Consider the following 144179-nt stretch of genomic DNA (forward strand, 5'->3'; position numbering starts at 1 on the left):
ATCGTCCCAGACATTTTTTCCGAAATTTCGGGAGTTAGATCTTACTGTATTTTTCTGCTAAAATCCAGAATTTTGGCTGATTTTATCAATTCCAACACTTTCAAAATTAAGGTCAAAGTTGGTCTTGTGATTGCTTGGATTAAGGCTTCTAATCATTCAAAAATTGTTGAAATTGAAATTTTGTGTCAAAGTTGTGTTCTTACTGTCCTAAATCTGAAAAGTGTGTCGGCATTCATTCGAAATTTCAGTGTTTTATTTAAATTCTTGCAATTTGTGACTTTTGAAATTAAGTGTTTAATTGCACCAACTTTGATTTCTGCTTTCAAAATTGAATTTTGCGTGAAATTGAGTCAATTTTTAAAATTCAAAGCTTGCATTGCTCTTAGTATTCCCTCTAAAATCATAAAATTCAAAATTTCAGTTTCCCTCTCTTTTTCAAAATTCAAATTTTGCATTTTTCAACAATCTGGGTAGGGTTCAATTTTGAGATTGCAACTTTAATTTGGCCTATCTACAGATCGTAAAATCACTCAATTTTTTCAGACTAGCTTTAAAATCATCATAACTTTCATGCTTGAAAATTTTGAAAAAAGTTCTGAGGACCGTGTGCACCCCGAGCGCCACGGTCCCTAACATTTTTTCCGAAATTTCGGGAGATTGTCGTGATTGCATTTAACAGCTTAAATCCAGGAGATTGGCTGATTTTATTGACATTTTCTACCTCTAAATTCAAAATCTTCTCTCTCTCTCTAGTGCATGAGTTTTACAACAATAAGCCCTACTTACACTATTCCCGTTAGACGAAGCCTTAGAATTAAGTCTTTCCAAGGTTTAATTACCGAGGAGATGGAACCTAATTTGAATAGCCTTTTTAACGAGGACACAGGTAATTCCTCTAATCCTCCTAATGATGAAGAAGCTCTCCATGAGGTTTCTGTAGAACAACTTTCAAAATTGGATAACCAATTTGATGATTTTCAGCAATGGATGTCTCAAGAGTATCTGGATAGTCAAGCTCTTTCATTAATTGAGGGTCTAAAACGTATGGTTCAAAGTGATAAGAATGGAATTGATATTTTGCGTGGTATTGCACACATTGTGGATTTGAATGTGATGCCTATGAAGAGTTGTGCTGAAACTTTAGGTTATACACAACCTCCCACTCAAGTTAATCATTCTATTCCGTTGACAACTTCTATTGCTAGTATACCTACTTTTACATCAAACATAATGGTTACTTCTATACAAGACATTCCGCCTATGATCACCAGTCATGGGGGCAATCCTTCTTCTTCAATTAACCCTCTTCCTTCATTCAATCCAACTTCTTCATTCATTCCTTCAATGAGTGTTCCTATTACATCTCCACAAATGAACATGGCGCAAGGGGGCAATTCATTTAACCATTCCATTTCTCCTTGTAGTGTTCCTCCTTTCCAATCATCTCCTATGACTAACTATCATAGTGTCTCGCCACCTTACTCTCAATCAATACCTTCTTTCAATAACATAATACCTCCATCGCAATCTAACACGTCTAATATGAATTCTTCGACTGAAGCGACCATTAATAATCTTGCACAAACTGTCTCTTCTTTACAGCAACAAATTGCCTCTATGAATCAATCTAAGTTTAGTGTGCCCACATTTGATGTTGCGAGCCCACTTTCTCTTGACATTGTTCCAGCTATCCCTCCTAAGCATGTTGAAATCCCGCATTTGGAGCTTTATAATGGTAAAGGTGATCCTCTAACACATGTTAAGACTTTTCAAACAATATGTACCGATTTTGCTTATGACCAAAGGTTGCTTGCAAAACTGTTTACTAGAACATTAAGAGATAAAGCCCTACAATGGTATTGCTCGTTGCCTTCTTATTCTATTACTTCTTTCGAACAACTTGCAAATGCTTTCATTTAACAATTTCAAAACAATATAAGTCCTAAAGTTACTTTGATTGATTTAATGCATTGTAAACAAGGTGTTAAAGAAAAAGTGACTGATTTCATTGGTAGATATAAGCATTTGTATGCTCAAATTTCTTTTCCAGTGCCTGACAATGATATTCAAAAAATCTTTATTTCTAATTTACAAAAAGATATTAGAGAAAAACTTCTATTTTTTGAGTTTACTTCTTTCCAACAGTTGTGTGCAACTCTTCACAATTATCAACTGACTGTGAGTCAAATGGAACAAGCAAATCCTATGGCTCCGAGTGATAAGGGTAATAGTAGTCAACAACCATTTGGGAAGTTTAAACCGAACAGAGAGTCCATTAAATTCAATGAAAACATCATCAACAACAATGTGAATGCAACATCAGGTGTGCCTCCTATTTCTAAGTTTTTCAAGAAAGAAAGAAAGTTTACGCCTTTGAATGAATCATTGCATAATATTATGAATAAATTATTGGAACAAAATGTGCTTACTCTTCCTCCTATAAGGCAAATAGATCCTGCAAAGATTAATTCACCCTATTTTGATAACAAATCTGTTTGTCAATTCCATCGTCAACCTGGGCATGATACTGAAAAATGTTTTGCTTTAAAGGGTAAAATTCAAGATTTGATTGATAATAATACTATCTCTGTTTCAAGAGTGAATGATAAAGGCAATACATTTGTAGCTCCTCCTAACCAAAATCTTAAGATTTTTACTGATCCATTACCTTCTCATACCTCTAATGCGATTGAGGCTAATGATTCCTCTTTCTCATCTGATGGTCTTGTGTCTATGACTCCGAATGTGATTAGCTTTTTAGAGCAGCAAGAAAACCCTAAAGAACCTTCCATCACATTTGATTCTAATGAAACTATCAGGGCACCTAATGGTCCTTTATACATAGTTGCAAAAGTCAAGAATACACCTTACCGTGGAGTGCTTATTGATCCTTCTTGCATGATTAATGTCATTACTGAAGAATTTCTTTTTACTTTGCAATTGAATCAAGTGATCTATGACGAAACAAATGTGGTTGTGAAATTATTTGATGCATTTTCTTCTCCTGCAATTGGTTCTATTACATTACCTATTGAAGTCCATAACAAATCCCTTGATGTGAACTTTGCTATTGTTCCTTCATCCGAACAATTTCGTGTGAAGCTAGGCTATCCTTGGCTATCTTCCATGAAAGCTATTGCTTCTCCTATTCATAAATGTTTGAAATTTCCCCATAATGGTGAAGTTGTTACTGTCAATCATAGTCTCTTTAAACAAGCCGAAAGAACTTCTAGCGTTCCTATTCATTATTTTTGGCCTAAACAATTCCAATCCCTTCCTCCGTGAAGTGATCATATTTTCAAATCTTATCAAAAGTGGAAAACAGATATGATCCTATCTCTAAGTGAACCTAGAACACCCAAACTTGATATTCCTATCATTCTTGAGAAGGAAGTTCTTCCTTTGAAAGATAAAACTAATGTCTTTCCTCAAGAAGATTCCCAACCCATTCCTATGGATGTGACTATGTCTATGTCTGATAAACTTTCTAAAATTAGACCTATACCTCCTCGTCATGATGGACTTGGTCTCCTTCCTAAACCAAATATTCCTCCTTTATATGGAGTAGTTCCTCCTCCTTCCTCTTATGGAGAGAAGAGACCTTCCTCTTCTCCTATTATCCAGCCTAAGAGACCACAACCTAAACACCCAAGTGATAAGGATGAGAACATTCCTCCTCCTCAATCTTCTCCACGTCCTACTAAGACTAGATGAAACCATTCCGCACGTGAATGCCGACGAAAGCGTCATCTTAGAGCTCAGGCAGCTGCTTCTCAAACTTTGCAATCCCCAAAAACACCTTCAACAAGCATTATTCCATTTTCTCCAAGATCTCCTAAACATAAGATGCATGATGGTCTTGATCCTGTGCAAGTTAAAGATCCTATTTTTATAAATTTTGATGATGATATAGATGAAAATGTTATTCATGATGAAAATGTTACTTCTCTTGCTTCTGATAGTGAATATGAATATGTTGATGTTGATAACCATTTATCCAACGAATTTTCTAAAGCACTTATCCTAGCTCCTAGACAAGAACGACGTGGCTTGGAACATGAACATAGCCCTTATTTGGATCTTGTGATAGCTCCATCTGTTGTGTTGGATGTTCCTCCTCTAGCGTGTTCCCTACCTTCCCGAAACATTGATCAGCAAGATCGGGGGATAGATGACATGCTAGACTAGTTTCATTAGCATAGCAGACTCTCTCCTCCTCTCTTTTGTTACTTCTTCTATGTGTTATTCTCATTCTTCTATTTGTTGTCCTTAGTGTTGTCTACTTGAGGACAATGCAAAGCATTGAGATCTCTTTTGGTCTCTCTCATGTTGACTCAAAAGACACATGTGTTCCCTTCTTCTAGGTGACCTTCCTTGATTGGGGAATGAAGAACAATTATGCATACATACATATGATATACATGACTTATCATACAACATACTGACCCCAAGGAAAGCGAAGTCACCTCGTGCTTTGTGTTTTGTGTCTATTATCCTTGGGTTTATCTCACACTTGGGGGCTAAATCCTTGTGATAACGTGCTCCTTTCTCATTTCTTATGTGTATCACTACCTTAAAGAAATCACCGCTGTTGAGATGTGTGCGATCGCTTTAACGTAGGGGGGCATACACCCCATCTATCCCTTCAGGATACTTGAAAATTTCTTGGTGAACTTAGCTTTGCCTTGAAAATTTTTGGTATTTTTCTTACATGACTCATAGTGAGGGAACCTTACTACTGACAGTCATGGTTCTCCCTCGTGATCTTCCCTTTTACTTTATCAATCGAAGTCGTAAGATCCTTAGTCCACTGGGGGCTTGGTGTATCTTGCCTCCTTGACGTGGTGAAAGTCTTTCAATGTTGTTTCCTTGTACTTTACCGGAAGTATGAGCGTACACTTATACTCCCGCTAAAGTGGGGGCTAAATGTAGCGTCCTAAAATTGTGACACTTGCAATTTCGACTGCATTTGGTCTTCACGATGGCGACGCAACACTGAACCTGAATGGAGACCCCGAAACTTGTTCATGACATCAAAAACTGCATTTTTCAGCACCCTGGCCTGATCCTCCTTGCACCCTGCTGTCCCTGGAGGTGGGACCATGGCGTCCAGTGCCCTAGTCCCTGGCCCTATTTTGGGCCCGGTCTCTTATGGGGCTTCGGGTCTTTTAGTTTGCAAATTGGAAAATATTGTTTCCTGGTCGGCCTAAGGTCGGAAAAATTAGTTTATCAACCCTAATTGGCAAGTATATAAACTACATTTCCTCTCCCATTTTGGTAGATGAAAAAAAGGCGGAAGTGATATTCAAACATTCAAGCATTCAAGCATTCAAGCATTCCTTCAAGCAATTGATCATTCTAAGTCTCCATTCAAGGCTAAGTATTGCATTCAAGACAAGGATTCAACCATTGAAGAGGAGATCACATACAACATACAACATACAGGAACATTTACACCTTCGCATGTAAGAATACAAACATTCTTACAACAAGGTATTGGTACTTTATTACATTACAATCATTTACATTTACAGCATTTCTCATTTCTTGGTTAATTCCAAAACCGGGGTTTGACCTAAGGGCAAACCCCTAATCCCTAACCCCCCAATCATCTTCACTTTTCTGTGTGTAGGTTGGAGGTACGCAGCTGTAATTGAAGATCTGGAATCCTTGTGCAGAGACGAACAGATCCCCCTTTGTTTCGCGGATTTTTCGGAGGACCGTGTGCACGTCGGGCACCATCGTCCTGTCAACTTTCGCTCAAATTTGCAGGACAGCACCATCTCGACATTTTACTGCTAATTCCAGGTCCGCAGCTTCATCCTATATTCCTATCTCTGTTTATAAGTGAATCTTTCTCACTTTTCATGCATTCCTAGCTTAATCCTTCTATCTACATTCTTTACAAAAGAGGGTAGCCTTGCTGTCTTAACCCTTGAAACTCATTTAGAATCCAATCTTACATTGTGTGGGATTGGATCTTGTGGGTTTCAACCCCTCTTTTGAATGTGAAGTCTCCCCTAAGTGAAAACCGTCAACCCTAGTGACCTCCTTCCCCTCTCCTCGGAGTGGTGGGGGGAACACTTAGGGTTTGATCGCGATTTTCCGCTTTACACTCACATATCCATGTGACCTTTCCTTTAGAAGCAGGCTCATCTATATTGTATACAATTTTAATGATCCAGCTGATCAATATTTGCATCTTGATTAGAATACAATTTATTCTTATCAATATTTTGTTCTCTCTTATTTGTGCTATCAATTGGACTCTAGATCTTGGCAAATTCTCACAAGTACAATTCTTCCACCAAGTAGCAGCATCCCTATGATGTGGAATAGAACAGTCTACAGCATGATGACCTATTGAATAGAATTTTTGATAGTGAAAGGGGAGGCCTTCATAATCCAATGGTTGCGTCCATGGCCTATCACCAACCATAAGAACCACATTCCTCGAGAGAGATGAAGAGATGTCAATGTCGATTAAAATGCAGGAAAAAGTATAGTGCCTCATAGAAGACATGACATCATTCACTTTAAAAAATTGGCCAATAGAGTTGCCAACGGCCTCATAGCAGGATTGTTCCCAAAAATGGAGAGGAAGATTAGGAAGGCGAACCCATACTGGACGCACATTAAGTGGTTCAGTAAGAGGGTTAAAATAAGTTATCTTGGGATTGACCGAAAGAGAGTGATCTCCCCAAGCCCACAGCTTACCCAACACCAAATCTCTATCTGAGAAAAAAGTAAAGGAAGCAATGAAAAAAACTTTAGCACAAGGAAAAAGCTCAATGCTAAACCAGAGGATTCCAAGAATCACTCACCCAATGATGGAGATCTGTAAGAGAAGGATAGAACCCAACAAATTTGCAAACCAATGCACACCATTGATAGAGATCAATAATCTCTACAACATCATGACCGCAAACCACCATAGGGGAGAATTTGGCATAGGGAAGAGGACAAATCCCCTTGAGAGGATGAGTAGTAGATTTGGCCACACGAGCAAAACTTCGTCCACCAATGAAAGAGGGAGGTCGGGGAGGAATCAGGGCAACACCAAAAGCATTCGCACCCCCAACAACAACACTAGTGGAACGACCCCCCATACCAGCAACAGTGACACCATCCGAAGAAAAAACAGATGCCACTACACCGGGAAGGGCATCCAGGGAGGGGGAGGGCACGATCCATCCAAAACGACATTGTCGGCGAGCACAAAGGCACAAGGATTAGCATAGGCATCACAACCAACAACACAACCCGTAGTGTGTGGGGCACACAAGCCACCCACACCACCAGGCATGTCAGGGAGGACAAAACCACCCATTGTGGGAGAGCCATTGCAGAAGCTTTTTTCAAAATTATCATTCGAGAAGGAGAAGCAGCAAGAGCCATTGAGAGAGCAACTAACTTTGGAACACCCGAAAATCAATTCTTAAAAATGTTAAGTAAATAAACACTGTATAATAAAAGAAAACTCTTAAAGACTGACGGTTAACAGATTTGCCCTTTCTTTAATTTATATATATTACAATATTCACTCGTGCACACCCCTTATGAAAGGAAAGCAAATGAACCAACAGTTGGGTGAACTGAATTGAGGTTCATCCTCTGCATTAGAGGGCAACTTCTCATGAGATTGGCAATGAATTTCTATGCAGTTAATTTAGAAATGAATACACCTTTCACCAGAAAGCGAGAAAGGTTTTCTCATTCATTTATCAACACAAAAGAATGCTACAAAAGATCTATTTATAAGTGTAAAGCTCCCAGACTTTTACTTCCGCATATATTCACTCAATAAACTCAAAGTAGTGTAAATGTTGATCAATTCTCGCTCATGCCTCACAGGACAAGGGGGATCAGTTTCGTTTAAACAACAATGAAATTTCTTGTAAACAACGAAAATCAATTTATTCACAAACACAAAAAGATCTGGTAATGAAATGACATATTTTGCACATTAGCATACATCCCAATAGAGATCGCTAATCCTTCAAACACATAGATTTTAAGATTGCATCAAAATAGCATTTCATTCAAGTGCCAAAAATATCAGTTCTGAGAAATTCAAGGAAAAACAAATTTGTTCCTCCAAATCAATTTTTTTCAGACCATAACAAAGCTTGCTTTTTTTACATATATAGCCTCCAGGCCAATAGTTTGTTTGAAAATAACCCTAAACCTTTTAACTCTAACCTAGAGTCAAAAAGAAACCGACTCTTTTGAATTCTATGAAACTAAATAAACAAAGGCCACAGATAGGATGACAGCTCATCTGTTAGTCGATCATGACTCCATCGTGGAAGAAGTGGTCGTTGATTTGTCCTGCTTTTCCATGGCACCACACACATTATGCCACTCCAGATGCCCAATTGAGAAATTCAAGATAATCTGAAAGTATGGGAGTCCAATGTGTAGGATGCGCTGCTTCCACACTTCCTTGTCCATGTTCACCTGCATAACCTTTGCTTTATGTGCCTCCAAGTGATCAAAGCAAACTGTCAGCATCGACTCTATCCTCGCCACTTTTGAAAAGTCATCGATGGTTAGATATTTCGTGTCTTTTACAAGTTGCACTCTTTCTTTGAAGATCTTAGCCATATCTACAGCAGCCTCAATTGTCTTCCCATCCTCCTTCATGAGTCGTATATCAATGCACTTTATATCCTTCTGCATTGTATCAATCAGATCCTTCAACCCTTTAAGTAATTTAGCAGATTCCTCATGGCCTTGCCTAATAATCGAATTTCTCTATTCGACATTCTTTCTTGACACATAAAGCCCATTATCATCCAGATTTTCCATTGGTTTCTCAATTAGGAATTTCATCACACCAAACTTTTGCACATCATTCATTTGGGCCAAGACTGCCACCCATTTGGTTCTTTCCTTCTCCCATGCAATAGTTTCTAGCTCTAGTTCTTTGCTCACAGTTGTGGCATCTTCATATACTTTAACCAAGTTGATAATGTAGTCTTAACCTTGTTGTACAATAGAATCAAGCCATTTATCGAATATTTCAGCTATCATGCGACTCCTCTAGACTTGATCTAATAGATTCTAGTTCACCGGTGATTTGGGGTCAAAGGACAATGTCATCTAAGACAGTGGCTGAGGGCTTGGATGATGTATGGCGTTAATGTATTTTGACATTTGGGTGATAACCTATTTCAACTCCTTCTTGTCTTCCTCATCCTTCTAAGACTTGGATATCATCCTTTTTGTGGAGGATTCCAGGTGTTTAGCATCTACTGCCCTTGAAGCAACTCCTAAATCAATTTTCTCCACAGTAAAATCATCTTCAATGGCCTTCTCTGAATCTCTGCCTGAGATGGTTTTAGCTACTTCAGCCACCCAATGACCCGTTGCCTCGTCCACTTCTACTATTGCCTGCGTTTTGAGCTTCTTTGGTTTAGATACTTTCCCGAGGCACTTGCTCACCATATCCTCCATGGGAATTGTAATAGGGACAACATTACGTTTCTTCCCAATTGAAGCTACTAGCCATCGAGGAGTGCTGAAAATTTCTTTAGACAGTGGAGGTGTCTAAGCATCCGGGGAGTCAATAATAGTCGAAGTGCTCATTGGGTTTGGACCTTCTTCAGGTTCCTTACCTACGTCTGTAACCTATAATGGAGGGTTACTCAATACTTGTTGATCCATTGTCACTTCAGTTTCTTCACCTGGATCTTTCTTCACCTGGATCTAAGTCCACATCAATTTGATTCACCATTGGTTCTTTGTTCTTCTTTTTGCTCCTCGAGCGAGTAACTCGAACTGCTAAAGAATTCAGTGGAGACCTCTTTGATCTTCTAGGTTGAACCTCTTCAATAATTGGCCTTGTGCCACCTACAATATCAACAATCTTGTTAGAGGAGGAAGTAGGAATTTGAGTTGTTGCGCATGGACCAACTGTTAATTCATGAGGAGGCATGTTTGAATCCTTTCTGAACTTTTGATCCCTTAGCCATTTTTTTGTTCTTATTATGACGTTGAAGGACTTGGCTTTAATTCTTTCTTCCTCTCTTTTATCCCAGTCAATTTCAAGAATTGGCTGCCCTTGAACCTTTTCGTTGAATTCAGGATCCAAGACACCTTCCCCTTCCTCTTCTTGTACACTTGATACATTAATGGGAAATTTCATGGTAATAACCTATTGTAGGGTGAACCTTGACCATAATCTCCTCCTCACTTCAAACTCATCGCCATAATTTTTCCAGTAATCTTCTAACTGGGGTTCATGGAAGAAATGGTCATGCACATTCAAATTTTCTACAGCATATCCCCTGCTGTTAAATTTTAGCCTGGCAATATAAGGTTGCAAATTCATTTTCTTGAACTCCAATTCTAAGTTCAAGGCATCAAATACAGATTTACAACTGTAATATCCCAATTCAATAGGAAAAACGACCCCAGATTTGCTCGTTGTCCCTAACCTTTTGTCAATGCGAGCCAATTGTTGGCTCACTTCAATTATTACATAACTGTCAAAAGCATATTTGGGTAATTTGAATGGCTTCACTAATACATTTGGGGTCAAATTCCGACGGAGGTTTCCGATGGACAAGGAGCATTGTGTGAAAATTTGATTTTTTTTTTTTAAAATGCCCGTGTTCGTCAGAATTATGACGACATCGGGCATTTTATTAAAAAAAAAAAAGACAACGCATTTTCATTTTGAAAGCAAGCCACGCCTCCCCCCCCCCCCACCGGAGCGATCTCTGCACTGCAAGCAAGGGTTTTTGGCTGAAGTTTCCACCTCTGGCTTGCTTTTGTCCACCTCTGGCCTCATCTTTGTTTCCTGGTATGTATGTATGGTGGATTCATTGTTATTCTCGTGCCAATAAAATCTATTAGCTAATCTAAAACAATGACAATCACCTTCTTAACTGATTCTAGCTGAAATGTTTGTTGCCTCCCTCAAGCCACTCAAGAATGCACCATGCATTGTTGCAGGGTAACGCCTATTGGTGGCCTCTCCTGCAAAAAAAACCCTACCATCTCCCACGCTCTCTGCTAATATATCATAGTCATCATGGCTAGATGCCCCAACTGCAACATGTGAATAGGAACCGAGACTGAAGGGATCACTACCCCATCTCGTGAACATTGTTTGGAGAGGATCAGGGACTTGCACACCTCTTGGCCCATAAATACCTGCATATGCCAGCTAATTGGTCAATTCAATCGAACATACATACACAAACATTTAATTTCCAACTTGCTCAATTCAAAACAACACATACCCAATCATTAGTTTACCAAATTCAAAAAACAACACATACCATAATTTGTTTGACCTAACCGCTCATTTCAAACACCTCAGAAAATTGTGAAGTCTCATAAATTGTGAAGGTAAAAATCAAGAATGGGTATCCCCTATGAAGGATTAATGATCTCTTTGATCATATGAGACGATCTATAATATTATCTAAGATAGGTCCCTTATATATGGCTGCCACAAATTGAGGATTAAGGAAGAGGATATTTAAAAGATAGATTTTAGGACTTATTATGACTACCATGATTTCACATTAGTGTCATTTGAGTCAAATAATGCTACAACTTTCATGAATTTATTGAACATTGCACCAAGAGATTGAGGATAGTTTTATAATTCTTAAGGGAGAATAAGATCTTTGGTAAGCTATTCAAGTGTACTTTCTACAAGTACAAGGTGAATTATCTACACCTTATGATTTTAGTGGGAGGGATTGTAGTTGATCTAGAGAAAATAAAAGCAATTGTGGGGTTGCCTACACCACATAATGTAAATAAAATCTAGAGCTTCATGGGACTTGCAAGATACTACAATAAGTTTGTATAAGGATTTTCTAAAATTGTAGCACCAATCACTTCACTCCACAGAAAGGGAAAATATTTCAGTGGAATGAGAAGTGTGACCAAGCTTTCCAATTTTTGAAGAAACTCATTTCAAATCCTATATTGACTGTAGCTAATCCAAATGGGTAATTCATGGTGATAACAAAATGAATTAAGATAAGGAGTAGGAGGAGTGCTAATGAAAAATGGGCAAGTGGTTGCTTATTAGTCTAGTCCAAGTTGAAATAATATAAGTTAAACTTTGCATCCCATGACCTAGAGTTATTAGCCATAGTTCATGTGCTTTAGATGTGGAGGCACTATCTTTTGGGTAAGCCTTTTGAATTGAAGATGGATGACCTAGGCCTTAAATATATATTTAGTCAACCCAATCTCAATGCTCACAAAAATAGATGGATATAGTTTCTTATTGAATATAAATTTGGGATTGAATACATTAAGGAGATGAAACATAGATAAATAGATTCTCTTAGTAGAAGAAGGCATCTAGCAGCCATGATTACTACAAGGTCTAATTTGAAAAAGTGGCTCATAATCTTCAAAGAGATTATTCCATGATGGAGAAAGATGTAGAGAAAAACCCCTTGGACCATCGATTTAATAGATATTTATTTAAGTTGGATGGATTATTAAGATACCAAGGGAGAATGTACATTCTAAACTTAGGGATTCGAGGAAGTTGATCTTAGAGGAGATCCACAACACACCATGGTAGAAAAATTGAGATCTTTATATTTTTAGCCAAGACTCGAGAAGGATGAGATTGAATTTGTAGCTTGATGATTGGAGTGCAAACATGATTACTACAAGGAGATGAAACATAGAAAAATAGATGCCCTTAGTAGAAGGCATCTAGCAGCCATTATTATTAAAAGGTCTAATTTGAGAAATTGGTTCATAATCTTCAAAGATATTATTCCATAATGGAGAAAGATGTAGAGAAAAACCCCTTGCACCATCGATTCAATAGATATTTGTTTTAGTTAGATGGATTATTAAGATACCAAGGGAGAATGTACATTCTAAACTTAGGGATTTGAGGAGGTTGATGTTAGAGGAGATCCACAGCACAACTTATTCAAGGTGCCTAGGACTAGCCAAGATGGTAAGAAAATTGAGATCTTTATATTTTTAGCCAAGAATCAAGAAGGATGAGATTGAATTTGTAGCTTGATGATTGGAGTGCAAACAAGCCAAGACTAAGCATATACACCTAGTAGGGTTTGTATACTCACATGACATACTTAAATATAAATGACAAGTTATTAGCATGGATTTTATTTAAGGGTTGCCGATATAAAAGAATAAACATGATGTCATTTGGGTAGTTGTGGATAAGTTGACCAAGGTAGCATACTTCACCCAAAGGATTTTTCAGGATGGATTGTTTACGTTAGCTAAGAAGTTTATCTGAGAGATATTTCATTTGAATTGAGTACTTGAGATGATCATATCAAAATGAGATACTCATATAATTTCTAAATTTTGGAAAATATTGAATGAAATATTTGGGATAATATTGAATTTTAGTTTGACATACTACCCATAGACAAATTGACAAACAAAGATAGTGAAGCAAGTAGTCGAAGACCTCCTTAGGATGTATTCCATGGATTAATAGTCTACGTTGGAAGAGTATCTTCCATTGGAAGAGTTTGCATATAATAACTCCTATCATGCATCTTTGGGTATGACACCATTTAAATATCTTTATGGATGAAAGTATTGTACACATATTGTTTGGGGTATCTAGTTGAAGACAAGATTGGAATTGGTTCAAATATTCTTAGGAGATACATGATGAAATGAGATTAACCAAGGGGTGGTTAAAGGAGGTAGAAAACATATAGAAGAGCTATGCACGTAAGAATGGGACTTTCAAAACAAAGTCTTTTTGAGGGTTAAACCTCATAAGAGTTCTATATCATTGGGAAAATTAGCCAAACTAGTACCTAGAATTGTAGGTCTATTTGATGTGTCAGAAGTAATAACTGTGGTTACATATATACTTTATCTACTATGGTCTATTTGATGTGTCAGAAGTAATAAGTGTGGTTACATATATACATCTACACACATCCTATTCTAAACTGACCAAAAAAGTAGAAATCTCATGATGATAGAAATACGTTACAGTAACCATAGATATTCATGTAGACATGCTAGAAACGCATCATGTTAATGTTTGTAGCTTTAGTCGAATGATCATTTAGAATACTAGTGAGTCACTGTTTTGGAGTTGATTTCCATTCACTTGCTTACTCTCCACCATACATTGGAGTTTGTAAAGCTTTAAACCTCCTTCTATTTGTTTGCAAACAAGATCAAGGAGTGGTTTTTGACCCTGCCCATGGGTTTTGAGGTTGCCAAGATCAATTAATGATCTTTTAGGCAAAGTAGTAATGCCCAGCTGGCTGTCACAATCAATTATGACTGATTTTTACACTTTTGTTGAAGTTGTTTATGCTATCTTCCTCTTCCAAATAGCAGGTATGAAGGACAACAAGCATCCAAAGATAGGGCATTAATAAAGAGCACAAATCAGACCTTTGGGAAAGAGTTTAGACAGTGTAAAGTGCAGGTCCAAAGTGAAAAACCAATGAAAGGGCAAAAATGCAGTCATAATTAACTTGACAGTGAACAACTTATTGTTTTGTAATTGCCAATGCCTTTTTGTCTAGGGCTAATGTGATTCTCTTGTGTCTCTAATGATAGACATGTTCTCATGTTCTAGAATGTAATTGGTTTTCATACTAAAGATGTGTTTGTAGAAAGCAAGAAAGGAAAAGTTGTCAATGTTGCATACTCCTTATGAGCAACTTTTGTAAACCTTGTTCTCTAACCCTTGGAAGGTGTAAAACTGTCTTTTCATGGCCTAATTAGCTTAGAATACTCAAAAATGTCTCTCAGAAAGTCTGCAACAGGCAAACTTTTAGTAAGAATTTGCAAACACAATGCTAAAAAATTCACACAATCAGCTACATTAAATACGTTCTCTATTAAGTTCAATGTTTTAAGATGAAAAAGAAGAGTTAAATGGTTTTGGTTCGATTTGCAATTTTTGTGAAGCTTTTGCATTGAAGTTTCCATAGCTTGATTTTTTTGCCTGTGAAGAAAGACCATGTCAGATAATATCAGCGAAGAACAAAATAAGGAGACAATTGCTAGATTATGGTCTAACTTGAAAAGAAAAGGTGATGGGAAATGTTATTGTCCCTGCAAAATTTGTAAGGGCTTAAAGACTAGAAGACTTCTAATCAAAACAGCTAAGAAACATTGTATGTAGCATGGTCACATTGAAGGGGGACATGATTATCATCCACTGGTAAGTTGTTCATTATATCGTTTTAACAATTTATATACATAAGAAATCACTTGATAATGAGATCATGATCACGGTTTATTTATGTATATCAATTTTATATAGGTGGAGCACCCTGGAGCACATGGTATGGATCAACAAAACCCTGAGAATATGGTTTTCGAAGTGGAGGAACATGAAGGTGTGAATATCGAAGCTGAAGATAATGATCCCATGGAAGATGACGATCATGCACCAGAAAACACAATTGAAGATGATGGTACAAATACATTGATCCATGACACATTTAGTACTGGCACAGCTGATCATGATGATCAGGATGACCTTGATGTTCATGATTTACCTCTTCTTGAGAAGGCATATGAGCCCCTTTACAAAGGCTCCCAAACAACTTTTCTCTCTGTTGTATTGTTGTTGGTGAACTTGAAGGTTATGAATGGTTTATCCAACATAACAATCTCACGTATGTTAAGGTGTGTCATACATGTCATTATAGTTAATAAATGGTGAATCATGTACCATTAATATTATTTATATTAACACCTCAAACTTTTTTTTTGTTGTAGATTGATAGGTGAGTTTTTCTTACCACCATCAAATATTCTACCTCGCTCATACCGAGAATTATCTGCCATTATGAAAGATATTGGAATGGAGTATCAAACAATAGATGCTTGTCCCAATGATCATATTATATATCATAAACAACATGAATTTGGAACAAAATGCCCTGAATGTCATATCAGTAGATATCGAACAGATCAAATAACAAAAAAGGTGCCTCACAAGGTTCTTCATTATATCCCCATTATTCCACGTATGCAATGATTATTCAGGTGCACTAGCTTGGCACAATTTATGGATTACCATGCACGCAATAGAAGTCGAGATGACATTATTCAAATGCCTGTGGATGGTTCAGCATTTATGGACATAGAGGAAAAGTGGCCACACTTTAAAGAAGAACCTCATAATCTCAAGCTTTCATTGGCAGCGAACGGTGTCAATCCATTTGGAGAGTTGAGATCTGTTTACTCGGTGTGGCCTATTTTTGTTATCAATAATAATATTCCTCCATGGATGTCAATAAAGAGGGAGCACATAATGTTGGCAATGATTGTTCCAGGTATTTTATTATTTAATATTCATCTACATTTAATTATAAATATTGCAGTAAAATGGTCATAATAATTATGTAATGTTTTTGTTCATTCCACTAGGCAAGTACTAAGTTAAAGATATGAATGTATATATTGAGCCTCTTATCGACGAGTTTCTGGAGTTATGGAATGGTGTGACCATGTATGACATCTCTAGACCAATAGGACAAAGACAATTTTAATTCCATGCAATGCTTGTATGGACAATACATGATGCCCTAGGACTAACACATTTTTGTGCTACGTTATAGTGTTCAAGTTGCGCATGATAATTATAATTATAAAAATTAACAGATTTAATAGAATTATACATTATCTTGTAGGTCTTCAAACAAAGGGAAAATTTGCATGTCCAGTTTGTGGTCCAAAGATGAAATCCCGTCATTCAAAAAGTTTAGGAAAGCAGGTGTTTGATGAGTATAGGCACTTCCTTCACAAAAATCATAAGTACCGGAATACTAAAAAACATCTTTTCAATGGGAAAGAAGAGACTACATCAAAGCCACGAAGAATGACTCCTCACTTATGGAAGTTGGAATATAATAGAATTAATCGTCAAGGTAATGTCATTCCATCTAATGGTTTATGTTTGGAATTTGACTTTTTCTATCGTGTTTTGTTTACTGATGATGTAATTGATGATACTGAAGGTCGTCAAGGCATGGATGGCCACCTTCCAAAGGGACTAAAAAGCTATCCCAGACAATTCAATAGGTTGCCTTACTATGAGCAGCTACAAATTGTGCATTTGTTTGATACAATGCATATTGGAAAGAATATAATAGAGACATTATGGAAAATATTGGATGGAAGGTGTGACAAAGAAAAAATTGTCAAAATTTGTAGTGACATTGTGGAATCCAATCATGCAATGAAAAATGTCATTCAATCAAATAGCAATGGAGATCAGATTAATATAAGTGCCCTTCCTTGGTTATTAACGGAGCAGAAAAGCAATTCTATAAAAGAAGTCATACGAAAAATTTGATTTCCCACAGGATTTGCTGCGAACATAAACAATCTCATATCAAAGAAGAGTGAATTTGGGCCAGGGATGAAAATGCATGATTGGCATACCTTCATTAAGGTAATTCGCGTTCTTGTGTATTTACTATATATTTGTATACTGTGCATGTACTTTTCATTGTATTATGTTAGAAAACAATGAAAAGATCATTTTATAATTGTTGCAGTACGTTCTACCTCTATCTCTCTCAGACCACTTAGACAATAATATCAAGCAAGTCATATATGATCTTGGAAACTACATGAGGTAAGTAGTGATGTTTGTTCAATTTGTTGTGTAGATATTATATTTGCCATTTGTTTTACTTGTTATGCAATATATTGTATACTATTTTGTAAAGTCTTGTTTATATATTTTTGTGTCTTCACTCTCTTTAATTAGGTGGTTGTCATCTAAAGAAATCTACAAGGAAGATATAAAATATTGGAAGAGAAAAATCCCTCATCTAATGTGTGAAATGCAAAAGTCAACTTTTTTCAATGCACAAGAACACTACCTCATACACCAAGTTGAAGAGATCGAATTGTGTGGACCTGTACACACTAGGTCAATGTGGATGGTTGAGAGGCACTTGAAATTTTTTAAGGCTTTGGTTCGACAAAGAGCACATCCTGAGGGTTCTATGGTGGAGGGATATATGGTATACCAAACTATGGTGTACATTACTGAATATCTTCCTAAGTTTGCAGCAAAAATCCACGTAGATCACATTTGGGATCCCAACCCCATTAATAAATTCGAAGGGGAGCACTTGATGGGGAAAGGTAGATTGAAGAAAGTGAGAGGTAATTATAAGATGTTATTGTAGTAAATTAATTCTTCATCTTCTAAATAAATCAATTGTAAGTGGTCTATTAATTATTTGTACAGTTGGTCGGGAGTGGGATGCGCTACATTTGTATATTGCAAACAATCTTGATTGGATGACGGTGTGGATTGAACGATGTCAACATTCTGGTCGCACATTAACATGGGATGGTGTCGCTTCATTGGTTAAAGAAGCTCATCGTAATGGAGATTCCAATGTTACACAAAGGGAAATTGATTTAGCATATGGTTTAAGAGATCAAAAGGTACGTATAATTTTATTAATCACCTGTATGTTTATCAACTCATGATGCAATAATTTTAATATGTTAGACATATTGCAGGTCAAACACCACAAGGCTATGTGTTGCAATGGTCATAAATTTCGCATCAAACAGTTGGATGACACGAAGAAAACTTGTGATTCTGGGATAACTGCAGTCTTTGAGGTGACAAATATTTCATCTAGAAATGACATACATCCTCAAGTGTCTCAAAATCGATACTATGGCATTTTGGATGATATACTTGAGTGTAACTTTAATTCCTTCAAATTAGTTATGTTCGTCGTCAAATGGTATAGGCTACGACTAAATATAAATGATCCTGATAGAACTATTATCGAACATGATAATGGATTTACAATGGTTAATACAAGGTCATTTGAACGAGTTGGGGATGAGCCCTATGTTCTTCCAAGTCAATGTGAGCAGGTATTTTACTCGGAGGTTCCACATAAACCAAGTTGGTCATTTGTTGTTAGACATGATCCAAGAGGAAGGTCGATAATGTATAATGTGATGGAAGAAGAAGATACTGAAGAAGTAGAAGATGATATAGATGATCACGATCAACAGTTACTCGATGATGTTCCTAACGGAAATGTACACGAAGAAGAAGTTGATGATGATGATGATGGTGTTGCTGCTGATGATGATGGTGATGGTGATGGTGATGGTGATGGTGATGGTGATGGTGATGGTGTCGGTGATGACGATGACGAACACAATGACGATGATGACGACGACGACGACGACAATGACGACGACGAGGATGATGATGATGATGATGATGATGATGATGATGATGATGATGATGATGATGATGAAGATCAATGACATGAATGAAATGTATGAGATGCGATTATTATATTATCTATTTAATATTGATATCTTGATAGAAATTGATTTGACTTATATGGTTACATAAATAATTCATATGTTTTGAATTCTAATGCCATTACTTAATTAATTCATGATGCACCTCTAGCTATGTGATAGATGGTGATTTAAAATACATATGTGATGGATTACATGCTATGATGATACATGTGACATTTTTTGAACTTTGTGTTTATTTATGGAATGTGGACTACTTATTAGCTATGTGATGGATGGTGATTTATGATACGTATGTGATGGATTACATGTTTATGATGATACATATGTGATTCTTATGATGCTCAATTACATATATGATGATACATATGTGATGCTTATGATGCTTATGATACTGCAGTATTTATTGTTTATCAAATTACAAATGTAATGCTTATGATGCTCAATTGTTGGTGCAGGAACCTGAACCCCTTTGACGAGGATCCTGCACAGTCTCATGGATCGACAAGTATAAGTCAATACACCTTATAGAAATAATATATTTTTAAAAAATTACAAGAAAAACAAACTTCCTTAGTTTTTCAAACCTCAACATTAGCAGCAAATCTAATACAGTTATCAACACTTGAGGCCGCAGTTGGACTTACTCAAATTTTAATCTTAACATCAACTTTATGGCCGACTTCTTCATCAATATTACCCTCATTTGCAAAATATCTCTCTCATTACCAACTAACTCTCTCATTTGATGGTGCACAGGTATCACCAAATAGGTATTTGTCAGATGTGTCTTCCTCGAGTGAGGGAAATGCAGGAATAGAAGAGGAAAGTGAGACATGTAGTAGATCTCAAATAAGGAGATCAACTAGAGGTCAAAAGATTAGAAGAAAATTCAATAAACTCATGGAATTTTTTCTTGCTCAAGGGGGGTCATGTTCTTATGATGATGAGACCAAAGGCAAAATTGAGGTGCCCTTGAGGTACAAACATCTACTGAAACAATGTGTACCCAAGGAACTTCCTCCAATAAACACTGATTTTTGTGTTAATGAGAGGATATATCGCATAGCACCTTTGTCGTTACATGGTTTGGGCCTATTTTCCATGGACAGCATAAAGGTCCGTTACAACAAAGTTGCTGAATTGATGGAGTTTGTTGGACCTTGTTACAATTATAATGATTGGATGCAGATTGTTCGATATAAAAAAAGTATGCGTAGGTATGCACTGTCAGCCAATTATATACAACAAAAAGATAATGATCAAAGTAAACGAGTGGCTGTATACATTGATGGAAGGCCAAAAGCAATGGGGAATATTGCAGGTTTTATAAATAGTACACGACCTAGGTCAACTAATAAGCAACCCAATTGCATATTTGAGGCACGTGAGGGAAATTGTGTGTTTGTATGTGCGATAAAATCAATAAGTGCAGGGGAAGAGCTGCTAATCGATTACAATTTGAATCGTATAGATACAAACAAAGTTACTATCATGGGGGTGGTACGCACTATATATATACCATTTAAGCCAACTTCCAATTAATGAATCCAATAAACCATTGTATTATTAAGTTTTTTTGCTAAGTCTATTGGTTTCATTTCGCTAATATTTTTATATTTTTTCTTTGTCACAAGGCCACATGGATCCACCACATAGCACAGATAGGGGTGTAGGTCCCGACACTTCTATGAAGCAGGTAAACCTCATTGTAATTGTACAAATTAGATAGAAGCAAACTGTTACATTATGATCTTTTCTTGAGTGTTTTGAAGTAATTTTGATAGTGTTAATTATATTCTTTTCACAGACGAATGTTCAGGATAAGGGAAAGGAACCTGCAGTACCTCAGCACCTCCATAGGGATGTGGGGGGCTCGACAATGTTATGCGCTGATGACATCTCACTTAGCGCAAACTCTATGTAATTTGTACAAAAGAATATTAGAAAAATTAGGAAAGAGATTGTTGATTTGGCAACCATAAGTCCTCAGACTGATGAGATAACAAAGAGGGTGCAACTATTGTTGACGACAAAGGAAAACTTGCAAGTAAGCAATAATGAAAGCTTTAATCACAACAAAAGTTCAATAATGGTTTATATTTTTATCTCTTTTATGTCATTAACTAAAATATGTATGTGTTGTTTTTACAAAAATTTATAGGGCCTCATCATCCTGGTGGCAATGATCAGGGTATTGCGAGTAGTTCGGGTGATGACCATGTTCTATATATTAAAACCACTCCTTTGGACTTGTGAACTTGTTTTTTTAATGTTTTACAAATTTAATGTATTACTCTTCAGGTGCTGACATGGGTCCGAGGTCAAGCCCAATTGTATTGCCGACTGCAATGTCGGCAACACGTAGCATGCAGACATCGTCTGTTGCACCGGCTCGTGTTGACCCGCCCACTGGTGGTAGATCCCTCTTTTTCTCTCTCTTTCGTTATGTGTTTATTACCCTTGAAGTGTTCTTTCTTAGAGGCATTTCATAGTGGATTCATTTACTGTGGCAGGAGATGCACATGAGGATGCGCCAGAGGCGAGTACTGCTGATAACATACCATCATTTCCTGGATCTTCCCGTATTACTAGTACGGGAACGTTGCAGGCCACATTGGTGGTGAGCGACAAAGAATTGATTCCCTTGAAGATACAGAAGGTTCCAGGTACTTTAAAAATATTATTATATATAGTCTAATTGTAATTTACTTACTAATCACTCATTTTGGACTAATGGTCCCATGTTTTTTTTGCAGGAAATGATATTTTTTATAAAAATCTTAATGACATTTCATTGCAGATATTTGGGCCCACCATACGTAAAAGGTGGAAAATCATATGTGAACTAACCCTTATCCACTATTTTGATTTCATATCATTGCTAGAATAGTTTTCCTTTTATCCATTTCTTGAACTATATCAAAGGTAGCTTCAATTTCTCTCTAAATCTAATAGGTTTGTTTTTGCTTTAAAGGTGGAATGACCAAGAAAAAAAGTTAAAAGATGAACTCACAAACCATATGGTAGGGTTGTTTGGAAATGACACATTCGACAAGACTAAGCTCCTGGAAAAAGATGGCACATATCTAAAGTATGTGAGGGACCAATACAGGACACATTTAGAGAAGAATGTAAAGTATGAGCGTCCCCCCATGATTCCAGAGAGGGAGTGGAAGGACCTAATTTTGGATGCAAAGGAGAGAATTGAAAGGAAAAAATGAAATACACCACTAGACACCAGAAGAAGGTATGTGATACTATTAAGAATGTGAATATGTACTAATTATTCATTATATTTATATAATCTAACATATTTCAAACTTTTCATAGATTGAGTGACACATCAAAGGAAACCAAGGCAAGACAAGAAAAGCATGGGCAACACAAACTCGGCTCTGGTGGTTATATTTAACTTGCCGCACGAATTGTAAGAATCAGTAAATTAAGTATCACATCAAAATATTTATAAATTGTAAACAATTTTTTTTTTATCAAACAATACAAGCAAAATTCACAATACTAAGCAAAAATGTAGGGCTCTGAATTCAATAGAGCGCCCACAGAAGATGACAAGAGAATTGGCTACCAGCAAGGCTATATAGCCATTGCTAAATGGCTACGAGAATTGAGTGGGCAAACATGAGATTCTAATGCATCTGTCACAACGGTAATTAAGCTAAATGAAAATTATTTCAAATTGAATACTTAACCAATAATCTATTTGATGTTAAGTTTCAACATAAAGTGACTATATTTTTTTTAAATAAGCAAGCAATGATAACACTGCATGTGACATTGGAATGCAGCATGATAATCGTGGAATAGAACCTGTACATGAAGGTCCGGATGTGCATCCTAGTAGTGGAGGTATTCATTTGCTATTCAAATTTTTTTATGTAATTATTAATACAATTAAACATCTTAAATTGAAAATTAGTGTAGTAATTAATGTAACCTTTATTGTTAATATTTTAGAGCATGTAGTCGATGGTGACCAAGTGGAGCATGATTCGGGTAGACAACATCAGGAACGTGATGTTCCCCAATCAGGTAAAGAGGACCACTGTTATTCCTTTAAACAAATTTAATTGCAATTGGTGTATTGATTAATGTAACGTTTCGTATTTCAACTCCAGAGGATCTAGAAGGTGCTCAACATGTCGAGGTTGAGGCTAGACAAAATGATGTGGAAGATGATGTGGCCCCATCAGGTAAAGAGTGTAACGGTCGTGTTCTTTAAATTAATGAAATACTTGTAACAATAATAAAAAAACATTTTGAATTTAACCCAATTATTTGTTATTGCAGAGGACCCCCCTTTGGTTCAGCATCCTCGTCCTTTGTATAGGACTAGGCATACATCAAGAGCACGAGAAGAGGGTAGAACATCTGAAGATGGGGGAAATGATGAAGAAACTGATGTTCCACTTAGTCTTTTCATAGCTTCAAAGAAAAAACAAAGAAAGAAATGATTGTAATCTACCTTATTTGATAATGACTGATTTTTATGTGTAATGAATGTAATTATGTGCTAATGAATGTTCATGAATGATATGTGTTGATGATTATTGATGAATGTTGCATTTTAATGAAAGTTAATGAATTTTATGTGTTAATGAACGTTATGTGATAATGAATGAATGTTATATTTTAATAATGGATAAAAGAATGAATGAATGTTAGATGTTAACGGGGAATTTAGAGTGATGTTGGGGGGGGGGGGGGGGCAAATGAGCTTCCACCTTCACATGGTTGGCCCTATTAAGTAGAGAATATTAAACTATTCTCGAAACAAAGCGAAGATCAATAATAAGATGTGAAATGTTTGAAAGGTGAGAGTCCACAAATAGATGTGAAATGTTTAAGTAGGCCTCCCAATGAAGTGGATCTCATAGACATGAAGAATCCTATATAGAGAATCATTGAGAGCCCTTGAAGAAGCAAATTTGAACTTCGATGAAGCAATACATGATGGAGGAATATCTTGCAAGAGGAAATCAAAGTCATTATGGTGTCATCTAGATTTGAAATGTGGTCTACTTTTCAAAAAAGTAAAGATGCTTGATATGAATGTGTCATTGATTTGACAATTTCTAATGTCTGGTAGATGACTTTGATGCTCTCAAATTGTTCTTGAAGCTTATATGGCTTGGTTTTGATCCTTATAAGCTTTTAGACTGATTTAGGCACTATGATCTCACTGCAAATTTATCATTTATTGGTTGTTTTTTGTTGATAGTGACATTTATCACTACTTTCATCTGAGGCAATCACTTCTTGACAGTCAAAAGGTTGCCCGAGGTCAAGTTATATCATGGAAAAATGAACACGGAGAAGAACTTTTGTTTTTAAGTAACAAGGTATAGATCTACATTCTGCATGACACTTTTGTAAGTCCATGCATATACTGCTCTTATATATAATTTACTTTGTTAAAGAAATGTTGCTTATTATTATTCCAAAGAGGTTTACCTCGGTTGGGCATGATTTGAAGGAAAATCTCTCCCCGCATAGGTAAGGAAAGAAAGCATCTAGATCCTACGTGTAAAACTTATATCCTTTCATAATCATGCAAGCATAACTTTCACAATCAAAGCCAAGTCTTGTCCAAAAAGCTGCAACTTCCCCATCAAATGGGGAGGTAACTCCCCCCAAAAAAGCTTGGCATCATGCCCTCTGAGGGAACTTCATTGCTGCAAACTAAATTGTATGCCTTCCATGACCATTCAAGAATCCCTTAATAGTGGCCCACACTAAGAATGGCAATATATAACTATCTAGATACTCTAATATTCCTTCCTCCCATCCCAGTGCAACATACCAATGCACAAATGACCATAGATTTGTGGATATAGACAGTACACATTCAAGTCATCTCACTATAGCCAATGGGTGGATTAAATCCATACAACTGCGTAACTTGTAGATCTAAAACAATGACGCATGTAAAATTCATCATCACATCAATAACTTGCAAACTGAGATACAAAGAAATACCATATAGATCTCAAGACAAAGACACCAAATCAACTCCAAATCCGATTTGCCAAACAATTCCACTAGTCAAGAAATCCATCAAGAAAATATTGTAGAGATGATGAGGGACTAATGATTGCATACCAACATCTCCTCAACGAGAAAGTTGCGAACAACCTCCTTGAATCATGCACTAAACATGCATGCAAACCCACAACTATCTTTCATCTAGAACCACCTATGATGTTTTTTATGCACTGCAAACACAATAAAATACCAAGGTATTCTATCATCTCTTGAACAAAGAAACTTTGAATGCTAAACAAAGTGATCAATCAAAACAACTCCAAGGTTTACAATACGAACTATGCAACTTAATTGCATGGGATAGACTTAGTGAATATGGTGTGATTTTGCTGGAATCGCAAGGGGGCTTATGTTTTTCTTGAACTCTACTGGAACTTGGACTCTACACTAACTTGCTTGGAAAATAAAAGACAAAAGAGATATAGGGTTTAGAGATCTAATTTAATCCTAAGAACAGTGACAATAAAGGATGATGATTTGATAGACAAATTCCATAATCAAGCTTTGCTTTGCCATGCAGAAACAAGTACACAAAACTAATGCAATCTGAAGGGTTTTCATATCATGAACATTCATTCGAATACCCAAAACTAGCGCAATTTAAGTGAACATTCACAATTGAACTTATGCTTAATGAAGTTCAGACTAACCGTACATTGCAACTTACAACCAGCAAATTACAAATAGTATGAACAGGAATTCCATCAAGAAATCATCACATTTCTCCATTGCAATATATGAACTTTATCTAAACTTGAGAAGTAACAAGAAGCCATGCAACATGTAGAAATTACACATAGAAATCCACCATGCTTCAATGAAGATCATGTATTAAAATCAACAAGTCTTGGCAACAATTCCTTCTTTCCTCCTACTCTACTATACTTGCTATCTAACTGCTATCTATGAACTATTAATTGTTGACTAGCAACTATTAACCTTTACAAATGAAAAGGCTAGGCCTTTTATAGACCCCCATTATAATGAATGACCTAGATTGACTATCAAATCAACAGTCGAGATAATATAGTGAAACCCTAATTAGGGCTTGTTATAACAAACTCCATTCTAGCCAATTAAATAATTACATTGAATAGGACACATGTCCACCTTGAATTCTAACCAATGAGGAAATAGGTTAGGTATGCTTGAACAAACTTTGATGCATTGCAATGTGTCACTAGCTCATTCATTAGATGAATCAAGTACGATGAACTTGGACATGTCAATGTGGCTTCACTTGATTAGGTTGACGATGATTGGATGCCAACTCAACTTGCCAAGTCGATCATCACAAAGCTTATGTGATTGAGGAATATCTCTTGATACTCAACATTATCTAGTTTTCTCAACATGATGAAGGTGGTGGGACATATTCCCAAATTGTATCATCTAGATGATCAAGTCCTTAGCTTTTGATTAATTCTTCTGAAACAATCTACTTGATCATGTTTTTGTCCTTCCATCTTCTTGATAGTTCTTGATCCGTTTATGTGACTGTGTGCTTAATGAAGTATATGTTTGATGATGCTTGGTCCTCCTTTTGTTGCATCTCCATACCGATGATGCTTGCTTCAACTTCATGGTGCATATACTTGACTTGAATGGCTTGCTTTGATGAAATCCTCTTTGAGATTCAAAAATCTACCTCTTTGTGGGGTAATTCACCTTGGTGAATATGTTTGATATAGACTTTGTAATGCCTAGGCTTGATGTAGAACCCACTTATTCTTGATATATCCAACCTTGATCACCTTTGTAACTCTGACTTGAATACCTTGATCATTGGTGATTGATGTCTTACATATGGCCTATCATGTTGTAGATCCCTTCATTTTAAAGCAATCCTTATTGATTTCTCCTTATTCTATTGATTGCTATTGTTGGATTTTCGAAGGGAATGCAAGATAGTCTTCTATTTCTTCCTTGTTGAATCCTCATAATATCTTGATCATCATTTGACATTGTCCTTGCACCTTGAGATGCTCCTTCCTTTGTATTGCATTGTTGAAAGCTTTGAATAGGTTTAGCTCCTCATGTTGTCATCCTAAACTCGTGAATCTTGGTGTTGATATTGATGTGAAAACCCTCCATGATGCCAATGTCCTCTTTCATGCCTTGAAGCCTCCTTTCATCAAGTGTCTTCATCCTTGCATTGAAGCATGATGTTGGCATGCTCTACGTGTTGGGTAAGGTATTCTTTTCCTTGTAATGAAGTCCTCACATCCTGAAAGCAAGAAAGAACATATTGTGAATGAAATGAAAAACAAATAATGCATCACAAATAAATTTAATCTGATTTTATACCCTAATTCACAGACCTGCTCCCTAATTCTTCTCCTCTTAATTGGTTGCAAATTGAATTTGATGAGCATTTGATCTTTGTTTTATATGCTTCCTTTTTACCTTTGCCTTCATTTCACCTCCATAGGTCGGCCAGCCCAATAATTGTTTATTAAATTCATGAATCTACCTTCCTTCTAGCTAACTTAAGGTGCTCTTCTCTTGTTGAGTGGGTTTGGACTCCTCTCATGCACAGATTTAGGCGCAAATAACAAGAAGGTTTGCACAGATTAGGGTCGGCAATGTAGAAAATTACTGATTTTATCCTTTAAACTTTTGCATTTTTCCTCAAAATAAGGCCAACTTAGGGCTATTTTACCCCCGAGTGGGTTTGAAAGGCTCATATGCATAGACTAGAGGTGAGAGAGAGAGAGAGGGTGAGAGGAAGAGATAATGACCTGGAGAGGGTAGAGAAAGAGAAGTAGAGATGGAGAGAAGAAGAGAGGGATGGAGAAAGAGACCTAGAGAGGGAAGAGAGAAGAGAGATAGTAGAGAGGGATAGAGAAGACAGATAGAATAGAGATACCAATGCCAATCTTTTTCTATAAAAAAAAAAATTCCAAAAAATCGGCCTACCGTCGGAATTCCGACATCAAAGCGTAAAAATTTCGACAGAGGAGTGTCGTCGGATGCATAGCATCCTCGTCGGAACTCTCTTGGAGGTCATCATAATTCCGACACCAAAGGGTCAAAATTACGACGGCCTCTAGGAGAGTTCCGACGAGGATGGTGTGCATCTAACGGCACTCCTCTGTCAGAATTTTTACGCTTTGATGTCGAAATTCCGATGGTAGCCCAAGATCAAGACGGTATTCTTTCTGGGTATGAGTATCAATGGCGGTCGTCGGAAAGGATGGGGCTGATGTCGGAATTGCGACGACCACAAGGATAGTCGAAACTTTCAACAAAAAGTTTTTGACGGCTTTTTTTGTCGGTAGTGCGACAAAAATGCATTGGAATTCCGACAATTTGCCGTCAAAATTTTGACCCGAATGTACTAGTGCTTGCCTTCAAAACCGTCTACCCGGATATAAGTAAATCTGGAAAACTGGATGAAATAACTTCCATAGATGCTAATCAGCTCCATGGCCTCTGCTAACATTCTTTTATTAATATCTCCTTGCAATTCAAAGGCAAGCCTTCCTGTGAAAACATCATTCCATCTAATGAAATACTCTGCATACTTATGTTGTTGTAGGTAAGGGTAATAATCATAAACCTTCATTCTATCTACCCATGGCTCGTTATCCAATCCTTTCCAGTTTATGGTACAGGCCAATATGTAGAATAAGTACGAAGACATGTAAAAGATGGACATACCAACAAAGTTGCTCAAACCCTCATGAATCCTTTCAGCGATAACCTGAGCCCAGTTAAGGTATTTCTCGCCAGCTAATAACACCTGGATATAGAAGTACATCCAATCCTCCAAGTAGAAAGAGTGTGAATTTCCTTTAAGTTTATTTAGCAGAATGGCGATATCTGGCACCTCTGTGATGAAATGTTCCTTGGTAAGAGGCTTAGGTAATCGGGACCCCCCTTTTTGAACCTTCAGAAGCCAATTCCTTGCAATAATGCTTCTATATGTGTTTTTCTTCTCAAAGAAAAACACATATGAGGTCCCAATTGACCAGTCCTCGTATGGCTCCTTATGTGGGATCCCCATCGCAGCTATTATTGTCTCTCTGTTAATCTCTACCAACAACTCGCCACTACTGGTTCTAATGCACCTACTATCAGCATCATATCTATTCATGCGTGTTATTACCAAATCTGGATAGGGAGCAGCGGTTGGAAAAGAAGCGGCTTCAATCAGGCCACTTCTAACTATCCTCACAATCATTGAACCTGTCCAAGGTTTTTTTGCTCTCTCTAAGAAATTTCCCAAGTCATCTTGGGCCAAAGAGGTGTCGCTCAACTCTGGAAATATACTCACCAAGCATGATGTGTGGCCAAGTTTTGGAAGAGTTGGCCTCATTGTGGCCACTTTTACATTAATTAAACAATTCTTAAACAAGATAGAATTATATTCCAAAACAAAAGATTTCTCCTACACTGACTGACCTTCTGAGCTAATAACACAGTGGGGGAAAATTATTGAAACTCACCTGGAACCACCATGAAACCAGTGAAACCCTTGGAAGAATGAAGTTGAAATTACCTTCGGCATCTCTGGCTCCTTCAATAATAGCGGCTACGACTTTTACAACTTGAGAATTCACATGTTAAAGAAAAACGGAAAACAACTGAGTAACATCTACACACACCTCATAATGATTCATTGGAATGTGTGAGATAACCAGTGATATGATAGGAACCTGACACTTTCTTAATTACCCATCAACTCCACACAAACGATTAATGCTTTCATGATTTATTTCCAAATTTAGAATTTTAAATTATAAGATGTTGGGAATATTCCTTTTGTCGTGCCACCTTCAATGTTATTAAAGTCTTTAGAGCCAACTTGGAATGAACCTTTTGAACTTTGAACCAACTTGCAAAGAGTTCAATGGTTCAAGTTCAATTCGAGGAGACAAAACAAAGAATTCTCAACCTGCGGCTCAACACAACACCGGGAACGAGCAAAGACCTTTAACAAACAAAAAGGGAGGTTTTGAACCTTGAACCTTGAACCGATTTGTAAATAGTTCAAAGTTCAAGTTCAAAACTGACTTAACACATTCACACTTGCTCGTTAAATAACATTACATAGTCGCGACTCACACAAGAGAACCGGTTGAACCTTGAACCAAAAAGGTTCAACGATTCAAGTTCAATACAAATTACAACAATGTGCTTGCCTTACCATAATACAAAGTCGCGAAGAGAATTACTTAAAGCACATTTTGAACCTTGAACCTTTGAACTATGAAAAGGTTCAACAACTTAGGTTCAAAGAAAGGAAACATAAGACCGAAAGAGGAAAGAAACACAAAAGGTGACCTCCGAGTTTAAAATTTTAATGAAAGATTGAGGGGATGCTAACAAATACATAGAGTAATTATTAAGTAAATAAAGAATGTTTTGTATAATCTATTATAATTGGTAAAGAAATTTATGTTATATAAACCTAAGGTAAAAAAATGAAACATTACAAACATAACATATAAATATAATGCTCTATAAATATGGTTTACCTATGTATTAACAAACGTATGTTTTTATAGATAAACATTTTTTTAGTTTTTCGTCTCTTAGTGTTAGTTTTTAGACTAGAAATAAGATCAGTAGAAATACAAAATGATGAGCAACAAAACATAGCAAATACCTTGGGAAAACCCTCCTTCTTGAGGGAGAAAAACCCAGCCAAAATATATCTCTTATATATTGAATCAAAAGGAGTAGAAATTGCTTACAACTTAGGCCAAACACAAGGCCAATCTGATACAATGAAAGATAGCACCTCTCCTAGATGCAAATATTCAGTCAAATATGATTTCTCCTTGATATCAATTTGCTTGATACAATATGGTGATTTGCTACAAATACATGAACTCCTTTTGAAGTGCGAATTGATTGTATGAATGAATTGATGATCAAATGAATGATTATCACCTTGTATATATACAAAGCAAGGTGACCTTTTATTTGAGTCGGCCTCTTTTAAAAAATAAAAGAATAAAATTATTATTTATAACAAGGCCGACTTGCCTTGATATTTATTCATTTATCATTTATTGTTTTAAATTTGAGAGAAATATATCTCCCGCCGCTATAACATTATCACTCCCTCTTAGCTAGGGAGGTATCTTTCTAGATATCCATGTCATGGAGTCTCTCAACATAACACCCACAATGACTACACTCATTTGTGGAAAAGAGTTCATCATGGAGTCTCTCAACATGATATCATCATGGAGTCACTCAACATGACGTCCACCATGGCTACTCCCATGTGTGGAAAGAAACATGTGCACAAGTGTCTATCATGGAGTCTCTCAACATGACGTCCACCATGGCTACTCCCATGTGTGGAAATAATCACATCTTTGTCTCAAAGATGGATGAGGTCTTTCACCTCATATTTCTCTGTTTCAAAGAAATATGCATTATAATAGAGCTCACTAATGTTGAGTCTCCTTCTCAGCAAGGGCAACATTCTCCACTACTCCAAGCATGTCCTGAAAATGTGCAAACTTCACTCTAGAAAGAGGCTTGGTGAGAATATCAGTTGTCTGATCATCAGTGCAAATGAACTTGAGTTGAACTACTTTCCTCAACACCATATCTTTGTTGTAATGATACTCGATATCCACATGCTTAGTCCTATCATGAAACATTGAATTTACTGAGAGCTTCATGTAGCTTTGATTATCACAATGAATCACAATCGGCTCCAATGATTGCCCAAACAATCTTGCAAGGATCTTTTGCAGCCACATTGCTTCTCGAGTTTCTACACAAGCTGCAATATATCTGCCTCAGCAATGCTAAGTGCCACAGAAGTCTACTTCCTGCTACACCATGAAATCATGGTAGATCCCAAACTAAAGCAACATCCAGAGGTGCTCTTCCTATCAGTTACACTCCCAGCCCAATCAGAATCAAAATAGCCTTGTAACTTTAAATCTTCACAAGAAGTATATCTCAAGCCAAATCCCACTGTGTCAGGCAAGTATCTCAAATATGCTTTGTTGCAACTAGATGTATTTATCTTGGTTCACACATGAATTGGCTAAGAGCACTCACCGCATAACAAATATCTGGTCTAGTATTGACTAGATACATCAATGATCCAAACAATTGTTTGTACATGGCGGGATCTACCAAATCTTAATCAGTTATTGATTCACTCAATTTCTTCAAATTTGTCTCCATAGGTGTAGACATAGACTTGCAATCCATCATCCCAAATCTTTTCAAGATGTCTATAGTGTATTTTCCTTGGCTTAAAATAATTTCATTGGGTCTTTGCCACACTTCCAGTCCTGGGAAGTAATGCAAAACCAAGATCCTTCATCTCAAACTCAAAGGCTAAATCTTTCTTACATTTGACAATGAGATACTCTACTCTAGTGAGAAATAAGTCATCAACATAAATAAACAATATCAAAACATCACCATCAACTACCTTGAAGTAAAGATTGGAATCTGCATCATTCTTGGAGAATCCCAAGCTCAACAAATATCGATCAATCCTTTCATACCATGCACGAGGTGCTTGCTTAAGGTTGTACAATGCCTTCTTCAATCTGCATACATGAGAATCCTTCCCATGAATCATAAAACCATCTAGCTGCTCAATGTACACTTCTTCTTCAATCACACCATTAAGAAATGCAGTCTTTACGTCCATTTGATGTAGCTTCCACCCTTTGGCGGATGCAATAGCAATAATGGTCCTAATAGATGTATATTGAGCAACAGGAGCAAATGTCTCCTCATAAGCTATTCCCTCCTAAGAGAATCATCTTGCCACAAATCTCACCTTGTGCTTCTGAATGCTACCATCAATTGCATGCTTGATTTTGTAGAGCCACTTGGAAGACACAACTAATTTCCCTTCAGGTCTTGGAACAACACCCCAAACATCATTCTTGATGATGGACTGATATTCTTCTGTCATTGCATCTCTCCATACCTGATGATTGGAGGATTCTTCAAAACTGGAAGGCTTAGAATCAATGATGTGACTCATCAATGCCACATAACCTGGAAACTTTTGCAGTCTCTTGCTTTCCCTAAAGGTGCCTCGAGGATCTGCATACTTTTATGCTTCTTGCATAGCTTGTCTAGCCCATAGAGGTCTCTTTCAACCTATAGCAATGTCTCTTGGTCTATCAGTTGGTTCTTTGGGATCAACTGGATCAATAGTCTCAACTAGCTTATTAGACTCCCTTTGAATCTCAAAAGTATGATCACGAGATATGTCCATATTCTGAGTAGTCTCATGCTCTTCACTGTCCATCTCCATGTAAGACTCCTTAGATCTTTTGAAGGCTACTTCCTCTTCGAAAGAGAAATTCATGTTGATCTCAATCTATTTCTACCCTATAATGTAGATCTTGTAGGCCTGTGAAGACTCACTATAACCCACAAATATTCCTTTCTTGCCTAATGGTTCTGGTTTAGATCTTTTATCCTTAGGAACATGAATATAAACTAGACAACCAAAAATTCTTAATTCACTAACCTTAGGTTTCACACCTATGAAGGCCTCTTCAGGAGTCATGTTTCCTAATATTCGATGAGGGCTTTGGTTCTGAACATACACGACGATCCTGGAAGCTTCTACCCTAAGGAAAGCTTGTAAATCTTGATCATGAATCATAGCTTTGGCTGCCTCAACTATGGATCTATTCTTTCTTTCAGCAACTCCATTTTGTTGAGGGTTGTACGGAACACATAACTCCCTCTTGATACCTGCCTCAATGCAGAAATTACGAAATCCTCTAGAAGTATATTATCCTCCATTATCTGATCTCAGAACTTTAATTCTTTTACTGGACATGTTTTCAACTTGATCCTTGAATTCTTTGAATCTATAAGTACTTCTTCAGACTCCTTAGATTTCAAGAAGCAAATCCAAGTCAAGTGCACATCGTTTGCAAATTCCATTGTGCTCCAAACTAAGCTTTGGTAGCCCGATAACCATCTTCTCCATGGATGGAAGAGCTCTAAAGTGTAAGTGAGCAAGTCTCATATACCATAGCTCACTCGAACTAATAGAGTTGTGCAATAATGTCTAAATTGGATGAATAGAAAGTCTGCATAGGATCTCTTGACGGACACCAATCACATGAGTTGTTTTGATACTAGAGTTCAGCAACCTAGTACCCTTTGTCCTCAAATGCTAAAATGGAGACAAGATTCCTTTTGATTCTTGGTACAAACAAAACATCACTCAAATTAAGTGGGATGCCAGAATCTAGATGAAGAGAGGTGGTCCCATCTCCTCTTACGGAATAACAAGCATCATCTCCAATTATCACTTGCAAGTTGGTTTCTCTTTCTACCAAGTCCGAAAAGTGCTCACAATATCCTGTAATGTGACATGAAGCACCACTATCAACCAACCAAGTGTCACTGTTGGTTGGAATATTGCTTGAAAGAGCATAGATGAATAGAAATCCCCCTGAGTTGTCTCTAGATTCCTTTTGAGGTGACACGTCATCAACATCAGCAGTAGAAGCATGTTGCTTTGGTTTTGATATGCAATCTTGAGCATAGTGACTATACTTGTCACACCTAAAACATTGAATGTGAGAGATATGCTTCTTCTTCTTTGGTTCAAGAACAGAATTTGATTTTTTGTCTCTATTCCTCTTGAAATTGCCTTTTCTCCCTTCTCTTCCTTTCCTTCTGGAAGCTTGAGCAGAAAGGACATGAATTTATTCATTATTAGAGCTTCGCCCATTTCCTCTTGTTGCCAATCTGGATTCTTCTTGAATGCAATCGTCTCAAAGACAATCAAACTTGGGCAACTTAGATCTTCCACTAATGCTTTGGATAAAGGGCTCCCAAGATTGAGGAAGACCATTCAATGCCAACATAACCAGGTCTCTATCTTCAACTATATCTCCAAGGGCACATAGTTGATCTCTCAACTCAGCAATCTTCATGAAGAAGGAGATGGTTGAATCTCCTTTAGCCATTTTTATATAATGGAGTTGTTGTCTCAAGGCAAGAGCTCTACTGGTATTATTGATCTCATACAATCCTTGTAGAGTTTCAAACATATCTTTGGTTGTCTTCATCTTGGAGATAATTGGCACTAGATATCTTTTACGGAGTCTATCAAGATCTTCCTAGCCTTTGTGCCATTTTTCTTCCATTGATTTTTCTCGGTATCATCGGATGGCTCAGGCACATCATTTTCCTTGAAATCTAGAAGATCATTTTCTTCTAAGACAATAAGAACTCTGAATTTCCAAGAGGTGAAACTCGATGCACCATCAAGCCTATCTTCAACCTTGACTCTATTCACCATCTTCGATTCTTAGATAGACTACCCTAGATAAGGAGAAGACTTCACTACTTAAACAAATCTAACCTGATCTTGCTTAAACCCACTTTGATACCATGTTAGCTTTTGGACTAGAAATGAAGATAAGCAGAAATACAAAATGATGAGCAACATAACACAACAAATACCCTGGAAAAACCCTCCTTGAGAGAGAAAAACCCGGCCAAAATATCTCTTATATATTGAATGAAAAGGAGCAGAAATCTGCTTACAACTTAGGCCAAACATAAGGCCAATCTGATACAATGAAAGATAGCACCTCTTCTAGATGCAAATATTCAGTCAAATATGATTTCTCCTTGATGTTAATTTGTTTGATATAATATGGTGATCTACTGCAAATGTACAAACTCCTTTTGAAGTGTCAATTGATTGTATGAATGAATTGATGAGCAAATGAATGATCATCACCTTGTATATATACAAAGCAAGGTGACCTTTTATTTGAGTCGCCCTCTTTTAAAAAATAAAAGAATAAAATTATTATTTATAACAAAGCCAACTTGCCTTGATATTTGTTCATTTATCATTTATTGTTTTAAATTTGAGAGAAATATATCTCCCACCGCTATAACATTAACATACAGTCTAAAGGAAGTTAGGCAACCTAACCCAAACAAAGGTCCTATTACAATGTTTCGCAAAAGCATTGAATCTAGCGAACTATTTTTTTAATTTTATTTTTAAGATTATATTTATCAAGGAACTAGAGACCTCCCAAAAGTATCAAATAGGTTGCATTTCAATCAAAGTTGTCATACTTAACTAAAGGGTATCTAGAGTTGTATGACTGATTGTAAATGAAAAAATCAATACGCCACACTAGTTATTAGATGGCATGATATGTTTTATAGATTTTTTTATCTTCTACCCTCATGAAGGGTAGGGCCACTTCCAAATGAAAGGTGTGTCAAAGAATTAGAAAAGCAACCTAATGATGCTCTCCCTCTTGGGACTTGATTAAATAGAAACTGGTTGTATTACCTTGCATACTTAAGAAGACATAAAAATTGTGTTAAAATGTGTTTGTTTTATGGATAGACTTAAGTGCAAGTAGTTGAAAAAATAAATTCAATTGTAACTAAATGTGAAAGTATGTGATGAGATCACAATGCTGTTCACATGTTAATGCTTTTGAGATGTTATTAAATATTTAGTTTGGTCATGTCATCATTCTTATAATCTTTTGAATTAAAAAAATTGAAGATACTTGGTAAAAATATTAATTACTGAATGATAGCTAAAAAGTAAAATAAGAAGTTATAAACCAGCATAAATATCTTAAATACAAATCTTATCTTAATAGAGATGCCTTGAGATGATATACTTTGGTAAAAAAATTAATTACTGAATGATAGCTAATTACATAAAGTAAAATAAGAAATTACAAACTAGCATAAATATCTTAAATACAAATCTTAACTTATTAGAGATGTTTTTCTAATATATATTTTACAATTGACAATTATTTATTTTCTCTTATTATTTACTTTATTTAATTTAACTTTAGAATTGTCTAATCAAACTTCCTTTATGGCAAGGCCCAAAACAAAACATGGACAGACAGTCAAGAAATTGATAATAATAGGAAAAACTTTGATTTCAAGGAATATACAAAAGAAAGCCTCCAATTTCTTCTTCCAATTTCTGAAATTACTTACAAAACTAACAGTTAGTTTCCAATTGTACCATGCAAAAATGGACTGTTGCAGGTTCTAAAATCTGCTAACTGACTTACAAGAAAATCTTCCACATATGAACAGAAAGAATTCCATTAGTTTATCAACTCAATGAATGCTAATCATATTTTTTTTTGAGGTTGAAAAGTTTTATTCACTTTTTTCATTGTGTTTATCTACTTTTAAGACTTCCCTTTTCTGGAATTTATCAGAAATTTTGGAGATAACATCTCCTTACCATCCCTTAAAAACTGAGGGTTTCAGGTCCTTTTAAAATCTGTTGTTCAGGATTTCGAATCCCCCTCAAAACCTGTCTTCCTCTTAATCAAAAACATATCCTTATTGTCGCTCTCCCAAAAATGAATTAAACAGATCTTTTCCTGAGAGCTCATTGTCTGCTTTGTGCCATGTTAGAAAAGCTTATCAACTAAGATAATTTGAGATAACACTCTTCAATATAAAACTGAAATATTTTTAAAAAAATATTTACAGTTTCAAAATATCAATTTTATACATAGGAGATTTAACACATTGTAAAGAATGCATTTGTTAAACGATAATATAATCCTCTTTGGGCACAGGAGTGATGGAGATCTACAAGAAGCATTGGACTGGATATGGTTTTCATTATATGACTCAAGTAAATTGCTTCAGCAAATCTTAACTCGCTTGATGACATTTGATTGGACAATGAATGTAACAGTGATGATACTAAAAAGAGGCCAGCATAAACTGTGGATAATAGTGCAGTTCCTTAGGGAGATCCTTATTGCAAATAAGTCTATCTTGGATCTTGTTCAAAGATTGTATTGGAGGGTGTTTGTTATGTACCTAGGTCCATCATATTATGAATCATGATATATAACAGCATATGGCATTATGGAATACCTAACACGTAGTGTGCATAACCCTTTATTAAGTATATTAGGTCAAATGGGTAATTTCAAGTTTAAGATAAATGGAGTCAAATGGAGTTGTGAACAGAGGTTTTATCTTCCCCGGTGTTGTTGGAACAGAGAATTTATATAGGGGACTCTTATCATTTCATTGGCAAGATAAGATTGTAGTTGGTTCAATTCTCGTGGTGAAAGACATTATATTGGATCCTTCCTTAAGGATTGTTTTCTATGGTGTAAAGGTATTCCCTTGAAAGCTATTGAATATTTGGGTAAATTGGCACTTTATGCATTTCTCTACTGTATGTACTTTTGTTGTACACAATTATGTTTATATTAAACGTTTTAATCATTGCATTTCATATCAAAAACATGATTTGAGCAAGTGTGGGAAGTTTTTACAGATTGGGAACTATTTTTTTAAAAATTTTACAAAAAAAAAAAAGTGTCAAAAGTCTGACTGTAACACCTCTGTAATTCTGCTATATTCTGCTTCTCAGTCAGCTACCGGATCAAGAATGTGCACGTGAAACTGCACCAAAAAGGTTTTTCGATCACAACTCGCTCATGTCATCACCCAAAAGATCTTCCACACCGGTCATATATATCTGTACTTAAAAATAAGACATTCATCATGTCGGCCAAGCACAATATGCAATGTAACGTGTAACCGGGTGTCGGCTTAAACCAGATCACCAAAATACATGCGGATCCATCAAATGATGTCAAAATGACTTCTACAAGTCTGCCCTATCATCCCATGCACAAATCTCACCACCGCAATCACCACAATGATTGGGAACTATTTTTTAAAAATTTTACAAAAAAAAAAACACTTTATCTTGCAATGTGATTTCATATCAGCTGTAGTGTCAAATTGGACTACTTCTAGCACCATTATTGGAATAACTTTGTGTCATTGAGCAGTATTGAGGAAGATATGACTTCGGGAAGTTGACTTTATGGAACTATCATTTACTCATGTCCCACATTGCAGTGTGATTTTCTTGTCACGAAGAGGCCAGCTTGCTTGCTTACATCTGCAAGGTTTGGTGTGAAAATTTTGAAGACATTATGTCCTCCAAAGTTTGCAATCTGAAAGTGTCTCAATCCCTAGAAAGAAAGAGAAAAAAAACTAAAACTTTCAATCCAGGAAACCAAATTGAATGGCCCTTTTTGAAACTTGAGAAATATTATAGGTCTCCATGCTTACTTGCCTCTTAGATCTTTTATAGGGAAAGACGATCCTAAATGCAAGTTCTCTTTTTGCACTAAACCATAAACTCTATTTTAAGCATGATTCATGAGGATAACTAAGTTTTTTTGTAAAGGAAGATGATATAAATGCTAGAAAATGGCTGCTCAAATAAAAAGTTAAAACAGAGTGTTGTTGGAGTGGATATTCAAAAGGTATGTTAATAGAAGAAGCAGCTAAGGTCTGGTGGAAATATTTTTTGGTGGTAGTGTGTTATGTTGATAGAAGCAGCTAAGGTCTTGTGGAAATATTTTGCGGGTAGCGTGTTCTCTTGGAAAGGAGTGGAAGAGGCAGTCTGTTAAATGGATACAAAAAAAGACAAACAAGAACAAAACATGATACTAATAATTATAACATCATCAATGTTCACTATGTAAAGCAACTGCATGTTCAAGCAAGGAATGTCATAGACACAGGTATATGGTGCAGAGGCTCAAGTTTTTAAAGATCTCAAGCTCGGTATGGACAAATAATTATTTGCATTTCATTCTTCATGTCATAGCTATAGTTGTTAAGATGTTTGTAGGCATCCATGGCTAGAAACTATGGAAACTATAAATCTTGATGTGCTAAAGAAATCCTTGAAATTTTCGTGTAGGAAAAAGGAATCAACCATGCAAGGCATTAGTCAACATGAAACAATCAAAATCAAGGACAAGGAAGTACATGGAGTTACCAAATCAAGGATCTAAACAAAAGCATAAGGAAGAATCTAAAGAAATTCCAAAGAAGATCACAAAGAATTTGAAGAAGAACATGAGGAATAATTGGATGCTTGTGAAGGAAACTCAGATTCCTCACCCGCTCAAAAGCTAAAAGAACATGTGGAAGATACTATGTAAGTGTCAAACTAGATGGAATGGGAGCTTAAGTCGGAGGTTTTGGTAAATTGACATCCACATAACAATGAAAGGAAAGCAAGGAGTATCAAAAGAGCAATAGCTGTGTTTATACTTGGCATCAAACGAACACAACTATTGTTAAGCACGAAATCAAAGAAGCAACAACTATGGTTATACAAACATTAAAGGAGCAACAACTGTGGATACACATGGCACCATTGTGGATTGTGAACAATCAACATCACAAATTCATGGGTAAATGCAAGTCTTACTCTTTGTTTTCTTGGCATAGTCTAAAAGAGAAACAAGCTGAGAGGGGTTCCATGTCATAAGCCTATGTCCATTACCTTATGGTGTATATGAGGATTATTGAAGAGGTGACGTGACTTACATAAACCTGAGTTAAATCATGTTAACTAAATAACCTGCATGTCAGGTTCAATTGGATCAAATAGATATCTTGTGGGTCAATTTTTTACTCTCCATCAATGTTAATGCATTATAAATTAATTACAGGTGTATCATCTCACTTCAGTGGCAGTGTGAGATATTGTATTTTTTTTGTTCTCATATAAGGAGATCCTCTAAATTGGAACCTTCCTAAGTGGTCATTGTATGGTATAACCCTGCCTTACAAGTTTTCTTTTGAGTATATTGAATAGTTAGGTACATCAGAATCCCGTACATATCTCGTGCAAATAATCAATTATTAGCATGTTTCTTTGATTGTGTGTTTTCCTCGTTACGATTATCTTCTTATCTATGCACATAAACAATGAGATGTTTAGAGGCTTTGGCTGGTTTGATTTTCATATTGGCTTTAGAAAATGAGGTCTAGATATGTTTTGTTGTTGCGTAGCTTGCCACATAGCAGCCATTGTAGCGGGTGTCAAGAATCCTGATAGGACTTACCATGAAGAACATCATAACACTTCATATGAGGATATTATGATCCACATAGTCAGTAAAATATTTTATTACAAAAGCTATGCTGTGAATTTTGTTAACCTTGGTGTATTTGTGCGTTTATTGTGAATTTATTACACCTTAGGTTAAGCTTACTCAGATAAGAGTCTAACTAGGTATAGTTTCCAGAGGAATTGGAGAGTGAGTTGTAATCCTCCCAGCCCTAATGCATTTTCTATTTATACAATCTTCTTCCTTATTTTTGGACACACTCATAATGAATGGAATAGCACATTAGTTTGCTTCTTTCGAATCTCTTTTGTTTTGAGCAAATAGATTGCTTAGGCAAATCTTACAAACCTTCAATGGGTAACCATTAGCCTTGATATCCAAGACTAATGTGGATGACTAAACTTGAGAGACCATATTTTTTATACTACGTAAAACAAACTATTATTGATTTGGTGGTTTTGTGTGAATAGATCTTTCACATCAAAGGACTGCTCTCAACTCACCCCTTTATCTGGATGATTTCTAATTGGCTATATCTTGCAGGCCTAATTTGATTCAATGAATTTCTCTTTCTTACTAGATGTGAAAATCGACAAAGAGAAACTAGTTAAAAACTTAAAACTGTTTTGGTTTGTTTTGGGCCTGATGGAACTTTTGTTCGTTGATAGGATCAAACAGAGTGTTATCGCTGCTGTTTGGAGGAAACTAAAATGCCCATAAGGAAGTTGATAATGAAAAATATGTTACCTTTGCAAGTAAAATGACAGATTAGCACAGAGCGTTAAAACTCTTGCAGTATGAGTCACTTCTAAATCGGCCACCACCATGTTTAAATGATGAATGCTATTAAATAGTTTTAATGGTAGTTTAACAATGCTGTATCAACTATTTCATAGGTTTTTTGACATTTAATTAGAGAAAATCATAAAATTGATCTTAAACTATGGCTTTAAGTTTGAATTGTTCTTGATAGTGAGGTCTTTGACAGAATGCTTTGGAGCTGTAAGTAAAACCTGTAACTTGTGATTCAACTTGCATGTAACCTTATCTCTTTGCCCTGTTTCCTATTTTTCCTGTTTTTGCTCACTTTTTGCTTCATCGGGTGGAATATAGAAATCCAGAGATATGATCTACCTGTGACTTTAAGTACTGTTAGAAACAACGGTAAATGTTCAAGAATCTCTTTCATGTTCTCACATTGCTGTCTCGTTGGCATATTGTGCTCATCTGTGGACATGAATATAGTTTCATTACCATAATAATTATAAAACATAATTCTTTGACTGTGCTTTTAGATCTTGATTGAAGAAGTTTCCCAGCAATAACTAAAAGCAAAGTACTTCAGTAATTGTTGCCAAGCTTACGGGATTTTACAAACAGTTGCATTGCACTTATGGTGCAAGATCAAAAATACCTGTTATAGTCTAGTTTCACCAAAAAGTCATAACCAAAATATTACAAATAAGTTAAAAATCATTTGCTACAGGATATTGTCACAGGGTTTTTAGATACAATATACTTAAATACTATGCATATAGATCAGGTGGATAGAAGGATTCAAGGAATGTGCAGGCAGAAAAATTCCATTTTATTCGACACTAACAGCAGGAATTTATTAGTAATTCTTCTAAATTTAGTGAGTAATAAAATTATGTACAATATATGTATTAAAGCTTGGAAATTGTTTTTTCTTCAGAAAGGTGTTACTCAGCTAATTTAATTTTGCCAGTTTTGGGGAAAATAGCCTATTGAATAGTTCCCTTGATGCAGCACGCATGTACGATTATAACATGTTTCTTGCTAATACAATCAAAAGGAAGATTTTATCCATATTCCTAATATCAGATCATTCAGCTTCAATAAATTATTGGTAATGCTAAAAGCTTTCTTGCTAGAGTGTGAGCTTCTTGGCAGAATGTGTGTCTTTCTTGTGTGGTTATTTAAGGGTCATTCAGATGCTTGTGATTTACTTTCAAGCCCTGTGGGGACATTCTACTTGACAAGATGTCAGAATGGTCTCTTACATATATTTTCTGGTAAATATTGGCTGGACTAGAATACATTTTTCTTGGGTTGGGGGAGAGACAGATGTGTGGATGAGGTGCAGGGGCAGATTTGTAGAATCTAATCTGACAATGACACACTTTGTGTGATATAAACTACCCCCAAAAGCTATGTGGTGTGAGCAAAGCTACCCATCAAGACCTTTGTAGGATGATTCTTGAACAGTGTCATTTTCAAATGCAGCTCCACGGATCTGGGCCAATTTGAGAGATTAGAATAGACCACTGGGAAGACCATTTACAATTATGTGAAAAAAATCCTTATGACTCTGTGAGACAAGCTTCACCTCTTGCTTCCCATTTGTACAAGAAGTGGTGGATCAGGGACCCTAAAATACACAGGCAAAATCAGTATCAATATATTATATTTTGGAAATCACAAGCTTCTTTCAAGCACAAGATTTTATCATGGCTAATACACGCCAATGGTTTCATGATCAAGACAACACTTCAAAAATTTGTGTTGCGATTTCACCATGCAGATGATGTTATAGAGAAGAAACTGCCAGTCATTTTTCCTATAGATGCACTATAGCCAAGTCCTTTTTGGCCTGGTTGAAAGCTGAAACGTCTACCATTGGTGTCCCTTTTCTTGAAAAGAACCCCTCTTCAGGGGTGCTTGAACAATTGATTTGATATCTTAAAGTGCGAGGATATATTTCATGAGGAACCTTTCACTCTTACCTTAGGCCAGCTGAGCTTTTTAAAGCAAGAAATACTTTTGCTGGTGAAAGATTAATTGAAGTGTTCAAGTGAGGATTTTGATTCAATGGCTCTTAGAGTACAGTTTGAGACATCTGTTGTTAGATTCATGAAACAATTTGGTTCTCTTATATAATCCAAGATGCATTTCTTCAGAATAATAATAAATATCAATGCTAATACTAAAATCAGCCCTGAATGTTACAACCATCGCATGAACAACATTTTGCCTAGCACTGTCAAATCTTGACTAGGATCAGAAAATTCGAAGTAGTACAACACCACAATCAAAGGATTTATAATGAGAATAATTCATGTTTTATACCATTTTCACAATGAAAGTTACATGATAGGAATCTGACAAGCTTCTCAGCAAGGATTGGTAAAGTAACGATGTTAATGTTCTAATACTAGGTATCAAAAAGGAAAACTAAATGGAAACCATTATCCAAAGAAGCAATTCTGCCACTAGCTTTTCTTGCGTAATATACTGATATGTGATGAGCTACCTTTTTCCTTCTGTTTGCATAAGCTTGAACTGTATTCTTAAAATTAAACTTGTCGTTACTAATATGTCCCTTATATTCTTTATAGCACAAACTTGCCACTTTTCAGCTGTGCCTACATACCAATGGGGAATTTGAAGGCGTAAAAGTAATTTCCCATTACTATTTGCCACAACCACCTCAGATACAATTCTGAGGATAGTTAAAATTAAAAAATATATATTCAAAATTTGAGCATGTGTCCAGGCAATGTCTATTTAACATTAACCACAAACCACTCGGGCAATTCTAGTGATAGTCCAAGAAAAACAAAAAACCCACAATCTAAAATCCCCCGTCCAAACAATCGTAAAAATCAAATGTGCAGGAAAACAGATACAGAACTTCACGTGTCCCTGCTAGAAACCAATTACAAATAACAGATACAGAAAGAAATCACTAAAGCAAGTAAAGCATCTTTATATTGCACCTTTTGTTTTTCTAATCTAGGAACATAAGTACCTGAAATTACTCTTTCTTATGAAAATTTTGGGTTAAGTGGTACCCTTGTGTCTTGTCTTAATATCTATTTAAAATTCATTTAGAACTTTTACAAAGAATCTGTTGTTGTTAGTCATGGTGATAAAGATTTTGAGCAGTTCAACTGTCAGAGTTTTCTTCATCTTTCATAAAACTAATAAGCAAATCCTCGTTGTCCCGATAAGCTTGAACCAATGCAGCGGCTTTGTATGCAAATAACCCAAGAATCGCTGGAGCAATCTGAAGTAAGTAAACATTTAGAATACGATTAGTTTCTTGACAAGGAAATTCCTTAGGGAAAAAATTTAAAAGAAATGCTCAGTTAAAACTACATCTGTCAAATGGAGAATTTCCAAAAAGACAACTCTCTAGGACTACACACCAAATATCGAAATGATAGGAAAAGCATATTTAAATAAAAATCTCCTTGTGCAAAAGAAACAAACACGATACAATGGGATAAGAACTAAAATGTTTTAAAATATAAAAGAATATCAGCAAAATGGACTGAGTATGCAATCAATTCCTAAGATGGAGAGAATTGAATGTAGCTAAGCATAGAAGACCAAATTAAATATGATCATATATGCTCAAAAAATGTGTCAATGGGTCAAGTTGCATACCATCTATGTTTTTCTCATAATTTCACAGGGATTAGTCACAAAGAAACATGATGTTTAAGTCATTTAACAACTGAAAACATATAGCAAGACTGCAGAATTTTTTCCGGAATAAATACAGCATAGTCTCCCAGTAAAGATTACCTCAAAGTCTAAGGAATTGGCAAATAAATGTTTTGATAAATCCCAGAAACCAAATAATGCAGCTGGGATTACCAAGCGAGGAGAAGAAAGAGCCATAGTAGTTCCTCCAGAAATTTTTTCAAACAACTCCCTTATATCATCACTACGAATGCCAATCCTGAAAGTGAACCAGTACAAAATTTAGAATCATTGAAATCCATGCAAGATTAACACTTGAATGGCTGAAGAAAATCCTCCTGTGATTATTGAACTCCTGTACTTACTTCTTCACTTTCTTGCGTGTGAAGACCTCTGCAAGCTTTTCTTTGGAGATATTGTCTGCATGATGATAAAGCAGTCGAAGATAAAAGCAGCTGCACAAAAGATAGGTTGATACTACAGCTTAAAAATGAAGACATGAAATTCAAGTGTTAGATATTTCTTCAAAAATAACCACAATTATAATGACACTGGAGCATAAGAAAATGAAAGAAACCATATACCATCTCATTCTTGTACGTCATTTGTTAAACTAACAAGAAGGTACTGGTACAGTAGACTAGAAAAGGTATATGTATATGTATATGTATATGTAATTGTATATGTATGTATGTGTATCTATATATATACACATATATGTGTATATATATATACACACATGTGTGTGTGTGTGTATAAAAAATGTGTATATATATGTATGTATATGTGTGTGTGTATTAATATATATATGTATGTGTGTGTGTATATGCGTATGTATGTACATATGTATATATACGTATGTACATATGTATGTATATATATATATATATATATATCCAGAAAAACAGGGATGTGGAACTCGAACAGCATTTGTTTCCATTCACATTTATGATATTATAGGGCTATCATTTCCTTAAAAAGATTAGTTATGCCATTGATGTGTTGAAATAATGGACTGGGTGTGCAGAAGAGTGGTCAGACCACTCAGATCAAGGAAATGAAATCCTACAGCTGAGATAGTAAGGTCAAACAAGTATGTTCAACAGCATAGTGAGGCCATGGATAAAATGAACAAGAAAATTCATACAATTGCCAATTTATCCAGTTACTAATCTCAAAACTGCTTATGACTCAACCACACAGGGTACGTTATATTGAATGCCCAAATTGGAGGAATATATCTTCAGAAAATATATCATGGCAACTCAGTGCCAGCAAGTGATTCACAGTGAGTTATTCCTAGGAACCTATAGGAAAATTAGTAATTGAAAGAATATCTTCTTTTTGCAGATTGATAAATACATGATTAACAAATTGATGTGTTATGTTCAAGTAGATCTGTAGAACAGGATATAAGGTAATCAGTTTGGAGTAGTATATTGTGTCAAAACAGCAGTTACCTCTAGGTCTGCACTTACTATAACTTGTTTAACTGGTTCAAAGGGGAAATGTCATCCCCCAATATATTGATTAGGCAACTCAAGCACAGTTCTGCCTGTTGAACTGTCAGGAGATAAATTTTCAAATTAGTTCAGGAGTTGTTCAAAATCTAGTCTAACAATTTAACAAAAATGACTGAATGAATGATAAGCTTCAGCTTTCACCTAAGCTGGTCCATTGTAGAAATAATGGTAATAGTGGTTAGTTGCAGAGGGGTATCTAAGATTAGAGAGGGTCATGCCTAATAGAAGAGATCAATAGCATTGGGAATAATGGCTGTTTGTTAAACATTTTTATCTAGTCTTGCGATGATGAAAAACAAGTATTTTCAAATAATAGAAGAATACATTTAGTAAGAAAAATTATTAGAAGATTAGAAACAATCTCAAAAGACTGGAAAATCTTCTTTATCAGTGATTACAAGTTACAACACACATTCTGTATCCTACACATGTGGACCAATATTTGGATGGCTCACATAGCAGTAAGGGAACTAATTGAGTTTTGCACCCTCGATTGAGTTTTCCTAAAAGATTTATTTAACAGAAGTCACCAAAAACAACTAGCTAATGAGGTAACACAAATCTACAATCAATAGAATTTTACTTTTAACGGGATCCGACCAATGTGTTTCTAAGTCATCAAAGTGGTCTATATTAATGACATTTTTCCTCATGTTTGTTGATAATATTTATGAAGCAAGAGGAACCACTTAGCACACAAGTGCATCTAAGCATTTGTTAGTAGGTGGAGAAATGATAAACATAATCCACCACTTCAGGCTTCCACCCTATAGCATCTTTTTCTGTTGGCAAAGCTTCTGGAGAAAATGCAATGCCTTGTAAGTCACTCTTGTTTCACAGTTCTAAACAATGTGGGATTCACCCAAGTACAGCGCAATTCATGTATTTGTGCTAACTGCTAAGTATTATTATCTTTCACAAGAATTTTTATTTGAAAAAAATTATGTTGGATTTGGCATGTTTTTGATTCATCAAGATGGCCTTCACAAATGGTCAAAATAAATGATATTTTTTAGTATGTTTGTTGATAATAATTACAAGGCAAGGGGGACCAGTTAACATTCAAGAAACTCTAAGCAGTTGCTAGTAGCAATGAGAAATAGTGAATAAAATCCACCACTTTGGGTTTTTCACCCTCGACCTTTTATCTCCATTGGCAAATATTTTTGAGTATGTAATGCCTTATAAGCAGAGAAACGGGACTCGCCCGAAATCGCCTAAACTCGGCGAGTCCGGGTCCGAGTCAGGCCAAACGAGTCCCAGGGGCTCGGACTCGGACTCGCCGAGTTGGCGATTTTGGCCCAAAATCGCCAAACTCGGCGAGTCCCGAGCCTCGGACTCGGCCGGCGTTGGCACAAGTTAAAACGCAAAAAAAAATTAATTTGCATAGTTTTTTTAAATCCGTTTTTTTATGTTAAATGTCTTCCAACCCTAAAAGTGACTTTTATTTCATTCACTTGCAAAAAAAGGAAGAGTAAAGTGAGTTGGGAAGAAAAACAAGGGTGCATAGAAGAAAAACCAGCAAGGAGGAAGCTCTAGTTTTCTTCAATTTGTCACATTGGAGCTGCATTGTGTTTCGATTTGGTGCATCAAGAGTTGGATAGGAAGAGTTTGTAGCTCATTTCAAGCTTGTTGTAAGAGATAAGATTGTTTTTTTTAACATTATTTTGTTTCTTATATGCAAAAATTCCATTTTCTATTTATTTATTTTGAAAGTTTTATATTTTTTTGTATGCAAGATCTTTTGTATGTTTGTAATTTGTATGTAGCATGTAGTATGTAGTTGTACCATGTAGGGTTGTATGTAGGGTTTGTAAATTTTATTTTTTTTAAATTGTAGGGTTTGACAAACCCTACAATTTTTTAAAAAAAAAATTTACAAACCCTACTTTAGTTTTTTTGAATGTATGTATTAATTTTATTTTGTATTTGTAATGTTTTATTGCAGCAAACTTCACTTTATTATTTGCCTCAGCTTCAACTTTCACAAAACTATCCTAAAATGTCTACTTCAGCTTCTAGACCCCCCATGAGAAAGGACCCTGCTTGGAAATATCATGAGGATTTTCCAGGGCAAGGAAAGGGGCAAACAAAATGTATGTTTTGCAAAACAATATTCCATGGAGGTATATATAGGCTGAAATACCATATTGCTGGTGTGCGTGGACATGATGCCGAACCATGCCCAAAAGCAGTCTCTGAGGCCATACGTGATTGTTATGTAATGGTTGAGGAGATTGAAAGAAAAAAGAAACAAAAGGAGGATCGAGCGGCCATTGGGAGAGAGACAGTTTTAGGAAGAGGGACACAGTTAGGTTGTGTTGGAGGCCCTTCTTCCTTACCTCCATATCGTCCCACTCAGTTTGCTACTGCTGGTGCTTCCGTTTCTGCTTCTGCTTCTATAAGTGGCAGTGCCACTGCCACCGCCACTTCTCATGCTCCTACCACTAGTAGTCATAGTGGGAATGTTACCATTGGACCTAGGATTCGTAAATCTAGGTTGGATTCCTTCTTTGTGCCTCGCACTACTCCTGGGTCCCAACCGTCGCTTGAGGGCATGGGTTGGAACAAGGAGGTCCATGATGCTGCTAAAATGGCAATTGGCAGGTTTTGGAGCTACAGCTGTATTCCATTCTTTGTAGCCAGGTGAATGTTTTACTTTTATGTTTGATAACTTTGATTGTTTTAATTTTTATAGTTAACTTATCTCATTGAATTTTTATACTTATCTCATTGAGTTTCTTTGCGACAAGTCTCCTTATTGGCAACAAATGGTTGATGCCATTACCATATGCGGGGCGGGGTTCAAAGCCCCTAGTGAGAGTGATTTGAGGGGACCCATTTTGTCTCAAATGGTGGATGATGTGAAAAAGGATTTAGATGAACAACGCCACATATGGAGCACTAAAGGCTGCACCATCATGACTGATGGTTGGACAGATAGGAGAAATAGAACTCTCCTTAATTTTCTTGTTTCTTCCGCAGGTGATTGATTAATTTTAGCTTCATATAGTCTTTAATTTTTTATTTTTTATCTAATGGTTTATTGAATGATCATTGACCTAGCTTTATTTTTTTATTTCAAGGGGCACCGTTTTCATCAAGTCTATTGATGCCTCCACCCATTGCAAGAATGCCACCTACCTATGTGAGCAGATAGAGGAGGTGATTGAAGATGTGGGTGAGGAGAACATGGTACAGGTGGTGACCGACAATGCAGCAAATTATGTTGCTGCGGGTAAACTTTTGATTACAAACTAATTTTGTTTGCAAATTAATTACTATCTTGTAGTTTGTACCTCCATTAATTACAATTTACAATGCAACAAATTATGTTGCTGCAGGTAGACTATTGATGGAGAGGCACCCATCTATAGTTTGGACTCCATGTGCTGCTCATTGCATTGACCTCATGTTGGAGGATATTGGAAAAATCCCATGGGTCAAGAGATGTGTAGAAAGGGCAAGAAATGTCTGCAAATTTGTATATAATCATTCATGGGTGTTGGCTCTTATGAGACAATACATAGAGCAGAAGGAGTTGCATCGTCCAGGAATCACAAGATTTGCCACAAACTTCCTCACATTGCAGTCCATGCTTAGGTCTAAGTCTGCCTTGAGACGTATGATTGTTGGTGAGGAGTGGTCTTCCTCATCCTATGCTACCACCCCTGCAGGGATAGAGATGGCAGACTGCATTTTTGATGAGCAAGGCTTTTGGGTCCCTTGTGATGAGATAGTGAAGGTAATTTTTTTATAAATTCTACAATTTAGCTTCATGTTTTATAAGTTATTATATGTATTCTCTTATTTGCTCATTTTTCTAAATTACACAATATTTTCAATTTTGCAGTTTGTTAAGCCCTTGGTGGTTTTGTTGCGAGTTGCGGATGGAGATAAGCCCGCAATGGGCTATATATATGAGGGCATGGATAGGGCGAAGGAGGCCATCAAATTCGTCTATGGAGCAGATGAGAGCAAGTATGGTCCCATTTGGGAGATCATTGATAGGAGATGGCATCATCAGCTACATAGGCCCATCCATGCGGCAGCCTATTATCTAAATCCGGCATTCCGTTTTATCCCTTCTTTCAAGGCTGATGCGGAGGTCCTTAATGGGCTATATGCAATCATGGAGAAGATGGGACCTGCCAGTATTTCTCAGATAGACCTTTTTCGAGAGCTACAGATGTTCTCAGATGCACAAGGGGAGACCTTCTCTCGGCCTGTTGCCAAACACGCTAGAACAACTATGATGCCAGGTAAAAATAAATTGTTAGGCTTAATTTTAGTTTTATTCAATACTATATTGTAACTTGTTAAATGAGTTCATGAGTGAGACTGATTTTATTTATTTTTCTCATTTCAAACTCAGATCATTGGTGGAACTTTTTTGGCCCAGAGACACCAAATGTTCAGAAGTTGGCCATTCGTATCTTGAGCCAACCATGCAGCGCATCAGGTTGCGAGCGCAATTGGAGTATGTTTGAGCACATACACTCCAAGAGGCGCAATAGATTATCTGTGGAGAAGATGAATGATCTCGTCTTTGTTCACTACAACCTCCGCCTGAGAATGAGAAAGAATGCAACAGTTGACATGTCTCCTATCATTCTAGATGAGGTTGATCTTGAAGCAGAGTGGGCCAATGAGAATCAGACAGCTCCTGGGACTCCTACAGCTGTATTTAGTGATGATGACATTGATTGGATCGACCAGGTAGATATAGAGGTTGAGGCTGTAGCCATGGCAGAGGAGGAGCAGAGAACACGAGCAGAGACAGGAAATACTGAGACTCGGAGTGACACAGCTGTTCCTGTTGTTGGTGAGCATGACACAGCCGTTCCTGATGTTGGTGAGCATGGCATGGTGTCACGGGGAGCAACTATGGCTGCTGAATCATCCAGGACCTACTTTAAACGCCTTCGCAGGGGGCCAGGGCGAGAGGGTGCACGGCCATCTCAGCCATAGGCTTGTACACTTGTAGTTGTATTTAGTTTTACTATTTACCTTTGGTATTTGTATGAAACATTTGATGATGATCATATGATGACATGGATTTTTTATTCCATGAGTTTTGTAATATTGTATACATTTGACAATATTTATATATCTATGTTTCTTATTTTCTTCAGCTACAATTTGCGTTTATGCTTATGTGATTGATGTATACTTGTGTATGTAATCAAATGAGCCGAGTTTAATGATGTTTTTGTGTCTTTAAGGTGTATTCAATAAAGGGTGTCTGAAACAAGTTTTAAATCTTTAAAAATCTCTAAATTTCTTGAGTTTTTCACTTTCCCGAGTCCAGCCGAGTCTGGAGCCGAGTCTGACGCCGAGTCCCGAGTCCGAGTCCGAGTTGGCCTTGCCGAGTCCGAGCCGAGTCCGAGTCCCGTTTCTTTGCTTATAAGTCACCCTTGTCTCCCTATTCTCAACAATGGAGAATCATGTCAAAATTGTTACTTTTACAGCCCATAGAACATGTATGAGGATTGGTATGGTCACTGTGTATTAACCACCTAACCAAACCTTGGAGCTCATTTAATATGATTGGAGATTGAACTTACATGAAATTTCCTAGGATTTAATTTTATACCCAAGGTATACCGTGGGCAAATCTTTTCAATGATGAACAAAAATTAAGCTTGCACACTTCACTTATGCTTGTTAACCACTTATAATAGAGGATAAATGCTAAAACCCTTGAAAGAGCTTATCTTTACTTTCAACTAAATTTACGACCCCAAAATGAAATCCTATCCCATACAGAAGAACTTTTTCCTTGATAATAATTTATTATATATAAAAAGACATCTCTGTACAAACATTGACCATATCGTTGAGATAAAGCATTACATATTTTCACCTTGCAACAGCTCCAGCTGCATAACTCAAAGCAACCTGACTCAAGGAACATCAATTACACGTGAAATAAGTAATTAAAAAATGCATACACAAGTATACGTGTAGACTCATTAACATTCTGAAGTAATAAATCTTTTACTTCTTTGGAAGCTCTACTTGAGATATATTACTGCTAGAAAATAAAACCAATTCTACACTCAGAAATAACTGAGAGAACTGATTCCCAAAAATTTTGCACCTGGGGTGAGAAAACAAAGTAGCAATAACCAGTGCATGCTGCTCCAATGCCTGCTGTGATAAGGAAAAGTTCTCTCTTCAACTGAGGAAAAGATGTCAAATATATAATCAGTAGACATGCTCATGATCTACAGGATGATATCATTTAGCCAAATTAAAGAATTAGAAGGGACTACTACTTTATGAAGCAAGCAATAATTTTTTTGGTAAAATATAGCATAGTCTATAACTCAGAAAATCAGACTCCCTATTTACAGAAAAAGCTAAACATGACGAGTGAAATGTATATAACGTTTAGAGAGTTTTCTTACAATTTGCAAACTGGTGATTAGAGGTTAGAAAGCAAGAGTTTTTTAAGTTTTTAAAGTCGACTTACGAACATGTGGTAAAAATACATTTAATTAGCAAATAAAGGGAAAACACAAAACTATCCTGCAAAAGGAGGAAGATTTCATTTTTCAAAAGCATATAAAGTATTTCAAAACTAGAGCTTACAAAAGAAAAAACATATCTTTAATCTTGAAGAATGATAGAAATTGATCCCAAATTATAGGTTCAGATCTCACAAAGATGTAGAAAAATGGCTGATTCAACACATATTCACAAGAGGAAGTGTCATATATTATAGGTTCATATCTCACAAAAGATGCAGAATAAAGTTGGAAAGAAATGTCATAGCAGAGATTGACAATAAGGAAAGGTTGGCAATGGTGGAATAGATTGATGATGAGGAAAGAGTAGCAGAGATTGATGATTAAGACACGGTACCAGAGGTTGACAATGAGGAAAGGATTACCGAGGTTGATGATAAGTGTAGGGTTGCAGAGGTTGACAATGAGGAAGCGGAATGTGAGGTTGAAGACAAGGAAAGAGTAGCAGAGGTTGAGGAAAGAGTACAAGAGCTTGACTATGAGGAGAGGGTTGCCGGGATTGACGAAGAAGAAAGAGTAGCAGAGATTGAGGAAAGGGTAGCAGAGGTTGATGATGAGGAGAGGATAGCAGAGGTCGAGGAAAAGGTAGCAGAGGCTGCTGCTGAGAAAAGTTTGACATACATAGCAGATGACAAATAAATTGTGTCCATGATTGGTGAGAATTTGAGGAGCACAGAGCAAGAAGAGACAGCCCTGCCGGAGGCTGCAACATCAGCACAGAGGAGCTAGGGCTCTTTTCAGAGGGAACTCTGAGACTTGGCATCCCCTAGTAAAGAATACCTCAGAGAATTGATAGTGGATTGAAATAATATTTCCATCCTGATGATGAATCACAGAAGGTGATCCGAAACATTGATGCAGAAAATCTTTACACAATCTAATCCAGAAGCATCTGCGTTAATAATATTTCCATCTTACTTCCACAAGTGAATAGAGAATTTGAATGTATAAGATAAATTGCCTGCCAATAAAGTGCTGTGATTATTTGCATTTATGTAATGCTTGATGTTAAGGATTGTTGAATAAAGAGATTTTGTGTTTTTTTTTTAAGCTTAAAATGTTAAAAACTGTGTGCACGTTTATCCCAACATATATGAAATCTTGTCTTATAGGCATTACAAGGCCTTTGTTTCTTATAGTGAATATCAGTCATATCAGTCGTATCAGCTTTATGGCTGCATCAAGTATCATGTGTAAGTTGAATTTTATAATATACTTAAAGAATTCAGGTCTATTTTGAGGCAGGATGATAGAGGAGTAGGTCTCACAATCTAACTGGAGTGTTGATCAAAATTTTGCCTTGTAATTTCTCTTTCATGTATTAATTTTAATTTTTTTTGTTGCTTTCAAGTTTCTACCATGGCAGATGTCAGTGGTCAATAAAATGATAAATATTAAAAATCATAGAAGGTACTCCTAACCACCAATAGCCATAAGCAGTGTTTGTCTGAGTTTCTGGCACAAAAGAATGCGGCGACTGCAAAATCTTCCCAGAACTTGAGGATGGCAATTAAAATAATATATTAAAAATCAATCTTTGAAATTTTTTAATACAAATAAATTACAGAATAAAAGCAAATTTTAAAAAATCAGTTTTTCAAGTATGAAAGTAGGTATGTGAATTGAGACGGCAGCAATAATGCTTTATGTCTTGTGAATTCATATAAGTTGACATCAAAACACAGCATCTAGATGCAACAATGAAGCATTTAGGTAGCACTACGAAGATTATTGGTAATGTCCTTCTCGTCAGAAATTTCCATCAAGATACATAGCTATGATAAATGCCATATGTGATTCTAGGTAGTGTTTGTTATCAGATAGCTTTAACAGCATGGTGAATTCAACCAGCTCTGCAGAACCCTCCACAATTATTGGCATTAAATTCTATTCATCGTTCATTAAGGCTCCTTGTTGGTGTAAATAATTATTCATCTTGGATATTTCTACACCTTACTTAAGTTTACTTAGGATAATGCATTTCATAGTAGTTTGGATATGAGACACTTGGGTGTTTGTGCCACATTGGGATAGTGTGTGTAGGAGAATTTCCACCTTTTATGGTGTTGATCTTGTTACTATTCTATCATATCCACTTATTGTGGAGTGATAATTCCACCTTCCGTGGGTGATCCACCTCATGTGGAATATTTTATTGTTTCTCCTACCTACCACACCTATTTCCTACCTACCCTTGTTTTTTATTGAGCCACATGTCATGTTTGTGTGCTCACATATCCATATTGCCTTGCCTATATAAGCAGGCTCATCTACATTGTATGTAACTATTGAACAACGATTGATGATCCAGTTGATCACATTTTGCATCTTGATAGAATACAGTTTATTCCTATCATCTATTTTGTTCTCTCTTATTTGTGCTTTCCATTGCCTCTAGATCTTGGCAAAATCTCACATTCCTTATATATTCCTAGGTGATGAAGTCCATGGCAAACAGATTTCTTATTCTAACAATCTTAGTGGAAGGATAATTCATACAGAATTCCTATTAGGCTATTGCTAGATTAAAAATTACTGTACTGGCAGTCCTAGTCAACCCCGAGAATTCTGAATATTAACTTAAGAAACAGAAAACAAGACTTCAATCCACATGCCTAAATTCATACTTGGAAAATCAATTTTTTGTTTATTATTAATAACCTTTAAAATCTTTTTTTTTTAAACTGTATTTCTTTTAAGGACCTTTTTCCTGTTTTTTCTTTGTTAGGACATTCCCTAGCCATTTCAGAGATGCCTTGGCATCCCTTTAAAAACCAAAAGAAGAGGAAGTCCCCAAAACTTCAAAACAAAAACAAAAGAAGAACAAAATAGTGCAAGAATAATTCCTTGCAGCATTGTTCATAGATGCATTTTCTCTGTATACAAGAAGAGTTATGCAAGTGAATCAACAATTCTTACAGCCTCATACTCCAGAAGGCCAATCCTCCTCCTGTTTTCTCTGTCTGTCTTCCATTCCTGCAACAATGAAAATAATATCATTTCAAATATCTTTAAACTACTGTGGGTACTCGAAACACCAATAATTGTGAATATTCAAGTATCTTTAAATATCTCACAATGGGTACTACATGCTATGATTTTTTTTTATTTTAACGGATAACATAATGTTTAAGAAACAATCTCATAGTTTCCATAATTCTTAAAGCACTCAACTATACAGTTATATCAATTGCAAGTTCACTTCAATGTGTGTTCCTTTCATATCCAGGATGATTTGACATCAACCTGGTAATCCTTTCCAGAAATGGGAAACAAATTATAGGACAAATAAAAAATGCCATTTAAAATAACTAGAAGAATGATCTAGACTGATATAGCGATTCAGGTGTATCTGAGAAAAATAGTATTATTTTAATCAGAGAGTAAGTGCTCAACACTATCTAAGCCATGGAACATAGTTATACATCATCCTCAGAGCCTTAGGAAATACATGAACAATATCCAACCCCTATCAGATTATATAGCATCTACATATGAAAGTGCTTCCTTGTAGAAATTGATACCTTAGGTAAGATAATTGTATTTGTGGCAAGAGTCTAAAAAATTTTGGGGATTCTTTTCAATCATCTCCTTCTTTCTTCTGCCTAGGATCTAAACAAGCACCATTATGCCGTAAAAATAGAAAGGGAATCTATGAATAAGAGAAGAAGTGAATTAATAGGGGCCAAGCAAAAGAAAAAGAAAGATAGGCATCAATTTTTCAACCCTGCTGCTATTCTCACAATGGAAACAAATTTATAATATCAAAAAGTATAAAGGAGAAAGGGAAAGTGCCTCCCACTCTTCAAATGGCACCATAAGAAATGTCAGAGACCGTGAGAGTGATTAACTGCGTGTGTGTGTGTGTGTGTGTGTGTGTGTGTGTGTGAGAGAGAGAGAGAGAGAGAGAGAGAATTTACAGTTTTTAAGTAAATTTCATTTACTGGGGCTTCATCATTTCCCGAAACCCAACTTTTGGTACGGCTTAGCTTCAAGAAGCCTCCACTTTCCTTTTCCGATATCTGAAATTGCTCACATAAAAAAAAGTTAATCAACAACTGTTCCATGCAAAATGCACTGCTGCAGGTTCTAAAAATTTGTATAATTAAGATACAAGAAAATATTTGACTTATGAATAGAAAGAATTCCATTTGTTTTTCAACTCAATGAATGCTATCATACCTTTTGAGGTTGAACATTTTCATTCACTTTTTCTATTTGTTGCTTATCTACTTCTAAGACTTCCTTTGTCCAGAATTTATCCGAAGTTTTGGTGATAAAATCTCCTTCTAACTGCCGCTCTTTCAAAAATAATTTAAACAGATCTTTTGCTGAGAGCTCATTATCTGCTCTGTGCCATGTCAGAAAGTCTTGTCAACTTATATAATTTGAGATAAAGCTCTTCAATATGAAACTGAAATATTTAAAACATATCTTTACAATGAATATTCTGATAGTAGCCTCTATAGTTCACAAAAAAATCACCTGATCTCATGCTGAAGCAGTTAAGCTATCTTTTTCTTATTTCTTTATCACACAATCACTGATTTATTCGACTGTTTCAATAAATTCTAGTGCCCTCACAAAAATAGTCATGTTTTTCCATTCCCTACTAGTCAAGAAACAAAATATATCCAAATGGATAACAGAAGGAAAAATTCGAGTGAAAATTACTGAAAAGCAACCTTAGTAATTATTATCCAAATAAGTCCTTTGTCAAAGTAAGTGGGCTTTGAAAAGTGAAACAAACCTTTCGTTCTAAATGCAAGCAACAGATTCTGGAGATATTCTTACTAAAAAAATTATAAATTACCTCAATTTTCATTCGATATTGAAGTTTTTATTTCACAGGAATACCATTTACCAAAAACCATGATAGCAAATGCTTAAAAGAAATTGCTTGGAGAAACATAGAAGTGGGAGTGAGAGTGCAAGAAATTTGTTAGAGGAATAGAAAATCAAGAATATTAGGGTTGACGAGTAGCTCAAAGTAAAATTTTCAATTACTTATAAATCTACATACCACATTTAAATATTTAACTTACTACAAACTACATGAGGTTTAATGTACATTTTGCAAAATATTAAGATTGCACTCAACTGCATTTTCTACCTGTATGAGATGAAGAGAGAGTCTGATGTGTGGTTTCCATAGCAAATGTGACCCTGAATGTTGGTTGACAATTTAAGGACTACTGAGATTGTAGTCCAAGCTGAAGTTCTTAAGCCTTTGTTCGAGAGATTGCATTATCTTCCTTGCTTTAATAAAATTCGTAAACCAATTTCAAAGATGTCGATTTCATACATAGAAGATTTAACACATTGTAAAGAATAAATGTATTAAAGATAACATAAACCTCTTTAGGTATTGGAGAGCTGGAGATTTACAAGAAGAATTGGACTGGGTTTGATTTTCATTGTTTGGCAAAGTAAGTTGCTTCTACAAATCTTTACTCACTTGTTGACATTTGATTGGACAATCAATTTAACAGTGATGATTCTAGAAAAAAGGCCATCATAACCTATGGACAAAATTGGAGTTCCTCAGGGATATCCTTATTACAAATAAGGCCGTTTTGGGTCTTGTTCAAAGACTTTATTAGAAAGTGGTTGTTATGTACCTAGGTCCATCATATTATGTAACATGATGTATATGGGGTTATGGAATAGTTAACATGCATTGTGCATGACCCTTCATTAAGTATATTAGGCCAAATGAATAATTTCCATTTTAAGACACATTGGGTCAAATGGGTAAATTGTGTTAAAGGTTTTGTACCCCCGATGTTGTTAGATTGAAGATTATATATATGGGACTCATATCATTGCATTGGCAAGATAAAATTGTATTGGGTTCAATTCTCATGGCGAGAGACGTTATATTGGATTCCTCCTTAAGGATTGTTGTATGGTATAAAGGTATTCTCCCCTTGGAAGGTATTGAATATCAGGGTAATTGGCACTTCCCGAAATTCTCTATTGAGTGTTTCTATTAAACCTAATTATGTTTTAATTATTAAACGTTTTATTCATTACATTTCATATCAAATTGACAATATGGGCAAGTGTGAGAACCTTTTACTGCTAGGAATCATTTTGTTGAATTTTTAGAAAACAAAAACACTTTATCTTGTGATGCAAATTCTATATCAGTTGTACATCAAATTGGACTAATTCTAGCACCATCAATGGAATAACTTTGCATAACTAAACAGTATTCAAGGATATTCTATGTTACCCCAAGTTTTCAGGACAAGGAGACTAGGGGATGGGTTTCCAAGACGGACTTTTTTTGGCCATCTTTAGGAGACGGCTATATAGAAAGTATGAAAATTTTAAAATATATAGGGATATTTCAAATATTCATATGATAACATTGATAAATCATTCATCATATACATTATACATAGCAAATGAGTTGAAGTGAGAGTTCAAATGAGAGTTGAAGTTCATAAATTCATATTACATATACATGATGTAACTTAATAGTTAATACATGAGGGGATGTCCCATTTCGTACCCCCATCCCCAGGAAGTTTCCGTTTCCGGGATGGCCTAGTTTTACCCAAGAAATGCCTCCCCATGTAACACTAAGGATATTTGACCTTAAAAAATTGTTATTTTGGAACTATCCTTTTGCTTGTCTCAACCCATGTCATGCATTGCAATGTAATTTTCTTATCACAAAGGACCCAATTTGCTCACATCTGCAAAGCTTGATTGAAAATTTTGAAGAAATTATGTCCTATAAAATTTTCCTTCTAAATGTGTTTCAAAACTTAAAAAGAAAAAGATAAAATCACTAAATATAAAATATGTTAATCCAAGTAACCAAATTGAATGCCCCTTTTAGCAACTTGGAGGACAATTACAGGTCTACATGCTTATTTTCCCACTTAGATTTTTTTTGGGGAAAGAAAAGCCTAAATGCAAGATCTCTTTTTGCATAAAATATTAAAACCGTAAGCTCTATTTTGTGTTGTGGAAACGGCAATGATATATATGGTAGGAAGTGATCACCCAAGAAAAAAGTTAAAATGGAGTTTTGTTGCGGTAGATATTCAAGAGGTATGTTATTATTTGAATTTCCAAGAAGCTAAGGTTTGGTGGAAAAACTTTGATGGGCCTCTTGGAGAGGAGTGGAGAGGCATTCAACGTTAAATGGAAACAAAATAAGATGAAGAAGAACAAAAAAATAAAGAGGAAAACTACCCTTAGATCAAGAGAAGCAAGAAAGATGTCCAAGTGTTTTGCTCCCCATGAATGATGCTTCAATATTGCATGTTCAAAGATGCATTCAAAAGAAGAATGTCATTGGCTCCATAAGTCCTAGCAGTAATCATAATTGTAATTTTATACCCTAGGTTTGTTAATCAGATTTATATCCTTTAATTATGCCCTAGATTGTAATCAGATTTGTAGCATTTTAATAAGTCATCATTCAGTAAAAAATCAAAAATGAAGGAAGTAGATCAGAGACAAACACAAATACCCTGGGAAAACCTCCAAGGAGGAAAAACCCAGCATTAAAGACCCTTAGGTCAGATTATATATTCTCTTGACAGCAAAAGTACAATACTTAGCTTCCTTTACAAATCTGAATCCTTCATGAATGACAGATCTGCACTTCTTCAAGTCTGCACCAAAATTGCCTTTGTCCTCTAGAACTAGATCGCATAAGTTTGGACAATTTCGCACCCTCAAGAGTAAGTTCGCACTTCTTCAGGCAGAGCTAATTCGCTGGAAAAATGAATGAGTGATAATGACTTGCAAAGTGTCTTTTATTTATATGCATCTTTAACATGATTATTGCAAGTCGGCCTCCTTTAATTTTGGCGCCAATATTTGTTGTAGCGTGGGGTCTTAGGATAGGGCTGGGTTTAACCTTGGGGCACGTTACCCTTTAGGATAGGGCCCAGTCCTAAGTGGGTTCGGATGTTGCCTTGAGGCAATCCGAACCCATACATTATCCTAGTTACAAACAACACTCCCTCTTAACTAGGGAAGAAGAGAATACATAATCTGAACCTTTAGAGTTCCATCTAGCACACAAGCATAGAGTGGATCTAGCAGACAAGCATAGAATTACATCTTCCACCTAGCACACAAGCATAGGATGGTTCTAGCACACAAGCACAGAAAGTGTAATACACAAGTGGGTCTTTACATAATTACAATTATCCATCTAGCACACAAGCATAGATTGGACATAATTCATTCTTGCACACAAGCAAAGAATGATTCAAAGTGCTGCAGATAGAGTCACTGAGATTGAAGCTCCCTCCCAATCAGGGTTCCGTTTTCCACAACACTGTTGACGTGTATTTTGTACACTATCAAACACAGAATAAAATACCCAAGGGTACCTTATCCTCTCTTGAATAAAGTCTCTGATTGCTGAAGATGTCGCAAAAAAGGATCAATCAGGGTGACTCCAATGTTCTTTTATGTAGGGTCTCTACGTGTGGATAAGCACCAGTGGTCGTTGTGATTGCTGTTTCATCAAGGGGCCTTACGTCTTCCGAGCTGCAGGAACAAGATTTCTCTAAACTAACAAGTTCTCAAAAAGATCAAAAGGTAGAGTTTGCAAGGGATAAATTCTAATCTAATCCTAAGAATGACTCAATGTAGGCTGGACTTGGTAAGATTCTACCAACTTCAATATTGCCATGAAATAACAACTCCAACTGAAATTGATGCGATCTTCTAAGGTAACAAATGATCTTTCAATTCATCAAGGACCATGGACACTACCACAAAGGCACATATCAAAGCTCAATGACGATTGAAGGTTTAAGTAATTCAAGTCTCTCCAGTTGACCACACAAGGCGTTCCTACAATCAGTAAGAAGCTAGTGGTTTGGAACGTGAACCTCACCAAAGATCAAGCCCAACACTTAGTCCTTCAAACTTAAATACTACTTCGATTGAGAATGATTCAAGAAAACAAACAACCATGAAGATAGCCACAAGAATTGCAATAAAACACCATAACTTCAATATTTTATTGATCTCAAAGCCAAAATAGACAACAATTGCTTGAAATTCCTTCTTCAAAGCTCAATCTTGCTACAAATACTTTTCTTCTCTCAAAAGCTCTAAACTTCTAACTATTTCTTATTGCTCTCTCTTTCTAATTTCTAATGACAAAATGAAAAGGAGTGAGGGTATATATAGTATCCTCAATTACAATGAACGGCTCAAATCAAAAGAAGATCAATGGCCAAGATTATGACACCTAAACCCTAATTAGGGTTTATTACAAATAGTCCCCTTTTTATTGAACAATATTAAATGCATAGCCAAATATTTAATTTGGCACAAAAATCTAGGAGACATAGACCAATGACAATTAAGGTGCCACATCATCTATAACAACCTTTCTTCTAGAATCTTATTTCCTTTCCAATGCTCCTTCTTAGCATATGCAGTGAATCTAGACACGATTCCTTCGATCTCAGCAATTGGAATCTCGGGAAGATTCCTCATTCGTTCCTCCAAGTGGATGACCTGATCGAAAGCCTTGAGAAGAGCCGCGTCCCATCTAGGTTCAAGTTCTTTGATTTTCTCAATCAGGAGCATGGTAGCAAACATTCGATCTCGTTGCTCATCTGTAATAACATTCTCATCTTTGCAAAAGATGACCTTGACTCTTTCTTCTAATTCTTGCAAATCCACATCTGTCTCAACTTCGATCCTTCTGCCAAGAATAGTACATAATACTTCAAACACCTTGTCCTGGATCGGATGGATAATCTCTTCAACTTGATTGCATTTGTTACTGATGTCCTCAAAAAGAACTTCCTTCATCTGGAGTAAAGTTGACCATTGGAGTAAAATATGAGGTCCTCCATCCATTATCTTTTCTAGTGCTAGGATCTTCCTTGATGTTTGTCTGATTACTTGCAGGACAGGAATGATAACATCCTTGGTATGAGCGAAAGCAGCTACCGTTATCATTAGGTTGTGGATGATCTCAAGAACCTGGATAGCTCTATGAATGGTCTGCATCATTCTTGTTGCAAATTCAATGGCAACTGTATGAGATTTGTCAATCCAAGAACTCATGAGCTAGACCAAACTCTTGACTCTTTCTGCCTCACCAACTGATTCAATGGGAAGTGCCTGTACAGGAGATACTGCTGGATCCTGACGTCCTAAAGGCTGATTGAGATGGCTAAAGTAGCCTCTCCATGCACCAACCTCTCTCTCAAGCTTTCTATTCTTTTCCATTTCTTCTCTAAGTTTATCTTTCAGTGCCTCAAACGAATCGGTTGCCTCATCCAGTGTCTGTTCGGCTGTGAGTGGACCGAGCTCAAATGTCTCTACATCATATTCCTCTGCAAGGATTTCACCTTCATACTTGTCTACTGCCGGTGTAGCTATCTGCAATTTCCTGGATCCTGTCTCATCTCTGATCATCTTGGACATCTTAGTGGCTTTCCTCTTTTCTGTCACTTCCTGAGAATGTCCAACAAGGCTTTCTAAATCAATCACATTATCTTCGTCCTCAATCACAATCACCCTTGTTAGTCTCTCCTTCAACCAATCTGGAATGGCTGACCTCGTCTCCCTAACTTGTATCTCTTTAGGCAATGTCTCTTCTTCTCGGAGGGGAGATGTCACTTCGTCATCATTCTTGTCTTCATGTAGCTCATTGACTTGGAGAGATCGACTTGATGAACGTTGAGGTGCCTGTCCTTCTTCATGTTTATCGTTTTGTACCATTGATTCCATAGATTCCTCCATTTCAAGTGTCCTCTTCTCTTGTCGAGAAGATGTGCTGGATGAACGATCTCGATTGGCCTCTTGCTTCTTCTTGGAGGATTCCCTTTTCTCAGGTCTCTCTTTCCTCTTCGAGCCTCTAGGATGAGGATTGCCTTCACTTGCGCTTCGAAGGTTGCCTTCACTCATGCTTCTGGGATGAGGATTACCTTCACTTACACTTGCTCCTCCTTCTCCTAGTCTTTCCTCCAAAGTAAAAGTCATAGATATGTTCTGTTCTCTCAACTTTTGATGTTGCACATCAACCCATCTGCGAGTACAAGACAAAACTGGAGCCATCAAAGCATCTAGATCCAAAATCTCAGGTTCATTCCAATCTATCCTCACTGCTTTGTTTTCTCGGTCATATGATGATTGGAGATGTCTGCCATTGTCCTGAGCTTGGTCGGCCACTCTGTAAATCTTGCATTTCCTGATGAAGTCTAAAGGCAATCTGGAATGCATCTTTCTTTTCACTTCAAAATCATCTGAGAGGTTCATCCAAAAGTCTTCCACCTGAGGTTCATGTTTGTATTTCCTACCGACTGTCTCCTCTATATACCTATAAGGATCAAAACTCTCTCTCAAGGCAAAGAATGAAAATGAATATAAGGCCAACTCCTTCTCTGCATCATCCATGGCTGGAACATTAGGGCATACCTCAACTGAATTTCCTAGTATGATAGGCACAGGAACTCCATTTCCATGCCGGTGTCTGAATGCCTTCGCATAAGCTGCCAACTGTCTAGTTACCTCAAGTAACACTATTCTGTCTGTCGGATATCTCGGCAACATGTAGGGAGGTGAAGGACATCCATGAACTCTAATATAAGTAAATTTCTGAAATTGGATGAACCAAGCACCATACCTCTTTACAAGCTCTTGTGCATCTTGAGATAGCCGATTGTGAATCCCACCTTGCAATGTCCTGGTGATGTTCATCGTGAAGGTATCATTGACTAACTTGTAGTCACTTCCTGGTGGATGATGCAAATGAACATAGGAATCACAAACTCTGACTTCCCCGGGCCCTCTTCCGATCACTCCTCTGTGAGGTAGTCCTGCATATTCAAAACTCCTGATCAAGGCATATATGACTTATGAACTCATGTGGAAGGACTTGGTAGCCTTCAATCTTCTTAACTGCACGTCCAAGCAATGGCTAATCATTCTAGCCCAATGAATTGTTCCTTTTCCTTGAACTATCACTTGGATGAAGTAGAACATCCACTTCTCAAAATAGAAGGCTTGAGGAGCTCCTGTGACTCGGTTGAGCAATGTTATCAAATCTCTATACTCCTCCTAGAAGTCGATCCTATGTGGTGTGTTTGGAATCTTGCTCAGGCGAGGACGACTCTTGAGTAACCAATTCTTGTTGATGATGCTCAAGCAAGTGTCTGGATCATCTTCGTACATGGACCTGCTTCCTTCTAAGCTTTTGTAAATCATATCTCTGTGCTCCGGAAGATGGAGAGCCTCACTTATAGCCTCCTCTGAAAGGTAAGCCAAAGTGTTTCCTTCTTTGGACACGATTGATCTGGATTGTGGGTCATAATGGCGAGCACACTCGATCATCAGTTCATGGCACTGGATTGCTGGAGGGAAGCCGGCCACCTTAAGAATGCCACTTTCAATTATTCTCCTTGCGACAGGTGATGGCTTGCCAATGTAAGGGACCTCTCAAAACTTCTTCACACTGAAGTTTCCCAAGTTGGTATCTCCAATGTTGCTCCACTTCGACACGATCTTGGTCTCCATTTCTTCATTCCTTTGATCTTCCTTCATGAGGGTTGGACGACTGGTGGATGCTCCTGCCTTTGGGGTCGCCATCTCGACACCTACACAACATTTCATAATGAGCAATAGATTTTGCAATGTAGAAATATAGACTAGACTAAAGTTTGAATTTAGGAAACTTCATGATACATCCTCGAATTATCATTTCCTAGATATAACGATGCAATTTGGAATTCAAGATTCAAAATTCAAAAATTCAAGATTGAGGCTAGGATGATTCAAAATTCAAAATTTGGACAAGGGAGATCTTGCCATACCTCTCTTGAGAACTAACTCTAAAAAAGATGCAAAATTAGGAAATTCGCTAGGCAAAATGAAGATCGAAGTCTTCTAGCAAGTGCGCCTCCTTCTCAACTTCGTCACCCTTTGGGGTCTTCAACGCTTTAAGGAAAATTCGCTCCAACTCTAGCCTTCAACTCGCACTCCTTCTTGGATTGAAATTTCGCTCCTCTCCTTGGATCAAAATTCGCACTTCTATTGCTTCTTCAAAATCGCACTTGGGCAAATGATTGAATGATGGATTAACATGCTCAACACACCCCTCTATATAGGCGCTCATCTTGATAATTGCCCCTAGGCCGACTTGGAAAATAGGGCCAATAATAAACAAAAATTAAATAAAAAGGAGGCCGACCTTAATAAAATATTTAAAATAAAACCCCAAGCGCTCTCTTTTTTATTTAATTTAATAATTAATTAATTAAATGCCTTTGCAATTAAATTTCAATTTTTTTAAAAGGCTTAATTAATTATTAAATGCCTTATGCGAACTTATTAAATGCCCATTTTAATTTAAAAATTTCAAATTTTAGCGAACTTGGCATTTTAATGTAATTCGAAAATATTGGCGCCTAAGCATGGGAGGAATAAGGGACACTAACCACATCACTCTGGTCCCTGGGAGAGGGATAGGAGCGCCCATGCATTTTAACCTTGTATTTCTTGTTTTTTACGTTCAAAGTCCCACCTTGGACATCCAAAATAGCATTTTAATTGGGAATCTTGAGCTTAATTCGTCCCTTTTGTGGAAGGAGTGTGCCTTAAAGTACTTTCGCCCTGGTCCCTTGGTGAGGGACAGGAGCAAACTTGTCTTTTATCCTTGACCCTTGTCTCTTTAATTGCCAATTCATGTTGCAAGGCAAGTGATGATTTCATCCATCCATTCTGTACATGCTTAACTTGTCCTTGGCAAGGCAAACTTGATATTCTGCAGATTTTCGCCCCGGTCCCTTGGTGAGGGACAGGAGCGAACCTTACATTTTTGCCTTTGGTCTTTGTCTCTTTAATTGCCAAATCGAGTTGTGAGGTAGGCAATGATCATCCTTGTTCGTTCTAGGCATGTTCAACTTGCTTTCCAAGACAAAAAATGACCCTCATTATTTTCGCCCTGGTCCTCCAATGAAGGACAGGAGCGATTTTTGCTCTTGGGCTTAAAATTGTCAACTCTTGAGGTTAATTCCTTGTTCATCGTCCTTCCTAAAGACATTTTGGACCTTGCAAGACTTCGCCTTGACGTGATTTTGGAAGGAAATGACTGATTCTATAGAAATCGCCCTGGTCCTCCAGTGAAGGACAGGAGCGATTTTGCATTTATGGCACAAATCCTTAATCATATCAACATCAAATTGTCTTCAAGGCGTAAAACATTGCTCCTTATTCCTTCTTGAGTCTTGCAAACGATATTGGCACTCTAAAATTAGGCACACTTGAAGATTTCGCTCTAGTCCCTGGGAGAGGGACAGGAGCGCCTTAGCCAATTTGAGCAAGTTTTGTGGTCTTTTGCAACTTCGTTCTTCTTAGAGGCATTCCAAATATCATCTTGACCTTGTTTCTTCACTTGGACTCGTTTAAATTCGGAGGGGGAGGCTGGATAACCCATATTTCGCCCTGGTCCCTTGGAGAGGGACAGGAGCGATTTTGCATTTATAAGCTCACTTGTGTTTCGCCAACTTTCAAAATTATCTTCAACGGGGTGATCACGCCTTCCTTCCTTCATGTCAAACTTGAAACTCGCCTTTCCTTTGCCACAAACTCGCCTTTTGAGAAAATCGCTCTGGTCCCTGGGTGAGGGACAGGAGCTTTCTTTGAAAATCGCTCTGGTCCCTGAGAGAGGGACAGGAGCGCCTAGGCAATTTTGGGTTGATTTTCTCCATCGTGGTCCATTCAAGTTATATTCAACGGATAAAACACACTTTCCTTGTTCTTCTCAAATCGCGAAATCATTCAAATCTTGCAAGGATAAGGCGAACTTGGAATTCAAGCTCCGGTCCTTCAGTGAGGGACAAGAGCAATTTTGTAAACCTAAGCTTATCCATCATTTGTTAGTCTTCCAAATTATATCCAATGGATAAATCATGCTTTCCTTGGTCTCTTTAAATCATAAAAATCGTCTTCATCCTGCAAGGACAGTGTAATTTTGAAGATCAAGCTCCAGTCCTTCAGTGAGGGACAGGAGCGAACTTGTCCTCAAGGTCAAATCTCCAATCTTTCATTTGCCAACGACCAAGTCTGGATACTCCTTTATGCTCATTTCATCCTTCGTCGCGTCCTTGATGTTTTAGTTCGATCAACTAAGGCCCAAAATGATCCAAATAAGCCATCTCGCCCTAGTTCTTCAGTGAGGGACGGGAGTGATTTGGTCTTAATCTTCAAAAACTTGTCATTTTGAGTCTTCAAAATCTTCAAAATCTTCAATTCACGCTCGATTGCATCCCTTGGCGATCCTGCACAAAACAAATTAAAACAAGTCAATAACCAAGATGCATAAAATATCAATTTCACCCTGGTCCCTGGGAGAGGGACAGGAGCGATTTTGCCCTTATAAGCAAAAATATCAAAAATTTAGGTCTTCAGATCACTTCATCACGCAAGGTTAGGTCGTCTCCAAGTCCAGGAATCGATTACCTTGCTTCCAAAATTTGGTCAAAATTCACCCAGACAAAATGCATAATTTAATCATCAAAATGCTATCACTTAGACCTAACTTGAATTTGCCCTTGAAATACTAGCACTTAGACTCATCCTGAGACATACTTGACCTCCTGGCAGGCTCATCCTATTTCAAAATTGCAATATACGCGAGGATGCTCAAAAATCTTTCAAAATTGGACTGGACTTCGGCTTGAAAACATCAAAAAGGAAACCCTAAGGCTTAACCCTAGTCCAGACGACTCACTCACTCACTCAAAACCCTAAAAGCAGAGAGAAGAACAGGCAAAACAAAAGCAAAAAAGAGGGGGTCCCTGTTTTAATGGGGCGATGTGTGAAATGGTCACAACAAACACCAAGTCTGTCTTTGAAGTATTCGAACTTCACTCTGGATAAAGGTTTGGTAAGGATGTCCGCAATTTGTTCATCTGTGCTAATGTACTTTAGATGAATGGCGCCTCTTTGCACCATGTCCCGAATGCAATGATAGTGTGTTTCCACATGTTTGGACCGATCATGGAATACGGGATTTACTGACATCTTTATACAGCTTTGATTATCACAATGAATGGTGGTAGGACCACTAGCTTGACCAAATAATCCAACAAGGAGCTTGCAAAGCCACACTACTTCTCTGGATGCAACAGATGCGGCAATGTACTCAGCTTCTGCAGTGCTTAATGCTACCGAAGATTGCTTTCTACATGCCCAAGAGATCACTGCAGAGCCCAATTTGAAGCAGATACCTGAAGTACTTTTCCTATCCTTGACACTTCCTGCCCAATCTAAATCTGAGTAGCCTTCCAAGAGGATTGAGGTATTAAGTGAATACTTCAGCCCATAACCAATCGTGCCACGCAAGTATCTTAGAATGTGCTTGGCAGCAACCAGGTGAACAAGTTTAGGTAAGCACATGAACTAACTGAGAGCATTCACAGCATAACAGATATCTGGCCTAGTATTGACTAGGTACATTAGGGAACCAATCAACTACCTGTACTCAGATGGATCTGCAAAATCAGAGTTAGCTACAGAAACACTTAACTTCTTTAAGTTAGATTCCATAGGAGTATGCATAGGTTTATAATCTATCATTCTAAATCTTTTCAAAATATCAATAGTATATTTTCCTTAACTTAAAAAAATTTCATTGGATCATTGCCATACTTCTAACCCTAGGAAGTAATGCATTCAACCTAAGTCCTTCATTTCAAATTCTGAGGCTAATTCCTTCTTACATCTTATGATTAATTTACTTTCACCAGTGAGAAATAAATCATCCACATACAAAACTAAAATAAGCATCTCATCATTATAAACTTTCAAGTAAATGTTAGCATCAGCATCATTTCTTGCAATATCCTAAGCTTAGTAAGTACTTATCAATTCTTTCATACCAAGCACGAGGAGCCTGTTTGAGCCCATATAAGGCTTTCTTCAACCTACAAACATGAAAATCTCTTTTATGGATTACATAACCTTCTGGTTGCTCAATATAGACTTACACCATTGAGGAAGGTCGTCTTAACGTCCATTTGATGCAACTCCCAACCTTTGGCTGCAGCAATAGCTATTATAGATCTAATAGAAGTGTAGCGTCGTAAATTGTACGCACTTGCTAGGGTGGTACAATTTCACACCTGGTTTAGCACCCGCCTTGGTGCATTTTACATTTTGCATTGCATTTCTCCTTTAGCACTTAATTAATCAAATTAATTAGATCTAAGGTCCTATTTCATCGTCCTCCACATCATAAAGTTGGGCCCTTTCATTAAAGCGTGCCCTTTTCATTTTATTCCTCCAATACATCATTCAATCAAAAACCCTAACTAAGTCCTATTTTGAACTTGGGGGCTTGGTTTCGGGGGTCAAAACATCTCGAAATCACCTGTAACTTCGGGATTCTCTCTAAAATCATCATATCCGACAGCCCTGAAAATTTGGTGAAAAGTTGTTAGGACTATGGTGCTCGGAGTGCACATGGTCCCGAACATTTTTCCCGAAATTTTAGGAGCACAATCCAATCATAAAATAAAGCTTAACCCCAAGAAATTGGCGGGAGATTCAATCTCTAGGTCAGCCAAAAGACGAAATTACGACCTAGGGTTTCATACATAAGAGCTCTCTTTCTTCATTTGAAAGGGATCCGATTTTTGTTTTCAGGAACCTCATATGCAGCGAAAGAGCATATCTTTGAAGACTTCAACAACATTCAACATCCATTTATCAAGCATTTATCAATTTCATTCATCCATTTAAGGCTTGGAAGACATTGAAGAGCAATAGGAGATTACCAACTGAAGATTGGCTTGTACCTCTCCCTTGGGGATTGGGTATGATTTCATATTGTTTTCATGTCTTTGCATAAGCTTCAATATATCACTTATTCATGCTTTAGATCACTTTGCATCTTGATTTAAAGCATTTACATTATCATTTACAAGCAATTAGGGTTTACTTTCTAGGTTGCTCTAGTTTGCTTATTTGCATTTTAGGATCTTGCACGCACACAAGGTCTGCACACACAATACATTTTACAATACAACTTGGCTATTCGTGGAGGTGGAAATCACCGAAGCGGGGGTTTGACTAAGGCAAAACCCTATATAGCCGCCCACCATACCCTTTTCAGATATAAGTGCAGGTTTCGGGACTCGGACGACGCCGCAGGTTGCAGATCCGGGAGAAGCAGACTGAGACCGACCTTCCCACCAAATTGCAGAGCAAAAGACCAGGACAAGGGCGTGGGGCGCCCTGGTCCTGCCAGGACAGGGGCGCTGGGTGCCCTGGGACCTGGGACAGAGGCGCTAGGCGCCCTGGTCCTCCTGACAGACAGCATTTCCGACAGTTTTCCAAAGAGCAAAAAAGCAGTTTCAGGTGCAGTTTCCGGCACAGTATCAGGTTAGTGGCGCCCGCGCCCCCGTCCCGAACATTTTCACTCAGATTTTGACTCCGGGTACGCATCTGCATTCATGTTTTGTCCTTGTGTTTACAGTTGTTCATTGTTTAATCTCAGTTCTCCAATCTTGTTATTAGTTCATACATGCATTTTGGGATTAGGACTTGAACTTGCATCATTTTATCTTTCAATTTCAACAAAGGAATAGAAATCCTAATAGGTAGCCCGTGGCTCTCTCTTTCACAAAAAGAAGTAGCCAATTGTGTGATACCTCTAGGCTCTTTCGTATTCCGTAATGTGTGTCAAAAGGTAGGATTAGGGCATGTTAACCTAGTCTCGCTTTTTCCCCTACACATTTTGGTGAACCCGACGTGAACTCTATCATTGCTTCCTCTTGCATTGCATTTGTTAGATCTAGATCTAGATTTAGTGTGTTTTCATTTCATTTTCATTAAAAAAAAAAAAAAAAAGGAGTGTGTTTCTTTGCATTGTGTGTTTAAATTTTATGCAACCTTTATTTCAAAATGTCAGATTTTTATTTGCAAAATGTTCATGCTTATGATGATTATTATGAGTATAGCCAAGATGAATTAGATGAAGTTTTAGATGAGTTTTTGAACCCTAAAGATGCCAAACCTTCATTTTACCAAAGACTCATAAACCTTGTTACTATGAGATTTAGGTGTGATGAGAAAGATAAGTTGAATGGTTCCTCTCAAGGGTACATTCCTATCAACTCTTCCACTGAATCTAGTAACATGGTTGTTTTCAACAATCCCCTCTATGAAGAGATATCTCCTTTTGAATCAAAAGGTAAACCTTTTGATAGCTATGATCATACTTTGTTGGATGATGCTCTTGATGACTTTGTGGCTTTATCAAAATCTTTAAACAAGAACAAGACTTCTAAATTGGTTAACATGATAAACCTGAATGGGCATAATAAGCCTCTCTTTGAAGTCCAAGGTGCTTATCCTTCTCCCACCTTTCAAGTTCCTAAATCACCTCTCCTTACTGTCCAAGGAGGGTATGATCATGATTCCTTTCTTACTCCGAATAAACCAATCATCATTGTGCAAGGAAGAAAACCTATAAGTCCTTATAGTTATGCCAAGCAATTAACTAGAGAGAGTTATCATGCGGTTGCCCATACTTATCACACCAGAAATAATAGGCAGCCTAATCCTCCTCCTGTTATTCCAGTTTCTCTTCCTAATCCTCAACCAACTCTTCCACAAGCTCCCCGTATTTCGCAAGTTATGGGTAAGGAATATGATCTCATAGAACAACTTAAAGCTACCCCTGCTAAGATATCCCTCTGGGATTTGATTCAAACTTCTTCCGCTCATCATGGAATGTTACAAGATGCCTTGAAAGATTTGAATGTTCCTCCACCGAATACATCTAGTAATATAGCATCTTTGGTTAACTCTTTGATGAATCCTAAAGCTCAAATTGTGTTTACCCAAGATGAGTTGCCTACTAGTGAAATTCAACATCAATATGATCCCTTGATGATTGTGGTCATCATGAAAGACACTGCTATAAGACGAACACTAGTAGATAATGGCTCTGGCCTTAATGTGTGTAGCATTAATCTATTGCATAAAATGAATGTGGATACATCCCTCATTGAGCCTGACTCTCGTCCCATTCGAGGCTTTGACAATGTGGCTAAGACTTCATTAGGTATTATCACTTTACCCCTCACAGTGGGGCCTGTTACTTTGCCTACTCCTATCCATGTTATGTCGGCAAATTTAACATACAACTTGTTATTAGGGAGACCTTGGATTCACAGTATGCAAGTTGTCCCCTCTACTTTGCATAGACAAGTTAAATTTATCTATAACAATAAGACATATACCTTGATAGGTGATACTAATTTCCAAGCTTGTTTACAAACATCTACTTCCAAAGGGGGTTCTTCTAAGTCGTCCTCGTCTAGTGATGACTCTTTAAACAAGATACCTATCGATGAATCCTCGCTCTCTGATGATCAAAATTCTTTGGATGAGTCTGGAGCTCCTGAAGAAGAGTCTTCTCGACTTGAATCTACACATAAGAAGGATTTTGATCCTGAGAAGGTTCTCGCAGAAGACGATTGGGGATCACTTGATTTTAATCCCACCTTTGTAGGTGAATATAAGGTTCCTTCTAGAGAACTTAAAGTTGAAAAGAAGGAAGAAGCTAAAAGTCAGTCAATCTTACCTGAACCTATGAGCAACAATTTTGTGGCCGCTTCTCAAACTTCTTCTCCTCACACCTCTAATTCTGAAGAGTTTGATTCTTTGTCTTATGAAAAACCACCTTCTCTTTCTGAAATGGCTGATCGTTATGGTCGTGGTTTTCGCATTTTTGCTAAGCATGGGTATCATGGAAATGGTTGTGGTGCTCACGAACAAGGAATAAAGGTTCCTCTAGAGAATAATCTTCACCATTATGCCTTTGGACTTGGTTATAATCCCTGCAAGCGCACTAAAGCTTCTAAGAGACCATGTATTAGTGTTAATGCTATTTCTACATCTCTATCAATGCAACACCCCGAGTATATTGATGGGGATCCTTCGTGTGACTGTGCTTTGGATATCTTTCCTACCGATGATGCTTTAGCTGAGTTTTTAGGAGCATATGATACTCTTCCTCGTTATCATCACAATAGGGGACTCCCTTATTGTTTGAACACTGAAGCCTATTTTGGAAAAGAGATTGATAATGATGAGATTGTGAAAGAATTCTCTCAGTTAAAGGATACTCCTCAACAAAGTAATCTTCTCATAAGTGGCACCACTGATGTTAAGATGGATCTTTGCAATGAAGAAAAAGTTATTAAAATTGGAAAATGTTTGGATGAAGAGGAACAAAAACAATATGAAGATTTATTGCATGAATTCCCCGAGATCTTTGCTTGGACATACTCTGACATGCCTGGTATAGATCCTAAGATTGTCACTCATAATATTGTCCTAGTTCCTGATGCTAAGCCCGTGAAACAAAAGATTCGAAAAATGAATCCTAAGGTGGCTCTGCTTGTTAAGGCTGAAATTGAAAAATTATTGGAGGCTGGATTTATTCGCCCTATTGATTATTCCCCGTGGATTTCAAATATTGTCGTTGTGGCTAAACCAGATAATAAAATAAGAATGTGTACCGATTTTCGGGATTTAAATAAAGCTTCTTTAAAAGATGATTTCCCTCTTCCAAACATTGACATGATAGTTGATTCTACGGCAGGACATGCCTTGTTATCCTTCATGGATGGTTTTTCAAGATACAATCAAATTTTCATTAACCCTCAAGATCAATTCAAAACCGCTTTCACCACTCCTTGGGGTACGTTTTGTTGGATAATGATGCCTTTTGGACTTAAAAATGCTGGTGCAACTTATCAACGAGCGATGACCCTTATCTTTCATAATTATATGCATAAGATTTTAGAGGATTATGTTGATGATATTTTAGCCAAATCCATTCTTCGCATAGATCATATTAAAATCCTTCGTCAAATCTTTGAAAGAATTCGTAAATATCACATGCGCTTGAATCCCCGAAAATGTGTTTTTGGTGTGGATAGTGGAAAACTATTAGGATTCATAGTTTCGCATCATGGGATTGAGGTGGACACTAAGAAAATAGATGCTATTGTCAACATGCCACCTCCTAGAAATGTGTCTCAACTTAAAACCTTACAAGGAAAGATTCAAGCTATTCGTAGGTTCGTATGTCAACTTGCGGATCGTACCTTTCCTTTTACTCAACTTCTCAAAAAGAATATCACTTTTCAATGGAATGAAGATTGTCAGCAAGCATTTGAAGATTTAAAAGTGTATTTGGCTAGTCCTCCTATTCTTCAACCTGCCGAACCTTCTAAACCCTTCCTTCTGTATACAGCTGCTTCCTCTCATGCTCTCGCAGCATTGTTGGCACAACATGATAAAAATGGTAAGGAATGTCCGGTTTATTACATAAGTCGTACCTTACTCGATTATGAGACCTGATATTCTGCGATAGAAAGACAATGCTTGGCCCTGGTGTTTGTAACTCAGAAATTGAGACATTATCTTTTAAATTCAGAAGTCCACGTCATGGTAAAGTTTGATCCTTTGAAGCATCTTTTCTCTAAGACTGATTTATCAGGACGCCTAGCTAAGTGGGTTATGATGTTAACGGAATTTGACCTTAAATTTGTTTCACAAAGAGCAATTAAAGGGCAAGCATTGACCGATCACTTAGTTGAGGCCCCTTCACCTTTCTCCTTCCCTAATTCTGAGTCTTTCCCCGATGACTTCGTTCTTTCTATAGAGAAAGATGAAACTTGGGAGTTATACTTTGATGGTTCTAAGTGTCGTACGGGATCGGGGGCAGGTGTTGTTCTGATTTCTCCTACAAGGAAATCCATTCCCTTATCCTATCGTCTAAATTTCCTGTGTACCAATAACATTGCTGAGTATGAGGCTCTTATAGCGGGAATAAAAGCAGCCTTAGCTCTGAATATAAAGCACATACATATTTATGGAGATTCTCAATTGATTATAAGACAAGTAATGGGACTGTATCAAGCAAAACAAGACAAATTATCACAATATAAAGACCTTGCTATCTCTTTATTACAAAAATTTGATTCTTATACCATGGAACCTGTTCCTCGAAAAGATAATCGACATGCGGACGCAATGGCATGTGTGGCTTCTTTTGTATCTTTAGAGGACCCTGTGGTTGATCTTAAATTTGTTATTCACAACCTTATTTCTCCAGCTATTGTAGACGATTCTAGCTTGGTGACATGTTGTGACTTTATAGACTCAGATGAATGGTACTCGCATATCGTAAGATATCTGACCGATGGCACCTTTCCTGATTCCGCCAATAGGAACACTAGGGCTAGAATCCGCAAGCTGTCTGCTAGATATATCATTCTTTCTAATGTCCTTTACCGAAGGGGTTATGACGATCTTCTCCTTCGCTGTCTTAACAAATCGGAAATCCCCGTTGCTCTTGAAGAGGCACATTCAGGTGCCTGTGGGGGGCATTTTGGAGGCAAATCCTTGGTTCAAAGATTGCTTCGTATGGGATACTATTGACAAACTATGCAGAAGGATTCTTTTTCATTTGTTAAGAAATGTCATCAATGTCAACAACACAATAATCTGATTCATGCTCCTGCCCAAGAACTTCGTTCTCAAGTAGCTTCTTGGCCCTTCTTCGCATGGGGTTTGGATCTCATTGGTAAAATCTCTCCTCCTTCATCTCAAGGACACACCTTCATTATAACCGCAACAAATTACTTTACAAAGTGGGTAGAAGCTATTCCCCTTCGCTCTACTACTGCTGAAGTGATTTGTCAATTTCTTCTAGAAAACATCATTTCTCGATTCAGGATACCTTCCACTATAATCTCAGATAATGGGACATCATTTAAGAACAAGGACGTGAAGAAATTTCTCGAGAAGTATCATATCAAACATCGATTTTCTACACCATACTATCCTCAATCAAATGGTCAAGCCGAATCATCCAATAAGATAATTGAGCAAATTCTTCGCAAAACCGTGAATAAGCATGGTAAGGATTGGAGTAATCAGTTAATCTATGCTCTTTGGGCCTACCGAACAAGTGTACGAATTGCTACAGGAACTACCCCTTATAATCTTGTTTATGGTGCTGACGCTATTATGCCTTTAGAGTTAGAGATTCCATCACTTAGGGTTTCTCTCAAAGGTATAGTAGATGATGACTCTTATAGAGAAAAACGACTTCAACAGCTTGAGATGCTTGATGAACAGTGTATAAACGCTCTTGAGCATATTCAAGCGTATCACAAAACTCTACAACGAAGCTATAATAATAAGGTTATTCAACATTCCTTCTCAGTAGGTGACTTAGTCCTCTATGAGAATCAGCGCAATGTGAATGTCTTACCTACAGAAAAGGAAAAATTTAGTCCTAATTGGCTTGGACCATATATCGTTATTGAAGATTATGGATCAGGTGCTTACAAAATAGCGGATGTAGACGATACGCCTCTTAAAGAACCTATCAATGCTATGCACTTGCGTAGATATTATGCTTAATTCTTCATTCATTATCTTTCATTTCATCTATCTTCTTTTCAGTTCTTCAACATTGGGTAATATGTTAGTATATCCTAATTAGAGCAAAATAGAGTTAAATGATATGGTGTTTAATCTATATTGCTTCGTTCTTGACAAGCGTGTTTCTTTACTTTATAGTTTGTCTTGAATTCATTTATGTAAATTGTAAAAGATTTACATTTCCATTATGCTAGCATATTGCACAATGACTTTATGCGTTAAGTAGAATCGTATCATGTTGTGTTTAAGTTCAAAATTAAATCACATTAGTTATATGATTCTTAGACTTAATGCATATTTCTTCCCTATCATCAATGTAGTACTTGATTAAATATTTTAATTAAGTCACACATGTATCAATTTAATCATGGAGCATTGAGAAATCAATCACATGGAAATTAAATCCTGAACATACATGTACATCTACCAAATGTATTAGATTTAATCAAAGCAAAATATACATTGTTTTAAGCATTAAAGATAACACATTTGAGACAAAGAGAAGCATGCATATATATATATATATATGTGGGTCGTATACAAATATAGGTCACTATATATCCAAAATGTGACCTATCCTACATCATAAGATCATCTCCTATCCCTAGGGCTGGTGGCTGGAGAGTGCGACTAGATGCTCCCTCCTGATCCGGCCGTGCAGGTGGACCCATAGGTGTGTAGCGCGATATAGACCGTGAGTGACTCCGACAGGAACTCGTACGATCCCTATCCATAAGGATCGCGCGATAGGAGGTAGCCTCGGCCTGAGCTGCTGCTAGATCTCGCTATGCCCGCTAAAGGTTCTCTGATAGAACTCTCTCTCTCTCCCTCCATATGTCCACCTGTACTCGGAATGGGGAAAACAAGTCCTTATGCCGACCCGCGTTCCCCTGAGGCCTATAAGCAATCTGTGAGGAACTAGGGATCTGTGCCATCGTGGAAATGTCTGTCACTGCTTGCTGAATCAGGGAACGCCACTCCTGCACATTAGCTGTAGCAGTAGAACAGATTTTTGTATTAGTACCATTCTATATCATCAAAACATTAATCAATCAATATAAACCTACTATACCTAGATCTCCCTCACGCCAGTAGGGATCATGATATGGTAGTATCTGTGACTGGGAACTACTAGGCTCCCCACGCTCAAATAATCTATGTACGATGGGTGTAGGCTGGCCCGTACTAGAAACAGGTCTCCGTATCGCCTCATGTTCCCCCTTTTGGGGAATAAGAGGAGGATCCAAGGCTATGGTATCATCTCCTCAATGGTGGGGAGCGGCATCTGACCCCTCCTCATCATCTCTATCCTCATCCTCATCCTCATCCTCATCCTCGTCTGCATCCTCACCTGCATCCTCGCTCTCCTCATCTCTATCTGTGTCATCCTCCTCCTCCTCCTCGGCACTAGGCTGATCTCCTGTGGGTGGATCAGGATCTCCTGCCTCCTCATGACCCTCTCCCTCCTCTGGCTCCTCCGACCTGAATCCCTGATCCTCATCTCAGTCTCCATGTCTCCATGGGCCTGGATGGCCTGTCGGGTGATCTGGTGGAAAGATAGGCCCTAGGTATGATCTCATAAACCATGAGACATACCTGCGCTGTGCTCCAGGCTCTGCAGAGTAATCAGTGACCACATCCTGATCGGATCCCTCTATATCTATAGTCTCGATGTCATCTATCGTCGGTCTCGCTACTGCTCTAGGTCTAGGAAGGACTCGTGAGTGTCGAGTATAGATGGGTACATCGGCTGGAACACACTGCTCTAGCCCAAACTGCCTCCGTACTCGGTCGAAGTAGAATGGGACTATGATATGTGAATATCGTCCCCGCAATAGGCGGTTCCTCTGTAAGCATGCTAACTGTCTCTCCATCCCATCCCATCTGTGCATCCGCAGATATGGTCTCCATACTGTCACCTCGGTTGTCAATCTATCAAATATCACTCTCCAATATAGCAGATCCCCAAATCTCCACTCGCTGGTAAGTGGATAAGCAAACACCCTAGGTCGCTCGCTAGCCGTACTCATCGGAAAGCAGACAGGCCTGGTGCATGTGAAGTGCTCAAATATCCACACTTGCAGAAGTGTGCATGTCATCAAGCTACAGCCCTGTCCAAACACATACTCCTCAAGGTCATGATAGAGATGTGCAAGCATACTCCGACCCCAAGCATATACTCTCCTGTGTCTCTCCATAGCTCTGATGCACCATGTGAGACCCCCATGCATGTGCGTACCTCGCCCATTAGGGCAGACGGCTAGTGCAATGATGGCAATCATAAGACGTCTCACAAGGGGCACCTCTCCTGTAGGATGTAAGAGCCAGCTGACCATGATGCGACCTCTCGTCTCGCTCGGCCTGACTCTCCCTATGCAGTATACCTACTCTCTCTGATGGTCCTCCGCTGACCGGTCGGTCGCGTATGTCACAGTAGCTCCTCTGATAGGAAGACGAAGTATGCGGTACACATCCTCAAGTGTAACCGTCAGCTCTCCTACTGGAAGATGGAATGTGCATGTGTCAGGATCCTATCGCTCCATCAGTGCCATCAGCATCGCAGGATGAAATCGAATGGCCGGCATGAGGATCGCATACCATAAACCCACGATCGACAATGTATCCCTCTCTGCCTGAGTCAGCCGGGGAATCTGATCTCGCAAACTGTGAAGAATCTACCCCGCCGTATGCTCTCTCATGTATGGGAGACCCTGCAACACAAAAACATAAGTATAATCAGTACTCAATCATCAAAATCATTCACGCAAACTGTCGAACATCGTATGCTAACCCTGACATCCCTCGCCAAGTCCTGATTGGGACCATGGCGCCCCACAGGGACCATGGCGCCCCACAAGGACCATGGGTCAGATTCCAGGGCCCGCAAACGATCACAGAAAGTCAAATGTAGAAAATCAAAAGTCAACGTTCAGTCAACTCACCTCGTCCAGTGGCTCATCATCGATCACAGCCTGTCGCATGATCTCAATCCTCGTGGGACGCTCCAGTCGTCGTAAAGGCATGATGATGGCTATGTGGGCTCCGCTGCAATGAACAATACTCAGAAATCAACAAAGTGACAAATGCAAATGTCATTTTCAAGGTATATACTTTCATTCCTTTACCTTTACTTTCAAAACCCTAATTTTCCTCTATCACTCATTTCATCATAACTTGAGTTTGGGAGATGCGATTTTCGAACCATTTGTTGCGTAGGAATCGTATTTTCATTCCCCTACTCTCGAGATGTTCCAAAAAGTGCTCTGATAAAGCCTATTCAGTGAACATCCCTCATCAATACTCTCTTACACAATTTGTCGTAAGTAAACATGCTACCCTGTTTCACCTCCCTAATAAGCAAGTCGAAACAGGGGGGGGCATATAGCTACTCACAAATTTCATCACTTTCCTTAGTAAGCATTAGGTGTTTTTGTGATCTAACGTGTGTTTTGTAGGGTGCGGTTCCTAACTGTGTACTGCAGATACCGCTGGGGGCTCCGTCCAACAACTTATGGATATATCCTTTTTCAAATAATGTTTACTTTTCTGTACTTTAGCTTGCATATGCACGTAGTACTCATATGACCGCTAAAGTGGGGGCTAAATGTAGCGTCGTAAATTGTACGCACTTGCTAGGGTGGTACAATTTCACACCTAGTTTAGCACTCGCCTTTGTGCATTTTACATTTTGCATTGCATTTCTCCTTTAGCACTTAATTAATCAAATTAATTAGATCTAAGGTCCTATTTCATCGTCCTCCACATCATAAAGTTGGGTCCTTTCATTAAAGCGTGCCCTTTTCATTTTATTCCTCCAATACATCATTCAATCAAAAACCCTAATTAAGTCCTATTTTGAACTTGGGGGCTTGGTTTCAAGGGTCAAAACATCTCGAAATCACCTGTAACTTCAGAATTCTCTCTAAAATCATCATATCCGACGGCCCTGAAAATTTGGTGAAAAGTTGTCGAGACCATGGCGCTCGGAGTGCACATGGTCCCGGACATTTTTCCCGAAATTTTAGGAGCACAATCCAATCATAAAATAAAGCTTAACCCCAAGAAATTGGCGGGAGATTCAATCTCTAGGTCGGCCAAAAGACGAAATTACGACCTAGGGTTTCATACATAAGAGCTCTCTTTCTTCATTTGAAAGGGATCCGATTTTTGTTTTCAGGAACCTCATATGCAACGAAAGAGCAGATCTTTGAAGACTTCAACAACATTCAACATCCATTTATCAAGCATTTATCAATTTCATTCATCCATTTAGGGCTTGGAAGACATTGAAGAGCAATAGGAGATTACCAACTGAAGATTGGCTTGTACCTCTCCCTTGGGGGTTGGGTATGATTTCATATTGTTTTCATGTCTTTACATAAGCTTCAATATATCACTTATTCATGCTTTAGATCACTTTACATCTTGATTTAGAGCATTTACATTATCATTTACAAGCAATTAGGATTTACTTTCTACGTTGCTCTAGTTTGCTTATTTGCATTTTAGGATCTTGCACACACACAAGGTCTGCACACACAATACATTTTACAATACAACTTGACTATTCGTGGAGGTGGAAATCACCGAAGCGGGGGTTTGACTAAGGCAAAACCCTATATAGCCGCCCACCATACCCTTTTCAGATATAAGTGCAGGTTTCAGGACTCGGACGACGCCGCAGGTTGCAGATCCGGGAGAAGCAGACTGAGACCGACCTTCCCACCAAATTGCAGAGCAAAAGACCAGGACAGGGGCGTGGGGCGCCCTGGTCCTGCCAGGACAGGGGCGCTGGGTGCCCTGGTCCCTGGGACAGAGGCGCTGGGCGCCCTGGTCCTCCTGACAGACAGCATTTCCGACAGTTTTCCAGAGAGCAAAACAGCAGTTTCAGGTGCAGTTTCCGACACAGTATCAGGACAGTGGCGCCCGCGCCCCCGTCCCGAACATTTTCACTCAGATTTTGACTCCAGGTACGCATCTGCATTCTTGTTTTGTCCTTGTGTTTACAGCTGTTCATTGTTTAATCTCAATTCTGCAATCTTGTTATTAGTTCATACATGCATTTTGGGATTAGGACTTGAACTTGCATCATTTTATCTTTCAATTTCAACAAAGGAATAGAAATCCTAATAGGTAGCCCGTGGCTCTCTCTTTCACAAAAAGAAGTAGCCAATTGTGTGATACCTCTAGGCTTTTTCGTATTCCGTAATGTGTGTCAAAAGGTAGGATTAGGGCATGTTAACCTAGTCTCGCTTTTTCCCCGACACAAGAAGTATATCTAGCAACAGGGGCAAAGGTTTCTTCATAATCTATTCCTTCTTTTTGAGAAAAACCATGAGCTACAAACCTAGCTTTATATTTTTCAATACTACCATCAGCATTATGTTTAATTTTAAACAACCATTTAGAGAGAACAACAGACTTACCTTTGGGTCTAGGTACAATGTCTCAGACATCATTCTTGATGATAGACCCATACTCTTCATCCATGGCTAATTTCCAAGCATGATGGGCCATAGCTTCTTCGACATTGTGAGGTTCAGACTCAATGATATTGCACATCACAGAAATGTAGTTGGCGTGATTTTGGAATCTCTTGCTATCTCTAAAGGTTCCTCTGGGAGCAGCAAATCCTTCAGCATCTTGAATCGTGTTTCTAACCCAAAGTGGTCTCTTCTTGCAGACCACAATATCCTGAGGTATATCGGTAGAGTGCATAGGTTCTGATGGGTCATTCTAAACTTCCTGATCTGGAAGGTCAGTAGACTCCTATATCTCAGGGTTAGCATCAACTATTGAATCTTGATTTTCAATCACCATATCATTATTGTTGGATAATGAACCTTTAGATCTTTTGAAAGCAATATCTTCTTCAAAAGTTACATCTCTACTTACCTCAACATACCTTTGGCTTGGAATGTAGATCATGAAGGCTTTGGAAGATTCGTTGTATCCCACTAAGATGCTTTTCTTTCCAGATGGATCCAACTTGGTTCGTTTTTCTTTAGGCACATGAACATACACAGGGCTCCCGAATATCCTTAGGTGACTGATGTCAGGTTTGATTCCTGTAAAGGCTTCTTCAGGAGTCACATCCTTTAGGGTGCGATGAGGACATCTATTCTGAATATAAACTACTGTTTTGGATGCTTCTGCCCATAGAAAAGTTTGCAGGTCTTGATCATGGATCATGGCTCTTGCAACTTCAACAATGGTCCTGTTCTTTCTTTCAGCAACTCTATTTTGCTGAGGATTGTAGGGAACATAGAACTCACTCTTAATTCCTGCTTTAACACAAAAGTCATAGAAACTACCTGAGGTGTATTCACCTCCATTGTCAGACCTCAAACATTTAATTTGATTTCCTGTAGTATTTTCAACTAAGGCTTTGAATTCTTTAAATCTGTTTAGGACTTCTTCAGACTCTTTAGATTTAAGAAAATAGATCCATGTTTTCCTAGAAAAATCATCTATGAAGATAACATAATATAGGAAACCGCTAGGAGATGCTGCAGACATAGGACCACATAAATCTGAATGAATAAGTTATAACCTTTCTTTAGCCCTACTATCGCTTTTATGAAAAGGATTCTTTACATTCTTACTCATTGCACAACCTTTACAAGCATCATCATGAGATAAACTGAGTTTAGGCATACCTTTAACCATTTTACCGAGAGTGGGGAGAGCTTGGAAGTGTAGGTGACCCAATCTTCTATGCCATAGCTCGCATGATTCAGGGGTCTCATGAATGAGAGCTTGAATTGGATTAGCTACAAGCTTATATAAACTATCACATCTATTTCCAATAATACGAGCAGATTTGAAATTAGATTTCTTAGGCCAAGCAAGTACTTCCCCTTCAGAAAATGCTATTTGCAAACCCTTATCTTCTAAGGCAAAAATGGAAATAAGATTTCTTTTAATACCAGGTACAAAGAGAATATCACAAAGTTGTAAGGAAATACCAGAATTTAGTTTTAAAGAGGTAGTGCCAGAACCTTTTACCGAGTATCGAGCATCATCACCGATTACTACATGAAGGTTGGTGTCTTTTTCAATCAGATCTAAGAGATGCTCACGGAATCCTGAGATGTGTCTGGAGGCACCACTGTCAAGTATCCACGCATTGTTGTTCGTAGGAACATTGCTGGATAGAGCAGAGATAAGAAGGTAATCTTCACTTTGTTCAGCAACTTCATTTAAGTTGGCTTCCCTTTCCTTTGGGTCATTCTGACAATCTCTGGCATAGTGACCATACTTATCACATCTGAAGCAACGAATGTGAGAGGAATCTCTTGACTTTTTCCTTGGATCATAGGAGGAGGATCTAAAATCTTTGCTTCTCTTTTCTTTCTTCCAATGTCCACCTTTCCTAGATTTAACTAAGAGAACATGATTATCTTTGTGAGAGTTCTTGAGTTTTCCTCTTACCTCAATTCGAGATTCCTCTTCGATGCAATCGGATTGAAGATGCTCAAAGTTGGGGCGATCGGCTCTTCCACCAATGCTACGAATGAATGGTTCCCATTCATCAAGTAGACCATTTAATGCAATCATAACAAGATCTTTATCCGAGATTTGGCAATCAAGAGTGCTTAGCTTGTCCTTTAGTTCATTGATCTTCATGAAGTAGGCTATGATTGAGTCTTCTTCTTTCATTTTCATGTGAAGAAGTTGTTGTCTTAGAGCAAGGGCCCTGCTGAGGTTGTTGACTTCATACATCCCTTCCAAGTGTTTGATCATTTCCCTGGCAAACAAAAACTTTGATATGACAGTGACAAGATGATTCTTGACGGACTCAATTATGATCCTTCTAGCCTTGAGGGAATCTTTCTTGAACTGTTTCAACTCTTCAGCATCTTCTGGAGGAGACAGCCTTTCTTCTTCTACAAATTTCGGCAGGTCATTCTCTTCAAGGATCAATAGAATACGGACTTTCCAAGCAGCAAAATCAATGGCTCCCTCAAGTCTATCTTCAGCCTTCAAACCTGACATTTTAATCTGAAAACAAACAGCAGCTATATGCAACAATTGATTTGCTAAAAATCAGTAGTTAGTGACACCTTGGCTCTGATACCATGTAATTTTATACCCTAGGTTTGTTAATCAGATTTATATCCTTTAATTATGCCCTAGATTGTAATCAGATTTGTAGCATTTTAATAAGTCATCATTCAATAAAAAATCAAAAATGAAGGAAGTAGATCAGAGACAAACACAAATACCCTGGGAAAACCTCCAAGGAGGAAAAACCCAGCATTAAAGACCCTTAGGTCAGATTATATATTCTCTTGACAGCAAAAGTACAATACTTAGCTTCCTTTACAAATCTGAATCCTTCATGAATGACAGATCTGCACTTCTTCAAGTCTGCACCAAAATTGCCTTTGTCCTCTAGAACTAGATCGCATAAGTCTGGACAATTTCGCACCCTCAAGAGTAAGTTCGCACTTCTTCAGGCAGAGCTAATTCGCTGGAAAAATGAATGAGTGATAATGACTTGCAAAGTGTCTTTTATTTATATGCATCTTTAACTTGATTATTGCAAGTTGGCCTCCTTTAATTTTGGTGCCAATATTTGTTGTAGCGTGGGGTCTTAGGATAGGGCTGGGTTTAACCTTGGGGCACGTTACCCTTTAGGATAGGGCCCAGTCCTAAGTGGGTTCGGATGTTGCCTTGAGGCAATCCGAACCCATACATTATCCTAGTTACAAACAACAATAATGTCATCAATGTCGACTAAGCAAAGCAATTGCATGTTCAAGCAAGGCATGTCATAGAGACATGTATATGGTGCAAAGGCTCAAGTTTATAAAGATTTGAAGCTTGTTATGGACAAAAATTATTGGTGTTTCATTTTACATGCTATAGCTATGATGGTTGAAATGATTTTAGGCATCCAAGCCTAGAAAGTATGGAAACTATCAATCTTAATGTGCAAAGAAGTCCTTGATGTTGAAGATATAGCTTCGATAGAGATTATCGGCTCATTATTTATCTTGTCTAGCATTGGCTCCTTAGCTTCCTTCCTTGCCTTGTTTACTGTTGGTGACTCTTCATGTTGCAACGGCTGTCGGTGAAGGTGATGTGGCTGTCGGTGGAGGTGATGAGGCTGTCGGTGAAGGTGATGAGGCTGTCCGTGCAGAAGTAACTGTCCATGCCTCTACCTCTCCCTTCGTGTGACTCTTCATTGAAATTCCGATATGTTATATTCGTCATTCTTCCTTGTCACGTCTTCTTCTTCGGCAGCTTTCTTGATCGGCTTCTTCTTCCTTGTGATCGTATCTGTCAGATCAGAAATATTGTGTATTTCTTTCTGCATACTGAGTTTCAGATATTTGTAGGCTTTGGTTTGTATTCGAGTTGTATCAGCTGAGTTCATTTTATGATTGATACATAGAGAATCGAACTCATATTATTATGATTGATAGTATTCTGAGACTATCATCAATTGTATTCTTTTCTGAGATATAATAAAGTTAATTTTGAGTGGGCTGGGTTTTTCACCCTCAGGTGGAGGGTTTTCCCAGGATAAGAGGGCTTGTTCATTTGTGTTTCTTTCTCTATTTTCTGTTCTCAGATTTTCTATATTCTGGTTCAAGTTTTAACACTTGATACTTTCTATAGGAAAAAGGAATCAACAATGCAAGGCACTCAACATGAACCAATAAAAATCAAGGACAAGGAGGTACATGGAGTTACCAAATCAAGAATCTAAACAAAAGCATAAGGAATAATCTAAAGAATAGCATAACCAAGACTCCAAAGTAGATCACAAAGAAGAATTTGGAGAAGACCATGAGAAAGAATCAGATGCTTGTGAAGGAAACTCAAATTCCTCACCTGCTGCAAAGCTGAAGGAACAATTGGAAGATATTGTGAAGTATGGAATAGGAGCTTGAGCCTACAAAGGATGTGGTATATCAACATCCACATACCTATGAAAAAAGGAGCAATAGCTATGGGTATACTTGGCATCAAAGAAGAGCAACAATTATTAAGTATGGAATCAAAGAACCAACAACTATGGGTATACAAACATTAAAGGAGCAACAACCAGGGATGTACATGGCACCATTAAGGACTACAACCCAATCAATATCACAAATTGATGGGTAAATGAATAAGTCTTACTCTTTGGTTTCTTGGCATGCTCTAAAAGAGAAACAAGCTAAGGGGGGTGCCATGTTGTAAACCTATGTTCAGTTTCTTATGATTTATTTGAAGATTATGGAGGAGGTTATGTGACTCACATTAACCTTAGTTATATTGTGTCAACTAAATAGCTTGCAGTTTAAGTTCAATTCCTTCAAATGGATATCTTGTGGGTTAAATTTTTACTCTCCATCAATGTTAATACATTAAAGATTAACTATAGGGGATTCCTATCACTTTGATTCTCCGAATTGTAACCTTCCAACATGTCATTGTATGGTGTAACCCTGCCTTATGAGTATTCCCTTGAGCATATTGAATACTTGGCTAATCAGAATTCCTTATGTATCTCTTGTGTGAGTAAATCAACTATTAACAATATATTTCTGTAATTGTGTGTTTTCTTCATTACAATTGTCCTCTTGTCTATCCACATAAATAATGAGACGTTGAGAAGGTGGCTATAGAAAATGAGGTCTAGATATATTTTGTTGTCAGGTAGCTTGCCATGCAGTAGCCATTGTAGCAGGCGTATCAACAGTGCTGATAGGACCTACCAAGAAGAACAACACAACACTCCATAGGAGGGATATTATGATCCACATTGTCAATAAATTCTACTATGAAAAACTATGTTGTAAATATTGCTAACCTTGTTGGTGTATGTGTATTTTTATTAAAAGTGTGAGGTGTCACCCTCTTTCATAGGAGTTACACTTCCCTATGTGGGTATTGAGGTGTTGCTTCATTCATTGAGAATTACACTTCTCGGAAGGTGAAAGGTCAGCCTTCTCCTCCTGCATTTTATATAGATACAATCTTCTTTCTTGTATTTGGAGACACTCTTAATGAATGGAATAGCCATTAGTTTGCTTCTTTCAAATCTTTTTTGTTCGGAGCAAACAGGTTATTGTGATTAGTCTTAAGGCATTTTTTATCTTGAGTAGATTGCTTAGGCAAATCTTACAAACCTTTGATGGGTACCCATTAGCCTTTAACTATCCAAGACTGCAATTATGTGGATGACTAATCGTGAGAGAACATGATTTTTACACTAATAAAACAAACAATTCTTGATTTGGCAGTTTTGTGTGAATATTGTCAAAGGACCTTAAAACTGCTCTCAAATCACCCCTTTACCTGGATTGTTTCTAACTGGCTGTCATGCCCCCACCATGGAAACTTAGACAAACTATTCATAGCAGTATTAATAACTAAACCTGGGCGACGTTCTGCATAAATTAGGGCTGACCCAAGGCAGTAATATAAGACAGATCATAGCTTTTAGGCAATAAATAAAGAAGGGGCGACTAGAATTAAAAAAAGGATTAAGATAGTAAAGTAGGGCCTACCTGATCAATGGCTACTTATTTAGGGCCAACTGAATTAGTTATCATTTAACTGTCAATAACACATAAACAGACCAGATAAATATTTATTTATAGCAAATGATTGGTTGGCCAACATAGTAGTCAGCAATTAATTTTGAGTAGACACATTGCTTGGTGGAAGTGTAAGGGAGGTGTCTATTCATCATCCTTGAAGGATATTTAAGGAGAAGTTTCAATTGAAGGAAGGAAGGAAAAAAAAATCAACAAAAGGCAGAAAGGAGGATATAGGAGTCCATTCAAAAAGCAGAATTCTGAGTATAAACAGCAGATACATAAATATATTAAAAGCAGATTTGGAAAGGGGAGTGTACGCAGAAATTGTGAAGGGGAATGTATGTATGAGCAGATTATTGAATAAGACCAGAAGATCATAAATATATATAATATGCATGCATCAATCAAGCAGGCAATTGAAGAAGAGAAAGAAGTCAATCAATCAAGAGAGAAATATCTGATTTCAGAATTAATAAGTGAGAAAGTCAGCAGACTTTGATATTTACAAGGTGCTTGGTATGATGCATAATACATAGAAATACTTATCTTGTTATCATGTCTTCAATTAAATTATACTTTGGAATGATAAGTAATTAATATAATGTTTCTAATATACATTTTTGTTCTTGCTATTATTTCTTGATACATGCATAATTAATTATCTTGATAAGGATTCCTATCATTCCTCTAATGCTTTTATCCAACCAACCATCCAATTATAAAGTGAAGAATGAAATACATGATAAGGAGTAAGCAGCACTGAGTCCCCCATCAAGTACACCAACCCCTAAGTGGGCCCAAGAGACCGAATGACTGGGTGTTCATTCCGTGCTCTTGGTCATGATCGGAAATGGAAAGCTCCCGGCACCTTATATGATTTTCCAAGTGATTCCACAGTGTGGATTGGTTGTTAGGAAAAATCTTTAATTGAATCCCACATGCACATCATGCACTTCACAATGGTGATTAGGATTCTCCTTATAATATTATTGATTATATGTTTTCCAATCTTTCATGGATATTAGACGATCCTCATCAATTATATCAGAATAAAAACTAACTTTGTTGCAGGATCTAAATCAAGATATAAAGTTTGTAATTTTGCATTTATTAAATATACATTTATTAAATATACTTTATTCCATATTTACTTAATTTGTGATTCTAGGGCAAAATATGGGAATATTGAATATCCCAAAAGGGCACATTACACTAGCTGCATCTTTCAGGCCTAAATTGACTTAATGTTTTTCTCTTTCTTTTTAGATGTGATAATGAACAAAGAGAAACTGGTAAACCTGTTCTGATCTGTTTTGGACCTATTGGAAATTTTGTTTGTTGATAGGATCAAATGGAGTATTATTACCATTATTTGATTCTGCTGACCAGAGGAAACTAGAATGTCCATAAGGAAGTTGACGATTGAGATACATTACCTTTGCGAGTGAACGAACAGATTAGCCAAGAGTGTTAAGAATCTTGCTGGATAAGTCACTTCTAAATTGGCCACCATCATGTTAAAACTGATGAATGCCATTAAATAGTTTTAATGGTAGTTTGGCAATGCTGTACCAACAGTTTCATAGGGTTTCTGAAGTATTTAATTTGATAATATCATAAAATCGATCTTGGGCTATGGCTTTGAGTTTAATTGTTCTTGGTACACGAAAACTGTCTATAGCAGCCACTTTGTTTAAAATGCACATGAGATACTTTGATAGCCAAAAAACCTCATGCTGCAACAAGTTGATGTAATTCTTCATGACAGAATCCACAGAAAAGTTAGAAAGATATCAGCCAGAATTTGACAGAAATGACATTTACGCATCTGGCAAGGAAGCAATCTCAATATTACAGAAACCCGGTATTACATTTAGAAGGTATACTCTTGGGTAGTTCATTAACAGATATCTTCGGAGCTGTAAGCAAAACCAAAAGTGTTGATTCAACTTGCACATTGGCTTATTGCTTTGCTCTGTTTCCAATTTTTCCTGTTTTTACTTCATCGGGTGGAATAAAAAAATCCACAGATACATGGCTTACCTGTAATTTTCCCTTTGGCTCTCTTCATCCTGATGATGGATCACAGAGTGTGATCCGAAATGTTGATGCAGAAATATTGAACACAATTGAATCCAGAAACAGCATCCCCTTGATATTATAGATTGTGCAATTATCTTATCACTGATTTCAAGTACTATTAAAAACAAAGGTACTGATCTATTACACAACCTCAGTATTACAGAAACCCAGTCTCTACATTTAGAAGGTAAAAGAAAACCATCCAAAAGAATCTCAGAGGGTAAGCTCTTGGACAGAATACTTTGGAGCTGTTGAGTAAGACTAGTAAATTGTGATTCACCTTGCATATCACCCTATGTCTTGGCCCTGTTTCCCATTTTTCCTTTTTTTGCGCCATCTGGTGGGATATGGTAATCCATATAGATATGATCTACCTGTAGTATTGTTAAAAACAATTGTACATGTTCAAGAATCCCATTCATGCTCTCTCATTCCTGTCTCATTGACATATTTTGCTCATCCATGGACATGAAGACAGCTTCATTTTCAATAATAATTATAACACATAATTCTTCGATGGTGCTCCCAGATGTTGATTGAAAAAGTTTCCCATTAATATATCTAAGAAAAGTACTCCAATAACTACCGTCAAGCTTATGAGATTTTACAAATAGTTGAATTTGTTCCTCCAGTGTGTTGTGACGTATTCACACATCGCCCCATTGCAAATGGGGACCCCTACTTTTTTCGCTTTGTGGGGTTTTGCTTTCTAGGTTTTAGAGTTTTGTCTGTCAGCCATTGCTTTTCGAGTGTCACCAGGGGGATCACTAGGATGGCAGGCTCTGCTTGAGCCAAGGTGAGTCCATGGGGCCCCAAAATTAGGGTTTCTTTGAGAGTCTTCCTTAGGGCCTGGTTTTGCTCTTGTTGCTAATTGTGTCTTGCTTGGTGAGTGAGTATCATCCTTGAAGGTCTGAGTTAGGTCGAGTTGGTGAGTGATGAAGTCTGGAATGTCATCCTGATCTTCAAATGCCCTGAAATTTGTCCAAGTCTAGAATGTCCTGATCCTGAAATTTGACTAAGTCTGGAAAACTGAAGAATCCTCCAAAAACTAGATTTTGCAATATAACTCCTGGAGGTCCGAAACCACTCTCAAACATCCTGACAGTATATATGGAATATAACTTAAAGTATAAGAAAGAAGAAAGATAAATGTTATATTCCATAAATGATCCTGATGGAGAGTCCAAAATGTCAAATTTCACTCCGGCCCCTTCCAAAGGGTCCAAAGCGAATTTCGCTCCTGACCCTTCCAAAGGGTCCAAAGCGAAATTCTTGAAAACACTAATTTCTCCCTTGGCCAAAGTCAGGATCAAGATGGAGATGCATGAGGAAGTATCTATGTTTGCCTCCCAAGGAAGATTAGAGTTTGAAAAATCAAGAATCAAGGTCAAAACATGATTTTCGCTCCTGACCCTTCCAGAGGGTCCAGAGCGAAAATCCTTATAACCCTTGTTTTTTTTCCTTATTTTGGCTAGGCGTTGGCTTGATGGAGGTTGAATGGGTATGTTTTTGCCTTGAGAGGGAGTTAGAAGCTTTGAAGAATCAAGATTTTAGCTCAAAAGGAGAATTTCACTCCTAACCCTTCCAAAGGGTCCAGAGCGAAATTCCCTATAAACTTCATTTGCTCCCTTGTTTTAGCTTGAAACCTTGCTCCTTAGATGGAAAACAATCTATATTTGCCTCCAGGAGAAAATTGAAGTTTGAAAAATGAACAATCAAGCCCAAATGGTGATTTTCGCTCTTGACCCTTCCAAAGGGTCCAGAGCGAAAATCAACCTAAGACTCATTTTTTGCCTTATTTGACCAAATTTTGATTTGTAAGGCATCTTGAAGGGAAGAATGGACATGTTTGGACGTTGGAAATGTTTGAAAGCTTTGAAAAAATGAAGGATTCTAGCCAAGAACGTGAATTTTGCTCCTGACCCTTCCAAAGGGTCCAGAGCGAAATTCCTTGCAAGCCTATTTTTTGACCTTGCTTAGACCACAAACCTTGTTTCTTGGGTGAAGAATGATGTTTTGTTACCTTCCAGAGAAGATTGGAGCTGAAAAGATGAAGGATCAAGTCAAGAATGAGATTTTCGCTCCTGACCCTTCCAAAGGGTCCAAAGCAAAAATCCTCCTAGACCTCATTTCTTTCCTTATGTGGCCAAATTTTGATGTCCAAGGTATGTTGAAAGAGAGAATGGGCATATTGAAACCCTTAAGGACGTTTGAAAAAGTTGAGGAATGAGTGTTTTAGCCAAGGAAAGAAATTTCGCTCCTGACCCTTCCAAAGGGTCCAAAGCAAAATTCCTTACAAGCCTATATTTTTTACCTTGCTTGAGCTTAAAACCTTGTTCCTAGGGCGAAGAGAGATGAGATTTTACCTTGCAATGAAGATTGGGTTTTGTTGACGTGTATTTTGTACACCATCATACACAGAATAAAATACCAATAGGCATCTTATCCTCTCTTGAGAAAATAGTCTCTAACTGCTGAAGATTCGCGTAAAGGATCAGTTAGGTAGACTCCAAGGTTCTTTGATGTAGGGTCTCTACGTGTGGACAAGCTCCAGTGGTATGATGTGATTTGCTGGGATCACAAGGGGACTTACATGTGATGATTGAACTTCCGATCTGCTTTGCTGGACACAGGCTCTTACTAACTTGGATTTGAAAAAAAAAAAATGGAAAAAAGATAAGGGCGAAGAGAGGATCTAATCCTAATACTAAGAATGTAGGAGCAATGACTTGATTTTTGATGAAACTCTAACTAGATCTTGTTTTGACATCAATGGAACATCTACACAAGACTAGTGCGATCTTCTAAGGGAAGCTTTATGATGTTCAAATCATCACCGCAGGCATAGATACCATCCAAGTTGATGCATATCAATGAAGAGGCAACAAATTGAAATTGAGCTTAAGCTGAACGATTCCAGTTGACTACACAAGGCAAGTCTGCAATCAACAAACTGCTAGTAGTATGGATATACGAATTCCACCATCAATCAATCACATTTCCTCCATTCATCTAATCATCTACCATCTAAGATTGAAGACTCAACAAGAAACCATGCAAATTGCAAGAAAACGACATATTTCACCATTACTTCAATGAAAATGGAGTTTGTTTACAATCAATGGCAACAATTTCTTGCCTTATCCTCCTATTCTACTCTAATTACTATTCTATCAACTATATTCTAACTCTTCCAACTATTTACATGCTATCTCTAACTTATTGCTAATTAGCCTTTACAAATGAAATGCCTGGGCTTATATAGTGCCCACAATACAATTTGATGGCTTAGATCAATTCAAGATCAATGGCCAAGATTCAACAATGAAAACCCTAATTAGGGTTTGTTACAACCATTACATAACATTTAATGCTTGACCAATGATAAAATTGTATTGCTTGGACACATGTCCCTTCTAGAAAAATCGACCAATGGATAGCCGGGGTAGGTACATCGGAGTTTGTGCCACCTTCCATGAGTTAAGTACATTGAATCTGGACATGCTGAGATGGACCTCACTGATTGGAGAAATGATGACTAGGACGCCACCTCATCTGACACTTGTAGCTTGCTAGATATTCAATTTGATGTCGTTGAGAGGCTATCTTTAATTAACTCTTGTCCTAACTCCTTTTGTCCTTGATTTGCAAGATGATGATGTACCTCGCCTTGGAATACTGGATTGGAAGAGGTTGCCCTTGATGACGTTAGTCCAAAGAAGGTCGTCCTTGTCCTTGCTTGATTGTCCCGGCGAAGACCGTCCTTGATCCGGCTTGATTTTCCTTGATGAGATCTCCATTTGATGCCTACACAACATTTCAAAATTAGAAACATGATTTTGCAATGAATAGCATAGATTAAATTAATTTTAGGAAACTTCATGATTAGTCCTTTATTAATCATTTCCTAAAAACGACTATTGAGCTATGAATTCAAAATTTCAAAATTTCAAAATCTAAGCTATGACGATCAAAAACTAAAACAATAAAACAAATATCGCCATACCTCAGTAGAGAGCTAACTCTAAAAATAAAGGAATTCGCCTAGGCAAAATTTGAAATAAGATGGTCTTCAACGTGATCTCCCTTCAAAATAGCAATTTCGCCACCTTCAAGTTTTTGACGTGATCTTCAAGCCTTTGACAAGTTCGCACCAATAGAATTTTCAAGTTCGCACCCCTTTTGAATATAATTCGCACCTCTTTGTCTTCCTTAAATCGCACTTGAGATGATAAAATAACAATATGAAAATAATGATCTTCACCACCCTCCTTTATAAGGGCTTACCTCTCATCATTATTTAGGCCGACCTTTGTAAAAATAAAGCAATTATAAACGATTTTTTAATAAATAAGAAAGGCCGACCTTCATAAAACAATAAAATACCAAGCGCTCAACTTGTTTTATAATTAATTAACTTTATGCCTTCATAATTAATTTTTTCGATTTTTAATAGGCAAAATTAATTAATAAATGTTATGGGTTATTTTTAAATGCCACTTAATTAAATTTTCAAAACCTATCAAATTTAGCATTTAAAATTAAATTAAAAAAACTTGTTTGAACGCCAAATTTTGAAGATGAAAGATACGTACCTCATCGCCCTGGTCCCTGACTGAGGGACAGGAGCGATCCATTACTTTGGTCATGATTCGTGCAATTTTGACGTCCAAAGTATTTATTTCCACGTTGAATTAGACATTTTCGCTAGGTCCTTCAAACTAGATCGACTTGCATGTGTGCATGAGTGCCTTTGGATGTATTATCGCCCTGGTCCCTTGGAGAGGGACAGGAGCGATCCTTGTCTTCTAGCTTGAAATTCATCGTTTTTTATTCTAACTCTTCGTTCCTTGCCTTCCAAATGGCGTTTTAGACCTTGTGCAATTTGTTTTGCTATGATCTTTGAAGGATAACATGTGTCTTGGCAAATATCGCCCTGGTCCCTTGGAGACGGACAGGAGCGATCCTCATAATTTCTCCTTGACCTGGCATCTTTAATCTCTAATCTTCATTGTAGGGCGAATAATAACATTGTTTGTTCATTCCATGCTTGTCCCACTTGATTTTTTTTTACAAGGCATTTAGACTTTAGAAAGATTATCGCCCTTGTCCCTTGGAGAGGGACAGGAGCGATCTGGAAGCTCTAGCCAAAATGTGTGATCTTTCAACTTTGATTCTTCGTTCATTGCCTTTTGAAGGACGTCCTTGATCTCACGTGCACTTGCCTTGACATGCATTTAAAGGATCATGAGTGTTTTAATGAAATCGCCTTGGTCCTTGTCCAAAGGACAGGAGCGATATGAGTTCCTTGCACAAATTGGTAACACTTTGACGTTCAAAACTCTTGCATATCATCTTCAAATGACACCTTATACCTTGTGTGACCCCGAAAAACCCTGACTTGGCATGAACTTGAAGGAAAATGAAGGATCCCATACAAATCGCCCTGGTCCCTTGGAGAGGGACAGGAGCGATATAGCTTCTGTGTTCAATTTAAGGATCTTTTAACGTTTGAAGTCTTTGTATATCACCTTCTAATCATGCCTTGGACCTCATACGACCTTGCAAAACCTTGACCTTACGTGATTTTTGAGGGATTTGGCTAATATAATAAACATCGCTCTGGTCCCTTGGAGAGGGACAGGAGCGAACTTCAAGTCTTTGGGTTCATGCTTGCGTTCTCCAACTTGCAATTGTCCTCATCGTGTAAAACGTAGTCTTTTTGATCCCCTTGGTCGCTTGACACTTGCTTAACTTTTGAAATCTATGCCTTTATGGAAATATCGCTCTGGTCCCTTCCTGAGGGACAGGAGCGAATTAGATGTCTTGGTGCAAATCCTTCATCTTTGGCAATTTTTGATGCTTTGCGCTTGATGGAGATGTCTTAAAATGTCCTCACCACCTTGTTCTTCGTCTTGGAGTGCCTTGAATTTGGAGGAACGACAATATAACCATTATATCGCCCTGGTCCCTTGGAGAGGGACAGGAGCGATCCTGCTCTTGTGGGCTTCATTTTACTTTATCACCTTCAAAATTTATCTTCAATGGTCTCGCCATACTTCATTTCATTCATTCATGCCTTGAGATCGGTTGTAACTTGGCAAGAAAATCATCTATAACAAAAATCGCTCTGGTCCCTTCCTGAGGGACAGGAGCGAACTTAAGCATTTTGGTCCTTTGATGGCATTTGGTAATCTTCAATTTATCTTCAATGAGTTCATTTCACCTCCTTCCTTGCCTTCAAACATAAACTTGACTTGATCTTTGCCCAGATCGTACCTTATGAAGAATTTAGCTCTGGTCCTTCAGTGAGGGACAGGAGCGAATTTGACCCTCTAGGCAAAAACTTCATCATTTCATTGTTTTTGATCAAGTCTGGATGCTCTATCATGCTCATTTCGTCCTTCACCATGCCTTTGATGTCTCAATTCGTCCAAACACGGTCAGGAATGGCTCAACTAAGCATTTTCGCTCTGGACCCTTGGTGAGGGACACGAGCGATTCGCCTTGGTCCCTTGGAGAGGGACAGGAGCGCTTTTCGCTCTGGACCCTTGGAGAAGGACACGAGCGAAATTTGACTTTTCGAACTCTCTATCAGGATAAATTTTATGGAATATAACATTTAAGTATAAGAATACTTTAAGTTATATTCCATATATACTTTCAGGATGTTTGAGAGTGGCTTCAGACCTCCAGGAGTTATATTGCAAAATCTAGTTTTTGGAGGTTTTTTTAGTTTCCAGACTTAGTCAAATTCAGGATCAGGACATTCCAGACTTAGCCAAATTTTAGGATCAGGACCTTACTCAAGCCGGACTTACTTATCCATGTGATCCCCTGGGCAACGTTCAAAATGCAAAGGCTAGCTAACAAAACCCTAAAAAACCTAAAGAACAAACCCTAAAAAGCAAAAAACATGGGTCCCCATTTGCAATGGGGCGATGTGTGAAAACGTCACAACAGGTTTGAAAGAATGATGATTTTGGTCTAAAAAGTGAATTTCGCTCCTGACCCTTCCAAAGGGTCCAGAGCGAAATTCCTAAAAACCCTTATTTTCTTAGCAAAATCAACTCAAACTTGGGTTTCTATAACTTGGACGTGAGAGGAGAAGTGTTTTCTAGCCTTTTGAGGTGAATGCAACTTGAAATGATGGAGGAATAAGCCTAAATTAAGAAATTCGCTCCTAACCATTCCAAAGGGTCCAGAGCGAATTTTCTCTAAATCACCTTTTTTCCCAATTTTGTGCCAAGCCAAGTGCTGACTAGGGTGAGTTTTGATGGGAGAGGTCCTCGGGAATGACTTTGACTTAGCAATGATTATCAAACTTGAAGGAATTTAGCCAAAAAGTGATTTTCGCTCCTGACCCTTCCAAAGGGTCCAGAGCGAAAATCTTAAAACTACCTATTTTCCTTGCAAGTCTAGTCAAACGTTAGGTTTTCATGGCTTGGATGGGTGCAAGGAGACATGTTCTTGCCTTTTGAAGTTAATTGGTGTTGAAAAATGATGGAAATTAGCCCAAACCAAGGATTTCGCTCCTGACCCTTCCAAAGGGTCCAGAGCGAAAATCTTAGGATCACCTACTTTCTTTGCAAGACAAGTCAAAATTTTGATTTTTATGGCCTAGATAGGAGTGAGGCGATGTGTCCTTGGTCTTGGAGGTGGATTGGAGTTGAAAAGATGAGGAAATAAGCCTAAAATAAGATTTTCACTCTTGACCCTTCCAAAGGGTCCAGAGCGAAAATCCTAAAAACCATCTTATCCTCTAGATTTTGTGCTAAGTCAGGCCTAGACTAGGGTGAGAAAAGCTATTTGGAATGCCTTGGAAGGATTTTGGCCACCAAAATGTAGATTTTGAGCTAAGACAAGGATTTCGCTCCTGACCCTTCCAAAGGGTCCAGAGCGAAATCCTAGATAGGTCATGTTCCTGGCTAAGTTTTTGAGCGAATTCTCCTTTTTGGACCTTGTGAAGATCAAACCAATGTTGCCAAGTTGGGAAGTGGATTCAATGTGGGGGAGTCCAGATGAATTGAAGTGAAGTAAGTGTAAAATGAAGCCTAAAGAAGGAATTTCGCTCCTAACCCTTCCAGAGGGTCCAGAGCGAAATTCCCAAAATCACCTAGTTTGCCCATGAGGAAGGTCAAGTTGTAGATTCCTAGCCTTTGGTGAGGAGAAGGATAGCGTATGCTTGCCTTGGAAGACATTTTGGAGAGGAAACATGATGGAATTTGTCCAAAAATGCAAAATTCGCTCCTAACCCTTCCAGAGGGTCCAGGGCGAAATCTTTTGAAACTACTATTTTTCACCTTGTTTGGGCCAGGCGAGGCGCTGGTTGCGAGGTAACGTTGAAAAGAGGTCCAAGTTGGCCAGGAATGCTAATTTCGCTCCTGACCCTTCCAGAGGGTCCATGGCGAAATTCTTATAGGGTCTGTCCCTGGAAAGAGTCTTGAACTAACTTCATTTTAATATCTTTTGTTGATGATTTAAGGTGTGAAATACTATGTTGAAATGAATTTATTATGTCCTTAATCATCTTTTGATTTGTTTTTGCAAATGAAAAAAGATCAAGCCAAGACAAGGACGACCTTCTCCAGTCCAGCATCAACAAGGACGGCCTTCTCCAGTCCAGCATCAACAAGGACGGCCTTCTCCGGTCTAGCATCATCAGGGACGACCTCTTCCAGTCCAGCATTTGAAGGAAAGGTACACCATCCATCCTGCACATCAAAGACAAAGGAGGTTAAAGCAAGGGTTTGTTGAAGAAGTAGACAGTTCCAGAAGAGTTAATTAAAGTTAGCTTCTCAGCATCATCAAATTGAGCATCTACCAAGTTACAAGTGTCAGACAAGGTGGCATCCCAGTCATCACTCCTCCAGTCGGATTGGTCCACCTCAGCGTGTCCAGATTCAATGTACCTGACTCATTGGAGATGGCACAAACTTCGATGTACCTACCCCGGTTCTCTATTGGTCGAATATTCCAGAGAAGACATGTGTCCAAACAATACAATTGTTTCATTGGCCAGAATTGAGTTTGTTGTAACAAACCCTAATTAGGGTTTTCATTGTAAGATCTCGGCCATTGATTTCAAGTTGATTTGAGCCATCGATTTGTATTGAGGGCGCTATATAAGCCCTGGCTCCTCATTTGTAATAGTTAGTGAATAGTTAGTCAGGAGTTAGAAGGTGAATAGTTAGAAATAGTGAATAAGTCAGTTAATAGTATAGCAATTAGAGTAGAATAGAAAGAGAAGGCAAAGATTGTTGCCAAGATGTTGTTCTAAAAGGCTTGTAAAACTTCATTGAAGAAATGGTGAAATCTATGGGTCGATTCAACAATTTGCATGGTCTCTATACTTCTCAGATTTGATTTCATGTTATTAGATGAGTGGAAGAAATGTGTTTGATTGAAGGTGAAATTTGTATATCCATACTACTAGCAGTTTGTTGATTGCAGACTTGCCTTGTGTAGTCAACTAGAATCATTCAGCTTAAGCTTAACTTCAATTGTCGCTTCTTCACTGATATGCATCAGCCTGATGGTGTCTATGCCTACAACGATGATCTGAACATCATAAAGCTTTCCTCCGAAGATCGCACTAATCTTGTGGAGATGGTCCTAGGATGTCAAAACAAGACTTAGAATTTCATCAAAGATCAATCATTGCTCCTACATTCTTAGTGTCAGAATTAGATCCTTCCCTCGCCCTCATCCTTTTTTCCTTTTTTTCAAAAAAAATCTAGGCTAGTGAAATCTTGTGTTCCAACAATATTCAAAGCAAATCAGACGTTTAGTCATCAAGTGTAAGTCCCCTTGTGATTCCAGCAAAATCACATCATACACAAAGAGCTTATCCACGAGTAGAGAACCTACATACAAGAACCTTGGAGTTGCCTCGACTGATCCTTCGGCGAGATCTTCAGTAGTCGGGAAACTTTGCTCAAGAGAGGATAAGGTACCTTTAGGTATTTTATTCTGTGTTCGCATGTGCATGAAAAACACATCAACACAGTGCAAGATCAAAAATACCTGTTGCTGTATAGTTTCGCCACAAAATCATAACTAAAAATTGCCAAAATCAAAAAATTAAAAATCATTTACTACAGGATGTTGTCAAAGGCTTTATAGATACAATATACTTCAGTGCGATGCATATTTGATTTTATTTTGCCAATATTGGGGAAAATAACCCATAAAATAGTTCTCTTGATGCAGCATACATGTACAATTACATGTTTCTTGCTAATACAAGCAGAAGAAAGATTTTACTCAGTTGCCACATCACAGTTGTTTGCCATATTCAGAACATCAGATCTTTCAGCTTCATGACATTACTGGTGATCCCAGGGCTTCCTTGCTTTCAGGTTCAGTTCCCTATGAGTGTGAGCTGCTTGGCAAAATGTGTCCTTTCTGCTGTGGTAATTTGAGGAGCCATTAGATGCTTAGGATTTAACTTCAAGCCCTGTGTGGACATTTTTCTACCCATGATATCAGATTGGTCTCTTAGCTATATTTGTTTGTAAAACATTGGCTGGAATAGAAAACTTTTTTTTTGATCAGGGAAGAGACGGGTGTGTGGGGATGGGGTGCAAGGAGAGATTTGTAGAAGCATTATTTCTGACAATGACACACTTTGTGTGATATAAACTTAGCCCAAAGCCATGTGGCACAGACAAAGCTGCCCATCAAGACCTTTGTAGAATGATTCTTGAAAGGTGCCATTTTCAAATGCAGCTTGAAGGGTCTGGGCCGATTTGAGAGATTAGAAATAGGGCAATGGGAAGACCTTTTACAATTATGTGAGAAAAATCGTTATCACTTAGTGAATCACACTCCACTTCTCTCTTCCCATTTGTATAAAAGTGGTGAATCAGGGACCCTACAATGCACTAGCAAAATTAGTATCAGTATATTGGAAATCACAAGCTTTTTTCAAGCACAAGATTTTATCATGGTTAATAAAAGCATTCTTAAGATTAAACTTCACTAAGCAGGTATTGTAAGAGAGAAGAAACTGTTGGTCATGCCTCTTGGAGACACACTACAGCCAAGTCCTTTTTGGCCTGGTTGAAAGCTGAAACTTTTACAATTGGTGTCCCCTTTCTTGAAAAGAACATCCCTTCAGGAGCACTTGAATGATTGATTGCTATCATATTTCTATCAAAATTAAGGTGCAAGGCTACATTTCATGAGGAACCTTCCACTCTTAGCTTAGGGCAGCTAAGCCTTTTTAAGCAAGCATTTTTTTTGCTGGTGAAAGATTTGTTAAAGTGTTCATGTAAATGTTCTGAGACAATGGCTCTTGGGGTACAGTTGGAGACATTGCACATAAACCTGTTGTTATATTCATGAAATTCTTTGGTTATCTTAAGTAATACAAGATGCGTTTCTTCAAAATAATATTAAAAATCAATGCTAATACTAAAATCAGCCCTGAACGTTACGACCATGGGATCAACAACATTATGCCTAGCATTGTCAGATCTTGACTAGGATTAGAAAATGTGAACTAGTAAAAGTAAACCACAATCAAAGGATATTTAATGAGAATAATTCATTTTTTTTCATCATTTTCGGAAGGATAGTTGTATAGGAATCTGAAAATCCTCTCAACAAGAATTGGTGAAGCTATGGATGTTGATGTACTTGTCAAAACAAAAAATGGATGTTGATGTACTAATTCTAGGTATCAAAAAGGAAAAACAGACGGAAACCATAATCAAACAAATAAACGTTCCAACCCACTATCCAAAGAAGCAATTCTGATACTAGATATTTTTCTGCGTGATTAGTGATAGACCACATTTTATATTCTGTCTGCATTAAGCTTGAACTGCGTTCTTAACATTAAACCTCAGTCATTACAAGAATGTACCTTATATATTATAACACAACCTCGCCATTTTTCAGCTGTGCTTAAGGACCTTGGGAGATTTGAACATGTGTACAAATAATGCCCCCATTGTGATTTACCACAACACCCTCAGAATTGCATCTGAGGATAGTTCGAAAAAATAAAATATTCAAAATTTGAATATGTGTCCAGCTAATGTCCATTAGCATTACACCACAACCCCCTCAGAGACAATTCTGGCAATAGTCCAAGAATCATAAAATACCCACAATTTAAAATCCCCCATCCAAACAATTGTAAAAATCAAATGTGCGGGAAACAGAAACAAAACTGATCAAAACCAATTACAAATTACAAATAACCAATTAAATCAAACTGATCAAAACTCAAAGAAGATGGACCTTATCTTTAGTGACGCAATATTCACTAGATGCATTAAATTGCTTGAGAAATAGTATAGCAAACTTCTCTGTCTGTCCTTACCATTTGAATTATTTAAACTAATACGCAGAAAGTGGAAAAAAGATATTAAAATAACAAACCAGAGCGAGTAGTTCTGGTGACAGCAAATATTTTCCATCTTCCCCTGAGTGAGGGGAAGACCTTTTGCCGGCAAAAGGAAGGAAGGCGATGAGCGTGGCTGAAGGAGTTCAACTGCAGAGTCTCCATTTGCAATTAAGGGTTTGGGTTTTCCTATTGCTGAGCATTCATTATAGTTATAAGTCATAGACAATTGAATTGTATGCATAGAAGTATCTGCAACGTTATCTATATGGGTTCCACCATTATCACAAAAAATGTCATACGAAATTTGTTTTGGCTGAACAAATGTTTTTTAGCTTATAATACGTAAACGAGGGGTTCGAACCAACGTTATTTTCCCTCGTTTGTTTGTCACGTCGAGCACGTCTGCTTTTGAGTTAACTGTTTTGGGGATATTAGGCCTAATCGATAAATTACAAAAACTATAACTAGCAATTGTATCTTTGTGTGCAATCGAAAGTCAATTAGAGAAAGTTTTGTTATATTTTTTGTATATATTTGTGTAGTACATGATTCAATTGGTTGATGATTTAGCAAATGACATTGTTTGTGCAACAAAGTTGTCAATGAAAAAGTGATAGATTTAAATCAACTATGTATCCACTTAGAGAGATCGAAACATGATTGAAACAAAACCCTTAAATAAGTTGCAATAGGGGAGAGGGAGAGAGAGGCAGTGCTAGGGATAGAAAGAGAGGGAGATAGAGAGGGGAAGATTGAGTGAGAGAGATAGAGAGAGGGAGGGGGGTTAAGGATATAGAAAGGAAGAGGGAGAGGGAGAAAGAGACATAGAAAGAGGGAGACAATGAGAGGGGAGATGGAGAGAGAAACATAAAGATACAACAAGTGACACGTAGATGTGATTCATATAGTATACATTTATTATTTTATATATTATAGTGAAATTTAATAATAATGTGATCTCTCTCTATATATACCTAGGTATACCATATTTACAATTACCATATATATTATTATTAGGTTTATTAGTAATGCTATATATTATTATTAATTAATTAATACATACTTATATAGAGATAAAAATGAGCTCTAGAATATATAACAAGATATATTGAATACATAGATGAATAAGCTACATAGTTATGCATATTTTTCCTTCTGCATAATCTATAGAGTAATATTCTTCTTCTACAATCGAATCTAGAATATATCTTCATCAATATTGTTATTCTTAACTAGGTTGCTAAATTCTCTGAGTAGAGAAACGTGACACTGATCATTATTGTTTGATTAATATTGTCTTCCTTTATTTGTCCCTTGTGTCGATTAAAGTAGGAATTGCAAGAAATGGTAACCATTCTTCTTCTTTTTTTATACTTTGAACCAAACGATTTAAGAATATAGATGACTAATTAGTAGATTGACACAAATATAAAGTCTCTCTATATGGTAGATGTATTCTCCTAATCCACTTATGCCTCTGATCCCATAAGCATTCTTTAGCTTTTAGCCTATTCCTAAATGGCTAGGAAATTCATCATTAAATAACTTAAATATAATATAATTATATAATAATAATGCTTATTTAATGTATACATGTAATATAATATTATTTATATATTTATAATATAATATATATTATTTAATAGTGCTTTGTGGTAATGGGGTGTTTGACAAATCTTGTGAGCCCTATGCATCTCTGTTTGGTCTAGAGATTGCTTGCAACCCTATGTGGCATATCTTTTTTGGACATTATGACGGGTGGAATAGTTTTGAAGCATGAGTGGTGCTCTAACAAGACAACATTAGTAATCACCCTCTTTTTATCAAATACAATTTATCTTACATATTAAAAAAAGTAATATATTATTTCGAAATTGTTTAGTATAATATATAGCATGAATCTAAATATTTCCTCTATACATGATATATTATTTATATATTATAAGTGAATTTATTTTATAAAAGTAAAAAATTGTAATTTATTATTTATATATTATATTTATTATATATCACAATATAAAGTTAATTTTAAAAATAAAATAATATTTTTAAAAATATAAATATATAATTATAATATAATATTAATATAAATAAAAAATTTTAAAAAATAAATATATAATTCATTATTTATATGTTATATTTTTATTTTTTTATCGATAACAAGTTTAGTATTTGTATTGATTGAAAGGAGAAATTACATGCATTCAGCTGCTTTGCAGCTTTTCCACTATCAAATGACTAAATGGGGTCTCGCCCCTACAAAACTCAAAATGAAACCCGAGACAGAAAACCAAAACCAACTATGCCTACCACTAAGGTTACATTCCTTACATCAGTGAAAAACCACCAAAAAAACCAACGGCCTACTAACAGAAAATTCCCACGAAACCATCCTATCGAAACCAGCCAAGGGCCTCCTCCTTGGAGAAATTGGGGATGGCATGACTGGATCCTGCACTAGACTGCGCTGTCCCAGCATTGGTCATGGTTCCCAGCCATCCTCCACGCAACTCGTTGCATTCCACTCTCTTTGCCATCTTCCATGGGATTTGATGTCGGACCAACGATCGCCCATCCTCACCAATTGGAGCCTGCGACTTCACCGAAGTCTGCTTGCTGCACAATTTCGCCCGCTCCGTCGGACCCATCTTTTGCACAACATCCAGTAGATCCTGCCACCCTTTCCTTGCATCCTCCAACTGGGTTTCAACCGAGCGAGAGGCCGACCACACCACCAGAGGCTGCACTACATCATTATGCCCGCCTAAGTGCCTCCACGACCCTTGCTCCATTCGCAAACCCACACCAATCTTCGCACGTCCCACCAACTCTGCCAGGCCAACCGACCATTTTGGTCTTAGAACCAGAGACGCCACCCGCGTCACCTCCTCCCTTGAGCTTCTCACCATCAGCGCCAATGCCACAAATAGGGACAATGCGTCCAAATTAGTTTGTGGGTGACAGTCAGTGTCCAGGAATTCGTCCCCAAACATCAAATGAACAACCTACCAAAATTCTTCCTCATCCACCCTAAATACATTCTTCAAATGATGGCTTGAAATAGGGCCTCGAAAGGCAAGCATTTGGCCCAAAGTGAGTAGCGAGAAATTCGCTTTCATCGTTCCCCTGCCACACAGCCAAGAAACAGCGGTCGCAAAGGAAATTACAATCCCTCTTCAAAATACCAAAAACGGAGAACCATTATTTCACATCATGATGCCACCCCTTCCAATTATTACACCGCACGCACCACCTCTCACCGCACATCACCAACAAATCCAAAGTTCCATTCACCGTCATCATTGCTCCTGCGTCGCCATTTTCTCTACTTGTTGTCTATGCAGTGTACTCAATCCACATAAGCCTTCCCCACCCCTCAACACATGTCTAAAACGGGTTCTCACATAGCTTTTCACAACTTCTCGGGTTCCTCTTTCATACTCAATGCCTCTTCATATAGATTCTAAGGGATCTGTTGTGACGTTTTCACACATCGCCCCATTGCAAATGGGGACCCCCTTCTTTTTAGGCCCTGTTGTTCTTTTGGCTTTGTTTTTTGGGCCTTTTCGCAACAGTCTCTTTGCTTTGCAAGTGTTTGGGGGTCAGATTGATTAAGTCTGCTTTTTGTTTGAGCGAGTTTGGTGAAGTCTAGGGCATGTTTTGTCCCTTTTTAGGGTTTTTGCCTTTTGTCCTAGATTTTAGGGGGTTTCTGTTAGGGTTTTGAAAAAAACTGAACATACGACTAGAATTAGGACCCTTCAAGGAACCTCCCAGTAAAATTTGAGCCAAAACGGAGCAACTTTCTATTTTTAGAAAGTTCCTATTTTTTAGGGATTTTACTAAGTCCCGGATTGGTCTAATTTTGCCAAAAATTAAACTTACTATTTTTAGTAAGTTCTATTTTTAGTAAGTTTCTTTTTTTAGTAAGTTTCTTTTTTTAGTAAGTGCTTTTCTGACCTATTTTGCCCAAACCTTGACATTTTGAAACACTTACTATTTGGGAAAATCTATTTTTGGCAGGATCTTCATAGGAAAACACTGAAAGCTGAATATCTTCGAAGACGCTGAAGACTAAACGTTCTTGAAGACCATTTCTAAATCCGGAAAAGTCAAAAGGCAGACAAGTTGGATCAAAAATGGTTAAGTTTGGAACTCCTATCCCATAAGAGGAAAGCATGCAAAATCATCCAAGTCCAAAAATTCACATCAATCCACCAATGTCATCCTGATCTGAAAATGGCCTGAAATTTGACTAAGTCTAGAAATTTGGAAGATCTTTCAAAATCCAAAATTTGCATTATGATTCCTATGGACCTGAAACCACTCTCAAACATCCTGACAATATTTATGAAATATAACTTAAAGTATAAGTGCTATCTTCAATATGTCCTTTAATATGTCTTTTTCCTTTTCTTATACTTAAATGTTATATTTCATATATATATCCTGACGAAGAGCCTGAAATAGTGCAAAAATCCACCTCTCCGGACATGGCCAAAATGCACCCAGGTATGGGCTAGGGTGCTGAATTCATGAAGTCATTCACACGTGCAAAAATCCACCTCTCCATGGACATGGCCAAAATGCGCCTAGGTATGGGCTAGGGCGTTGAATTCATGAAGTCATTCACAAGTGCAAAAATCCACCTCTCCATGGACGTGGCCAAAATGCGCCCAAGTCAGGGCTGGGGCGCTAAAACCTAAAATGAATTCACAAGTGGAATTTTCCACCTCTTCATGGACATCTCCAAAATGCGCCCAGGTCAAGGCTGAGGCGCCAAAACTAGAAATGCATTCACAGAGGGAAAATTCATGAATCCTTGGTGTAGTAAAAAAATTTCACTCAAGCAAAAAAAATTGAAATTTTGCCTAAGGCACGGAATCCAAGGAGTCAAGGAGGAATAAAAGGCAGAATTCCCCTCGGGCGAATTTTCAGTTATGCTATTTTTAGACATCAAATCCCGACCAAATGTGGAAAATTTTATAGATTCAAAATCGGGGTGAAATTCTTCATCCAATGAACCTGGCTCCTAAATTTTAGGAGGATCCCTAAAAAATAGGGATGTTGAAAAAGAGACATGGACAATTCACAAAGTAATGGAAATTCCTTCCTTCAGGACATAATTCCAGGAAAGGTGAAAATTTGGCTAAGTGTTGGAAATTCCTTCCTTCACGACGGAATTCTTGGAAATGTGAAAATTTGGCTAAGTGTTGGAAATTCCTTCCTTCTGGACAAAATTCCAAGAAAGATGAAAATTTGGCTAAGTATTGGAAATTCCTTCCTTCGGGACAAAATTCCAAGCAAGGAAGATATACACCCAAGGATGAATTGAACATAGAATTTGCTTGACAGAGAAGAAGATTAACCCCAACTGACTCCCAAACACCCGTAACGCGGAGAGATTGAAGAGATTGCCACTAACACACACAAAATGAAAGCCAAACGACCAAAAGGGCCTAAAAGAAAAGGGGGGTCCCTATCTGGGATGGGGTGATGTGTGATGGGGTCCATATTCTTTGGGCGAAGAGGCATTCTATTGGTACATCAACTTGTCGGTAGACTCAATTGGAACTTGGCAACAAATGAAAGACACATTCTTGGCCAAATTCAGATTGCCCGTCTCCCTAGCAGAAGTGCATCAGCAATTTATCGAAGTAAGGAGACAAGAGCAGGAGCCAATTGGCGCCTTTAATAATAGATTCCAAAGAGCCTACTCCAGGCTACGCTCCCCTTACAATGTGAGTGATGAAGCTGCCCGAAATATATACTATGCAGCACTGGATTGTTTCACCTCTATGTTCGTCCAGCTGACTAACCCCGCTGACCTGAAGACAGCCTATGATGAAGCTTTCAAGATTAGCCTACGATCACAAGCGACTGTTGCAGGAACGACGCCTTACAATCTGCAAGTTGGCGTAGCAAGTTATCTCCCTGCCATCAATCCAATTCTCGCACCAGCCAATCAGTTAGTGCTATATCCGAGGGCCCCAATGTCACAGGCCCCACCATCGCAGCCAGTCTATTTATAGAACACAGCCACTCCATCCAAGACTTAGGAGGAAAGAGATGACATGAAAGAACTGATAGAGCAAGTGAAAAAGTTGTCTACTAAAGTAACTTACCTTAGAAATCAGAATAACCAGATGCAGAGCATGCAGAGAAATCATCAGCCGTACCAAGGAGGCAATAGAGGGTACCATACTAACCCTCTGAATCATCATGAGAACCATCAAGGACATAGTGTCGAGCATCAAAATAACAATCATGGTTTTTAGAATAACAATAATAACCAAGGATTCCATAAGAAAGCATGGAACGCGACACCAAATAACGGGGGCGTGCCTTCAACATTGGACAATCTGCCACCCTCTGACAGTAGACCCGCAGATAAGATATTCCTCGTAGAAGTTGCCCTATGAACTTGGTGTAGGCTACACAACACCAACCAGCATTCTGAGCTACAATGTCATGAATTCCAATTAGCTACTAATATTTTCCAACAAGAAATGAGGAATTTTGAAGGTCCTAAAAATCCTCCGACCACGGGATATGGGATAGTCCCAACACAAAGATATGACCAAGCTCTTATCCTAGAGGATTTCAGATTCCCACCTGAATTTGAAGATTACATGCCACCACAAGGATCTTATAGATTCCCACCAGCATTGGCAAATGGCCCCATGGAGCCCCTAGGGTACCATGGATCCTCAAAAGTCTCGCCTAATGAACCTCAAGTTAAAGATGGATACATCTTTCCCCCATTGAATAACAATGTTTTGGTGGAAATGGTTGGCGAAGTTCAGGCATTTCAACAAACGAATGGAAATTCCGCCCCAAGGGCATATCAGAGAAATTATTGGAACCATGAGCCCCTCACGTCTTCCATCCCTCTGAATAATTTCTCAACTCCACCTAATCCCAATGCCAGCAACATTCCTGGTCTGCCGAAGGATTCACCAGAGTATAGACAAACAGCCACTCCTTAGAATGAACGAGTCCCACCATCTGCTCAACCTGCAGAAAGGAGACAAGAAGAGAATCCTCCTAGGGAGGAATTGAAAAGATTAAGCTCTTACATTCTGGAAGAATTCAAGAACATTAAGATAAGCTTGCCTTTGTTTGAGCTAATGAAACTCTTTGAAGTGAGAGAGTCATTATTGGGGAGCCTGAGCGATGCTCCAGTACCTAGGAGTGTCTCGCAAGCCATGACAAATGTTCAAAGGAATACGCCCAACAATGCAAACCTGGTATCAAACACGAACATTGTTCAAAATGTCCTTCCCAATGCATTTGATGCTCCGCAGCAGCCCCCAAGCTTTATCAGAATGGTGTAAAACTCTCCCCATGATCCACAAGAGCAGAATCCTGCGACGACTCAACCAGCCCTGCAAAATACCCTTGTAGCAAGAGAAGAAGAAACAACTCAGAAAGTAAGTGAACCTATAAAGCCGACCTTTACGAAGATCATCTAGGCACTAGCCACAGGTCAAGATTCACAGCCAAAGGCGAGAAACCAAGAAGTTATCAATGGTGGTGAACAAAGAAGGAATCCCATGATTTGTTACACAGGGAGGGACGAGCCTGCTCCTTTCCTAGTCTCTGTCAGGATCTTCGACAAACTCTTACACAACTGCCTAATAGACTTTGGTGCTTCAAGCAATGTAATGACATTGGTAGTGTGTCAGAAACTAGGGATAATGCCTTTACATACAAATAAGAAGGTCACACTGCTAGACAAGACTGAAGTGCCCGTTGTTGGGGAGCTCGACAACATACACATGCAATTGGCCGTCAACCCTAGGGTACAAAGCTATATTGATATTTCAGTGGTGGACATCCCAAATGGATATGGCATGCTGCTAAGCAGAGATTGGTCGAGGAAGTTAAATGGATATATCTCCACCAACTTTTCCCACATGTGGCTTCCATGGAGGGGTGCTCCCAACCAAATCAGAATTGATAGCATGCCCAAATTGCGCCTGACAATCACTGAATATGGAGAAGGCGATGAGGTCCTATTTCTAGAAACCGACTTGGGTTCCTACAGGCCCAAGGTTGAGGAAGTTATGATGCTGCATGGCTCAACTAAGACGGAACAAAGAAAGGAAATGCTTGACTCCACAAAAATTCTTATTGAAGATGACCCTGAAGAACAACCAGGTGGAGGTAAGGACATGTTTGATAGTTTCAGAGAATTCGTCACAAGAAGTATGGAGCAAGAAGCCCAGTTGGGCAAAGGCATTGGCACTCGAGATCTGTTGCTACCCAATTGGTGCAGAATCCATAATGCCTTCCATTCAGAGCTCACCTGCGAAATGTGTAAACTCGCTATTAAGCAAGTAGTGAAGGTGGTTCCCTCAGACCCAACAATGGCAAATGTTGTAGAAACCACTAATTCTGAAGCCCCTTCCAAAGCAAGTCTGGATCATAAGGATTCTCAAAAGGGGGAAAAGAAGAAACAAGTCATCCAACCACCCCAAAATCAAAATGCTGATCAAATATGGACTCTAAGGTTTGATGGATCCAAATCCAAGAATGGGAGTGGTGTTGGAATTGAATTAATTAGTCCAACCGGAGAAGCTTACTTGGCTGCATACAAGCTATAATTCCCCTGCACTAACAATGTAGTCGAGTACGAATCATTGGTCCATGGATTGCTCCTTGCAATCCAGAAGGGCGCAAAGGCCTTGCACGTACTGGGTGATTCACATATTGTGGTGCGGCAAATAAGAAAATTATATGCTTGTCATGACAAAAGGTTGTGCCGCTACCGTAACAAAGTATGGGACCTGATTGAAAGTTTTGATGCATTCAACATCAAGACAATACACAGAGGTGACAATGAGGCCACTAATGCATTAGCTCAAGCAGCCAGTTCCCTGGAGCCCCTCGCCATGGAAGGTTTGAAGAAGTTTATGGTAGAATTAACTTTGGTCCCCTCTGTGCTAGATAATGTTACGAACTTCCAAGTCTTCAAAGATGACAAACACATCTTGGATTTTCCTACAAACTCGGATGTGTTTATGGCACAAATCATTGATGAAGAAGAGCTTGAAGAAGTAGAATTTGATGCCGACAGGATAATGAACTTAAAGACAAATACCATCCCTCGTGGAATGATTGAGTTGGAAAGACTCTTCAATCCTGATAGGTTGAGCAGGAATCAAACTACAAAAGGAAGTGAATGCGAAGTTGTCAACCTGGGGAAAGATGGACAAACATAAAACATGTTCATTGGGAAAGTTTGCACCCCAGAAGAAAAGGAAGGAGTTTTAAAGAACCTAAAAGAATTATCCGATGTCATCGCATGGGGATACGAGGATTTGAAAACCTATGATACTTCCCTTTTCACCCACACAATTCCATTAAAGCCAGGAAGCAAACCCTTCTGGCAGAGACAAAGGCCTGTGAATCCATTACTGGAGCCCCTAATTTATCAAGAAGTTAAGAAACTGCTCTCAGCAAGGATAATATTTCTTGTCAGGCACTCGACGTGGGTCGCCAATCTGGTTCCGGTAAGGAAGAAAAATGGAGAAATAAGGTTATGTATAGACTTTCAGAATTTGAATAGGGCTTTTGAGAAGGATAATTACCCCTTACCATCTTTAGACGAGGTGTTGCAAATCATCAATGGATCTCAAATGATGTCATTTCTGGACGGGTACTTCGGACATAACCAAGTTCTGGTAGAGGAAGAAGACCGACTAAAGATGACTTTTACCACCAAGTGGGGCACCTTCACCTACAGAAGAATGTCATTTGGTTTGATCAATGCAGGAGCCACGTTATAGAGGGCAATGGACATGGCATTCTGTGACTTAGTGGAAAAATGCATAATAATTTACATGGATGACCTCACGATATTTTCCAAAAGAAGGGAAGATCATGTTGATGATCTCAGGAAAATCTTTCAACACTGCAGAAGGTACGGGATATCTTTGAATCCCAAAAAATGTATGTTTGGCGTTACTGAGGGGAAACTTCTTGGACATGTTATCTCCGAGAAGGGGATCTCTATTGATCCAGAGCACATTGAAGCCATTTCAAGGATCGGCCTACCCACCAGCCAAAGATAATTGAAATCATTCTTTGGTAAGATTAACTTCATCAAGAAGTTTATTACTGGATTCACTGAAATCGTGAAGCCATTAAATGACATGCTGAAGAAAGGGGCAAAGATCGAGTGGACAGCTCCAACAAAGCAAGCATTCGAAGAGATAAAGCAAGCAATTGTCAATGCCCCGATCCTGGTTAGCCCCGATTATACCAGACCTTTCAATTTATATTCCTTTGCCTCAGAACATACCTGCGCGGCAGTCCTCACCCAGAGGAATGAAGAGAAAGATGAACATCTGATTGCTTTTATGATTTCTCCACTAAAAGACGTAGAATTGAGGTACCCAAATGTGGAGAAATAGGCCTATGCACTAGTCAAGAGTATTAAGAAGTTCAGACATTATTTATTGAGGAGCAAGGTGTTTGTCGTTGTTCCTGATGTGGCTGTAAAAACTTTATTAATGCAGAATGAATTGGGTGAGCGAAGAGGCAAGTGGGTCGCCACGATCCAAGACTATGATATCAAGATACAACCAATGAAGATAGTTCGAGGACAAGCACTAGCACAGACAATTGCCATAGTTGAGCTTGGACTTATACAACAGACTTATATTCTGGAGGAGGTGTCTCCCGGAGAGTGGTACGATGAAGTCATTTTCTATCTACTTAACCACATATGCCCTCCGCGGTTGAACCCTGTCCAGAAGAGGGCACTAAGAATGAAGAGCCAGAAATACGTGTTGCAAGGGGTTGTCTTATATCGGATTAACCACGAAGGAATATACTTGAGATGCGTGGGCAAGGAAGAGGCCAAGCAAATTATGGAACAATTTCATGGTAGATTTGGAACCAGCCACGGAGGAAGTTTGGCTATAGCACATCAGATTGCTCGGGCAGGATACTATTGGCCCACACTATTTAAAGATGCATACCAACATGTGAGGGCATGTCATATTTGCCAGACGGCCGCTGTTCGGGAGAAGAATCCTGCTATGCCGCTTCAACCAGTTATTGAAGTAAGACCATTTGCTCAATGGGGATTGGATTTTATTGGAGCAATCAACCCTCCTTCTTCAGCCTAGCACAAATACATCCTTACTGCCATAGATTATTGTACCAGGTGTTCCGAGGCCTAGGCCCTGAAATTATACACCTCTAATGTGGTGATCAAATTCCTTGAAGAGAATATTATTACAAGATTTGGGTGTCCACACGCCTTAGTGTGTGACAATGGCCCCGTTTTCTCCTCATTATAATTTTCTAACCGGGCCTTCGAATACAGAATCACACTGAAATTCTCCTTGAATTACTATCCCCAGGGAAATGGGTTGGCCGAGTCAACAAATAAAAATCTGCTGAGTGCTATGAAAAAAGTTGTTAGACAAAAATCCCAAGGACTAGCATACATAGCTAAGGTTTGCTCTTTGGGTGGATAGAACGCGAGTGAAGAACTCCTTGGGAACATCTCCCTATCATCTAGTCTATGAGCAGGACCCAGTGTTTCCCATCCAGCTAAGAATCCCAACTCTACAGTTTTTGCAAGAATATGTGGATGGTGAAGATGGGATTCAGACACGCCTCTCACAGTTGCTGCACCTGGAGGAGAAGAGAGACCAAGCATTAGACAACTTCACAAAGCATTAGGGGGTGGTCAAACAATGGTTTGACAAACAAGCCAAGGTTAAATGTTTCCGGATCTCCGACTTGGTTTTGTACTGGGATAAGGTTCATGAGAGAAGAGGTGATCATGACAAATTCGACAAGCTATGGACGGGTCCTTATCAGATTTCTGAGATCCTTAGGGATAATGCATTCAGATTAAAGGCCTTGACTGGAGAGGACATTCCATTGCCCGTCAATGGACAGTTCCTCAAGCATTATTTCCAATCATAGGCCTTTCTGTCTAGCCTTCTTTGTACCATATTAATTTAGGGTTTTGGGTTCTTTCCTTTTGGTGTGTTTTGTTTGCTTTGCTTTGCTTTTGGTTTTTGGCCTTCGGTGCCGGTTTCCCTCGAGCTTGTCCGCTCGTGTGGTTTTGTTTAGGTTTAGGGGTTCTTTGGGTCTTGAAGTTTTGGAGTCTCTATCTGTTGGTGGGGTGGTGGTGTGTTTGGCCAGTCTTTTCCACGGTATGCAGACCTCTATCCTGAGTCATTCAGATCTTTTAGGAGAAGTTGTGGTTGGTGAAAACTTTACATCTTACTTCAGCGCCACTGGAATCTCCAAACCCATAGTAGGCTTCATTGCTTACAAGCCAGAGGAATTGATGGAAATGAAATGAAAGATGAAAAAAAGAAAAGATGAAAAAATAAAAGAATTACTAAAATATTGGCTATGGGGATATGCGGATAACTCCACCGGGGCTATGGACGCCCGGCCGGCAATGGAGCTATGTTCGTGGAATTCCAGAGACAACCTCGTCGGGGCTATAAATGCCTGACTAGCAGTGAGGCATTGTCCTGGATGCTTTTGAATTACGGATACCACTAGCCTGCCATGACTAATTCTAAAGGCTCTTGATGATCTCCTGGAACAAGGTTGATACCTACGTACTTGAATTTTACTCTAGGTTCAGACCCTGAAGTGTTTCTCAACACTTCACCCGTGGAGTCGCCAGATGTTGTGACCTAATCACACATCACCCCATCCCAGATAGGGACCCCCCTTTGCTTTTAGGCCCTTTTGGTCGTTTGGCTTTCGTTTTGTGTGTGTTAGTGGCAATCTCTTCAATCTCTCCGCATTACGGGTGTTTGGGAGTTAGTTAGGGTTAATCTGCTTCTCTGTCAAGCAAATTCTGTGAGGTCTAGGGCCCGTTTGTCTTTTTTCTAAGGTTTTGTCTTCTGTCCTAGATTTTAGGGGTTCCTGTTAGGGTTTCGAAAAAACTAAGCATACGACTGGAGTCGGGACCCTTTAGGGGACCTCCCAGCAAAATTTGAGCCCAAACAAAGTAACTTTCTATTTTTAGAAAGTCCCTATTTTTTAGGGATTTTTTCGAGTCCCAGAATGTCACCATTTTGCCAAAAATCAAACTTACTATTTTTAGTAATTTCCATTTTTAGTAAATTTCTATTTTTAGTAAGTCATCTTGCGCCCTGTCTTGGGCTTTAACTCTAACATTTTGGAAAGTTTCTATTTCGAGAAAGTCTATTTGTGGCAGGATCAGGCTAGCAGACAATGGAGAGTCAACATGCACAATCACTTCTAAATCTAGAAAGTTGAAAGCAGACGGGCAGGGGTCTAAAATGGTTAAATCTAAAGAATCATCCCTGAAGTGGAAGGTCAAAATATTCTAAGTCTGGAAGTCATTCACAAGCAGGAAATTCCACCTCTCCATGGACATGGCCAAAATGCGCCCAGGTCAGGTTTGGGGCGCCAAAACCAAGGATGGATTCACAAGTATAATTTTCCGCCTCTCCATGGACTGTGCAAAATGCGCCCAGGTCAGGTCTGGGGTGCTGAAATCAAGAAGACATTCACGAGTGGAATTTTCCACCTCTCCATGGACATGTGCAAAATGCGCCCAGGTCAGGTCTGGGGCGCTGAAATCAAGAAGACATTCACAAGTGGAATTTTCCACCTCTCCATGGACATGTGCAAAATGCGCCCAGGTCAGGTCTGGGGTGCCAAAACCAAGGATGGATTCACAAGTACAATTTTTCACCTCTCCATGGACATGTGCAAAATGCGCCCAGGTCAGGTCTGGGGTGCTGAAATGAAGAAGACATTCACAAGTGGAATTTTCCACCTCTCCATGAACATGTGCAAAATGCGTCTAGGTTAGGTCTGGGGTGCTGAAATCAAGAAGACATTCACAAGTGGAATTTTCCACCTCTCCATGGACATGTGTAAAATGCACCTAAGTCAGGTCTGGGGCGCTAAAATCAAGAAGACATTCACAAGTGGAATTTTCCACCTCTCCATGGACATGGCAAAAATGCGCCCAGGTTAGGCCTCGGGTGCTGAAATCAAGAAGACATTCACAAGAGCAATTTTCTGCCTCCCCATGGAAATGGCAAAAATGCACCTAGGTCAGGCTTGGGGTGCTGAAATCAAGAAGGCATTCATAAGTACAATTTTTCGCCTCCCCATGGATAGAGCCAAAATGCGCCCGGGTCTGATCTAGGGCACTGAATCCATGAAGGCATTCACAAGTGGAAAATTCATGAATCCTTGGCATGGTAAAATTTCACCCAGACAAAAAATTTGAAATTTTGCCTAAGGCATGGATTCCAAGGAGTCAAGGAAGAATAAAAGGCAGAAATTCCCCTCGGGCGAATTTTCAATTATGTTATTTTTAGACATCAAATCCCGGCCAAATATGGAAACTTTTATAGATTCTGAATCGGGACGAAATTCCCCATCTAATGAACCTGACTCCTAAAATTTAGGAAGATCCCTAAAAAATAGGGATATGGAGAAAAGCCAGGAAAGTTCCTTCGACGACATGAGATGACAAGTCGGAGTGGAATTGAACAAATCCTGAGAAAAATCCTGCAGTCTCCCTCCAAAATTGGAAAGTATGGAATCAACGAGTTAGCTGGAGGAATCTTCCAAGTATGATGCATGACTGGGAGCATTTAAGGAAGGTTCTAAATTGGAACTCACACGCATGGGAATCTTCTTGCATGTCGTCCTCTCATAATGGTTTTATGATGGATTCTTCTTACATGTCACCGTCGCTTGGAGAGTGATGGGCATTTATGACGATGTTAGTTATATTCCGGGCATGATCATCATCATGGGCGCTATTTTAGGCCCTTTTAAATTTATTGTAAGTGGGCATAATGGGTTATTTAATGCATATTCCCACCTTGTTGCATCATGTGTGGAGAATCTTTTGGGCAAACCCTAATTAGGGTTTTTCATGTAATCTGGGCTTGAGGCCTATATAAGGGGGTGACCCCCTCATTTGTAAGTAGGAAAGACTATCGTCAAAGATTGTTGCTAAGAGTTTTTGAAGCAAACACTTAATACATTGTTCAATTGTTGGTGTGTTCTTGTGTTGTTTTGGAACTCGCATGGTCTCATTCTCTTCATAGATTAGATTTGTTTTCCTGCAATTAAATGAACTGGATTTGATAGGATCGCTTGTTGCCAAATTCGTGCTCATACTTTTGGTGTGCAGCTGATTGTTGCATACCGTGCAAAGTTAGTCTGAGCCTCATTATAAGTGTATGTTCAACTTCGATTGTTAGAAGAGATTGTTCTATCTGATGGTTTCTTTTGACGATTTGAAAATCTTTAGCACTCCCCCTGAAGATTGCACCACCTTCGTGTAAGTTGTGCTTTGCTGGTGAAGCGAAGCGCGGTTGGATTTTGCACAAGTTTGTCCCATCTCCTTGTTCCTAGGATTAGATTACCTTTAGTTTAGTTCCCCTCTACCCTGTTCCTATTTACTTTCTGCATATTTCATAATCCGAAAATCTAAAACTTAGAACTTCATTGCAAATCATCCATGTCAACAAAGTCTTGAGCTTACATAAATTTCTCCGACATACGTAAGGCCCCTTGGATTACTAGCAATCACATCCACCAACTGAGTCACACCCGTAGCATAAAGGAACCTTGGAGTTGATTTGTCTGATCTTCCTACAATATCAGCATGCAATCGTACTTTGATCAAGAGAGAGTGAAGTGACCATTGGGCAACTTTATTCTGTGTTGGACGCTGTCATAAAAAACACGTCAACAGGATCCAAATCCCTTAAGTCTTCAAAGAAATTTAAATGTTCAGTCAAGGAACCATTTGCACCTACATTCGAGAGCACATCAGCTTCTACATTCGCTTCCCTTAGAACATGCGATACTTTAAAGTCCTCGAACCCATTCAAGAGGTCATGTATTCTTCCGATATGTTTATCCAGATACCAAGCATCCATCCTACCCCTAGTGATGTCATTCACCACTATCCGAGAGTCTCCTTCAAGGTGTAGTTTTTTCACCTCCAATTTTTTCGCCTTAAGAATTGCTTCAATTGTCGCCCGACACTTAGCTTCATTGTTAGTGCCATCCACCAATCTCTTTGCTCCAAATGCTAAAATACTACCTTTCTCATCTCGAGCAATGACCCCTGCACCGGAGATCCTAGGACTCCCCCTGGATGCCCCGTCAAAGTTGATTTTAATCCATCCCCTGTCTGGCGGCATCCACACATGACTTTTTTCCACAACCTTAAGAGGATAAGCCCTCAAAAGCCCATTAGCAGACCTTTATATGTTATATTTATTATTTATATTATAATATATAATTATTATAATTTTTTTTTTAAAAATAGTATTTAAAAAATTTATAAATATGTAATTAACTATTTAAAAAATTATATTTATAAATAAAAGAAATATTAAAAATCCATTTTTTTAATTTTAAAATAAATAAAGTTCAAACTTTTTAATTAATTTTAAAATATACAGAAAGTTTTTACTTTTTAATTAGATGTGAACTATATTAAATATGAAAAAAAATTGTCTTTGCCAAAAAAGAATAGTTTGCAAATATAAAAAAAACAAATTAGTTGTACGTTTTCCAATTTCACCATTAGAGTCAAAGCTATGAGAGGGGTTGAATTGAAAACATGCAATCATAGTAAAATTGAAACCGACAAGGCAAAACAATTATGGATAAAAAAAACGGCTAAAAGTGAAACAACTGCGGATTAAAAAAACTAGCTAAAAGTGATGGATGGTCGAAATTTATTTAATCGTCTTGCAACAGTACAGAAGTAGAGACAATCGTAGATATGTACTAACAGGTTGCCCATTTCATGTAAGGATATGCTTTCAGCATTAAAAAAAAAAGTTATTTAAGTTGGATTTTGTACTCACTTCTTTTGAACATATAAGTGTACACATAAGATTTTAAATTATTTTGATTTAGTATTTAGTATTTAGTATTTAGTTTTAGGTTGATGTCTTTTATTTGTTTTTTCCCTATCCTAGAAGATTTGAATTCAGTACTATTTAAATGCCTATAATATGGACTTTGCATCAAATCAAGTGCTCTTTGGTTGGATTGATGTCTTAATGAGACTCATTGATATAATGCTTGAAGTTGATGTCTTTTTACTCTCTTTTTTATATTGGTTGATGGGAGATACTATCACATTTCAAATTGTTTAAAAATCTAATTAATCTAGATTTCTATTCACGAATCAAATGAGAGAATTTTTAAACAAATATTTATGTTTTCAAATGTTATCAATTATTAACATGTCAAATTTTTAACAAAAATGTATAAATAATTGATTATTGCAATTTATTAGCTAAGGAAGTTTGATTCATTTTTTGGGCTTTCACTTATTTGAGAAAAACACGAACTTTTCAAATAATAAAATATTAGTTGTTTAAATATATTTAGTCGATAGACTATTTATGGTGGGGATTGTCCACCAGATTCCATGAGTCTCACACCTAAGCGTTTTCTCCTTGCTCGTAAAGTTGCAGTTGTTTGTTTTTCTCTGTTGCCCACAAACTTTAATGTTATTTTAAGATGAAGCAAAAATTAGCCCATTTACTAATAATTATTTGCATTGCCACATACCTGGTGGACGTGAGCGTAGGAAGAGTTGTTGTAATTATTACAAAATTGTCATGTAAATAAAATTGTGGGTTTAGATTGTCATTGGGGTGGTTACTTTTTACCACCCACTACAACCACTAAGAAAGGAAATTAAAATGAAGCACACAAAAGACAACAAAAATCTCTTATGCATCCTTTGGGATGGATTTCTCAGACATTTTATACCTGAACACATCAACAAATATTTTCCCTTCTTTCTTGGAGAGTTAAATAAATTATAAATACAAGGTAACACTTGTATAGATCTAGAATTGGTTACCAATATCAGTTTAATATAATAAAATATCGGCAATACAAAATAAAAAACAAACCCTAAAAGAATACTAAAGCACCCAAAAGATCAAACCTATTGCATTTCTTACAATAAAGGTTTTTAATACATGACCAAATGTTGTTCAAACCACAAGCCTAGCTTGGAAATAGCAAGGCATCATTATCAATCCATCTACCCCTACTATAGAATATTTTTAATAGAGCTTATAAATAATGTCGAATGAATTTATTGTTTCTCCTCTCTTTGAAGAAAAGACCTCAAACTCACTTTTTAAAATAAAGCTCACCTTAAGGACATCAACAAAGTAGAAGATAAATTTCACAAAAAGTGTTGTCTTGTGAATATGTTGACCACTAAATAAAGAGATCAACCAAAAGTAATTGTCTATGCCAAGGATATATCCACAGGGAAATGCATATGTGTAAGGTAATAGATTGAAGTTTAAACAAAAACTATGTATTTTTCTATTGAAATTGAATAACCTAAATATAGAAAGGACCTAAGTGATTATATATGGTCATGATCGGTCTTTAGGAAAGGGCAGAAAAAAATGTAGATTAAGCGCATAGATTGTTGAAATATTTAAATTTTTTATACTCAAGCTCCTTCCTGGACATTGTGTTCCATTAAAAAAAATATACAAAATAGTGGATTTTATATGAACCACACATACCTAGAAGCATTGGAGATATAATAGTATTGATAGCCAAAGTGAAGGAGGGCTATACTCATGGGGATAGTATTGTTGCTACTCTAAAACCCAAATAACAAAAGTAATTAATAGAAGGAAACAAAAAAATAAACTTACAAATATCATTGTCAAAATAGAGGCTATAAAAAGAAAGGGCAAAAACATACCTGAAATTAAAAAATAGTATTATTAGTCAAGGTTTGCTTGTTTTGTAATGAGTTTGAAGAATATACGATATTGTTAGACATCCTACAATGTTGTGGAGTGTAACATCAATACATTCAACTTGTTCGCGGGCATCCTCTTTTAATTGTCGAGAGTCTCTATCAACAAGGTCAATGTCTTGAGCTTATTACAAATTGCTACTAGTACAAAGATGCACTACAATTTCATGTATCCCTCCAATGAAAACAACCATCATTATTTGATTCTTAATTTGTCCACTATTTTTCATAGATCCATCATGTTTTCTTTTGAACCTCTTCTCCTCTCCACCTCCCTTAAGAAAACAGGAAGCTGAGTGTCACAAAGAATAATAGTAATAAACGTTTTGACAAAGTGTCATAATGAGATAACATTAAATGCAAAATATACCATGAATGTAAACTTATTGATAAGGTGCTACAAATAGATGAGATTTAATTTAAATGAGCATCCTAAGACTAAATATACAATCTGTTTGACAAATTGCCTCGAAATATGGCCTAGTGAATTGCATGGTATGCACACAAAAAGATTTATTGAAAAGAATTCCAAAAGACTTTCATGTAAATGAAATTTGGTAGGTGTAAATCCAAATTCCATGATATTTTCTAATATTCTCCTTGCCTTTTCCAAAATGGTATCTTAGAAACAAGGTATGGACATGTAGAACACAATTCTACTACTAAGAGGGGAGGTGAATTAATAGTAGATTAAACTTTTAGACCCTTAGTTAATTAAGCACTCTTGATAAATAGTAAAAAATTTAAAATCAAAACTAAAAAGAATGTGATTGCACATAGAATCCAACACACATGAAATACATGGAAAACTCCAAATGGGAAAAACCACAATGAGAAGTGTTGCTAGGATCTATTTTCCTTGTAAGGGAGTTAAGTAGCAAAAAAACTTCCTAGACTAACCTTGAGAAGATGGTAATACAAAAACTTGTACAAATCATTACAACAATTACAAAAACTTAAGCTTGCATAGCACAACAAAGTGATTTACGTGAGGAAAACTCGTTCAGTAGAAAAACCCCACACTCCAAAAGCTGCCCAATATATTATTCAAAAATAAACAACAAATTACAATATACTTGTAGAGCAAGCTTCTTATAGGAGTATCACCAGCAAGATTCAGAGGCAACTCAACAACTTTTAGACTCTGATAACACATCGTAGTACTATAGTTGTAATACAATCCCCTCTTAAAATAAGGTTGGCTTTTAGGGCCAACACAACACTCAAAATATCCACCATTAGATCTATGACCTAATAATAAACAATCAAGATTTACAATGATAGATTATATGTGAAAATTTGTTTCGGGGGTGCCCTCAAAAACCTCCATTGAGGCATGCTACTCCTTGGACCCCCAACCGGTCAGGACACTGAGGTCAGCAAGGGGAAATCCCCTTGCAATCCCAAGTCAGAGGCTCTACCTCGAACCACCGTCATCACATACCAACAATAACCTTTCATCAACAATACTCTTTTGTCATTGCAAGGTTGAGACACCATTTTCCTAATAGTCCTATATAACCTCACAAAAAATTTATACAATGCTTTAAGAGCACCAACCCTAAGAAATCACCAAATTCCTTTCTTAAGAGCACCAACTCTTACAATCATTAAATTTTCAATCTAACCACCAACTCAGCATCCTTTGACACCAACCATAAGGATGCTACAAATAAGTTAAATTACTAATTTCAATTTGCGATATTATAAGTTACAAAATTTGAGGGTGATGCTCTGCAAAATGGAAGGATTAGTAAAAACCTATTTTCATAGCTAAACGCACACAAAGAAACACAAGAGACAAGAGTAAATCATTAGTGTTAGCAAATAAAAGATTAAATACTATCCTAAGCAAGCATATCAAGAAAGACACTGCTAAACAAATAGAAAGCTTAAGGAATCTACAAAAAGTAACTAAACATTTCCATATGCTATCTACCATGCCGGTAGCTTCTCCTTCCTTGTTCCTCTCCTCTCCAAGTTCCAAATTAGTGTAGCTCTCAGCAACTTTTTGTGCTATGGATGCCTTATAAAGGTTCAAGATTGAGAAATGATTAATCTAAAAATGATATGCAAGTGTGATCAAACTAATTAGATGCTATGAAATGAGAGTGATTTATTTTAGACCAAAATAACAATGTATGTGATTTATGCTAAATGCTCTTCTCTAAAATTCAATATAATGTAAATGCATACAAGTTTTCAGGATCTAGATTATGAAGAAATGAGCTCTATTTATAGGAAAAATGGAGCAATGGATGGTTGAGATTGAGTAATCTCAACAAGGGTCGGGATTGAAGAGCTAATGATCCATGTGAGGACTTTCAACCCAATCCCAGGATGACAAGTGTCAACATGAGAGGGGTTGAGGGGAGAGGGAAGAAGCATTAAATGCTTGATATGACCTGAGGGTTAACTTGGGAGGTGAAGCTAAGGTTGAGTTAAATGGATAAATTCATTATTCAAAGAATAATGCTTTTATCCAATGGATAAACTCTTGTGCAAGAGTTAGAGAGATAACCATGGTCAAAGCAATAAATGCTTGAGGAGACACATGGGTCACATGAGGGTTGAGTTAGGGGTCAAAGTCCCTAACCATGGGTGCAAGTGGAATTAACCATAAATGGTCATGTAAGAGCCATTAGTGGTTTGGAAGACTTTAGAGGTTAGCTTGTTGGACACATAAAGCATTAAATGTTTTTCAAAGACTTTGGAGTCTTTGAGAAGTGACTCCAAATTGCTTAGGAATGTGACAATATTTAAGGGATGGATTAGGCTAATTAGGAATGGTTTAGAAGAATCTAGAAGGGGGTTAGGATTGCAAGTGGGTTTGGTGGGTGAGAGAAAATAGGATTTTTATTAAAATAAAATTCATTTATTTCAATAAATAGGTGCAAGTTGCATTTTTAGGAAAATGCAAGTGGGGGGAATTTAATGATTTAAATAAATATTTTATTTAATTTATTTAAAAGAGGAAGGGGTTTTTATTAAATAAATAGAATTTATTCATTTAATTGATTGTGAATTTGGTTTAATGAATTAATTAAAATAAATTGAATAATTTATTTAATTAATAGGAGAATGTTTGAAGATGAATTAATTAAATATTTGATGGCTGGTGGGTTTTTAATCAAATAAATAGCAAATATTCATTTAATTAAAATGGACATATTCATGTGACTACATTTGCCCCTCTTTGAGACGGTGTGGTTTATCACGTCGTTTCAAAGAAACAAAAAAATAGGTGTGAAGAAATATTAATTTAATGGGTGGTATGCCCCCTTGAGAGATGGGCCGAAAATTTTGAAAAATCGGGCGATCTCTCGAAAAAGAATGAAATTTGGCGGGGTGATAGAAGAGAAGATTTTAGTAATACTAGTGAAAAAAATAGAAGAAATCGGAGATAAAATGAAGAAATGGGAGGCTTTGGAAGTTCATGGGGTCCACGCTGGTGAGCGGGGGAAAATTAAGGTTACAGTGAAGGGTATATATGGGGAGGAAGGGGTGAAAACAGACTCATTTACATTCACGTCCATAGTGAATTTTGAGCTCTGATAGTGACCTTTTGAAAGAGCAAGCAGCGGTCAAGATGCCAGTTCCTATAGCAGATCATCGATTAGAGCGAGTTCGTCGATTCCAGTGGCCAGACGACTATAGACCAGCGATACGTGAATTTGAATTTTTTGAATTTTATGCATTTTTGATAGGTTTTTGCTTGGTCCAAGTTGAGTCAACACTAGCGCTAAAACTATGTTTTTGGCATTATTGTCAACTAAATTAGCATTTTTGTGTCGCTATGGTGCTTTTGTATAGTCGTTTTAGCGCGTTTGTCAAGTGTAGTGCTATTGTATAACTGATTTAGCACTATTGGGTTTTTAGCGCTATTGAGTAGTTGATTGAGCGCTTTTGCTGTGAGGTGGTGCTATTGTATAGTCGATGTAGCGCTATTGTTGGTTTAGCACTATTGGATAGTTGATTTAGCACGTTTGTTAGCACTTTAGCGCTATTGTGTGCAGAATAGCACTTTTGTTAGGAAAATAGATGCCCCAGTGTGTTTGAATAAGAATCTCCCGATGCCAATGGTGGATGGATGGAAATGTGAGTTGAGAGTTGTTTTGAACCATAGCAGTCCTGATGAGACTTAGGTCATTAGGATAAATGTTTGTTGGAGTCTAGGTGTGCCATGATTGCTTACCTGTTGAGACCCGAAGATACTTGATCAAAGTATCTGTTGATAGTCTAGATTTAAACTTAAGAAAGTTTGAAACAAAACAATTGATGATGATGGTTGATGTATGTGTGTAGGAGGAGCTTCACGTCTTACAGATGCACGAGAGGCATCCCACCACACTGGTGTTGCGTGATCATTTGACAGAGGCCAAGGTGGATTACATTGCAGGAACTGGGCTGTACGATGTTATGCATATGCCCGTGATTTGGACAAATCGCGGTTTGATCACAGCATTGGCAAAGCGATGGCATAGTGAGACATGCATGTTTCACTTGGCGCAGGGGGAGATGATAGTTACACTGGAGGATGTATGGTGCATCCTAAACATTCCCATTCATGGAGAGCTGGTGACGTATGACCGATCTTAGGGGGCAGCAGCAGTGTAGAGATTTTTTGATGAGGATGTATTTATTCACGATGGCTCGATAGCATGGGAGGATATAGTTGCTTTGTATGAACCACTACCGTTTGTGTTATCAGGTATTGTTGGGGGACTGCTATGTCCAGATCGACGATCGCATGGACTGGTCATTGGTTGGGGTCAGGTGATCAAGCAGATGATGACAAAGGGGACCCGGTTTGCATGGGGACCATGTGTATTATCGCACTTATATCGGGAGCTACATGAGGTAGTATACCGAGAGGTGAGCTCATTGGGAGTAGGGATCACTCTGCTTCATATTTGGGCATGGGAGCACCTTCCTGTGACATGACCTATGAGTCTGAGATTCAGAGTAATGGACCAGTTGTATGTATATATGTATGGAGGTATGATGAGTCAGCCCCACCTGGGGAAGTTAGAGTGGTGGCGGCGGGCACTGGATGACTTAGATACCATGATCTAGAGGTCATACATTGAGTGTGAACCCTGGGAGAATGATGCAGAGGCCTTGTCGTATGTGTTCATGACATGATACCTCATTGTTAGGACAACCTACAACGTGGAGAGATAGCTTCTGGGGAGAGTACTGAGATAGTTTAGGCAGAGGTAGGGATTGCCTAGTGGATCGAGAGAGTATGCACGGGTGGTACGAGAGAGGTTCTTATGGGGGCCAGTATTACCTTATGATCAGGCTTTGGCAGAGTTCTGCACATTACAGGGGAGACCATGGCAGATGAGGCTGGGGGTGGTAGATGCAGGGGTGTTAGAGGAGTATACATAGTATATCGCCGCACATCCGATTCCTCAAATATCTGATCCCATAGAGCTTATTCCATCCTTTGAGGAGGAGAGGAGATCGTGTAGGTGGATGAGGGAGAGGAGATGGTGGTGGTGGGGATGGAGGAGGAGGTGATGGAGGAGGTGGTGGAGGAGGAGGATTTGGAGGAGGTGGTGGATTCAAAGGTGGAGATGGGGGTAGTGGACGGTTACAGCGGAGAGGGAGAGGTGGGTAGCCATTGCGGCTATCTCAGGGACCTTTGATGCAGGGAGGCATGAGATTAGGTGGTAGGGATGCGGGGGAGGGACAAGTACCTATGGAGACAGGGGAGGGAGCCACTAGAGAGGCACCTATGGATACAGGGGAAGGAGCTACAAGTGGAGATCTGCGAGACCATATGATATTATTTTTGCAGACTCAACTAGAGGATATGGAGGTAGAGGTGGCAGCTAGAGATGTGCAACTGTTTGCACGAGAGTCGGAGTTGACCATAGTGTTGTGGGAGAGGGATCAGGTGGTGGAGATATTTACAAAGTTGCAGGAGAGAGTACGGGTTGGGGTAGGAGCACAGGGTCCTGCTAGGGAGGCGATGAGGGAGATGCGGCAAGCACAGGTAGAGATAGATGATTGGCGAGGGTTATATGAGCAGGTGGTGCCAGCTAGTTAGCAAGCACTTAGCTATTCCCAGATGCGGCGAGCAAGATCAAAGCGATCTCAAAGGATGCAAAGCAGTGGTGGTGTGATGGGTCCTCCACAGCGAGATAGATCACGTGGTGTAGGGGGTAGTGGGGGAGCAGGTGGTGATGGTGGTGCAAGTGGTGATGGTGGTGCAACATCTAGTCAGAGTGGCATCTGAGAGAGTATTTTGTATGCTCTTACATTGTTATTTTGGACTGTGTCTTAGAGGGCTCTTGGTAGCCAATATTGTGGACTTCATTGTACTCTGATACATGTATGTTTTTGCAATATGATATGATATATGAGGAGATCCCATATTTTGTGAAGAGATGCATGTTTGATGATATGTATGGATTTTATGCAGGATGATGATTTATGATGTATGCTTAGATGGATATTTGTACTTGCTATATGTATGTGTTGATGAGATGATTTATTTATGCATGTTTTGTGATGATTTATTCCTACATGATGTCTACATGCATGTTTTATAAATCTGATGCTAACATGTGGGTGCAGGGTGATATGCATGATTTGTTGATGTAATGCTTCATGTATGCAAAGCCATGATGATGATGTGTTCATAATGAACACGATGTTTAATGATGAGATAAATAGTATTTTGTACTTTATGTCGATGCGATGATGAGATAATAATATGCAATGATGTTTGATTATATTTGAAAAGGTAATGAATGATTGAGTTATGTAAATGCATCTAGATGGGTTTTAGATGAATGTATATGTAAAATGTATAAACCAAATGTTTGAAACAAATGGTTTTGTGTGTTATGATCCAAATGTTGCTATATTATAGCTAAGTGAAATGATAATGTAATGATAATGCAACTCATGGGTAATGAATAACTGCACCTTAATGTAATTAAAAGGAGAATGAATGTATTTTAATGAATCCTAAATGAAATGAAATGAATGAGTATATTCTCATACTAGATGAATAAATAAATGCACTTTTAATTGATGGATATATAAATGAACGTATGGAAGGATGGAAATCTTAAACAAATGTATGGTAAACAAGTTTAAATGATGATAAATGATGAGTTGTGAATAATACTAAATGAAATGCATAGTAATGGCTAAGAATGGTGGTAAATGCAAAGGATGACAAATTTATCATACAAATGAATCTAAATGTTGTGATTGTGCAATGATGAAATGATAATGAACTTTAGGTAAGTAAATGCAACTAAGTGATATTAAATGCACTTGAATGAAGATCAAAGAATGAGGTTAATAAAACCTATATGCAAGTATATGATAATGAACTATATGTATTTAAATGCAACTAAATGTAATGAAATGATGGTGAGCTCATGATAGATGAATGCAAGGTTGTTTAGACTTTGCATGATGTTCTGATGATGTATCAGAGAACTCTGTCATGATTGTATCAAGACCAACTCATTTTTCACATAACTTCTCATATTAACTTTGTTCACACTTGCTATCAAAACCATGCATGTGAATAACGAATGATTAAATGGATGGGTGACATGCAACAAAATGCAATATAAACAGATGAGATGAAATGATGATCCATAGTGCTTTTATTTTCATCATTGAGCATGGTAATATCGAACTTGGATGAGGCAGTAGGAACCAAGGATGAAGCATTGTACCTGCAAATAAACAGCATACATAAAGCATAAAGAAAATGGACCCTCCATAATGGTTCATGCTCATATGATCGAGGTATACGTTGTAGTCAGCAAGCCATAGTGATCCATGACCGTATTTTGCATATGATCATGTAGCTTAGTGAACTTCCCACATAGACACCATTAGTACATGCCCCAGAACTTCATCGGAATAATTTGCAGAAGATACATAAACAATGCTTTAGGAACCATCCCGACCACTCTAATCACTTTGTGGATATCCCAGAGTAGCGTAGGAACCTGATATAAATGAATAAAAAACCTACAAGCCAACCAAGTACTTGATAGCTTAAACAAAATTTTCTTGTCAAAGAAAATGTCATCTTGTCTTTGTTTTGGTAAGGAAGGATGCATCCTTTGTTTAAGACAGTTGTGTGTTGATGTTGATTGTTTGGTTGATATGATAAGTGATCATTGTGTGAGTATGCCAAAATGTTTGCTTGGTATCTACTTGGATGAGTAGGTACAAGGTGTTGCCATTTTTTGATTGATTTTTGATGTTTTTATGATGTTTTGTGGATTTTGTGAGTGTTTTTCAAATGTTTTTGGTATTTTGATGATTGTTTTTTTTTAATGTTTTTGGTATTTTGATGATTATTTTTTAATGTTTTTGGTGTTTTGTGATTGTTTTTTAATGTTTTTGGTATTTTGATTGTTTTCAAGTGTTTTTGGTATTTTGTGAGATAGTTTTGAATGAAGAAATCAATGAATCACAAGTAATGTAGAATCCACTTCCATCAATATGTTAAGAGCATTGCCCCTAGTTTAGACATGACTATGAAAAAGTGGGACGCAAGACGCATGAAGTACTATCTTTGATTGTAGATGAAATAACAAGCCATGGCTTTGATGGATGAGTGGATGCAATGAATGTGATTGCAACAAGTTTGAAAGATAATAGAGCCATAGCCTTTACGAGTGGTGCTTGTTTGCCAGGTTTTCACCATCACACTTACCCAAGGCGCCACCGAAGTGGTTGTTCACCGTTTGGATGAATGATTTCTCTTTACTGTTTTGATGTTTTTGTATTTTCTTTAGGACATACATATGAATGTTTTTGGTGTTTTTCCGGTATGTAAGGGAGCCTGATACTCTGTACAACTTTATGTATAAAACCATTTGAGGTGCATGCTGTTGATTGGATCTGCTAGTGGTTCTCCTTTTGAAGTAGCTAACTGATATGCCCCGGACCCAAATACAACAGTGATGATATATGGACCCAGCCAGTTTGATTCAAACTTTCCCTGATGTTCTCGATTGGGTTGGTTACGAGGATTCTCTTTTACAACAAGATCACCTACCTCAAATGTGCGAGGTCTAACTCGATGATTATAGCTTATGCTCATGCGTTGCTGATAAGCTTTGAGGTGATTATATGCAGCTTGTCGTTTCTCATCAAGTAGCTCTAAGTCCTGAAGACGTGATACCCTATATGCTTTGTCATCTATGAGATGATGCAAGGAAACCCATAGTGATGGTATCTCAACCTCAACGGGTAAGATAGCTTCTGCACCATAGACCAGTGACAAGTGAGTAGGGAGTTGTGCCTGTAGGGGTTTGAATGCTAGTTTGATACGCCCATAGTGCTGGATTTAATTGAACATGCCAATCACGGCCGGCATCATTGACTGTTTTCTTGAGGATTCTTAATATGTTCTTGTTCGATGCTTCGGCCTGACCATTTCCTTGTGGGTAATAGGGAGTCAAAAAGCGGTGTTGGATGTGAAACTTCTCACAGTTTCCATAGACATCCTAGTTTTTTAAAGGAAGCCTGTCATCTGTGATGATGGACATGGGTACACCATACCGGCAGATGATGTAATTAAGGATGAATGAGACGATCTGCTTGCCGGTGACTTGGATAAGTGGAACAACTTCGATCCACTTTGTGAAGTATTCGGTGGCGGCAATAATGAATTTGTCATCATTGGATGAAGATGGATGAATTTTACCCACAAGGTCAAGTCCCCATTGACAAAATGGCCATGGTGTTGTGATTGGTTGTAATTCTTATGCTAGTGCATGTATCAGGTCTCCATGAATTTGACATTTCTTGTATTTACTGACAAAGCAGTATGAGTCTTTTTCCATGGACAGTCAATAGTATCCAACACGTATGATCTTCTTTGCTAAGGAAGGACCGCTTACGTGAGTTCCACAAATTCCTTCATCTACCCCTTCCAAGGCCTTTGTTATCTTATCCTGTTCCAAACATCGAAGGAGAGTACCATCAAGACTGCGTCAGTATAGGGTTTCAATAATAATGGTATATCGAGTGGTTTGGTGAATGAAGGTTTTATGTTGGTTATTCGATTGGTTAGGAGGAAGTGTGTGATCATGGAGGTAGGTGTAGAACTCATCATACCATAGGGATTCGGAACCAATAAGGCAACATATCATCTCAAATTCAAGGATATCATAAGCAGGAATCCAAAGTTGTTCTACCAAGAACTCATAGCGTGTTGAATTCTGTGGAAGATCTAGGAGAGATGCGATGGTAGCCATTACGTCAGCAGCTCGATTATGATCTTTGGGTATCTTCTCAAAGGTGATAGTAGTGAATGATGCCTTTAAATTGTCCATCATTTATTTGTATGTCATGAGTTTGTCATCCTTGGTCTGATATTCATCTGTTACTTGTCGGATGACCAATTGGGAGTCGTCATATATCTGTAACTCTTTCAATTTCCATTGTATGGCTAGTCTGAGTCCTGTGATCAAGGCCTCATATTCTGCTATGTTGTTCATGCATGGAAAAGTGAGCCTGTAAGACTTTGGGATGTTGTCACCTTGAGGTGTGATAAACAAAATGCCTACCCCTAAGCCATGCCTATTGTATGAAGCATCAAAGTATAGTTTCCATGGTTGTGCTACTGTGATCATGAATATCTCTTCATTTGGAAAATTGGAAATGAGAGGATGATCATCTATGAGTGGTGCATCAGCCAACTGATCTACAATAACTTGACCCTTTATAGTTTTATAGTCCACACACTTGATGTCAAATTCACTTAGAATCATCACCCATTTGGCCAAGCGGCCTGTCAATGTTGCTTTGCTGAGTAAGTATTTTAGTGGATCGATCTTGGAAATGAGTTGTACTTTATGTGTTAATAGATAGTGCCTCAGTTTAGTGGCTGCTAAGATAACTGCTAAGCAAGCTCGCTCAATAGGTGTGTAATTGAGTTCATAGCCAACCAGTGTGTGAGAGATGTAGTAAACATCACACTCTTTCCCTTCTGCATTGTGTTGTGCCAGTAGTACACCCAATGTTGTACTTGTTGCTGAAATATAGAGTAATAGAGGTCTACGTGGATCTGGTGGGATCAACAATGGTGTATTCATGAGATAGTCTTTAAGCATCTGGAATGCTTGCTAGCATCTGGTATCCCATTGAAAGCGAATGTTCTTATGTAATAAGTGTGTAAAGGGGTGACACTTATCTGCTAGTGGTGCAATGAATCTTCAGATGGATTGTAGTCATCCTTGTAATGTCCTTAGCTGAGTGATATTCTTTGGAGGTGGCATGTCCATGATTGCCTTGACTTTTGTTGGATCGACCTCTATGCCTTTGTTTGAGACAATGTATCCTAGAAGTTTCCCTGAGGTTACTCCAAAGACACATTTCTTTGGGTTGAGGCGAACATGATATATAATTTTTTTTTGATAAAAGTGGATAGAACCACTGAACTATATTAAAAGAGGCAAACATTATATTGTTCCAGTCGATCAAAGATTTTATCTAAGATTTCTAGATGACCTTCTCGTGTTAAGGATTTTGCCAATAAATCATCGACATAATCCTCCATGATGGTGTACATCATATCATGAAATATGGTGGTCATTACTCTTTGGTAGGTTTTTCCTGCATTCTTTAGACCATAAGGCATTACATTCCAGCAGTATGTTCCCCATGGCCATGTGAAGGTTGTCTTATGTTGATCATGTGGTGTGATCTTAATCTGATTGTACCCTGAAAAGCCATCCATGAGTGAAAGCATGACATGTCCTATTGTTAGGTCCACTATTATGTCGATGTTGGGTAGGGGGAAGTCATATTTAGGACATGCCTTGTTCAGATCTTTGAAATCAGTATAGATGTAGATGCCCCCATTTGGTTTGCCGATAGGCACAATGTTGGAGATCCAATCTGCATAATCAATTGGTCTAATAAAACCAACATCCAGGAGTTTCTTAAGTTCTGCTTTGACTAATATTGCAAGCTGGGGATGCATCTTGCGAAACTTTTGTTTGACAGGCTTAGCTCCTTCTGCAACGGTGAGGTGATGCATGACTAAATCTGGATCAAGATGAGGCATGTCTGCATATGACCATGCAAAGTTAATTTGGCACTTCTGGAAGAATTCTACAAACTTAGGTTGTTCCTCTAGAGTCAAAAGAGATGCCAGATGTATGTGATGAGGAGTCTCAGGAGTCCCCACATTGTATTCTTTTGTTTCCTCAATGAGGATTGTTGATCATTCCTGTTGTGTACTAGAGGGGAGGATGTCAAACCTTTCATCCTCAAGCGCCTCATAGAGGTTTTCACCATTGGATACACTCTTTCTTTTTACTTTTTTGGGATCAAACAGTGCCACGGTGTGGTTTTCACTGGAAGATCCATGTGTGATCGTTATATTTTTGCAGCTGAAAGGTTTGGCATCTGCCCCAAAGTATGTTGCGCTATTTAGCTCAATGGCGAATCCATCTTTATGATCCCCGCTTGGTATGCTATCCCTTAGTTCCAAAAAGTCAATGATGGCCTCATCATTTTGGAATTGGCCAAGGCATGGGGGATTAGATTGGTTCCATTCGATGAGTTCAGGGTGTTTAATAGGCATTACCTCATCGATCAGGTTAAGTTCATAAGATGTGTCAGTGAGGGTTAGGATGTTATGGTGAAGGTTGTTGATGGTACTCTCCCTGTTTGAATCGGGTGTAGGATGTGACGTAGGGTCTGTGGAAGAGGTCTCCAGTTTAGGAACCCAAGATGTCTTTATTTGTGCTTCGTCGTAAACAGGGATGTCCTTGCGAGGTGGAGGTAGGGATGTGTCTTCTTCGTCTGAAGTATTAAGTTGTACTGAATCAAATTCCCGGTCTCTGAGTCACTTTCTAGTATCCGATTGCTATACCATACCGGGATATCCTTTGAGTTAAACACTGCAGGTGTAACTGGCTAATGGACCTTTGTAGATGAAATGATTGGTGTTGCAGGAAGGATTATGGGGATTAGTGAATCCGATATTGGGAGTATCGACAGTGTTGAATCTGCTGCTCCTGATGGAATTGTCAGTGTTGTCGATACTGTTGGGGGTTCTGATACTGCTAATGGAGTTGTTGAGGCAGTTGTTGTTGTTGATGGAGTAGGTGGTTTGATTAGTGGGACGATTGGTGATGTGGATAATATTGCTAGGATTTTTAGCCTTATTGGGGCAGTTAGTGTGGTGCTTGGTGTTGCTGATATAATCAAAGGCAACCTCTTTATGTTTGTAGTAGGCTGATATAGAGGTTTACTAGGTTTTCCTTTGAATTTGAGTTTAGGAAGGATCTCTTTTTGAAATCCTAATCTAGTGTTATCTTTAGGCTTTAATTCTGGCTGCAGTGGCTCATGTCGTCCTTGCTTGCAAGGTCCCAATGCACTCTGACCACCATAACCCATTCTTTGCATAATGAGAAGGCCTTTGCCATACTGATCTGTGGGAAGCTTAGCTTGTGGGATGTCCGTGGTGATAAGGTCTTTATAGATCCATTCTACTAAATCTTCATCTCTGGTCTCTTCTTCTTGACTCTTTCCAAGGATGAAAGGCGTCAAAGTGCATGCTGGTTTGACTAGTGGCTTTTGAAGTAACCTTTGTGGTTTACCATGTGTTATGGGGGAAGTGGGCATTTGTGTTGGTCCTAGGGAGTACAATCTAAGCCAACTCTTTTGTGTTGGACAAATGCCCACTTCTCTTGCTTGGGTATGGTGGTGTTTGAACTGGAAAGAGAAGTTGGACTTACATGTGACGTGGATGGGATAGCTTCTCTGTTGTTGGGAACAGTAATCTATGGTTGATGGTTGATATTGTTACAATATGCAAATGGATTTGCATCACCCAGGATTGTAATTTCTACACCATCATGAGGAAAATTGATACACTGGTGGTAAGTGGATGGAACGGCTTGCATGGCGTGTATCCAAGGTCTTCCTAGCAACAAATTGTATGATAGAGGAAGGTCCAGAACTTGACATATGATGTATTTCATCACCGGGCCCACTCAAATTGGTAACACAACTGCTCCTTTGGAAGAACGCTCTGCATCATCATAGGCTTTGATTGTTATCTTCTTACGGGGATCCACTGATTCAATTGAATATCCCAAGGCTGTGACTAATTGTAGTGTACAGATATTCAGACCTGCTCCATTGTCGATCAAGACTCGCTTGATCCTATGTTGTTTGATAAACCCTTCAATATGGAGTGAGGCGTTATGAGGTTGCTCGAAAGATGTATTGTCACTTTTAGAAAAAGTGAGACAAGGTGATGACCTTAGATTTCCAACCATGGCTTGGAGTTGATCTGTATTTAGGTTTGTAGGGACTGACACCTCTTGGAGAGCTTGATCCAAGATTGTTTTATGAGATGGGGATAGGCGCAATACCTCTAAGATAGATATCAGTGCAGGCATTTTGTCTAACTATTCCACAAGGTTATACTGCTTTGGGATAGATGGGGTGCCTTGTGGAGCTGCTTTTATGGTGATATTGCCGCGACGTGTAACCACATTGCAGGTGGAGCTAGGATTTTTTATGGTACTAGTTGCAATTTGTTCACTGGCATCATATAGATGATTCATAGTGTAATTATAGGCAGCGCGCGCATAATCAATGGTATCAGTGTTTTGCTCTAAAGTGGAAGGACCCCTTTGATATTGTGATGGAAGTGGATTTTTAAACATGAGATGATCATTGTTTGTTGTCTTTGGGTCATGTCCTTCAATTTCGATCTCACCTCGGTCAATAAGATCTTGAATAAGATATTTCAAGCTATGACAATTGCTTGTCTTATGCCCTTTCCCTTGATGGAAATCGCAATGTTCAGTATCCCTCCACCATGAAGGTTTGACTTGAGGTTCGTAATTTGATGTTTTTGGTAATGTCACCAGACTTTGAGAAACTAACTGACGTAACACCATTTCAATAGGTTCTCCTAAGGGAGTGTATGTTCATTTTGGTTTAAAATTTTGCTAATGTTGTCTGGGTTCCTCTTGAGGTACATTGCGTCCTTGATTTGGGGGAGCAATTGTGTTGCTCTTGGGTGGGGGGTTTTGTCCCGCAAATTGGACCACAGGTTGTGTACTTTTGATAGTTCTAGCATCCACAACCCCATCATTGATGATGTTCTTGTTTTTGTTCCAGAAGCTAGGTTTATCTTTGTTGAATCGCGGGTGAGGTGCATCTTTGGGTTCATTGTATATTTTGATAAGTCACTTTTTGATGAGGGCCCTCTCGCATTTTAAACTCTGTGTGATCATGTCATTGAAAGACTCTGTTCCTTTCATGTCTAAATGAAATTCCATTTCTTTGTTCAAGTTGGAAATAAATATTTCCACTAGCTCTCTTTCAGGTAGCTGAAGGGAACGTCTGCTAGACATTTGTCGCCATCGTTGCAGGAAAGCTGAAAATAGTTCCCCTAGTTTTTGCTTAATGTTGCATAGATCGGCCATGGTGATATCGTGTTCAATGTTATGTGAGTAATGTGCAATGAATTTCTGGACTAGTTCTTTGAATGCCCTAATGTTGCCTATCAGTCGGGAAAACCATTGCGTGGTTGTCCCTGCCAAACTTTGAGGAAAGAGACGCATTAGGTGTGTGTCCTCATATGCCACTTCTAGGCATGTTGAATGGAATTCTCTAACATGATCGCGAGGGTCTCCTTTTCCTCTATACTTTTCAAACTTGGGTGTTTCAAACCCTCGTGGAAAAGGTGGCATATGTAGATTCCTATCAAAGGGATAGGGACAAATATCATTAAGTGAAAACTGGTTAGTTTTCACACCACTCTGAAGTTGTTGGGCGAGATTCTCGACTTGTTGCCACAACATGTCTATGTCATTTGGAGGTGGAGGAGGTGGGGGATTTTCTTGATGAAGGTTGTATCTGATGTGATCTTGACCTCTTTCCTTCTCATTACGACTTTGGTGTTTCGATGCTCGCCTTAGTTGGGCTATATCAAAATCAGAGGGTAGTTTGGCTCCCTCTTGGGCAAGTCTTAAAAAGTGAGCATCAACATTGCTCCTAAGTATCTTGTCAAAAAGTTGATTAAAGAGAGGGTTGTGTTGTGCCATTTCTATTACTGCAGGAGTAGGAGTACTTGGATTTTCATCATTTGCGTTTCCTCCAAGGGCTTCTTGGAATTCATTGAGATTTTCCTCCTCTTCCTCTTCAATTTCTAGTTGTCTAGACTTTGATTTGGTTTGAGCCATTTTGTTTACAAGTTTTGTTGAAGTTTGATGAAAATGATGATGAGTTGGTGATGAAATGAAAGATTGATGTTCGGTGAAGTGTTTTGCATATGGATCTCTAAAACTAAAGGTAGATGTTACCAAAAGTTCTTCCTTGAATTGCTTGTTGTGTTTGTTGACAATGTTTGATGTGATAAGGTTTAGAGAGATCTGAGATGTGTTACAGAGCCATCTACCTAGTAATGAGAGGATTCACTCATAGACTAGTTTTAACTTGCGTAGAAATGCCTCTTAGGATGAGTTTATCCTAGATGTAGAGACGCCGTAAAAAGTGATGTATTGTGTTTGATTCAAGCAATATCAAAATAGAACTTAGGACAAAAACCTCTTGATGTTTTGAGAGTTGGAATGGATTGATGTGTGTGAATGTGAGAATGGATGAGATGCTAACTTCAATAAAAACTCTGTTACATAGGGGACAAATTCTTCCTCTTCTCTTTCAGGAGTTGGTGGTTCTTCCCGAGCTATGTTATATGTGATGCAAATGTCTGGAAAGAAGTCAAGATTGATTTTACCTCCTTTGTTTTTGTGATAAATTAAAGCTCAATATTGAGTAAAAGCTCTACGGTTTAATGACTCTTGATCAAACTCGTTTGATTTTACTTGAAGATATAGACGCATGTGACTTAAGAAAGCTCTATGAGAGACAAATATTTGTCTATTTAGATAGAAGAATTTCCTCCTTTTGATAAAAGCCTTTGAGCTCAATAGTCTTTTCTTCAAGTTGATGTGTTGATGAAGATTCTTCTTTCTCAAGATGTGAAGAATGGTCATATAGTTTGATACTTTTGTTGTTGCTCTTGGTTTTTTTTTATCTTTTGTTGGTATTTTGAAAATGTTTATGTTGGATGAATACTTGTTTTTTGAACTAATTTTTTATTTTTCTTTGACAAGAAAACAAAGCAAGCACACAAACACAAGAATGTTACCTCTAAAGGCACAAATAAGTGTGGGTCTAGATTAACCCAATCTTTGGACTTTTATGACCCTTTCCTTCCAAATGTTTTTGAGTATGTTTTTCCAAAAAGCTCGAAGTCGGCTCAATGTATCACTGGTCTTGACACAAAACAAAGACACTTCAAACACTCTTTATCCTTAAGGTTAAATGGCCAGTTGCGATAATTTCAGCCAACTTGATATATCTTCAACTTTGGTACTGCATACCTTATGAATCTCGTCATGGCAGGTAAGGATGTGATATACTAAGTCTTGCACAAGCATAACAAATAGATGATCCCTATGATGGGGGAGTTACCACTTTTATTAGGCTACAAGTAACCTTTCAAAAAGTTATGTTTCTACTAAAGGAAATATGTATGGTGAGTATCTTGGGAGCCAAACCTTCTATGCTCTTGCACTGAATTTATCACAAATATCCTCAATCAATAGAACGGGTGGGCTACTACTGTATATGGTGAAAATGGAAACAACAATATTGAAAGGCTAAATGAATTCAACCACAAAACCCTAGCCTAACAACAACAAAGATCCACCATAACATATGAAGATTACCTAAGACAAAGTAAATCAAATGAAATCACAAAGATTATATCATCACATGTTCAATAGGGTTTGGATCTCCATTCTTCCTATCTCCATTGATCTTGCTTGATATATTTGCTCTTAGATTTTATGTGCACAAGAGCTCAACAAAGAACGAAAATGTGGTTGCAAGTAGGCTTGATTGCATATGCAAGTTCGAATGCTAGAAGACTTGATTAGAATACATAGTGAGTTAGTTAGGGTTTGATAATGAAGGAAACATCTCCTTATATAGAAGACACTATATGAAATGGAGGGATAAGATTGAGAGGTGTAAAAGATAAATGGTCGGCTATGATTAGAGGGTAGGTAGAGGAAATAATAAAACAATGAGAGGGTAGGTAGTGTAGGAATTAAGAGATGAATGACATGTGTCATAAGTAGAAAAGGTTAATGAATTAATTAAATAAATAAAGATTTATTTAATTAATAGAAGAAGTGGGATTAAATAAATAAGATATTTATTTAATTTAGGAAAAGGAAAATTTAAATAAATTAATTAATTTATTTAAATGAGAAATAAGGCTAGAAAAGGATAAATGAATGAATTAAACAAATAATGATTTATTTAATTAATAGAAGAATTAGGCTAAAGTAATTAAATAAATAAAGATATTTATTTAATTAGACAAGACAATTTTAGGTGTCTACATTTTGCCCCTCTTTGAGACAATGCATCTTGTTGCATTGTTTCAAAGAAGATAATATGAACTGATACAAAGTTGCCCCAAGATGTGAATGATATGCCCCCTCGAGAGGTTGGATGAAAATGTCTGAAAAGATTATAGACAATCTCTCAATAAGAAAGAAAGGATAGAAAGGAATGACAAGATAGGATAGAATGACAGAGTCACAAGATAATGAAGACTGACTTGGGCTAGGGTTAGGGCTAAGGATAGGGCAGTCTATAAGATAAACCATGAGGGGAATACATCCTCATTGTCATCCACACATCCAAGAGATCAGAGTGCAGAGAGAGAATAGAGCAGTAGCAGTCAACAACGATGGCATTGGTGCATAGATTCGATCGCGTTCGCCAATTTCAGAGACCAGCAGATGCAGGAGAGCTGGTAAGTACCACAAAAACCTCCTTGTACTTTGTCGCATTAAATGTTGTCATAAATGCATGCTAGGTAGTGTAATAAATGTGCTTTTAGGAATATGTCAAACAAGGTCGAAAAATACTTAGGCACGTCTATGTTTGTGTCAGGCGCATCTGGGCAGTCTGTAAGCGTGTTTATGTCATGAAGGTGCATTTATGTCTTCAAGGCCGAATCAACAGTTCTGTGATGAACATACGCTGCCAATTGGATAAGCTATTGAGAGGATACACTCAAGCAGGTCCTCTAGGGAAGACTAGGATAGATCGAGGCACTTTGTGATGAACAATGAGTACCAAGACATAGTACTTTGTGATGAACAGTGAGTACTAATATGAGCAGCACTTTGTGATGAACAGGGAGTGCAAATATGAGCAACACTTTGTGATGAACAAGGACTGTTAAAACGTAGTACTTTGTGATGAACAGTGAGTACCACTAGGATAAATAACAACACTTTGTGATGAACAGTGAGTGTCGCTAGGATAGATAGCAACACTTTGTGATGAACAGTGAGTGTCACTTTGACTGACATGATTGATTTGCTTGACTGCAGGAGTATCTACCCATGTTGGAGTCACGAGAGAGATTCCCATCGACTTAGAGGTTATGACCAGAGTTGACATTTGAGGACAGGGCTGCCATTGAGGTTATGGGTCTGCAGTTTATTATGTATGTGCCTGAGTTTCGGGCGAACATGGGATTGCTGACTGCACTGGCTGAGAGATGGCACTCAGAGACTTGTACTTTCCATTTGCTGATGGGTGAGATGACAGTCACCTTAGAGGATGTTTACAAGATTATGAGGATATCGATCGATGGGGAGCTGATACCCTATGATCGAGACGGAGATAGGGAGGCCCTGAGACGAGTGTTTCAGGATCCAGGACTGGAGATGAGAGCTGGACATGTGGCCTGGGACACGATGACACAGACTGGATTAGCATTACCAACAGTGTTAGGAGGAGTGATCAGTGGGTTCCTATGTATCAGTTTTGTACCATTTTGTATGATGATGTAGACACCTTCGGGTGATTGTAGCCATATGATTTTGACATCATTGTATCATGACACTTTTGATTATATATATATATATATGAGATTATTCATCTTTGTGGCAGCTATATGCATGTGTACCTATGTGATGAGATGTTTCATGATGTATGTTTCTATGTGATGGTTATGATATGGATGCAAATATGTACATGATGACATGCAATATTTTTGTTCTTTTATGTTTTTATATGTTATGCCAATGCAAATGTGAATGTATGAAATGCCAATGAATATGATAATGCAAATGATTATTTACATGATGAGAATGTAAGATTGCTAAACATGTGTTGTGTTCAGGATGTGATGCAATTGTGATGTCTATATGTATGTATGAAATGCTTAATATGTGTTAATGCAGGTGCAACTACATGAAATGCAAATTTTTTTTGGCGTGTCATTATACTCAGTCATGTGATAGCAGGCTACACGGACTCAAGAAGGATCATGGAAGTCAATCAAGAAAGGGGGATCAAAGATAGAAGATATGAAAGTGAAAGAGATTCTTCTGCGTTATCATCATTGAGCTTTATTATGGCAAGTAGGTTATGACAATCGAGGCATATGTTCGACCTAGAAAGTCATTGTACCTGTTTGCATGGAGATAAGACAGTCACAAACAAGGAATGCCCCAGTTCATACTAGACTCATAGTGTCCTCATATCCTTGGACAAGTCATAGCATTACTAAGAGACAATCCACAGATAGCAAAAGAAAATAGGTGACGATACCCCATCCTCGCTTTTCTAGTCAAAGACATCCTAGAGATAAAATCTCTAGTCAGAGACATCCTGGAAAAGCTAAAAGACATGTCACCAAAAGATAAAATCAAAAGAAAACCAAGACTCGACACCAACATCCACTGTAGTCCTCAAGTTTAGTGTCTCTTGTCACTTGTATAAGTCTTATTTGATTGTGGTCACAATGTTTACTTTCACAAAAAGGATAGATAGCACTGAACCATAATGTTGTCTGAGTCTGTTGAAAGATTTGATTTGTTGAAGCCCATTGTTACTGCTATGTCTCATCTGAAACTAACTGAATCCATGAAACTGATACTTTATTGCGAAGAAGATGGAACTTTATTGCGGATTGGCGATGCAAATGTTGCTTTATTGTGGATTGTACGCAGATAGACTGAAGAAAACTGGAAGAAACTGTACTCCTCGAAACATGTGATGTTCTTAG

The 144179-nt window shown here is 37.9% G+C and overlaps 2 protein-coding genes across 3 annotated transcripts; both read right to left on the reverse strand.

Moving 5' to 3' along the window:
• Positions 1-44962: 44962 nt before the first annotated feature.
• Positions 44963-104543, reverse strand: LOC131036460 (uncharacterized). The gene is made up of 9 exons (XM_057968354.2): positions 104259-104543; positions 57943-58106; positions 57681-57782; positions 56680-56736; positions 53331-53411; positions 53094-53128; positions 46070-46159; positions 45807-45963; positions 44963-45282 (listed from the first exon to the last, which is right to left on the reverse strand). Exons 1-9 carry the CDS (start codon positions 104383-104385, stop codon positions 45163-45165), a joined length of 933 nt encoding a protein of 310 aa, XP_057824337.1. The 5' UTR covers positions 104386-104543; the 3' UTR covers positions 44963-45162.
• Positions 78777-81627, reverse strand: LOC131036472 (protein MAIN-LIKE 2-like). 2 transcript variants are annotated; one of them, XR_009104105.2, is made up of 3 exons: positions 81183-81627; positions 79313-80951; positions 78777-79231 (listed from the first exon to the last, which is right to left on the reverse strand). XR_009104105.2 is itself a non-coding variant. In XM_059213655.1 (2 exons), the coding sequence occupies exon 1, from the start codon at positions 80574-80576 to the stop codon at positions 79743-79745; it is 834 nt and encodes a 277-aa protein (XP_059069638.1). In that variant the 5' UTR covers positions 80577-81032; the 3' UTR covers positions 78777-79231; positions 79313-79742. The 2 variants fall into 2 exon arrangements, 1 of the variants encoding a protein (XP_059069638.1); XM_059213655.1 differs by lacking the exon at positions 81183-81627 and having other exon boundaries at positions 79313-81032.
• Positions 104544-144179: the final 39636 nt, after the last annotated feature.

The sequence above is a fragment of the Cryptomeria japonica genome, chromosome 10 (assembly GCF_030272615.1).
Source record: "Cryptomeria japonica chromosome 10, Sugi_1.0, whole genome shotgun sequence".
NCBI classification, from domain to species: Eukaryota; Viridiplantae; Streptophyta; class Pinopsida; order Cupressales; family Cupressaceae; genus Cryptomeria; species Cryptomeria japonica.

Coding starts and splice junctions, on each gene's coding strand:
- LOC131036472 (XM_059213655.1), bottom strand. CDS start 80,576: ATGGTCAGCTGGCTCTTACATCCTACAGGAGAGGTGCCCCTTGTGAGA.
- LOC131036460 (XM_057968354.2), bottom strand. CDS start 104,385: ATGGAGACTCTGCAGTTGAACTCCTTCAGCCACGCTCATCGCCTTCCT. Junction 53,412..56,679: donor GCCTTCTGGAGTATGAGGCT/GTAAGAATTGTT, acceptor TCTTTTCCTCAG/TTGAAGAGAGAACTTTTCCT. Junction 45,283..45,806: donor CCAATTCCTTAGACTTTGAG/GTAATCTTTACT, acceptor TACTTACTTCAG/ATTGCTCCAGCGATTCTTGG.